A 135661-nucleotide genomic window follows, 5' to 3' on the forward strand; every position below is an offset into this window, starting at 1 on the left:
AAAAAAAAAAAAAAAAAAAAGCACGAAAAAGAACCAAAAAAGGGGGTAGAAAACAAGAAAAGATCAAACTTACTGGAATCCAGTCATAGCCTCGCTCAAATGCCAGGCACTGACAAACGCCTCAGGGACCACAGGCAGCGCAATCGCACTACCCACCAGCACCAACTGCAGGGCAGTATTGATCTTCGAGATCTCAGTGGGCTTGACTTCCGCCGAGGGAAGCGAGAAATCCCAGTAGCGAGCCATAGTTTTCGGCTCAGGCAAAGAAATCCAACGGTAGTAGATGGCCGAGATAGCCAAACCGACATCGCGACCGAGGATGATCACAGCGAGCCAGACTATTCAATGTGTCAATTCATGCCCATGTACCACCAAGTGATCGATACGAGTAGACTTACTAGGAAGGGCGCCATTCACGGCCAGACACGCGACACCAATGGTCATCAGTAACTTATCGGCCATGGGATCGATGATGGTTCCAACCACGGTTTGGAGGTTATACCGCCGGGCGATGTAGCCATCGACGAGATCGGTGATACCCGCATAGGCAAACAGGGATAGCGCTGCTGTGTGGTAGTTATGGACTAGGAGATACCCAACCACGGGGGCGGCGAGTAGCCGGGAGAATGTGAGAATATTGGGAACAGTGTAAATATTCTCGTGAGAGGTTGGCAGGGGAATCCGTGATAGAATAGGAGTTTTCTTGGATTCCTCAGATCTATACCAGGTTAATTGCTAGTTCGCTTGACCAATGTCCCATTGGGACACTGGGTATATTGGGTTAGAGGCTGTAGACCTACTGCTCAGGGGTTTTGTTTTCTGGCGATTTTGACCCGGACCATCTTTGCTGCGTGAAGAATGATGGTGAAATCAAAGTGGTCTGCAAGCAGCTAGGTTTCAACCCTCTGGTGAACAGTTAGAATTGTATAAATGAAGGAACGGCAAACAACCATACCCGGTTGGTAATCGGCTCAATCTCGACTGGACTGATGTAGATATACACCGGAAACCATCTCTCTGAAGAGCTTCAGTCTTGAACACATTTGACCGAACAGAAAGACGTGCATTCTTCAACAGCACTTGGGATCCCTGCCGGCTTGCCCGAAGGGACAACTGGGCCGCGCATGAGCCAATCATGGTGACACCAACACAAAGGTGACAACGGCAGGCGTTGGTAGAAACCCAAAATTGACGAGCAACACCAATAATCACAAGTTTTCAACTGCGAGTTTCAATTGTGCATACCCGGTCGTTTTCAGGTTATGCAATGGTGATTCGGTCTAGGTGATAAGCCAGGGGATAGAACAACGGAAGCTGTCGCGTCGCACAGTTGCCGTTAAACGTGCAAATACGAACACCCAATTCAAAATAAAACAAACGAACAAGCTGACAGCGCAAGCAATGCAAATAAAAAGACAGAATGCTATATAGTACAAAGACAATCTAGGGATTGTTAGCTGGGTGTTCAGAACTCAGGGCAACTTCACTCAACGAGACATACATATGAGAAAATCCAAAATTTGGAGCACACTTCTACCGGAGATTCAATGACCTAGAACTAAGAAGCTCCAGATCACGGTCGCCTGAGGTTAGATGAACATTGGAGATTGCACCTCGGCGATGAGTTTCTGGCCGGACAAATGGTTTATCCGCTCGACTCTATATCTTCCACATGCAACAAACTATCCTTCCTGTTTCTCCTACTTTTGTATATAAAAACAAATATGACACCGCGTCGCATTCGCCTCTATTGAATATCCTTGAAAATGACAATATCATCTCTAGGTTCCCATTTCCAGGAGTGGTGGCACAGTCATCATGATGATCAAGCCTATGCTCACCTGATAGTCCCTATCACTCCTGTGACCTACAACCCCAGGTGATGAAAAGCATCATCAAACAAAAATGTTTACTTATGTCTGAGTCATTAGCTGAAAGATCATAGAGGACAATATGCCAGGCAGGTCAAGCCAAATTACCCGCGTCCGCGTCTAGAAGGATCCCTAGAGCCAGATGGAGAGCGAGACAAGCCTGCCAGAACGAAACTGCGGTCTTGTCGCTTCGCGGTCGCCACCACGATGTCATTTACTTCTGTTCAAAACCAATGTGTCTCGGACTCACGCTTGTTGACTCCAATCCACAGTGTACCATCAGTTAAAGAAAAAGAACCACCAGATCCAAACATGGCGAATCCACGCTTAACTGTCAACCGTGCTCTCATATACGAGCGCCGACTGCCCGGCGATGCATATATCACCGCGCACGTCCAGCGTCTTCAGCATGGTTTTTACTCCAGCGCCGCCGTCTCGGACGAGGACGCCGAATACGTAGATTTTCTCGCCATTGCATTCACCTTTCATTCACCGCACACTATCACACACCGCATCAAGTCCGCCGCTATTAGTGTATCCGTTTATGGAAACCGTGATCTTTCAAGTCCGAAGTCGGACCCTTATAGATATCCACCTGGCAACCCGCGCTTCCTTATGCATGCGCCGCACCTGCTTTACGGCAGTGTTTCCCCGGAGACCATGGAGTGGACATTCAGTCTGGCTGGGTCCCTCGGAATCTCGGAACTGCCTATCAATGCAAGCGTCATTCCCTCGGGGAGCCTCAACGGCCGGTACAAACGGTACGAGATGATGCGCGTCCAAGGCTCGGCGCGTACTTTGAAGAACCCAGCTGGCCGCGAATTCGATGTCGAAGCTGGCAAAATCGTCTGGTCCATGGAAGAGAACAATGTCCAGCGATCCGGTCTGCCGCGCGAGTTCACCTTTGTCATGTTGATCCAGAAACCCACAGCAAATAGCAAAATTTCCCTGTCGATTGACGTCGACCCCGTCATCGATGCGATGATTGGCAGTTACCCATCCTTGCTGCTGAAACTACCCGAGTACCAACCTCTGCCGCGCCGGGGTGTCAACTTCCAACAAGAAGTTGGACAGCGGTTTGAGCCCGTGGACCCGGTGCGCGGGTTCAACTTTGCAAAACTCGACAGCATGTTCGATGAGTACATCGCCATGCCAGGAAGGAAGTTCAGCCGTCAGGTATGTTCACCAATCAAGAGATCAATGGATCTCTCAATGAATATGAAGTGAGCCGAAACTAATAGATACTCCTCTCAGATCCAAATCCCAACTGAGACCGGCATCCCTGACAATCACTTCCAGGGCACCTACCCAGGACAGTACGGGCCTCTCAACCCAATCCCGTACCAACAACAACTGCAGACCCACAACCTGGCTCTGCAGAACAACAGCCTCTCCCTTCAGAACAACCTCCTGCAGACAACCCTACAAAATCTCTGGGCCACCCAGCCTAGGGGGGAAGAAATTCAATCCCGCCCGCAGCAGGTATACCCGCAGAATCAAAACCAAAACCAAGGCCAAGGCCACTCCTCCCTCCAAACCCCTCACCCTCACCCAGCACGAACAACCTCCTCTACCATCCCCCAAACAGCCACCATAACCATCCCCCTCAACCTCCACCTCCACCTCGACCCCACAACCACCCACCTCACCAACCTAGCACAATCAAGTCCAGGCCCCTCCCCCCATCCACCGCGCCGCACACCAAGCCTACGACGCACACAAGCGCGGGAATTCCCCACGCGCGCGGCGGGCGGACCATCAAAAACTACCTCCACAAACTCCTCGCCAAGTCTGACAGACTCGATGATCCCGCACACAGGCGTAAGTTCACAGCGGCGGGACCGTACTCTTTCGGAGATTACGGGTGGGGATGGGGATGGGGATGGTGCTGGTGCTGGTGCTGGTGCTGGTGCTGGTGGTGCGCGTGGGCATCGGAAGGTTATGAGTATGGCAAACTCGCCGCTGGGGTCTTTGGTTGGGTTGGATGACAGGTAGGGAGTTTTTTTTTCCTTTCTTTTGGGTGGTGATCCTTGGGTGGTGACCCTCGGGTCTTTCGTCTGGATCAGATACGCTGGATGAGATATCTATCACTCTTCTGCTTTGACGAGTCCTGACTTGTTTGTGTGTGTGTTTACTTGTTTGTGTTTTGCAAATGTTTGTTTGAGTATACCATCCTGCAGAAGTGTTTGTCTGATTAGGATACCCATTGTCGATATGCGAGTTCAGCATAAGTCTAATCTATCATTGTTCAATGCGTTGATAGTGTATAAATAGTGTTTGATTATAATGTTATGATTTTTGATACTGTAGTTTCTAAATATAGTAAGTCTAGTGTGCTATTCACATATTCCTATTTGGTTTGAGGACTGTCTTCTAAATAGACTATAAATGAGGGTTAAAGAGGTTTATAGGGGGAAAACTCCAAGAGCTGTATTTCGATATAAATATATACAGATAGTACCTACCTAGAACATTATTATGCCAATAAGAATCTAAATAGATTAATATTGATTGAATAGCATGAAAAGGGAAAGCGGAAAATACATGTACTTCTGTAACGATGTCTTTCTTTTAACGACACTTGTCATAATCTCGTAGCCCGTACCACATTTGCCATGCTAAAAAATGCACAAATGAAGGAAGGATAGAGAGAAGAGTTGAGTATAGAAGAGCACAGCAATTAGAAAGAATGTGGAATCAGGCAGAAGCAGCTAATATTGGAATTGGGGAATTATAAATATCAAACAGCCACCACAAGTGCACATGCCTATAATCCATACTATAGAAGACAGGGATACAGGGATTCAAGTATGAAGTACATGCACGTATTGATAATAGCCAAAACTAGCACCACAATAACCAAGAAAGGAAGGAAATGACGTATTGAAGCAATCTTTTGACCATGGACCATGAAATGAGATGGGAATCACTAAAGTCTGTCCCCACGGAGCTGGAGAATATAGAACAGGAATCTGCCGTACAAGACGTTGGAAAAGAAACCATTGGACACCGTTTGTAATCGCAGAAGACAAACATACAGGGAGTGCCGCTGCCTTGGCAGCAAATCAATATCAAGTATGGAGAGAGCAAGGAAGTAAAAGGTAGGAATCAGAGTCCCAAGGTAAGAAGTAAAGTAGTAATAAAAAGAGTAGAACCGTTTTGGGGTTATCGGGTTGTTGCATGACATCGTGAAGAATAAAAGAACGCCACCCACCCGGATTCCCAGAACAGAATCAAATATCAGAGAGCCACCGAAAGAGAAAGATATAGCAATAGGGGTAAAGTAAAAGCCAAAAAAAAAACAGGGAAAAAGGAGAAAAAGACAAAGAGCCACCGCCGTAACAGACCATAAAGCAAAGAGACCATAACCATATAGACAAGACACAAGAGACGAGTACAGCCGCTGTCAGGTACATATTGTAGCAATGAAACGGCGTTTTCCTCCCAAACATAACAGAACAGAAGCGTGAGGTCTATCTCCAGGCAAAAGCAACTTGGAAACCAAAAAAATGAGAAACAAAATTCCGCCCTGACTCCCACGCTCCATGGTCAGAAGCAACACCAAAGACACGGAAAGGTATCAAGAGATTAGATTTGAGGTTGCGCCATTTGCGGTTGCGTCGCGGCTGTAGTCGTCCATGTTGACATGGGTTGCGTGGCAGCATAAGGCGCGGGTACGTAGTACTGGGAGCGATCCGTAGCGTAGTAGGACGGATGTATGGGATTTGATTCGCGACGAGGGACGTTAGGATCGAGACCAGGCATGTTGCGATCGAGTCCTTGGTGTTGGTTTTCCAGCTGGCCGGACATGCTGAAGCTGCCGCGGGAGTAGGTTGCAGGGGTGGATGGATCCATGGGGGAAGTAGCGTCCGTTGCTTGGCTGCGTGAGGAGATGGAGGAGTTGCGGTAGGCCGAAGGGCTGTGTTCGGAGGTGGATCTGTTGCGTTCGTTGAGGGAGCTGGGGAGTCCTGCGTTGATTCCGCCTGGGATGGAAGCCATGCTGTGTGCGCTCATTGAGTCCATACTGCCACCGTAGGGCCCTGCGCGGAATGAGTGGTAGTCTTCCTGCTTCGGAGGGATGGCGGTTTGTCCCGGATTTGGCAGGTACGGATTTGGCGCGGATTGGCCTGCCATCGGCGCGCCCATCGAATATCCCTGGATTGGGCCTTGTTGCGGTGGATGTGTGGCAGCATAGGGACTGGGGTGCATATAAAAGTCGTTTGAAGGATTTGGCATGGCGTAAGCGGGCGGAGCCATCATCTGCGGGCGATATCCGTATAGAGCGACGTGGGAGGGCTCCTGGTTTTCCACGGCATTGGCCTCTAGCTCGTCGATTGGGGAACGGAAGCTTTGTTTCTGGGTAAGTTCTGTGCGGGGTCGGATAAAGCGCAGGGAATCCACCATCGAGGGTGGGTTGAGGATGCCGCGCATCACGTCCTCTACACTGTAGTATGAGACCAAATGGTGGGTCACGCCCAACACCGTCACGCTCATCGTCTTCTTGACTAACCCGGAGTCCTTGAAGCCGTACGAATCAACCAGGGACCCAACCAATGCCCGTTCCAGCTCCGATTGATGGGAGGAACGGTCTGTGAAGGGGGCCGAGCTGGGAGATGTCGGAGAATAGCCTTGGCTGCTATCGTGTCGCGGATAGGGTTCACCCGGCCGGCCGGCTGGCACTGGTCGTCGAGTGGCCTTCTTCATGGCGCGCTTCTTCTCCCCAGGAGGAAATGGCTTGTCCAGCTCACGGTAAACGAGGAAATTCCCCAGAATGCGACTCGGACTCCAGGTGACTCCATCGGTCCAGCGTTTGATGCCGGATGCGTTCTCCTCATAGATGAAGACGCTGCCGCTGCGTACGAGATGACTCCGTTCTCTGTCGTGAGGGCGGCGCGGGACGTGATGCAAGACACCGGTCAAGCATGCCTCGAAGAGGATCAGGGCGTCTTGCGTAGTTGCGACATACCCGGTGAATGTGGGCTCCAACACGGCGGCGGTCCCATTCACCATGATGTAAAGTGTGAAAGAGATACAATCCCAGCAACCCCCCGGGGCTTTTGCAAGTGATATAATTCCCCGATCAAATGGTTCGAAAGGTGCTAAAAAGGAAAAAAAGGAAAAAGAATTAAGCTAACAGATCGACCAGGGTATGGAGAAGAAGAGGAGGTTTTTGAGTTGGGACCCCTCAGTTGGAGAAATTCCCAGGGATCGTGATCGGCCAGCGAGAAGCACGGGCCTTCCCAGTTCAAGTCAGCGAGTCAACAGGTTGCACCGATTCGATCAGAAAAAAAAAGATGGGGATCTACTAGAAACCCGTTCCACGGTTTGAGTTGCGGCAATTCCCAAGCTTTCTTTTTTTTTGGGGGATCCACTGAGAGAAGGGAGGGAAGGGAATAACTATGTACCTAAATGGGGACCCTGGCTAATTAAGTGTAAGAGAGGGGAAGTAAGAAAAGAAGGGGGGGAAAAAAGAGAAGGTCTGAGTGGTGATAACTCCACAGGGAAAATCATGGTACAGCGTGATAATCATTAGATTATTTAGATTATTAGATTATTTTGGATTATTGAATTATCCACCATTATTAGATTGTATTCCATTGTACATACATACCTCAGGTATAAAGGTAGGTGTTCTTTTTATATCAAGTTTATAACTTAGACCAAAACCTGCAGATAAGGCAGTATGGTATGGGCACCCGGGAGTCTAATGGCTTAATGTTAATGTTAATGTTAAAAAAGACTCGGAGGGTTGGAACCGGAGAGTACTTGGATGGTGGTAGACTGAATGCTGAGGGCTGGAGTATCAATGACAGATATGACATGCGATATTATGTTTTGGGCTTTATTTTATTTTTATTTTATTATTTTATTATACGTTTTTTTAATTTAATTTTCAGCTCTATTTTATTTTATTTTATTTATTTTCCATTTTCTGAATTTGGTATAGTTGACCCAGGAAATGAAAAAAATGAAACCCGAAACCGAAAACCGAAATAAAATGAAAAAGAAAAAAAGAGAAAAAGGAGACGGTGGAATTGGGGGGGAGCGGAGAAATACGGAGAATGGAACGTCAGAGTCATGATTTCACCAAACCCTCCGCGAAAAGCAGGTACAGTTTCACTTTCAATTAAACAACTATATCACTAGATACCATTATAAAGATATTATTCCACTAGACAACAATACACAGACGCTATCAAATATAATTAAATAACGAATCGAGTATGTAAAGTAGAAGAAAAGAGCAAGTCAAGATACAATCACCCCCCGTGCCATGGGTGATCCCGGTGGAGCCGTGGATTGAGATCGGAGGGTCGCCGTGACATCGTATACCAAAGACCAAGGTAGCCCCAAGTACTCCGTAGATATTGACAGAGAAACAACGGACAATATACCACAGTCGACCTCACTTGCAGGTCGATTCTGACTCAGCACACACCTTCCTTATTTGGAAGAAGGAGGGAAAAAAACGAGAAAGAGAACAGAGCAGATCATCGCTTGCGCCGGTCTTTCTCGAGAGCAGTTTGTAAAGTACAGGACTACCCGGGGCTGTGACCAGTGGCCCTCAACAGTCACCAAGTACATTTCATTGGTTCATTCATCTACCATTCTCCACTTTTCCCATCTGACGCCCCATAATAGAAATGATCGACTTATGTCTCAGACAGTGGTTTAACTGGTTTAACCTTAGGAACCTCAAGAGGATCCCAATCCTCCGAAGAGCGTCATATCTTCTCGTTACGGGCAATGCCACTAATCTCTCCCAGAGAATGAACAGTGCACGCCATACCAAGCTATTGAAAAATTGGCCTCCACCTCGAACTCCGGATGGGTCATGATCATCCAACGGCAGTCAAGGATAAGATCCTCCACGGTTTGGAGCAGCCAGTCAGACGCGAGTCAAATTCCATCACCCTCTTGTGGTGATTATTATATTCTTTTTTTTTCCCTCTTTTTTTTCCTCCGGGTCCGGGCATCGGTGACTTTGGGAATTACTCCTTCATGAGTGGCCTCCCTTTTTGACGGTCTATGGAATTCTCCAAGAAGTTGAAAGAGGACTGAGCGCGTCCAGTTCAAGGTAGATCTCCGCCTTGGCCCATTGATTCGGTATACAACCTACACACAGTTAGTGTATACGTACGATATACGGAGTACATTAAGCGGGTATACCAGACCCCAGCAAGCCAAAAGACATAATCCCAATCAGCATGAACGGATGTGCAGAACCGGGGGGAGGCATCTCACGCGTCTCAGATAAGAAACAAAACAAAAAAGAAGGTTAGGCTTCCGGGCTTAGAGAGAGTTTTCGGTAACTTCTACTTTACTTTACTTCTCGGGCTCCAGGGCTAGGTTCTTGAAAGTTAAGGAGGGGAAGAGGGTCCCGTACCTAACTAATCAGCTAATACCATAAGACCAAGATATTACGACTGGGGTTCGATTGGGTGGCCAAAACTTTCGCGGGAGATCCTCAGCAGATCCAGGCCACCTGGGCACACTGCCACGCTGAGTCTTAGCCTGGGCCATACCAAGACAAGCCAGACACATTGGGTCTCAGCCACTAACCATTGACATGTGGCCGGGCGATGCACCCCGGCCAAGCCATGGAGCTAAGGATTTAGGATCGGCGGTTTTGTGGTTTGAGATAGAGAATGAGCGAATTATGAGAAAATGGAAATTATTATTTTTTTACGATATGTATATAGTACAAAAGAAGGGGGATTAATAGAATGGTACGGAGTAAGTAGCACGTTAGATAATGGTCGGAGGACAGTGTTCCGTTGATTTTAGAGTCACGACTAGGTCCCAATGGAGTGGTTGGCCACGCTTCTGGAAACTTAATTGACGCGAATGACAGATGTCAGTATATAGACACTCCAGTTATCTTAGAAAGAAAGTATAGACAGACGCGATAAAGAGATAATAATAATTTCTCTATTAAAATAAATATAGTGAGTACGTAAGGATGGAATGTGATGTATCAAGAATGGTATAATCGCCGAAGTCCGATAGAGAGAGCCCAGTCTAGACAGAGGAATCAGGAAGGAGCACACCGGACCAAGAACCAAAACAAATAATTGGGAAAGAACATAATTCGAAAAAGTTGGAAAAGAATAGAAAGTTCTGGACCGAAAGCTGAGATCATCGATAATTCTGCACAGCCCATCACAAGCCAAGGATTGCTATAAGCGCGGGGAGTTCACGAGGTGACTCCGATTACGAGAAGAAAAGAGGTTAGCGTTGGCGGTTAGACTAACAAAGGTACCCAATATACGGGCGAGAAATATGTATGTTGTAGCTTGGCATCGCAATCTAATTACCCCACAAATGCTTTGGCAAATCATATCATAACCTCCGAGGGGGGAGACGTGTACTCCGTACTCCGTACCATGTACATTGCTAGGGCTGTGTGGCTTGGCTCTTTATAATGTTGTAGAGCACAGCCGTTCCAGTAATTCCAGCAATGGGGGATCTCGGTTTATTACACTATCTTTTACAATTAGTAGATCATCCATGTACTTTTCCGTCGATCTCTTGGCTGCTAATTGCTAGGAGAAACCCACATCCACGGACAGTGCACCCGTACCCAGACGCTCGGGGCGAATTAGATTATAGTATGTTTTGCTAAGGGTGGGGTTAGAACTGCTAGACGGTTGAACGGCTAGAATACAAAAGTAGGGATTGTAATACGCAATTGCAGGCCTGTCAGGCAGAGTTTCACTGACAGTAAAAAAACTGGGAATATTTTATTTTTACTCACCTTATTTTTTTCTCATTATGTACTTTGGACGGAGTACTCCTCAATAATCTGCTCTAGATTTATTTGGGGTTGGAATCAGCAGCGATACGAAGATCGCCTCGAACTAGGCACGGAAGGACAGGAGGTACAGGAGCAGGAAGCACAGGAAGCACAGAGGCACAGGCATAAAGCCACACAGGTAATAATAGGCCAATGCACGCACCTTGAAGAAGAAAAATCCCAATCCGAAATCACTCACACTAATCCAACTAGTCCCGGTGGCGTCCGCACTACGCTTCCTTTGGAACAAACTAAGAAATGCCGCAACTCTCAAGGGTCTAGCACTAGGGGGCGATCATCATTAGGCAACTTGGCGTCAATGGAGATCCGGTTTAGATCACCGACTGTATAGTGGTTTCGGGGGATTGTAGCTTTGTCTTCGGAAGGAGGCTCGGAGAAACTCTAGTCTTTGTCTATAATATATTAATTCTTAGTTATATGCATGTACTCCGTAGCGTGAAACAATATTATCTACATTCAACATCCATATTCTATTAACCCGTAGATTACTATACAATAAAATGTACGGAGTGCAATCAAGCGAGATGTGCATTGCATGTGCATCCACACATGCACCAAATACAAGACCACAGTACCACTATGCACCGTGCCACGAACACAAGTCCCTACATCTAGCCTCGCACAGAGATCATGGGGAAACAAAAGGACAAAAGCAATCGTACTACCTCCCTAATTCGTCCACAACCCCGAAGACTGTTTTTGGGATATTCCCTCACCCGCTCAAGTACGGAGTAGCCCTCGCGTCTCTGCCCCTGACTCTGGTTACTGATTGCCCATTGGTTATTTGGATATTGCTTTTAATGTCAGATTCCCCAAGTTCCCCACAGCAAATATTCCATGATTGGAAGTCAATGCGTTATTGGTCGATACCTTAGGACAAGGGTGTTTATGCTTAGTAGTAGTACAACAGTGAAATACCCCTCAATCATGTCAGGGCAATAATGCTTAAGTTTTGCTGGTTTGGTAATTTCGGATGACATGGCCATAACTGTGAAGAGTAGAAACATTTCATTGTCAGCCTTAGGAGGGTCAGGGGGTGAGATCATGATGATCGCGATCGTCTATTTCTTCCGTTTCGGGGGGAAGTTAGTGGGCTCTGTCCGATCGCGCTTATCTGTGCGTCGAACAATAGGCTAGTTCTCATCTAGGTACTCCGTACTCCGTACACCGGGCGGAAGTATCCGGAGGCAAAAGACAAGAGACAAGAGGCAGGAGGCGAATAATCCAAGACATCCATGGATGGTAGTGATGATTTCGGGTCATTTGTACAGGCAACTCCCAACGGAGTACTAAGCTCGCCTCCACCTCGTATATCAAGAGTCAAGACAGACCCCGTGATCCTCGTGTCAAACCAGCCGATCGGGTGGAAACGAACAAGATGAACGAGACCAATGAGGGCCAATTAATCCTCTATTTTCCAGTAATAGTTAATGTTGGCGTGTCATACACAAGGGATCACCCACGCCCATGTGGTCAGAAGGACTGTTAACAGGGATCACTGGAAGCCCCAGCGCTACGGCTCGTATCTGATTGTGCGACTTGACTTCTTTTTTTGAATCAAGGGGGCTGTTGTACGCTAGAATTGTACATGAAAAGATATACATTATAGTAGGTATTACAAAATACGTGTAACTTCTTATATTATCATATTTTTGATTTACAAGAGCAGTCGGCTGCTTTTGCGGCCTCGTAATGTCTTTTTTAGATGTATGCGAAGGGGGTTAAAAAAAGCATACTTTGTGCAAGTGACTTTTCAATGTATAACTAGGGACTCTCATCAAGCACATCTACAAAGTAGGGGTTTACCTTTCTCATTAGGGTTCTACATAGTACGTCGTCATGAGAATGCTAATGGAAAATGTTGAAATGATGTAGGTTTACTTTGTCTCTGTTATTTTCACCCCTCGTTTAGAATACGAAACACGACATTGATTCTTGTTACATCTGTGTGGATGGTTACTTTTGATCCTTAATTCCAACTACTATACGAGTACACAAAACAACCTCAATACATCCTTTAAAAATGCTAAATTGTATGCCACTGTGGATTTTCGTGATGGTATGGAGTAATGTAAAGAGAAAAGCACACTTCCTCGGCTTCCCGTTCTCCGCTTTATTATTTCCCCTTTGAGAAGGGCAAGATTCCCGCATCCGGCATATGGTGGTAGAAGAATGCCGAGCTAACCAGAAGCCCTTTTAAGTTAAGGTTTAACTACCAGAGATCAGGTAGTAGGTTACTATAGTTATGGAGATCATACTTCACGATCTGATCATACTTCAAGATCTGATCCATACTTCACGATCTGATCAAGATGCTAACTGACCCACTATTAAAATTAGGTAGATATCACTATGACGGGTAAATTTATCCAGATAGACAAAGGGCTTGATACTCCTAAGTAGACAGTAGAGACTCAAAAGACGACAACATATAGAGTCATGTGATAACTAGCCTTGGACAACGAGACTGCCATAGTTGGTCTTAAATAGCCTGTCCTATTGCAAGACATCAGACCGCGAACACAGTCGGGTTACCACATGGGCGCCAATATCAGAGCCGCTAAGCTTATGACATCACAGGGCTCTGTTTATACGGAATTTTCGAGGGAAGTCTTTAAGATTGCTATTTGCAAAATGTCCTTGAATGAGTACTGTAACCTTAAGACACGTCGCCGTGCATCGACATAGTGGATATCCAGTATAGCAGTGTGCACTAACGCATTTGAATCTATGACATCAATCGAGTAAAATCACTCACGTGGGATTTTAATGATCTCTAACGACGCTATTGAGTCAATTGATAACTAGTGGGCTCATGGAGGAGCTATTTCGGAACATATGCACTGTAGCCTCTAGCCTCTGGCGAGTCTTGTCTTCTTTTGTGATCGATTCTAACTAGGAATCCTTAAAATACCTATCTAACCCACAATGGAACAAAGAATGTATACGAAGTACAAAGTAACATACGGAGTACACTTGTAGATCATGACCTCGGGATCCACCAAATAAATTAGTTTTGTTCACCGATCTTCTTGACTCAAAAATAGGGAGGCGAAGTATATCGCATGTTGTATGCACCATATAGTGCTCTGTACTCCATACAATGCTGGGCTTCGGTATGTCGCCTATCTAGGCACCGCGGCATACATCGGCGCTCTAGCGCCGCGCCCTATGTTGTACTGCCACAATAATTTACAGATTGCCCGATATGTGGAGACCAAGAACATGGATAATATGCACATATATGGAGCATCGCCACTATTCCAGCTCAGCTGGAACGTGTCGCCATCCCAGTTCGCAAGATAACACCCAACATTCTAGAAGGCGAATCCTGACATCTCATCTTCCGCCGACCCGCCATGTGCATTCTTCACCATGCAGGAGAAGACGCCTTCCCTGCTCAGCTGCCAAGCCATCTCAGATGGATCGTGCTAGTGCCCAGGTGCATGACCATTGGCATATTACGTACTCCATAATCACCTTTGCCTCATGCAGACCACACGAATCCATACAACATCCATGTACGGAGTACCCTGCATTAGGTACTCCGTAATCCTATACGTCTTGCTGTAAGCGATGTATGGAGTACTAGTTCGACACTATAGCAGCACAAACCTGCATACGCTCGCAATATCTACCCAAGAAGCGCGCTAGGAAGCAAGGAAGCAAGGAAGCATCCCCCTTACAACTCCCCTCTAACCGTTTACCCGATAAACATCAACCCCTCAACACCGAGGTAGTCCGAGGGAAAAAAAAGAAGAAGAATGATGTACAGCGCTTACAAAAGAGCCCAGATGCATCAAATTGATAGATCGCTCTCGCCGATCCACCATGCACCCATTCAGCTACCCACATCACAAGCCCCGCCCTTTCCCGGTTAGCGGATATGTGATTTGTGATATTCGTATACATCACAGCGCTCGGAGGAGCGGAAGGCCAATAAAAAGCGACCAGTAAGCGATTCACGCAACCGTTTTCTTAGGAAAAAAAAAGCAGCTGAGATCAGATCGCGGCCAACGGCTTATGCACGCCACCACTCTTTCCATTTCTATCAGACAAAGCACAAGGGTCCTGTGGATTGGATGGGCTTGCAGATGTCGTTATGTACGAGGCTCGATTCGGTAGGCTTTGTTCGTCACATCTGTTACTAGAAATGGTGGGATTGTGCGATAGGTGCTGTAATCGGGATCACCAGATGGTGGGGGGGTGTGTGCGCTGTGTGTGCGAGTGGGTTTTGAGTGGGCTTCTTAGTCCCCGAGGCCTCTTTTCTTAGGGCACTAATTCGGGTTTTGGATGGGATAAGGGAGGATCGCTGGTTCTGGGTCTATGCTGTCGTGTTTGAATTTGGTCGTTGGTAATCTTGTCCCCGGTTTTTGGATATCCCTGTCGCGAGATATTGATCGGTGTTTACCCCTTGCTTGTTATCCAGTGATGGGTTGATCGGGCTTGGGGCTCGAGGGTACGTGGCTGTGATTATCCTTTTCTTTTGCTTTTTCTCGCGTGTTTTTGGGCCGGGGGAGGGGTGATGTACAACATTTTGGTTGCTGCGTTGGGTTAGGTCTGTTTGTGTAGGGAAGATGGTTGTTGGGATGGTTTTTAGGGTTTGGGATGTGTTTTTGGAGGTGGTTGCTTTATGCTTAGCGTTCAGGTTTAGCTGTGAGGTTGTTTGATACCGTTTGCCTTATTTGGACAAATGGTACTTTGGTATTTTAGGTAGTGTGTGGCTTGAGTTGAGTAGATGATAGATGATATGATCAAATGAAGAATTGTGAATTTCCATCTGTTTGAATATAATTATGCAAATATGCACATCGGAGATCAAATAGTATACATGTCGATATTGTACAGTCAAAGCACATCCAGCGCCGAGTCGTTCCCGCTATGCCAATATATCAAATAAAAGAGAGTCCCATCGAGTGATGCCCGGATATTCAAGAATCAAGGCGACGATCGAAGCACGTCAGCAACAGCAGGGTCTTCTCCATCAATCTCCTTGGAAAACCCACTGCCCTTCCGCACATGCATCAGCAATCGCAAAGCACCGACAGGCGTCACACCCTCAATGCGCTTCGCCATGCCAACACTGACAGGCCGCACACGCTGAAGGACCTGTCGCTCCTCATTGCTGATGCCATGCACCTGGGTGTAGTCCAGATCTGCCGGCAGGAGCAAATTCTCATCCTGTTGGAATCGCTCAGCCATCTTCTCCTGTCGCTTCAGGTACGGCGCATAGCGGCCTTCAATGGCGACGCGGGCGAGGATCTCCGGCGCAAACGAGGATGCGGTATATGCCGTCCCCGTAGGAGATTCGATGGTAGGGATGAGAGTATTGATGTCGGTACCGTCTAGACATAATATATCGAGTGCTGAGCGGATCGAGGTATCAGAGCGCACCTTAAAGCCCTTGCGAGACCAGGCGGACGACGAGAGCTTCGTGTTGCCAAGGAGGGTTTGCAGTTCAAGGATCTGCGCTTCGGTATCGGAGAAGTGGCTCCAACGCTTGTCGGAGACGACGCCGGCATCGCGGGCCATGCGAGTTAGACGTAGGTCGGCGTTATCCGAGCGGGTGGAGATGCGGTACTCGCTTCGCGTCGTGAACATGCGGTAGGGCTCTGAGACACCCTTAGTGATGAGGTCGTCAATCATAATTCCGATGAAGCCATCTGACCGAGTCAGGGTGAGTGGTGATCGGTTCTGCGACTCGAGGCCGGCGTTTGTGCCCGCGATGATGCCTTGTCCGGTTGCTTCTTCGTAGCCCGTTGTGCCGTTGATCTGACCGGCGAGGTAGAGGCCGCTGATCAGTTTTGTCTCTAGGGTTGGTCGTAGGTTGCGCGGGTCAATGTAGTCGTATTCGACGCCGTAGCCGGGCTGGAGCATGGTGACATTTTCGAGACCGCGGATCACTCGTAACATGGCGTATTGGGCGTCTGCTGGAACGGTCATTGAGATGCCATTCGGGTAGATAACGTCGTTCGGTGCGAAGCCTTCTGGCTCGAGCCAGATCTGGTGCTGGGTCTTGTCCTTGAATCGGATGATCTTTGACTCTAGGGAGGGACAGTATCGTGGCCCGCGCACAGTCTCACGGATATGGATCGATTTGTCCAGATTGGCGCGGATGATTTCATGGGCAGCTTCGTTTGTGTGGGTCATCCAGCAGGTAAGCTGGCCTTCGTCGCCCACTTCGACAGTTTTGTTGAGATAGGAGAAAGGATGAGGCGGTGAGTCGCCCTTTTGCACTTCAAGAGCGCTAAAATCAATGGTCTTCCTGTCCAATCGAGGTGGTGTACCCGTCTTCAAGCGTCCCAGTTGGAAGCCAGCTTCCCGGAGGGATTTGCTGAGACCGTATGTGGGAGCCTCGCCCATGCGTCCCGAAGGAAACACATCCATTCCAATATGAATCTCACCACCCAGGAAAGTGCCCGTTGTAATAACCACACGACCAGTAGGAATGACCTCCCCGGATTCCAACCGTACGCCAACAATCTTGCCCTGAGCACCGGGGGTATTTTCAATGCCTTCCGTGGAGAGCACAATATCAGCCACCTTGCCCTCCACAATGCTCAGATTTTCCGTGCCAGCCAGCTCCTCGGACATATACCGCTTGTAGAGATCGCGATCGATCTGCGCACGCGGTCCCCAAACAGCCGGCCCTTTAGAACGGTTCAAGACGCGAAACATAACACCAGCCTTATCAATAATTCGGCCCGCGACGCCGTCCATTGCATCCACCTCGCGAATCATCGTTCCCTTTCCAATACCGCCGAAACTGGGATTGCACGAACAAACACCGATATTCTCTAGCGAGGGCGTGATCAATGCAGTGCGCGCTCCAGAACGAGCAGCAGCAGCGCATGCTTCTGATCCAGCATGGCCACCACCAATAACAATAACGTCGTATGGTCTATAAACGAAGTAATTAGCAAGACTCTCCGAAATGACAACAGGGGAGAAATCACGAACCGTGTATTATCCGTAACAGTCGCAAAACCGCGACTCCGGCCCATAAATGAGCGGAGACCGCGGCCCTGACGCATCAGCGCCACCGACCGTGCTCGAAAAGCCATGGTGGGATGCAATGCAAATGTTAACCAAAAAACAGGTACAAACTTGAAGATCGAATCAAATCGATAAGGAAATTTGTATTTTATCACGTGATTATATTTATAACCGTTAACCCCGAGGGCGGTCACACAAATAACATAAGCGCTTGCGCCATCGGCCAATTGCGGGGCTGCTGATGTTCAGGTGTAAGCTGATCTGGACATTTTTTCTACAACTGACCCCTCTCTATATCTTCAAATATACCAGCTAAATCAGCGAGACAATCCCCAAAAATGAAGGCATACTGGTACGACAATGTTGAGGTAAGTTCACACCAATTGGCCGTACCCGGTTTTCCCAGCATTTCCAGGTACAGCCCACCTCAGACTAGAACAATCGCTGATGTCATTTGTTTACAGGGCGACCAGCGAGAGCCACACGATTCCGGCCGCGCCGTGTCGGAAGAGAAGCTCGCCTCCCTAGGCGTGCTATACAAACACTGCCCGACGATCGATGCGGTTGACACCATCGCCTCGGAGCGTGGATACCGTAACCGCGACGAGATCTGTGTCTCTCCTGCGACTATGGGCGCCATCTATGAGGAGAAGGTTAAGTCATTCTTCTCAGAGCATCTGCATGAGGATGAGGAGATTCGGTATATTCTTGATGGGGAGGGATACTTTGATGTGCGTGGACAGGAGGACGAGTGGATTCGTATCGATCTTGTTAAGGAGGATATGATTATTCTTCCTGCCGGCATTTACCATCGGTTTACTACCAATGAGCAGAACGTATGTTCTTTTGTGGATCATTGTGCTTGTGGATATGAGACTGACTTGCTCTGCAGTACGTTAAGGCTATGCGTCTTTTCCAAGACGAGCCCAAGTGGACGCCGTTGAACCGTGGTGCCGAGGTTGATGTTAACCCACACCGTAAGACCTACCTTGAGACTGTTGTCAGTCCTACTGCGGCTGTTTAGGATGGGTCAATTTGATATTGAGATGCGTTATGACTGGATTCTTTGCACATATATTACCGAACGATGGAAATTGGAATTTCTTGATATTGTCTTACATCACTTCCGTTGAAAGGTGCTTTTAAATGTACACGGGGACAGCAAACCTAAAGTAAATCAATCGAAACCATACCTAATGGGTAGGAATGATCGAACGACACTTTTTATGTATATCAATTGTCTGGGATGCCAGGCGTCCCAACTGGCGTACCCGCCGGCATGGCACCAGGCATATCAAAGTGGTCACTCGTAGCACCACCACTCTGTTGCCTCGTCATACTCGAACTGCGTAAGCCACCCATATCAACATTGAAACTATTCGTGCGCGAGCCTAACCGTGCCTCTAGACCCCCACGGAACCGCAGCCCCTCCGGCTCCCGACCATGATCGCCGGAGAATCGAGGTGGCCCCGATGCCTCGGTAGAACCAGCGCTGCGCGGTGGTGCCGTTGACCCAGCATCCGAGTCATCGCCAGTCCGAACGCCTGTCCTGCCCATGCGCGGCCACAGGTCTGGAAGTCCGACGACCTGCACTCGAGGTTCGACGACGCGCTCCTCAAACCACGCGTGGACTCGCGCTTCGACGAGCTGAGCTATCTTTGGTACATCCTGCAGTCGGCTGCGGGATCCGATGAGTGAGCGCACGGAGAGGTCTAGGCGGTAATCTGGGAGGAAAGAAAATGCGACATTGCTTTTCGGGCTGCTTTTTGGTGGGAGGTGATCTTGGGAGGTTGTGTGCTCTCCGGGACCAGAGGGTCGATTCCCTGAGTTGTCCCTTGGGTCTGATGTGGGGGGTGCTGGTGATCTGTCAGGTGTTTGAAGTGGTTCTGGCGGTTCGGTCGATGCTGGGATCAAGGATATACAAAGCGTTCCTGAAAATCTCACGACCGAGACTGATAGCGCTACTGGGATGATGGCAGAGCGCGGTTTGGGGTAGTTCAAAACCATGGATGTCTCAACCGCAATAGAAAGGTTGTCGTCGCTAAGGTCGACATCCAGTAGCGCCTGTAGCCGTCCACCATCCGACATGGGGTCGTCAACAGCGATGATGCGGCAATTGCTGAAAATGGGAAATTCTTCGCCTAGGGAGATATCGGTGACATTAATCTTGTCAATGAAAGAAGGTTTCTTCTCCGGGTTGTTCATGGCCGCCGTTAGGGAACTGAGGATTGATGAAGTGGGTGAGTCCTTGAGGGAATAGGCCGTCTCCCTGTACTGCGCAATTGTTTGTGCAATAAGCACATTGAACCAGTCCAGCGATTCGGGTTGATGCGAGGAGTGATGCATACGGTGTCGGCCATGTTTGCTAGTAGGGTTGGTAGGAATGGCACTGTAGTAGGTTTTGCGGAGGATGGAGCGGGTGTTTGTAGAGGTAGAAGGTACTGGACGAAGAACATTCGACGTGGACGGTTTTTCTCGTAATGATTTTTGGCCATCTTGAGGCGGGTTATAGACCGAGCTGTAGCGGCGGTGCGTTGTGCGGTTTGACATGCCCCGGGACGGAGGGGGTGGCGCTTCACCAAAGATGAAGAACTTGATGAAAGCACCAATCAGGAGTACCACTGAGAGCTGACCGAGAAGAAATCCTTGGGTAAACGACAAGCTAAGAAGCTGTTAGCAAGATCTTATAGTTCACTACACTGGTAGAGGGCGTACGAGGACTGAGGCGCGAATGGCGCGGGCTCATCTGGATTGTTATTAGCATACCAATTCAGAAGCTTCGAGATAGAATCACTCACTTTGTTGGAGCACCATGTCAGCGGCTGTCGAAAATCCTTGTTCACGGTACCATCTCCAGGTGGAGAAGATGTTCCAACTTTCGGATCTCCAGCGCTGGCTTGGCCGAACAGCATCTCTTATCGCTGATATGCCACCCTAGACCGCCTGCCTCTAAATATTTAAGGAAGCGCCCTTGTCTAGTTTGGGCTTAGCGTCACTAGCATCTATAAAATCCGATGGATGCCTGGCACTCGTTCCATTTTAGTGCTCATCTTTTACCGCTTTTTGATCTCGGGATTAAATCGACCCCCTCAAATTCCTGGCGTACCCAGCCCTAGACCTCCAGGGCTCTTCGCTGAGTATTTCACAGCACATAATGATTACCCAATGAACGCTCAGGCCCTAGGAGTTTGCTGTTTGAATAGAGCTAAGCCTTTGTGAACATCGGGCTTAGGGTATGTTTGGTCAGCTATTAGCTTTTCCAGGTCCATAGGTGTCCATCGATATAAACAAAAACACGAGCATCGACAGCGAGGGAAAACGATGACCCGACAGCTGCGATCGGGCCGCAAGGAGCCCCCTGCGTCTGAAATAGATGAGCTCAGCCTCCAGGATGAGATCCATGAACCGGTCCGGTTCATCGCGTGCGCGTCGATCCCTGTCGAGCCAGTCATTATCCGAAGGCTAGCACGTCTCCCAGGGCTGAACGGGTGCGATCTGCGAATTCTGCGTAAAAAACAGAACCGACTACGGGAATCAGCTTTGTTGACCGCAAAAGCTACTTTGAACGTGAGCTGCCACGCAGCACGAGCACTAGCATCGACACTGATTTTTGCTCAGCATGAAGCTGGGACCGCCGTATGTGTCGACTCGCGCGGCTGGATTTTGACCTGTGCGCACTGTTTCGGCGAGACCGCTGAAGAGTGGAAAGCCGAGCGCCTGAAATGGCTTCTCTATTACAATGGACTCGCTGTTCAGGTCGAATGTCGGGTGTGGGATGAGCGCCGTGATCTAGCTTTGGCTAAAATTGTCTGCGTTGAGATCCTCGATGAACAGTGCAAAGGCTTGGTGAACCCCATTTTCGCCTGTGTCCCCGTCGCTGAGTCACTGTCTACATCTTCTCCAATATTTTGCATCGGGCAACCGGGGGCAGATAACCTAGAGTCGGTCTCTCCGCGTAAGACGACCTATGATTTAGTCGAACTCTCTCGGGGTCGACTATGTGGCATAGTAGCCGGTGCAGACCCACAGGACAACTCAGATATTGGCACTCTGAAACACAACGCCTGGACCTACTGGGGCCATTCTGGCGCACCGCTCTTACGGAGGTTGGATGGTGCCCTGCTGGGCCTACATTCCTCATGGGATGATGCCACGGCGATGCGTCATGGGGTGCCCCTAATTGCGATCCGGGCATTTCTTAGAGAACATCTCCCGACTGAACTGGTCAATCTCACGACGCCTGTTTGATCATTCTGTAATTCTCAGCTTCACTCGGTGATCTAAAAATCGGCAACAAGTGAGCACTGAAACCGAAACGGAAAGCTAGGCGGTCTAAAATGTGGTGTATATGTCGCTTGCTGGACCGTGGGTCCGAGTTTTGCTCGGTCATTTTGGGCTTGGTGCGACCCCATATGTAGTGCTTAGTATATATAGTAGAAAGGCAACGATATTGAATGGTTGTAAGATTAGTTCCATGGCGAGTCCATGAGAGATCTCACAAGTAGACATCCCCTACTGCGGGTATCCTAGTCAAGTCCCACCAGGGAATGCTCCTGATATTATTCTCAATCGATCACTTTACGGGCGTTGGTGGCGAAGTCAGACAGTGGAAGTAAGTGAGAAAAGATCGAGAAAAGATCAAGAAATCTTAGCTGCTTAGAACCTTGAAACCAATTCATGCTAGCAGCGATATCAAGGAATCTCAAGCCGTAGCATCCTAGCTCTTTTCCGGTTCCAGCTCTTGCTTCTCTTCATCCCACTTAGAATACAGATCCATAGGTAGCATTCTCTCTCTATTTGCCCTGTCAATGGTCAACTTCGTGCCTCGGCCCCGTCTTTCGATTGTGGCAGCCCCACCACAGCCCTTTGTAACTTCGATGACCTTATGGATTAATGCAGCTAGCTTTCTCAAATCAACTTGATGAAGGTCTTCCCAGCTCTTTACGGCAGCTGCCACATCCTCGACCTTGGGCGGCTGGAAGTTCCCTTCAGCATGGTAGGCTCGCACAAGTTTGGGAGTTTGTGAAATCCACAATTGCGCTGCGACATCTTTCATTGCAAGAACTCTTTTGATGGTTCGTGTTTTTATCTCAAGGGTTGAAGCTAATGGCACTGCTTTGCCGTCTTTTCTGATCGATAGTCCTGCAGGAGTGGTATGAAGAGAGACGTTGGGCTGAGATAAAGATACTGATTTCATCTTGCTTGAAAGGCCATCATATGTTGATTGGCTGACAGCTGTCGAAGACCCAGCTGTATTAACCGCAACGTATCCGTCTGTCTCATGACGGATTAGGAATTTCAGAGCCCCGAAGTTATAAGAGATGATTCTGTAGTGACTGCTGCTACCCTTTACTCGATGAGCCGTGTACCTTTTCTCAAAATTGTGTCCGAAACCACTGGGCATGCCAGGCTTGATGAATTGAAGTTTTGGTTTGCCCACACGACAGAGAATCACCGTATTCTTGACTACTTCAACATGAATCGTGAAGCTTTGACTTTTATCCAGACCAGGATTTATGAACGAAAGTAGCTGTCTGATAGTGTTCCGGTCGGCGACAACATCAATTGAACGAATATCAAAGGAAGGATTTTCGAGGTAGAGTGCCCGAAACAAAGGTTCCAAGGGACTTTTCGGATGACGAACGGCGTTCTCGGCAATGAAGTATAACCCAGAGTCCATTTTGACTTGCTGAGGGCCTTTCGGGGGAGACCAACGAGCTGGAGTGCCTGGCACAGCAATGATTGGAGTTCGCGCCTTGATCCAATTATATGAAGAGAGATGTTTCACATCGCTGATGGAGACACTTGTTGCTTCGATGTCATCAAAGTCCCCCTGAAAAATCTCCGCTACCCGAGAGGATGCCATATTTTGGATTGATATTGAGCAGAGCAGACTATTTAACAGGTTTGGGAAGTGATGGAAGATAGGGTAGGCTAAGCAATATATTGTGTTAATAGACAAGGAAAGTATCCCTGAAAAGATAGGAGATAAGAATATCCTAGTTTCAATATGTGTGTTAACAAGAGAGAGGGAGAGAAGGTGAAGTACAAATAGACTCTTATGGCTACAACAACCAAGGATCGGAGAGGGCAGAAGAAGAAGAAGAATTTGGCAAAAGCGGGGTATTTATACCCTGAGGCTAGCAAAAGAACTGCTTAGTCTGCTAATAAACAAGCATCTATGGGACGATCCAACACAAACAAGACAAGGTACTGGTATTCTAATATTCTGATGCCACGAAAACTAATCCCCCTAATAGTAGCTGCAAGGATTAAGCTCTTTAGCGTCAATACCACGCATAAGTTACTCAGATATTATGTGGTCGCTCGGCCACTGGCACTAGGGTTCATACAGCCATGAAGCCCCGGCCAAAAACTTGGTGCATTATCTCAAAACTATTAATATTGGTGAGTTGATGTGTGTGCGTATGTACATTTATATATATGTATATATATATATATATATATTGGCAAAAAAGAATCTTCTAGGGAATTCGCCCTATTTGAAGGATGAAGTGTGATTGGTCCCCTGTTCCAGTCATCGAATGATAGAGTGAGCTCTCTCTGTTGGGAAAAGGAAGAAAAAGTTAGGTTCAGACCAAAGAGGGCTGTTAGCCATCGAGGTTATTACGGTTAGTCAAAGGCATCCAAACTTGGGCTTTAGTAGTATCACTCAGGATGCTTAGGGCCTCTTCAAGTGTGCGAAGCTTGTTGATCTATTAATAAGGAGTCAATGTACAGGGGTGTATTAATAAAATCCAGATCACGCTCTAATGTACCGGGTTAGGAGGTCTTAGGTAGCTCCGATATTAGTGGGCCCGGCGATTGATCGCACCGACGGATCGCGTAGGCCTTTTATAATGTTTCCGTCATGCCGCCGCAAATGTCGAACAGTAACAATGGAGAACTAAAAAACGCCTACAATTCTCTAGCCGCCCAAGGAGAGATCCAGAGATCTAATGATTGACCCACTTCGGCGCCGTCCATAGGTAGTTGGGAACCAGTTATATAAAGCCTCACGGTTGACCCACATCGGCGCCGAAGCAGACCTAGACTTACGGAGGACTACTCATATCAGTATACACCTAATCAAACAGAAGAAATTAATATATAAAGTCTGCTGCAGGCCATAAAAATGTTCCTTTGGTGGTATCTTTCTGTGTTCTTTCGTTACCAGAACCTTTTAATCAGGCCTTCATTCATTCATTTCTTTTGTATCCTTTTCTACATTTTCAACCCTCATCAACTTCATCGTCTTACTGTGAATTATAGTCTTACTGTGAATTATACTTAAATGTCGTCTGAGGCTGAGATAGTCGGCTCCGAGACCTGGTCCACAGCATCTGCACAGGATGAACGGGCATGGTCTGGCACAACAAAGCAACTCGACCCGGTCTTCGAGAAGGAGAGAGACTCTACAGGTATCCCGGAGGAGGACAGGGTGAAAATTGGAATTCTCGCTAGGCAGCTAACGAATGCCTCAACCAAGACGGGGGTGCACGGAGCAGTGTCCAATCCCTTTAAGGGCTCCAACGACCCCAAGCTTGACCCGTTCTCCAAAGAATTTAGCCCCAAAAAATGGGTGGAAACAGTCCTTCATCTGAATTCTCAAGACCCAGAGCGCTATCTACCCCGAAAGGCAGGGTTTTCTTTCCGTAATCTCGGTGTTCACGGATTTGGCAGCCCAGTCAGCTATCAGAAGGACTTCCTAAACGTTTTTCTACAACTGGCGGACATCGTGACTGGTCTCATCAATCGCAAAGATCAGAAAATCCAAATCCTGCGCAACCACAACGGTGTACTCCGAAATGGCGAGATGCTTCTTGTCCTGGGGCGGCCAGGCAGGTAAGATATACCGACTCGCTCAATCTTTGGCCACGAGAAAACCTGCTGACTTGAAACTTGTTACAGTGGAGTGTCAACCTTCCTCAAGACAGTCGCAGGACAAACAAAAGGTCTTTTTTTGGACGAAGCTTCGGAATTTAACTATCAAGGTTTGTACATTACCCCCTCGGCCACATTCGATGCTTACATATTCTCCAAGGCATTCCCCGCAAGAAGTTCCGAGGAGAATTCCGTGGGGATGTTATTTACCAGGCTGAGACTGACACCCATTTCCCAAATCTGACTGTTGGCCAAACGCTTCTGTATGCGGCTTTAGCGAAGACTCCTCAAAACCGGCTTCCCGGTGTGTCTCGGGATGAATATGCCAGACACATCCGGGATGTCACCATGGCAGTCTTTGGTCTTTCGCATACAATGAACACCAAAGTTGGCAATGACTTTGTCCGTGGTGTTAGTGGTGGTGAGCGAAAGAGAGTCAGCATAGCCGAGGTTTGCTTGGCACAAAGTCCAATCCAATGCTGGGATAATAGCACACGAGGATTGGATAGTGCCACTGCATTGAAGTTTGTCCAGACTCTACGCTTGTCAGCAGACATCACAAACATGGCAACAGTTGTAGCCTTATATCAGGCTTCCCAACAATCTTATGAGGTATGGCTTGTTGTGACTTGCTCTATCATTCTAGCGAATATACACTGATTTCACATGGGCAGACTTTTGACAAAGTTGCCGTGCTATACGAGGGTCGACAGATTTATTATGGACCTGTTCATCTGGCCAAAGATTACTTCGTGAATCTTGGCTACCACTGCCCAGACCGACAGACAACTCCGGATTTCCTGACTTCTCTCACGAATCCGGTTGAACGGGTAGTGAGATCTGGATTTGAAGCTCAAGTGCCCCGATCTCCGGATGACTTTGCAAAGGCGTGGGAAGAAAGTGCACTTTACAAGGAGCTAATGCGGGATCTCGCGGAATTTCACAATGAACATCTAGTGGGAGGGCCGGCAGTTGAGAGTTTCAAAGAATCCCGGCAAGCTGAAAAGGCTTCTTGGATGTAAGTCCTTCTCTTTGACGCATGAAAACTATGTGTATAAAGAAACTGACAGGTTCAGGACACCGAACTCGCCATACACAATTTCAGTCCCATTGCAGGTACTTCTCTGCATCCGCAGGGGATTCCGCCGAATTCAAGGCGACATGACTTTCTTTATCATCACGGTCGGTGGAAACTTGGTGATTTCATTGCTTCTAGGCAGTGTTTTCTACATGCTACAGGATACAAGCGCCAGTTTCCAGAGTCGTTGCATTCTTTTGTTTTTTGCGCTGCTATTTAATGCTCTCAACAGTTCTTTGGAGGTACGTCAGTTTCAGCTCAATTAAAAATTGAGACGTACAACTGACAGGGCTTGACAGATTTTATCACTGTATGCACAGCGCCAAATCGTCGAAAAGCATGCCACCTATGCTTTCTACCATCCATTGTCCGAAGCAATGGCATCTATGATCTGTGACCTTCCCTCCAAAATGATATCCACAATCGCATTCAATATCCCACTGTATTACATGGGAAATTTGCGAACCGAACCGGGCCACGTCATCACATACTTGCTAATTGCCTTTTCCTCAACCCTTGTCATGTCAATGATCTTTCGCACGATCGGCCAAACAACTCGAACAATTGCGGAAGCCTTGACGCCAGCGGCATTGATGGTCATTGCTATGGTTCTATACACAGGCTTCATCTTACCCATCCGCAACATGCAAGGTTGGTTGCGATGGCTTAATTACATTAACCCTCTTGCATATTCCTACGAGGCGCTGATTGCAAACGAATTCCATGGCCGCAACTTCGAATGTGCAAATTTTATACCAGCTGGACCTATGTATCAGAACATAACTGCTGCGGATCGGACGTGTGCAGTGGTTGGTGCTTCGGCTGGGTCATCTGTGGTCAACGGAGATCTCTATATTGCTATGAGCTATGGGTATTATTACTCACACGTGTGGAGGTACGTTCTTTTCTATTACGAGTTAATCCTTATCTGACATGAGACATATAGGAACTTTGGTATCCTTGTTGCTTTCATGATATTCTTCATGATTGTCTATCTACTGTCAGCTGAGTACATCAGCTCAGACGTAGGTAAAGGAGAGATTCTTATTTTCCAGCGCCGGCATTTCTCTGCTATGAAAAAGAAGCAAAGAACGGATCTTGAAGTCGGATCTCCAGCATCACACGAGGAATACAAGCAAGATGAAACCAACGGAGAGGCATCGAATGGCATCACGGCGCAAAAAAACATTTTCCATTGGCGAGATCTTTGCTATGATATTACAATCAAAGGTCAAACGAGAAGAATCACCGATCATGTTAACGGCTGGGTCAAGCCAGGAAAACTGAAGGCTCTGATGGTAAGCCTGGCTATCATATTTGAATAACATCCCAATTGAAGCGAAGGCTGATATAGTGCAGGGCGCATCGGGTGCAGGCAAAACTACATTGCTGGATGTACTAGCCAATCGAGTGACCATGGGGGTCGTGACGGGTGGAATTTACAACAACGGTCTTCCCCGAGATGCCTCTTTCCAACGTCGAATTGGGTATGTTCAGCAGCAAGATCTGCATTTGGAGACTGCCACTATCAGAGAAGCATTGGAATTCAGTGCTTTCTTGAGACAGCTTGCGCATGTCAGCAAGGCTGAGAAGCTCCAAAGTGTCGAGGAAATTCTGGATCTGCTTGAAATGAGAAGTTACGCCGACGCTATCGTTGGCGTTCCAGGCGAAGGGCTGAATGTCGAGCAGAGGAAGCGACTGACGATCGGTGTGGAGCTAGCAGCGAAGCCCGATCTTTTGTTCTTCCTTGACGAACCAACGTCCGGACTCGATAGCCAGACTGCATGGTCAATTTTGCTCCTTCTGCGGAAACTCACAGACCATGGGCAAGCCATTCTCTGCACGATTCATCAGCCCTCAGCAATGCTCTTCCAACAATTTGACCGTCTGCTTCTTCTCGCGTCTGGTGGTCGCACAGTTTACTTTGGCGATATCGGTGAGAACTCAAAGACAATGACCGAGTATTTCGAGCGTCATGGAGCGGATGATTGCGAAGAAAGTGATAATCCCGCAGAATGGATGCTCCGTGTTATTGGCGCTGCCCCGGGCAGCGCGACAAAGATTGATTGGCCAGCCACCTGGCTCGGTAGTCAGGAATACGCCAGTGTCAAAGAGGAACTGATCTCCTTAGAGCACAAAGATAGTTTGGAGACTACTTCTTCTGCCGATCCCTCCCTCCAGTTTGCCAGTCCCTTCCATGTCCAGCTCTGGACCTGTACAAAGCGGGTTTTTGAGCAATACTGGAGAACTCCTTCTTACATTTATTCGAAATTGATCATGTGTTTTGTCACTGTAAGTCCAATGAGCTTTTAGGTTCCAGGAGAGTTAGTATGCTAATCTGCTACCTTTGGTCCAGGCTTTGTTTATTGGACTTTCCTTCCTACAGACAGAAATTACCGAGCTGGGACTACAGCACCAAATGTTCGCCGTTTTCATGCTTCTCGTTATCTTCCCATTCTTGGCATATCAACAGATGCCAAATTACATCCTGCAACGTGACCTTTATGAAGTCCGGGAGCGTCCATCCAAGACCTACTCCTGGATAACCTTCATACTAGCCCAGATCATGGTCGAGATACCGTGGAACTCACTGGCTGCATTGGTCACTTTTATTCCATTCTACTACCTGATTGGCATGAATCACAATGCTGCACTATCCCATCAAACAACCGAGAGAGGCGGCTTGATGTTTCTCCTTATCTGGGGCTTCCTCATGCACTGCGGTACATTTACGACGATGGTAGTAGCTAGTGCCTCCACAGCAGAGATCGGGGCAATTCTAGCACTGCTTCTGTTCGTGTTTTGCCTGATATTCTGCGGAGTCATGGCAACCCCAGCAAGCCTACCTGGCTTCTGGATTTTCATGTACCGTGCCTCTCCCCTGACCTACATCATTAGCGGAATGATGTCCAGTGGACTCGCCAATATCGATGTGCAATGCTCAGACATTGAGACTACCCTAGTTCAGCCACCTAGCGGGCAAACCTGTGGAAGCTATCTAGGGGCATATATGAAGATTGCTGGAGGTGCGGTATACAATCCTGATGCCACATCTGATTGTCGATTCTGCGCCATTGTCGACTCTAATGTGTTTTTGCAATCGGTTTCATCTTCCTACAGTGACCGCTGGAGGAACTTTGGCTTGATTTGGGTGTATGTGGCTTTTAATGTGATTGCTACATTGATCCTTTACTGGTATGTGCGGGTCCGTGGTAGCCCGGGTCTGTCGCATGTGGCAGTTTGGGCGCAAAAAGCTTCCAAGTACCTTTCATGGAAGAAAGCGCAGTGAAAGATAGCTATGTACGGATTACAATGGGTGCTTATAGATTGAGTGTTAGCTAGAGGTTTTTTTTCTTGTTCCCTTGCACTACTCTTTGTTCATTTAAACAAATTTTATTCAGAATTCTTTTTTCTAATTTCTATTGCGAATTGCATCCTGGCTAATATTAATTACCATTTTTTACCATCCGATTGCTACATAGTGTGCGTGTTCCCGCACTTGGCTGGTAAGCCTCTCGCGCATACTTCCTGAAGCCAAGGGCAGCACATCCCCCTTATAACCCATACCCTACCGATATATTCGTTCTTTAGTGTTGCGCATTTATTACTGGCCATAGGCCATGTACCGGGAGTTGCAATAGAGAAACCTTTTTATATTTTATTTATATAAAAAGGCAATCTATAATTTATCGAGATGGTGATGATAGGGATCACGAATAGGAAAAATATGAAGAGGGGATAGTGAGGGAAGCAATGCAAAGTGTATCAAAGATTTAAACTAAAAACAATCAAGCCAACCACCCTTCTTGAGAAGCCACCCAAATACCCAACGTCAACACATGAGTATACAACCAAGTCTCCAAATCCGCACAAGGGTCTAGACTGCCCCCATCAGCAGAAACAGGATCTGGGAACGCCAAACAAGAGCGAGGATGATCCAATATCAATCTCTCCCGAACAGTAATCTCAAATCCGCCCCGATTCATAATCGCAATCCTACTCTTACGACGTGTCCTGCGATCAATTGCCACAAGAACGAAGTGTTCGGTATGTCGAAACCGAGGTGTCTCACTCGTAGAGGGGACCCGTTTCTCCCACTGAAGGATCATCTGGCACTGCTCGGAGTCCGTCATATGTTCTTCATTCTTGATAATAAATCTGTAGCACTGTGTACTTTGCTCAGGTCCTGTTGAGCTAGCACTGGCCTGCCAGATGCATCGTGCGTTGCGGAAGTGAATTTCTGATGTTAGGTTGTCATTGCTGGGCGGGTGGCATATTGCAGCGATGATATCCTTTCTTGGGGCATTACAGTGGCTGCTTTCTGGTGCTTCTCTGTCTTGGGAATGACCCTGTTTCTGTAGCTGCTCACTGTTGGTGATATACGGCTCAAGGAGTGTTGCGTATATATCCCTCGTGCCCAGCTTGAGGGGCTGCAGGAAACCTCTTGTTAATTTTGATTTGCGGAGTGGTGGCTGCCAGACTTCTAGCACGGGCACTGGTCGGTGATTTGGTGGTAGTTGTTGGATTTGAAGGAGTAATTTGGGGCTGAGTCGGAGTCGTTGACTTGATTTCGAGGGCGGCCAGGCTATTTGGAATTTTGTTTCGATCTTGATTTTGAGTTGAGATGATGATCTGGGGTTGAGTTAGACATGAACTTGTGTATGTATAGTGAAAAATGATTTATGCTCTTCTTTTGTTTCAAAGACTTCTTTATATCTGGGTAATTCATGGTGAAGAATACAGAAAGAAAATTGAAAAAGGCCGGAGTTGAATAAACTTGTCAGAGGAAGATCTTACAGTAAATAGTCGACCTTAGTCTTATAGAGAACATTTGTATGTTGGATGCCAACAGCTCTTTCTCCATCGGCACCTCCTTGCTCGGGCTTCTTACGCAGGGCAAGAGCCCCAGAACTGTTTTGTGCTGAAGATTCTTCACTTGTTTTTGACTGCCTATTTCGTGAAGTAGACAGATGCTTGCATCTAAAAACAAGAATCTCCCAAATTCGAGGATGAGCGGTAATGTATTCGGCCGCCAATAGATAGGCCGTCATGAAAAAAATGGTAAATCCAACAAGAATGCCAAAGTTACTAGTAGTACAGGTTATTTCGTCAGCACAAGGCGTTCCCATAGACAAATTCCTTGGGAAAAAATAACCTCCACACATGTGAGTAGTATGTTGAGCCTGGCCATGCTCTTTGGTCCTGGGCAGACGCAATACTCCAAATCTCGGTCTGAAATGACCGGCGCTGGGATGTCATTCCGGGTTCAATGTATAGAGAAAATGGAGGAGCCTGGATATTGGAAAACCAAAAGAAAGTAAAGAAAAAGTCTGCGTAGAGGAAAATAGATAGATAGCAGCGGAGGCATCGTCATTGTCTCCGGCAGAGTCTCTATATACCGTTTTTTTCTTTGGCTCTTTTCGGAAGATCAATTATTTTCTACGCCATTTTGCACAATTCATCCATTAAGGGGGACTCATTTACTAAATTTGTATATATAACGGAGGACATCTCTCGTCGATAGTCCCGTGTCGCCTCATTTTCGGCGCCGATGTGGAGCTTTTGCTGAGTAAAATGGGACCCACTTCGGCGCCGAAGATGAAATCATCAGAACAGAACGGCTTTAAGCAACGTCTTCGGCGCCCTGTCACTTCCCAGCAACTTTACCTTTGCCATGTCGGAACCATTGAATCAGGCCTGTGATGCATGTCGGGCTCGGAAGGCTCGGTGCAGTAAGTGCCGTGCTGTGTTCAATTGATGGCCCCGCTGATATCGGAAACAGAGATGAGCACCGCGGATACATGTGAATTTTGTCTGGTAGGCCTATTTGACTACTATTGAGGTGGCTCGTGAGGAATAACAAATGTGTGAAGTCTCGCAATAAACCATGCTGCTTTAGCGTTGTGAAAAAGCGTCAAAAACGCAAGCTGGCCCAGTCAGGTAAAGTGCTTGAAGAAAACCTAAGACTTCGCTCATAAAGAAAATATAGAAGACTCACCGATAAGACCCAGGCCTGAGCTGAATGGGACAGACTCGCTGGAGTTTGTTCCCAAGAAACTGTACATCGACTCGTTGTTGGCCGATCGGCAAGCTTCGCGTATCTCCATGAGCGCGAAACATCCAGATCAAGTTAGAACATTTCATTTCCCCGGACTTTACTGGCTCTAGCTGACCATACCAATTTTTCTAGTTGACGGCTATATATGGGCCGAACCCCAACATCTCTTTTTTCCCTGCCAAGAGAGTCCGCTCTATCAACGAAAGGCTCGGCCACGACAGATTAGAGCAGCTACTTGCAGATATTCGCGATATTGTCGCAGCCAAGGTGAAGGCGACTAGTTCGATCCCTCGCTCCCAAATTCCGAAGGAATACCACTTACAGAATGCTCATAATCTCCCTCCTCGCGAGTGCCTGGATGCACATATACTTGGTTCGTTTATCAATCCCATTTTTGTGGCGCTTCTACTAATTAAACTTTTCATGTCAGTTTATTTTGAGATGGTTCATCCCTTATATCCTTTCCTCTGCGCTACCACATTCCAACGCCAGGCGACCTCCCCAGACCTTTTGCATTTCCTCGCAACTGACAAAACCTTTGCCGCGCTTTTTTATGCGGTTGTAGCAATCGGTTGCCAGTATAATGATGGTGGTAGCTACGAGGCGGGCGTTGGTGAGGCATGGTCGTACTTTGAACGATCACTGTCTTATTTTCAGGATCTCATATTTTTTCGTGGTTCGCTCACGGCAGTTCAGGTATATTGCCCTAAATATTAAATGGTTTTTCAAACACTGACTATGTATTCTATTATAGGCTCTCATGGCTATGGTATAGTTATATATCATCTTTGAAACAAGGATCTTGCTAATATATTAGGCTATCTTCTCTACTACCGCATCCGCCTTTCAACTTGAGCCGTTGATGCTCTCAGAGGCTGCAGTAATGGCACAAGGCCTGGGATATAACCGCTCGAATGGCCCACACGAAGATACGCAAAGACGTACCTTTTGGGTACTATACTTTATGGAGAAGGTCTCTTGCTTTATAACAGGAAAGGTCTCGGTATGTTTTTGATATTAATATAGAACCAGAACGCCACTGATACGAAGATTCCAGGTCCTCCAAGACTCAAATATCAGCTGTGCCATTCCAGACGTCCAAGAATCCACCTTTGGCGACTATGATTGGGGGTTCAGCTTTCTGCAATACGCCCGTCTGGTGTCCAAAATTCATAGCAGTCTATTCACAATAAGCTCTGTGAATCAACCAGCCGCCGAATACAATTCCAAGGTGCAGGGCTTTCTAACAGAATTAGAGACTTGGCGTATTTCTGCTCCTGGGCGCTTTCGCGCGGGAGAGCCGCTCAAGCCTCGTCTCCTGCGTGAGCCACTCGCTCAGACGATCGCGCTGATGACGAATTATTTGTATTTTCACGCGCTGCTGACTCTATCTTGGACCCTGTTACATTTCAGTGCGATCAAGCTGGAGCCCATGCGACAGCTTGACTTGAAACGAGGGCTGATGCGAACTGCACGCTCTGTTTTGGAACTAACTAAATTCATTGAAGTTGCCCCCTACACTCCTGTTTGGTAAGTTGTCGAAGGAAGACACCTTTCCTCAATCATATCTCATCGAAAAGAGGGAATACAGATCACAAGAGTCACTAACAGCCAATATCTAGGATGCTTGCGGTGTTGCCTCTGTCATGTTTGATGATTCTCTTCGATCTAGTAGTCCACAACCCAGACCACCCTGAGGCTAGCCTCAGTCTTGCACTCCTCGATATTGCCAGTGGACATTTCAGTCGGCTAGAATTCGCCAGCAATGGCACTTTGCCTGGCTCGTTAGTTGCACAGTTCGCACATCTTGCACGCCAATATGTATTCGAGAAGAGGGAATGCAAACAAAAAACGATCGACATGGACGTTGGTGATGCTTCTTGCGATATTCCACCTAACATGCCGGCTGGAGCAACAGAGATACATCCACCCACTGCAGTGTTTCCCACCACTGGTGTACCAGCATCAAATCAACCAGCTGAAACACTGTCTGGGCTACAGGAGCAGCTGTCACTCGATCCCGGGGCCATGCCACTGGGTGATCCGACCTTGTTAAGTGAAAACGATCAGTTATTCATTCCTTCTATCGACGATCCAAGCTACCGCATTGAGGACCTCGAATTACTAGGAATTGACTTAAAAGACTTGTTTGACTATCCATATGCAATGTTTTGGGGTGATATTGTTGGATGATATAGATTATCCCTGCGGAATTCTTCACTTTTGCAGGATTCTTCAATACAATGTTTCATACCATTTTATCTCCATCCCAGCTGGCAGTAACGCGGATAAGAAAGTAAACCCTGATTATCCAATTGCCGACCATTCGCCTCTTTAGCTAAGGGAGGTTACTGGGTGAAATGACATGGGAAAGCTGGCCATGAAGCATGGTAGTACTTCTACATTTGACATTTCAACAAAACCAAAATTCATCTCTTTCAATAGTATATCCCTCCCTATCTCATAAAACTATCTTCCAAATACTGCTTTGAAATGCGCGTATATGGAAATGGTGTAGCTCCCGATTCACTAAAGACCAGCTACTTCAATAGTAATTCACCTAACTGCGCGAGGCGATCTACTGCAAGTTCCCAACCAAGAACCTAGCAATATGACACAGCCAAGAAGACGTCTAATCAATTCTTTGGCCAATACTACCGCAGGCATCAAGGTTGAACGAATCAACTCCAAAATCGCAGAGTCGATCGTAGAACATGGAATCGAATCAATAGAAATTGATCATCACACTTTTATTTCAAGTCAGGGCTTCGTCTCAGCGATGGATCGGGATAAATCATTTCACACACATATACTGTACGTTCAAACCCCCTGCAAGATTTCAATATCCCAGAAAGAAAAAGATCAACCAAGCAATGGGCCTCCATCCTCGGTCCAATGCAACAAAGGCTAGTGCTCATGTGTGATTCCACAGTAGGCTGAGTCTGTTTTACCCGACCTCACACAGTGTAGACAAAGCCCACAGCGACTTCTCAGGTTGTCTAACCCCCAACGACGATCAGTTCTATACTCTGGCACAGCATGCTTGTACCCATACGTGCAATCAACACTCGCTTCCTTAGGAACTGGGTCAGGCATCCTCTCTGCTCGCTCTATTGCGTCAGATATACCGACCAAGCCGGTCGGCCAAAGGTTATTCGATTCGAGTAACTGTAGATAGGCGTATGCGTATTTGCTCGACCACCCGCACTTGTGGTAACATCCTCCTGTTTCGATCCCTTTGAGGAGTATTTCCCCTAGTTTCAATCTCGCAAAGCTTCTTTGTTCTTCTAGAAAACCTATGTGACCAGTCAGTCCTATCGAGAGCTAGCTATCTTAGTCGAAGATGCTTACAGAGTACTCTCCAGCTCATCGCGGACTCAACGCCTTCGCTCAAAAGAGTAAGATAGGAACCATGATAGTTGAGCACTAGTGCTTTGGTAATCGCCTTAAATGCTTGCACATCTTGAAATAAGAATGCTGCAGCCGCAAGGACCATCAGTTCAACGGGTTTTTTGTTGTGAGGTTGAAGCCAAGTCCCGCTTGCGAATGTCAGAGTATCAGTAAGATCGTACTTATCCGCCGTGATGGCAACCCCAAGAATATCGTGCACGGCCATGGATTTAGGCACCATTTTGTTCTGGTGATGGGTAATAGCACAGATATACTTCATTGCAACTGGATCGTCTTCAGGTAGTAATATCTCCACTGGGATATCGGCAAGCATATGACGGCCTTCTTTCCAATTTGGCCCCAACATGACAGAGAACGGTTTCGAGGCCGCCTTCAGAATCAGAGACTCGACACGCAATGTCAACTTTTCGGGTCCAACGACTAGAATGATATCACCGGCTGCAGAAATATCCACCACTGGGCTGATATTGTGGTCGCTTATCTCTGCCATGTTAGATAAATAGGAGAATCCTCATGTGAGAATACTACTGTTGCCAAATGTGCATGTAGTGTACCTCTAGCAATGTAGCCAGAGGAAACCCCCGTATATTTGAGGGATTAAATTTGAGATATACGGTCGATACAGAATCAAGGATGTTCTGAAGGGGGTGGGAAGTGGTAACCGGAGTGGTGATGGGAGTTGAGTTTTTCAGAGGGAAACGCTTTGGGATATTAAACAGAGAGTAATACTAAATACTAACAAGAACTGATTTAAAAGAAAGGAAAGATGAGAAAGAGAGGAGCACATGCTGGTAAGCAACACAGCCTGAGGTCCGACATGAATAGCCAATTAAAATAGCAAGGCTGAAAGCGAGGCAGAATTTATGTAGGTATATAAATAGCGCATGAAGCGGACATTGGATTATATGTAATTATCTAAAACGATAAAACAGCTCTATGTTCAGTATACGTCTATGATCATCTATCAGTGAACTCTTTCAAGGGAAACTAACCCCTCCTAGCTGTAGAAACCTGACTAGTTGCATATAAATCCACCATCCATGAACAACCTCATTGGCAATGTGCGCCCCACAGGTCCGAACAAGGTAATGAATGACACTCCATCCCCTCATTTTGTGATAGCGGACTTATTAGCCTACACAAAATGCGATTATTGGTAAATTCCACGCTCAGATCTTAGGCAATAAATGCCATAAATTTTAATGATTCTGAACTTCTTGCTAGGATCACGTTCCTGATCCCGCATCGCCCCCAAATCTATCGAGGTCAAAACATACCAAAACCTGCACCATGCAAGAGCGCGCAGAAAAGGGCTATCAACTGGGAGTTGACGTTGGCGGAACATTCACGGATGTTTACGTGTTCACCCCGCATGGCCAAACAGTGCGAGCAAAGGTTCCAACAACCATCCCCGATCAAAGTATCGGAATCCAAAAGGGAATCGCGAAGGCCCGTGAAATACTCATTAAGCAGTTCGGATGGTCGGGAACTTTCCAATTTATTCACCATGGCACGACGACCGCAACCAATGCAGTCCTCGAAGGGAAGGGCGCCCGCACCGCATTAATTGTGACTGCTGGCCATAAGGATATACTAGCGTTGCGCCGCTCCCAAATCCCGGGTGGACTAGGTAGCTCCGGCGAGAGACCGTTGTAGAGAATCTTTCTGTTCGGGCGCCTGCGGTTGACATCAAGACTGTGGGGGCTGGGGGAGGATCAATCACAACATACATGGAGCTCACGGAGACCTTGCGGGTAGGCCCCGAGAGCGCTGGCGCAGTACCTGGGCCTGCGTGCTATGGAAAAGGAGGAAAGCAAGCCACTGTAACGGATGCGAACTTGGTCCTGGGATATTTGCCGAAAACATTATTGGGTGGCGAGTTCGCGTTGGATGTCCAGGCTGCTATAACTGCTGTCGAGGATATTGCGAACCAGATGAATCTTCCGGTTATCCAAACAGCCGAGGATATCATCACGATTATCAACGAGACAATGTATGGTGCCTTGCGTCTTGTCTCTGTGGAGCAGGGCTATGATCCTCGTGAATTTGCACTGGTCGCTTTCGGTGGTGCCGGCCCGCTGCATGCAAACGCCGTGGGTCAACTTCTTGGGGCCTGGCCTGTCATCATCCCGCCTTCTCCTGGCATTTTATGTGCGCAGGGTGATGTGACCACTAGGCTTAGACACGAGCAATCCGCCACCTTTATCCGTATTGTCTCCGGAACCTCTATTTCAGAGGCACGGGAGCAGTATCAAACCCTTGAGCAAGAGTGTCGGGATACCTTGTCGAGGACAGCGGGTGATCTGTGGCCCTTATCATGGAGAACATCATATCAAGCAGATCTTCGGTACAAAGGCCAAGCTTTGCTAATAACAATTGAGATCACTGAAGAAGACCTGGCCCTGACTACTGAGAACTGGCATGATGTGTTGCGACAAAAGTTCGACCAGCAGCATCAGCAGATGTTCACTTACTGCTTACCTGACTTTGAGCTTGAGTTGATGAGACTGGGAGTTGTGTTAGAAGATGCGTCACCTGGTATTGACATTCCCCAAGTTGAAAAAGGGACAATTCCCCCTCCAGACGCGAAGATTGGCGAGCAGAATATCATCGTCCAAGGCGAAGAAAAATTGGCAACCCTGTGGGATCGTCAGAAGATCAGTAAGCAGGGCATTCAACTAATGGGTCCGTGTATTATCTCCGAAATGGACAGCAATACACTCATCCTTCCTGGCTATTATGGTGAGATCGATAACATCGGAAATATTTTGATCAATCCCGTGGAAAAGAAACCTCCAACCGTTACCACACACACTGCCGAATCAGCCAAAGAGCTTGTCAAGAGCACTCCATTGATTCCTACGCTGATATCCTCGACACTGGCCTCCATTCGCAGCGAGATGGACAAAATGATGTTACGATGCAGCATGTCCCCTGCCATCCGAGAGCAGCAAGATGAATTCAATGTTATAACTGACCGCGAGGGCAAAATGCTGGTTGGTCAGTTTGGCAGTTTCATCACACAGTTTCTCGACGTTTGGAACGGCACAATCGAGGAAGGCGATGTGTTTATTACCAACGACACCTACGAAGTGCAGGGTGCCATTAGCCACCTCAACGACATCATCGCCTTTTTGCCCATTTTCCACAACGGTCGAATCATCGGATTTGCATCGCAATTTGGCCACTTGACAGACGTTGGAGGTATCGTTCCAGGAAGCATGTCGATCAATGCGACATCTGTCTTCGACGACGGTGTGCAGATTCCGTGCATAAAGCTGTACGCCCGTGGCGTTATGAACAAAGATCTGGTCGATCTTCTTTGTCGAAACTCCCGCCAACCGGCATGGTATCGCTCTGACCTGACTGCTATTGTAGCATCATGTTCCATGGCTGCCAACAGAGTCCGCGAGTTGGCTACCCGTTTCGGAAGTGAAGTATACCTGGCTGCATGCTCGGAGCTGCTGTACCGGAACCGAAATGGATTCGCAAAGATCATAGAGCGCCAATTCGATGATCTGGAAAGCAAATTTACAGACTTCGTCGATGATGACGGTCATGGTGTGGGACCTTGGGCACTCACCTGCTCGATGAAAAAGGTGGACGGCAACCGACTCCGATTTGACTGGAGTGGTACTTCTCCCCAGAGCGAGCGTAGTATCAACTTTTATCTCTCGGAAACAATGTTCCGGATGTTCATTGGGTACTACCTCATTGCAGCCGCTGCCCCGGGCACGGTTATTAATGACGGATTCCATGATTTGATTGATGTGTACATCCCTGAAGGATCAGTCCTGAAACCCGTTCGCCCTGCGCCAATCTCATGCCGAACTCACTTCCTCGGACGGACCTTGGATATTGTACAAGCCCTGATTGGCCAGAAGCAAGACTCATACCAGGCTGCCGCTGGATTCAGTGACTCGCCTCACTTCTTCTACTCCGGATTTAAGCCAGACGGGGAGTGGTACCAGCTCTACCAGATTGGATTTGGAGGCGTGCCTGCACGACAAGCCGGTGACGGCCCTGATTGCCACTGTCTCTTCCCCGCCATCAAGTCAATCCCCACAGAGATAATAGAGCTCAACTACCCGCTGCGTATTGAAGCAAATGAGAGCGTCGCAGACAGCGGTGGCGCCGGATTCTACCGCGGTGGTAATGCTCAGCGCACGCTATACCGGTTCCTGGCCCGTGGGGAATTCAGTCTTCACGATGACCGATGGTTCACCAAGCCATGGGGACTGAAGGGCGGGAAACCGGGAACGCGATCCCGGAAAATCCTCTACCGGTACTCCAAATCTGAGGACAGCCCCCCAACTGAGATTTTGCCTTCCAAGTGTGACCATATTCGTGTTGACCCGGGTGATCTTCTCGAGTGGGTGACTTGGGGTGGAGGCGGGTTGGGTGATCCTTTGACACGTCCGGCAGAAAAGGTTGCCCTGGAAGTCCACCGGAAGCTTGTCACGGTCGAGGGAGCTCGTGTTGCGTATGGTACCGTTGTCAACGACGATTTCACTGTAAACGAGGATGAGACCGAGGCATTGCGGACCCAGTTGCGAATGGAACGTAGCCAGCTTACTGAGTCTTCCATCTATGACCGCGGTGGAACCCTCGAGCAGTTGCGTGAAACTTGTCTACAGGAGACTGGACTTGAGGCCCCATTGCCTCAGTGGGAAACGGAAATTTATGGTCCTCATGCTGGGTTGGCATATGTGCAGGAATGGTTCAATGGGATGCGTGATCGCAAAGGTTGGGAGCTTGATTAGGCTCTGACAGGATGCGATATGTGTAGATGTGTTTTACAACTCTTACCTTCACTCCGCCTAGATTGACAGGGCCCTTCTATAGAACAGCGAAATATTATTCTCTACCTTCAATATGTGGCTTTAGCTTCTATATATCCTCTTCCCCGTCACTATTTCAATATAAACAATTAGGTCACCTTGGGCACTCCCAGCTCTGCCAGGGATTCCGTCAAACCCAACTTGACCCAAGTATCAATTTCCTTCTTCGTAGCCACAGCAATCACCCCGAGCATTCCCAATGAATTCACCCCAGCCTCCTTATTAATCGCGCCTCGTGTTCTAGGTAGCACAATTATCCATCTCGTAGTAAAAATCACATTATGCGGACAAACTGCTCCAGGGGGTGCATTCGCTGCATCGTCCCCGGACACCTTCGTAGCCTCCTCTAGCAGGTCTTTGTAAATTTCGAACAACGCAGCGGGAGTGACATCATCCTCAAAGCGTCGATAAAACCACTGAAATGGAACCTTGGTCTCAGGCTCTCCGGGGGAATCCAGAAATGCCGCAAAACTGTTCGCCGGCAAAGGCATCACCTGCAGATGTTTATGCAGCCGACTGCATCCGCCATCCGGGCCGCAGTTGTAAAACGCAACGTAGTCACTCTCCGTGGAGTTCAGCAGCTGCCATGTATCGCGCAGATCGGCCTCGTCAAGCGCCTCATATTGTCGTTTGTATCCGTCAAATGTGAGAAGCATCAGGTGGGGTCGCGCAAAGCAGAACTTGTTCACAATCACTAGATGACTGTCTAGCTCGCCAAGTTCGAATCCAGTGGTGTTTATGTCGCTCCCTGGTCGCTTTTCGGGTGTTTGGGTGTCAGTGTCGGGTTGGGATGGGGCGGTGGTGAGGGTGGGCTTTTTAACGAGAGCAGAAGTGAGAACAAATTGGAACTGAGTAATCAAGTTAGTACATGTTTGAAATAAATTATGGATGTGGAAGGGGGGAATACTTTGAGGTCGCCGTCAATGTGCTCGATTATTTGTTGTTTGTCGTCGTATTGAACGAGGCCAGATTGGACGAGGTTGTCGAATTTGGAGAGGATGAGGGATTCTTCCATTTTGGGGATGTAGTGTTTTGCTTGAGGATTATGTTAGAGGTAGGTCTACAGTCTATGTGGTTGGTGGTGGGATAGAAACCCGGCCCCAGGGGAAGTGCCATGGTATTTATAGTATTCTTTGCAAGATAAAGAAGTCATTGCGTGCACTTCCGGGAAGATTGATACCAGTAGAATACCTCATATTTTCAATCATTGAAAATTACTGTAATGTATTTATGAAAGTACATTTGTAATTATCAAAATCACTATTGGGGCTCTCCGAAGTTCACAACCCTAGAGGTCATAGAACGAACCATTTATTTTAATTGGCTAAATACTATCTAATACTTTTTTCGACACTTCCTGGATACTCTCACCTATATCCAAATCTACTTTCTTCTCGTCCTCGACAACAATCCAAGTGAACAAAACGGACCAAACGGGGCGCCAATGCTCAAAAGGGAAATGTGGGACGTGTCCTAACTTTGGTGATCCGAAGGTCAGAACCTCCCGCGGTCCCCACAACGCTTAACTATATTGAGTGGGGTCTCAGAACAACTCCTTGTCAAATGTCCAACTTCTCCCACCAAAGGATTCCGCTCCCCTCCTGTGGGGCTCAATTAATTTCCTTTTTTCTTTGTATACCGTTGTCGCCATAGTACGCTATCTTATGCTATCTTACGACATAGGCATTGGTACTTTCAACCATCCCAGTGAAACACATGGCAATGTCTCATAGGTGTGTTGTTTCTATGGCATTGGATTATACACCCACCCTAGGCACAGCCCTGAACAGGAACATCCTTATCTTGTTCGAAATACGCAATATGTGGAAGGTAGTTTAGGCTAGGGCTAGCAGTCAACTGGTACTACAAAGAACCTAGCCGCCCAGTCCCTCATTTCTCCACCTAAATTTCCATCATAGCGTTGCGTCCCCAGAAAATTTCGAGAACCGTAGGTTTTAATCAATAAAAATATCCCACTGTACTCGTCCACCTTGATCCTGTCTCAAGGGATATGGATACCCAGGCCACTGGATTTGAAAGACGGGATGCAACTGAAGAAGAAATCAAGACCCTGCCACATGTGGTGGACTCAATTCCGCTCATTATTTGGATAGCTCTTGTAGCTGGTGAATTGGAAAGATTCAAGTTCTATGCCGTCACCGATCCATGGCGTAAGTGTCTGAACCATCTCACATGGGATCAATAGATCTTAACCGCCTCTAGAGAACTATATGCAAAATGACCGTGATAGTATTGAGGTCCCGGGGGTTCTAGGTCTTGGTCAAGCAACCGCAACCAACATCTCCGATGCCTTCTCTTTCTTCTCATTCATTGCCCCTCTACCATTTGCTATTCTCTCAGATGCACGGATTGGGAAATACAAAAAATTATGCATATCTTTGATGTTGGTTATGTGTGCCTTTCGCATGTGAGTTGAAGCTGATTATCGCCAGCCTAAATACCTGTGGATGTATAGTGCTATTTGTCACATCACTTCCAGCAGTGACCCAAGTTTCCATCAAGACTTTTGGATTGGCTCTTGCCATGGTCCTGCTAGGTCTGGGAACTGGTGGTATCAAGGGGCTACCGTCTCGCCCTTTATAGGTGACCAATACACAGTTTTGACTCCACGGTTCCTAGTAACGAAGAAAAGGGAGAGAGTCGGATACGTTGACTCTTCAATATATATACAATCCTTTCTATTGGTATGGAGCACCGCGCCCCGTTGTAGACCTATACAGCTAGCTGATATGGTGAAAGGTTCACGAACATTGGAAGCCTCTCTCTGATTGGTTCGACCTATTTGGAGAAAGAAGTTGGCTTCTGGGCTGCCTATCTCCTGCCGTTGTGTTCCGTCGGGGTTCCAATTCCTTTACTCCTGTTTTGGCAAAAGTCATTTGGTAAGTTGTGGGAACTCTTCTTCTGTCATTCAATAAATACAGTACTGGAAGTGCTGAATATTGGACAGTCAAGCTCGCGCCAGATGGGAATTTTTTGCCTCAGGCAGGGAAAGTCCTTGTGTACTCGGCCCGAGAACGATTCCGACTTGATGCAGCCAAGCCTGCATTCCAAGCAGAGAAATACAGGAGAACGGTTTCATAGGATAATCTCTTTGTCTTGGAAATAAGAAGGGGCCTCAAAGCCTGCAAAGTCATGTTTGTATCCGCGCAAGTTGGTCAATTTTCTTAACTAATATTAGAGCCAGGGCTTGCTTTGTACCATTCTACTTATGCATCGACCAGATCACCAATAATTTTGTCTCCCAAGCTGGTCAGATAAAGCTGAGTGCCATCCCCAACGACACCATCCAAGCACTCAACCCCATTGCTTGTGTGCTGCTCGGCCCGATCATTCAAAAGCTTCTCTATCCCGGGCTTCAAAAGTACGGTATTGCAATCGAGTCGAATTCTCGTATGAATTAGTCGTTTTTACGATAAGCTCATCAATCGCCTATGCTGCAGGATTGCAAAAGCTGATCTTTACCCAGGGACCGTGCTATGAGTCTCCGCGGAATTTTCCAAATTCTAATGGTGGGAAAATACCCAACAACATCAGTGTGTGGGTGCAAACACCCTCGTATTTTCTACTTGCCTTGGCTGAGATCCTGGGATTTACTACTTTATCTGAGTACACTTAAAAGCGCCCAAGGACATGCGCAGCCTGGTGCAGGCCCTGCGACAGGTCACTGCTGCGACTGGATCTGCTTTGGGAATAGCTCTCTCACCAGTCGCGGTTGATCCGAAAGTGATGTACTTGTACACGGGATTAACGGCAACGATGATTGCTGCTGCTCCTACTTTCTGGGTAGCATTTATGAATTATGACAAAGTCGGTGATGAAGATGAACTGAATGAGGTCGGGTTGATGCAGGATAGCCACAACGAGATGGAAGAGACTACGGCTAGAGCCCACCCACAAGAGGCTCATACCTGAGGTAGCACGCTTTGGAAATAATTGGCTTGTATCCCTGTATGGAAGGGGAATCTGTTTTCCAAAACGCCTGTAGATATGAAAGTGAGGTGAGGAAACGGAGGGAAAACACCTCGGCAGTAATTGCCTGGTTTTTATTTATGGGCTCGTCCAGGTTACCACACGTTACGAAATGCGCGGCGAGCTGAACTGTATTCTGCAGCATGCAGATCTACCTGCATAATTGTGCTTGCATGATTAATTATACTTACTTTTCTGCATTTTTCGGCCACGCCGCACCGAGTCTAGCTCCGCCGCTTGTCTTTGTTCTGTTTTATCATTCTCGGTATTATTTATCAGGGTCTGGCCCTTGTTCATTTCTTTGTCCGAGAATCGGGCCTTGTGACCAATTCCTGATGGAAAATCGGAGAAATCCAGGGAAACTCTGATGCGTTTAGGACGTGCGTCGATGGTAACCAGGCCTTGCTTTGGGCCCCTGCTGAGGCCCCGAAAGCAGGATAAGATGCTCTCGTTTCCCCTCGATTGGAGCAGCAAATGCGAAAAATTGAGATTCTCTTCATCCCCTTTTGAAATACTTTCTTCGTCATCTTATTATTCATCCTGCCATTCACCAAGAAAGGCCAGCGCAAATCACAATGACCAATACTCAGGATAAATATGCTTTTGCTAGAGACCAAAAGGAATCAGAACGGTAGGCGGGAGAACATAGTTCAAACGAACGCAATAGCAGGATTTCTAATGAAAAGTGCGAATCAACCCTCTAGACTTGATGCACAGCACAACCTGCTGTCAAAAGTGACCAAGGACACCCTAATCCATCCATCAATTCCCAAAGAAGGCGTGCTTTCTGTTGCAGATGTAGGTACTGGAACTGGGTGAGTCTGTTGTCGATTTCTTGTGAGTCCAGAAGACTAACTAATGCATTGTGGACAAGTATCTGGCTGAAGGATGTTTCGCAAATACTGGAGAAAACACACAATCAGTGTTACTATCATGGATTTGATATCTCGGCGGACCAGTTTCCTGAAAAGCCAGGAAGCATCCAATTTTCTGTCCATGATATAACATTGCCATTTCCCAAAGAACATTGGAACCGGTATGACATGGTCCATGTGAGACTACTAGTTGCTGCTCTCGAAGAATCCGAGTACAAAACTGCAGTCTTAAATCTTTCTGCCATCTTGAGTATGTATCTATCCCTTATATCTTCCATGGGCCAACACTAACCGCCTTTGTTTTACTCAAAAAGAGCCCGGTGGCTTTCTTCAATGGGAGGAAATCGACGAAGAAACATACATATCAGCCGACAACCCGGTCATTTGGGAAATTCGACGGTGCTTTGACTTTTCATTGAAAGCCGAGAAAAAATGTTTCGCAGCATCAGCCAAGGTCTATCAGGAGTGCATAGCAGCTGGTTTCCTGGATGTTGTGCGGCTAGATTATCGCTCAGACTGGACTAGCGACCTCCGCTATGACACAGAGAAAAGGCTCGCTGCAATTATTGAAACCTTGTATGCAAGTCTTTTGTTGCGGTCTGGGCAGGTTGCTGATGAAGAGGCGGCATCGAAACGGGCTTGGGATTTGATCGAGCAGCATTGGCGTCTTTGTGCGGATGGAAAGTCCCCACCGTTGAAAGTGATGAGAGTTGTTGCCCAGAAGCCACTAGATAGTCCATGCCTATAATAGTGGTATTCCGCTTCAACCATCAGTAATTATTTACATTGTTTCCAGCGAGATGAAAAGTAGTAACCGGTGTTGAGGCCCGATGACTAGGCAAAGTAGAGCGATCTGTTGATCTAAAGAACCTTTCCCCGAGGAACCCAATATAGGTAGCTTGATTAATACAATTCATTTTAATCCAAGAATCAATGGGCCTGATTAAGGGTAGACATACATTAGTGATAATCAAAAGTATTACGAGATTAATTCCTTCCCAGGCGCTGGTTACCCTACCTTGTCGGGCCAGTAGTACGCTATCGACTCGCTTTTGTAATATCCGGAGCCAGGGAATCGGCTGGTCTAGGTATAGGAATAGATTTTGATTGTCTTCGGATAGCCTCTCAATGAAATAATCGACTATAAATATAAAACAATTTCTTTGTGCTCAATCACGAAAGGTTTGTGACCTCGTCTCCATCGATTTTCCAACGAGATATCTAGACCAAGAGAAGAATTTATCTCTAGTGAGACTGTCCATCGTTCCACCTCGCATCAAAACAAAGGTATGAATTCAGCTCAACCAATCGAGAAACTCTGGAGTAAAATAGCTAAGAATGGCATCGGCACCAGCGCGGACGATGACCTCTGTCGTTTCAAAAGCAATGGTCTTCAGGTCAAATACACCAGCACGGGCAGCTGCGTGAAGCATGGCGAATTCGCCAGATACCTGCATGGCAGCGACCGGCACGTTAGCCATGCTCTTGGCGTCGCTGATGATATCTGCATAAGCCGGCTTGACAATGATCATATCGGCGCCCTCGTGCATGTCGCGGAGTATGACTTTGTGGGCGAGTTTACGTGCAGGAGGCGGCAATAGATAGCGCTTGTGCTCGTCGGTGACAAGTTTGGACGAGACAGCCTCGCGGAAAGGCCCGTAGAGACAGCTGGCGTATTTTGCGGAATATGGCATAATAGCGACTTTACTTTCGAGCTGGGCCTCAAGGAGCTTGAGCTTGATCGCACGGATACGACCGTCGCTCATATCTGATGGAGCGACGCAATTAGCGCCGGCATGAGCGAAAGATAGCGCCATATCGGAGACACGCGTGATAGTTGCCTCGTTGTCAACCGTGCCGTCTTTGAAAAGGACGGAGCTATGTCCGTGGTCCGTGTACTCGCAGAGACTGACATCGGCGATGACATATAGGTCGGGAAAGCTCTGTCGGATAAGCGGAATTGCGGGTCTGATGGGACCACTGGTGCTGTCTGCCATGGAGCCAATATTGTCTTTCGTGTGGCTGCTGAGCAATGTCCCGAACAGAATAACCGAGTGGAGGCCCTTCGCCACTAGAGTGGATAGAAAAGGGAGCAGCTTGTTTGGTCCTCGTATGTACTGGCCAGGGAGACCCGGGATAGGCTCTTCCATGTCTGGATCGACTGACAAGAAAACCGGATAGATAAACATGGACTGCGGGGGGTTTTTTTTAGCGCATGATGCTGTTAAAATTGTAAGATATGGTGTACTCACCTTATGCAGTTGCCGTTCCGCTTGCCACATGGCCGACACGGTGTGGTTGTAGCCGCTTTTGAGCTGGCTAGAGATTTGGGCTGTGCCATCCTGAGCCCACTGGGTGTTACTGGCAGCGGGAAAGGTAGCCTGGGTTACCAGCGGATGTTCTGAAACTGGCATGATGTGGCTGCTAAGTAGTAGGTGTTTTATGTAAATACAACGTGGGAAGACAGGCCGTGACTTTATATCATCAGGACTGTCACTCCGCGTCAGACATCAATTAGACAGCACCGATCCCGCTTCTATTTCCGGCGAAGATCTTCGATTAAAACCAAAATCCAATGAGTTAGTATCATTTTTAACGGAGTCGCTCTGCGAGACGCATGTAATGGAACCTGTAATTTTCGCGTGTGGGAAATCCTAGCCAATATAGTCTGGATCCGCCGATTAAACACGAACCTGTCGTCAAATTCGGACTGTTTCTTGGAGTCTTCGAATACTGAGGTTGTATACAACGACCATCGTCTGGGTGAGTCTATGACTAAAAATTCGTCGATCAACAAGCCAGGTCAACCCTCCCCTCTGGCTGCTGACGTTTGTGTACGCCTATATTGGCGAGTCCAACTAGGTTACAAGGGATATGTGTGACGCCTAATCACACCTTGTCATGTAGTCTCTGGTTATCCCCGGTCAGTTCATCTTCATAGCATGCCTGACTACTCATCTGAAGGTGGGGCGCAGATGGTTTGAGTCACCATGGCCGACGGCACTGGAGGAAAAAGCAAAATCCAATACGAGGCGTTATGGGCGACTAATACAGTCATGAATGTCGGCGTGAAAGATAAAATTGATTCTTGGAATGCCGCAATGCATGTTGTTGCTCCATGCAGAGTATTGCCAATCAAGCAGTATATCGGTATTCTAGACACTAGGTACCTCATCTCTCGGCTCAAGCACTACCCAGTAATTGCAACATTGGTCTTAAGAAAGGAGGACATATTTATTCCGTCGCCATGAAAGATGATTCCTACTACCCCGATAATAGATAGTCATATATGGCTGTTTTTTACTCCCCGAATCTCTCCAATGAGTCAGTCTTTAACCAGCTGATCGAGAACAGCATGATTAGAGATGTGATTATTATTATGGGGAGAACTAAATTAGATACGAAGTCTTCGCACAATTTGAATGCATTTCGATATCGATATGCGGGATATGCGTTGACTGGCACGATGCAGCGGTGAAGGGTGCGCTGTCACATGTCGCCTGATGTCCGTTTCGGATCCGACAACATCCAGTACACATCCATTTTTCCCCGGCATATTGTGCTTGTGCATATCATAGAATGCCTACTTAGTCATTGGACTATAGGTGAGGTTTCTTGAGAGGGTTTCGAAACTTGCGTGTTTGACTTTCATATCTAACTATGTATTACGCAGTGCCTTGATATTACTGAAACACCCCTTATTAGAGATTCTGAGGATAGTATAGTCACTCTAGACCGCTTTTGATCATGCCGGGAAGAAATTCATAGGGGCAAAATAGCGCAATTTCTATTGTCACGACTGGGATCATGTTCATTGTAACAGGTATGTAACGGCCGCCCAGGTTTGCATATAACACAAAATTATTGTACCATGAATCATGCAAGGCTCCCGCTACACCCTAGCGGATCTCACCCGCTTTTGAACTCGGGAGGTGTGACAAACGATAATATTGGCGCTCGAGGCTGTTGCTATCATCCTACTGACTGGGTATCACAACATAACATCAACCAGAACGAAGGACCACCATCTCAGCCAGCAATGAATGACAACAAGCATGCGATGCAAATGCATGTTGAAAAATGGTCATAGCTACGAGGGAATATTGATTGTGGATCACAGGAAAAGCAGAATAGGCACGAGAAACAAATTTCGGGGGTAGTGGCGTTCACCCCAATACTGCAGTAGACAGTAAAGCAGCCATTTACCAAGGCCAAAGTTCACCTGCCATTTACGTTGAAAGCAAAAGATTTCCTAGATTACCAGACGGCTCTTACCAAGCTTCTAGAATCAACAATTAGCTCTATTAGCACAATTCGTTTTGTTTATTGCCATTTCCTCACATTTCTTGTTCATTATTATCCTCGACTATCAAGATGACAAAGACTCCCGATTGTGCCATCCACTCCATCACTTTTGACTCAGAGCTGATGACCCAATGCCTTCCATCAACCTTAGTCAATAAGACCTACCACCTCGTGGCAGTCGCCGATGAGAATATCGAGCCGATCATCTTTGCCATCCGAAACGTGAAGACTCTTTCCAAAGATGGAAAAAGTACCATCCCCCAGCGGAAGAAGTTCTTCATCATCCGCAAACAGAACGCGAAAGAGGGGTACTCTGCTAATGAGCTGGGCCCAATGTTAGGATTCAAAGACACGTACGAGGCTCATACCCTAGAGGTGACCCAGGACATGGCCAGCGGAAATATCTTTCTTGCTCTTGCTTACGGAGACGAGATAGGAGAAGCAGTAGTGATTGATGGTCATAGTATTTGTCCACTATTTATAGCCTAATCAGGAGATCGTAGGGCCAGTAAATAAAGTATTCCTAGGAGCAGCAAGTATAGAATGAAATACTGATTGCCTAGCCAGTAAGTAGGCGCTATTGTAACCCAATTAATTAAATGGTCATATTGACAATACCACTCGTTTTTTGATGGGACAATATGGGCAACTTAGAAAGGGAGAGTGGCACGCAAATAACGGTAGCGTATTACATTTTATAACGTCGGAGTCTGAAATGGCCAAAGAAAATTCGATTCGATATCTTGTCACTTCGTCAATTTCAAGTGATAGATTGAAATCCCAAGAAAATTTCTACGCCTCGGCCGTTGTCATTTGCTTCCACACACGCCTCTCACAAGTACATACCCAAATACCAATTTGGGCTGCGGTGTTGAAGCAGACCAAACGAGCCTTAATCACCTCCTTCAGCTTCTGCGTATTCAACTTACGCAGGACACCCGAGCCAACATCGTAGATCAGGCTGTGGGAGATTGTGGCCTTTTGAGGGGAGATCGTGGTCTTTGACCTAGCGCTCGTGGTGAAGCATCGAACACGGCGCTAGCCAAAGTAAGATTAGCGCCCTTACAATAGAAAATGTCGAATACTAAGATTGGAATACACGGTTGAAGCCTGGTATTATATGATAAAAGGCATTGCTTTGGGCCTAGTCGCGAACGCTGTTTATTTTTAAAGTAAACCCCAATCTAAATTATCTTTAAAAACATAACAGCAGTGCTTCTTTAGACCATACAAACAATTAGATATCGCAAGTCTATTCGAGGACAGAATAAAGAGAGTGCAACTATCTAGACAATGGCCTTGACAGGATCAAATCCCTTCTCCCTTCAGGCACCCGCAGCGGGGTGACTGATCACTATTTCTTATATATAGCCCAGTGCAGCTCCTGCTGCTTGATGTTACCATTGCACTGCATGACTCCTTTACCCTGCATCTTGTCGGTTCCGTGGCCCCAGTGCTTTGAAGTGTATCGTATAATATCAACGATGTCTTGGGCCCCGATATAGACGTTGGAATTTCCATGACGACCCTTGCCCTCAATGCCGAAGGTACAAGTTCCAAAATGGGCGATTCCGTACTGAATCTCGATCAGCTTGTTCCATGATCCAGTTGTTCCTTCGATGTTCTTAACAATGACAAGGCAATCGTCGATAAGTGGCGATCCACTTGTAGTCTCTTCGATATAGGTTGATTCCGATGTGGTGCAGTACGACCTGCCATTGTCGTTGTTGCACGGGAAGCCATCCTTATTTCTTGTGGCTTCTGTCTTATCGGCGTTTTCCCATGATGTGCGGGCCAGAGTCTCACTGCAAACGGGGAGACGCATGAATCCAGGGGTGGTGATATCCATCTGCTTGAGGGCTTCAAATGTACCAGAGTCTGTGGGATCCGCCGTGCCTCCACCGTTCTCGTTGCCGTTCTGCTTGTAGGTTCTGACAGAGCTGGTAGGGTAAATCATTAACAATATGCAAAGGGTAAGAATGGCAAACAGAGCGAGAACTTACCCGATAATAATATCCTCGACCTTGAGTCCGCTCCAAGCCTTACCATCGAGCTCTTCCACGCCCTTGAGCGAAGAGAATGCACTGTCGTCGCATTTGCAGCCTCCTGTAATTCCACAGTCATAGTCACAGGGGTGCGATCTGCCATCAGGATCGGCCAATTGGTACAGTCTATTTTCATAACATGCGGATTTCAAGTCCTTGGTATATTTGTCGCCATCCTTGTCATCGCAGCTTCTACCTGTGTCGATGATGAAAGGATGATGACCCGATGCTTGCCAAACGGCGGGAATGGAATATGCCCAAAAGGCAGTCAGGAAACCATCTTCCACTGACTTCTTCTCTGAATCTGTTGCCTCGGTCTTTTTATTATCATCGTCATCCTTATCCTTGCGCTTTGTCTTATCAGGATAGGGGATGTCTTTCGGAATACCGTCGATCATACGTCCATCCGAAATCATGATCGTAAGTCTTTCAATAGACTTGTCGGTGCCGTCAAACAAGTTTTCGAGGTCCTTTGTGAAAATATAATTCCAACCCTGAAGACTTTGACCCATGTACTTGGAAAATTCAGCTTGTTTCTCGGGTGTCCAGTCATTTCTGAAGATGAATTGCAGTCAGCCATGGTTTTATTTATAACAGTAAATTGAATGACTCACGGATCTGAGGTGCCTTTCAGATTAGTTGCAATCGTGGCAGGACTATCGAGAATGGCGCTCAAGACCTCCTTGTAGTGATCTAGAGAGATGTCGCTCTTGGTCGTCATAGCGGGTATCATCTTGAGGACTATAATATCAAATTAGCAAATTAAGAAGTGGAATCATGTAAAAGACATAAGAATTAGTACAATCATCTATGAATTTCCCGCCAACCATTGGCACACCCATGGAGACAAAATCTAGTACCATGTCCAACCACGCATTATCCTCTGGAGGAGGAACAGGTGCAAATGTGTTCTCCAAATGAGGGAGGGTGTTGTCAATGACAAGTGCGGCGTCAGTGACAAGTGCGCTCTTGAACTTGGCATACATCTGGGCGTATCTCTTGTTAGCTGGGTCATTCTGAACACCGGGAAAGGGATTGAGGAATAGTGAATACCTGATGGATCTTGAAAAAAGAGTCCCAGATGAGCTCAGCCGCAGCACCCGACTTAGTGCCATTCCCAATATTGAACAACTTGCAGCTAATCAGCGGGCAGTTGCTGTCCCCGTCAATTTGTCCGCATTTCACGTTGTCAGGTCCACCAAGAAGGTACGAAATCTGGGCTGAGAAAGACAATTTGTCGCCTGTGTGATCCTTATCTCTGTAGTTCTTCCAATCTGCAATCAAGTCACTCCAAGCACCAGCAGCGTCAAGTTGTCTCCAGCGGGTCATAGGGGACCAATAGGGCGTCTCCCTCGAGTACTCGTTGTCACATCCGATTTTAGTCCAGTTGCCACTGCGACTACCAGCACCTCGGGGCGTGATGGTACCAGATTTCATTTGAAGTATCATACCAGGCCAATTCTCAACGCCCTCAGGGGCATCGTTAAATTTTTCCAAGTCGGTGGCCCAGTTGACCGTGCCGCCCATGCCGAGGGATTGGTACATCTTGGTGCGCTCGGCCCTGATTTCGGGGCTCATGTAGGCCACCCAATTCGTGTTATCGTAGACCATGATGTTGCTATTGCTGTGGGTGTCAACATAATGTTTATTAACGCGGGATGAGTTGTGGTCGAGGAGTTGATTGATTTCAGCATTTGATATATAACCTGCGGTATCAGTGCAATCTGCCTTTTCAGCATTGGAATGCAGTCGAGTTCCAGTGAACTTGCACATCGGTCCATCGCAGTCCGCATCAACCATTCTGAAAGATCGTCCATAGCTGCTGACGCCGACAACCACCTTGCCCGAGTCCACGCCAGCCTTGGTGATTAGGGAAAGGGATTCCTTAGTCTCCGTCATGTTGACATGGCTTCGCAGACAGCTTCCATCATCGCAACCCGGTTGGGCATTAGGATTTCCTGCATCCCATTGCCCATGCAAATCGTATGTCATAAAGACGATGTAGTCAATAACCTTACTGATCTTCGCGATGGGGAAACCCTTGAGGTACCAATATGAGCCAGGAGCAGCAATCGAAACAGACTTATCTCCAAGAAGGTTTTTCAAAACAACGAGGAACTCGAGGTAGTTGTTTCCTTCACTCTTATCGCCAGAGGGGAGTCCAGGAATATCAGGTGCCTGGTTTTTGTTAACGACCGATCACGCTGTTCGCCTCGGAAAAGAAATAGTGCAGAGGGCTGTACGCACACTTGGGTATTCCCAGTCAATATCGACACCGTCAAGGTTGTTTTCCTTCACAAAATTGGCGATGTTGGTTGCAAGCTTCTTGCGATTAGCCGCGCTGGTTCCTTGACGGAAAATCTGGTATGTGGACGCTTGCGTAGAGAAGTCCCAGCCGCCGAAGCTGACGATTCTCTTAGGACCAGAGATATACTTGAAGTTATGAAACTGATAGTTGGCCGATTTGTCGTTGATGCTGATTTCATAGTCGGAGGAGATATCGACAAAACCGAAATGCAAGTGAGTATACTTTGAATGATCAACTTGCATCACATCCTGATACAAGCACTGACGCTTGAATTGATAACTTTCATAGTATCCGACGCTGCGGAACTTGGTGGGGGCATTTCCTTTCACGATGTCCATACCACAGTGCGAGATGCAGCCGTTAGTGCCAGCCTTAGCCGTGCCAGGGGCGCCTGTGTTAGTATCAGTACAGAATTCTGCTGTGGTACCGCACTATAGCCAGTATTAGTTCAGTGATATGGCGATGACCAGTTGGGGTACATACATGGCCAAAGGTGTTGCAGCAAGCATTCAGTGGGCATGGGTTGAGATCGGCAAGCTTGCTCATATCCTTCGGAAGCTTTGTACCAGGAACCTGGGGACCACACTCGGCATCAGAAACCTCAGCGGGCATGGGTGGAGATCCCTTGCTGATACAGATGACAGAATCCTTGAAGATGTTCTTGCATCCACCCCATCCCCAAGTCTTTTGGTTAAATCCATCGATATCTTTCTCCGTAAGACTATTGGCTGCAGCAATCGTAGAACAGCTTTCGCCATCGCCAACTGTGGTTGTAGCACATGATCCGTCCTCTTTGGGCTTTGGACTGAAGTCAGGAAGCGCACCAGAAGAGCAGCAAACGTGCTGACCAGGCTTCAACTTTGAGCAGAAGCTCTTCTCAGAATTGTACTTGGTGAAGTCAGCACCGGAGATACCACACCTCGTGGCAATTGCGGCGCAGCTATCACCATTTTGGACCTTCTGCGTTCGGCACTCTCCCGTAGAAGACATCAGGTTCTTAGTATGCTGCGTAGATAACTTGGCAGGTAGGGCTGAGCCGCCGGCTTGGATGCCGCTTGTGGTCGTATTCCCGGCCTTGATGGATGACAGCATAGACGAAGTAAAGTGGGTGCTAGCCGTGAAGTTCGTGCTGTGTTCGAAGTCAAGGCACTCGGCATTGGACCAGGATTTGAAGGCAGACTGGATAGCTCTAAAGGTGCCATTTCTCAGAGCCATAAATCCAAATACGTGCTGAGAATCATAGTGTGGTCCACAAAGCTGCATAGTCAAACTGTCTCGACGTCCGTCGAAATCGTGGGAATCGTCGATGAGAGACTGCAGAGCCACATCTCCAATGTCTTTGCTTTGTAGACTATTACCAATGTAAATACCAGCTGATGTATAACCAAACTGAGCATATAGCATAGCTGTCTTGCTGGGAGAGATATGTCCGCGGGCAACATAATCACGCATTTGTCTGATCAAAGAGCGGTAGTCAGACTCAGTGCCCGGTGAATACGACGACCAGCCGATTTCATAGTTCACCTTGTGCTCCTTCTCAGGGCGAGAATTTGTCACATGAGACTGCGAGTCATCGCTCCAGTCATTGCCGTATGCCGTGCAAGCGAATATACGGTGATAAGAGTCGGCATCATCGACATCATCGTACAGATTGAAACCATATAACATAGCCTGGTTACAATTTGCAAGCCGGTTCATATCATTATAGGTTGACCAGTTGGAGGGCTCGGGCCCCGTGACAATGCATTGCTCAGGACAGATGTTGCTGAATCCTTGATAGCTCGGACTGGCACCCAGCCTGGAGTTTGCTTGTCCGGAGACGACCGCAGCGGATAGCAGTAGGCCTGCAGCCATGCCATTCCAAAGGGGCGCCATTGTTTTGGGCCGCCTCGTAGCGGAGGTAGAAAAGATTGTAATGAAAAAATAATGAAAGATTGACCAAATGAAACAAGTGGCTGTTAGCGACGGTGAGAAACACAAGAATCTCTCCAGGCCGAGAGGTATATTGATTCTAGGAAAAGAATGTCCAGTAGCACGAATAAATATAACATTTTCTCGCGCCCAATCTCAGACTTGCAATGAGGTCGTTCACAAGTCTCTACATTCCATGCGCGGCTCCATCTAGTATAGCCCCCTAGTGTAACTGTATCACGAACTACATACATACTTATACGGGTACCTCCTTCTAGTCTGAGAAGCGAATGCATCCCCTGTTTCGGAGGAATGCACCACCAAATTCTCCGGCGTAAATTTTACGGAGTATAGAACATCCAATTGCAGTTCTCGTGCGAATGATACAGGGGCCGCCAAGAGCCGCACGGCCCTGTCCCCCAAGCCTCTGGCTCAACCAACTGCACTTAGAGATTTACAATGGACATAAATTAGGTCTATTAATGTGGCCGACTTAAACGCGACCCTCTTTTCCGACGAACTACGAAACCTTCTAGTACCTAGCGCGAGTGGTCCAGTTTCTACCCGAAAGAAATTACACCCTTTACTTCTGGGCCACATTTGAGTACTTCGCTCTACCGCATCAAATTTTCTCCTCTGTATTTCAATCTCTTTCCCTAATCTTTAGCCTTGCGGCTTATATTAGTTGAAATCGGTTTTTCCTTTTACTTTCCTCGTCATCAATTGTTTCACGATACCTGACCTCTCAACACCAACCAATATTGTCAAAATCTCAGTATTTTCAATATCAAGGCGCGACTTCTCGCCCTCAGCCTTGTTGTGTCCCTAGTGGCAGCCGATACAGCTGGCTTAGGCTTCGGAGAGGTCGATGTGATCTTCCCACGAAACGGCACCTTTGGGCCGATGACGCTCACACCCATCGTCTTTGCATTTCAGAACCCCGCAGCGATTAATCGACTCTATCCATATATTACTTATGGCCTATGGCCGGCGGATCTCCCAAATGGGAATCAAACACTTTCCAACGATCTCGTTGAAGCGCACCTACCCAATATATCGGGCCCGGTATCATTCCTTCAGGCTAGCATAGCAAACACTCTGAACACCGAGAATGAGTGGGAATTTGTCTGGAAAATGGATTGGACAAACTGCTCTACACCGGCTAATGGGACCACTTCCGACAATGAACGTAGGCTAGTCGAAAAGCCTGATGTCACCTTGATGAACTATTGGGCTGGCCGTTCCATCCACTTCACTACGAAAAAGGGGGCAAATCAGCCCAATTTCACTGCTCTCACCACCGGTGACAAGTGCAGTGATACCTCGGCCCTTGCGTTCAACGTCACGAAAACTCTGAGAGCCCAAACAGGTTACTACGAAGGCGAAATGTGCGCCGTGCTCCAGAGTCCGGCGCCTACTGCTGCTCCATGCAAGATTATTATCGCGCCTGCGGCCGCCTCAAGTATCTCGTCTACCCTCACTGCAGGACAGTGCATTGCTGCTACCCCTGCAATAAGCTGCCCAGCCAGGAACGGCGGGGCTTATATCGACGAGGTAACTTCTCAGTTGAAGTGGTGGGCTGCCGGCGTATTGCTTGTTGGAAAGTTTTTGATTTAGATGCAACTCTGTTCATATTTCCGATGTATTCGAGTATTTTACATGTATAAATTATTACTGCTTGGATAAAATTGGAGTTTTCAATATCGCTATATTTATCATCGAACATAGGGTCACATTCCCCTTGAATTGACGGACTCTTTCATCAATTAGTGTTGTTAGCTTTTTCGAAAACTCCACGCCGCACCTGGCTCTTAATAAATAATATGCCACTAATCTTCCTAGTAGACTTCCGCACCGGCCCATAAAGCCCAGAGCCCAACCCGATCCAACCCGCAAATGGGTTGGGTTTTGGACCTGGCCTCAGGCCCACCGATGGGCTTTGGGCCCCAAAAAGTACAAATATACCGAGAATTCAGAAGTTAAACCCCAGTTTAGGGATTTTAAAATTACCCTTCGTTTTACCCCTATAATAATAAAAATGCAAGAAAGCGCGTTATTTAGATAATTTATAAATTACGGAAGTTCACTTAGAAAGTGGTAGTACTCCTATCTAGATCCTAGATATATATCGAGTGTCAAAATATACTTTCTCGTAGTATCTCGGCCTCTTCTGATCGGATTTTGTTTAAATTTGAAATGTATACTTATATAGGTATGACAATTATAAATTCGAAGGATTTAACCTCTATATAATAAGTAGAAGGTTAGAATATAGCGATTACAAGGTGCTTAGTAAAACCCCCTTAATAGGCTTTAAAGTGGGCCTTATGGGCCCCCACGAATGGGCTGTGGGTTAGGTCGGGTTTCGAAGGTAGGGACTATAGCCCAGTACGGGTTGGGCTTTGCGGAAGTCTATTTCCTAGCCGCAGGCCTTGCGATACCGAAGTTCGTCGTGGATCACATGCAGATAGACGGAGTACCTCCAGTCACCCCCGTATGACCTGGACCATAGTAGTCCCATGGCTTGTCAAGAGTCATGTAAAGCTTCAGTGGGGTGGTAAATTGATTTGTTAGTAGCACAAGCCCAGTTGGACCCCAATGATTCCCGTGGGGTTGTGAGAGAATTGTCAGCTTCCATACTCAAACAAGCTTAACCCTTCAACCTCGCTCCAGTTGCAATTGTGGTAATGCCTTGGAGTCACAGGCAGCGGTTTGAACAACCCACGTGAGGCTAAGATTTACTCGCAGTAGCTTTTACGTTATGGGAGCCACAAGGAGCCTTCTGAGTATACCGGATTTATTGGTGAACAACTCCGTACACTGCCATAAGATACATCAAGCACCATCCTCAATGCCAAGTAGAAAGGCCAGTGAATCCCACCAGCGCTCTTCAGTCCCGGGCAATCCTCTTTAGCGAGGTCCTCATCTTGAATGAACCGGGGAAGCTTGAATCCTTTGATGGCATCCTTTCCGACAAACTTTTGCATTTACGCGGACCCAGAAACAACGAAAGTTCCATAGCATGTTTCCCATTGTGAAGCTCGAACGCAATGATAAGATGGCCCACTCTACAAAGGCCAGGGCAGAAAACAAGTCAAACCGAAAAAGACAAGCTCTATACTCTGCTATCCGATCAGTACCACGCCAAGCGGATATAGGTCTCGCTCAACAACCCAATCGGTGCAGTCGGTAGGGTTATCGGTCGCGACCTTCGTCTATAGCGAGTGTAGTCCGTGGCCGACTCACTACATCTCTCGGCATCGCAATAGGCTAATCAATACAGGTTTGTAATACAGCAGGTAAAATATGAGTCACTGTGAACGTTATTAACGTCTCACGGTCTGCATGCAATGATGATATGATAACAATTCATAGACATGTAAGCTCAGGTAGTGAGCACGACTATAAAAACCCAGCATCCGTATTTGAACCAGCTGCCTGAGCCAAGAAAAAACGAAAAAGCGAAAATCCCCCGAGCTATGGAGCGATATCAGGGGGCGGGTGGAAAGAATGTGGGTCAAGCCCTGGTAATCTTAAATTGACGGATCAGCACCAGGAATGAAAGCCCGCAAATCCCCATCATGCTTGCCGGTCTGGTTCACCAATCGGGACATCACGACTGAAGTGCGTGCGGGTGGAGATCCGGCGAGGGATAGGGCTGCGGCTGATTCTTAGGCTGATTCCTAGGCTGAAATCTGAGCTTGGGGTGGCTTGTGCTGGCTTGTACAGGGTTTGTGATGGAACCTTGGTTCATCAGGCAACATTGGTGCCTTGGCATGCTTCCAACGTTACAAGCGAAAAAGCTGTATACGAGTTTATACAGCCCTTCCGCCCCCCTGCTTCCTATTTGGGACTATCAAATTCAGTAGGCCAAACTTTGTATCATTCAACCCTCGATACAACCCACTGTAATTTGCTTCGCCATGATCGATCTTACCAAGACAGCACTACGGAGACCTCGTATCTATCGCGGCGGTGAATTCGGATGCTGGTCGATGAGACTCCCAGAGACGATGCAGGAATTACAGTCAACTATATCGTTGGGGGCCAATTGTGTCGAAAGACCTTTCGAAATGTATATAAAAGGCACCAAGTTATCCGACGCTACAGCACATTCTGGTTCAGATCGACTTTGTTCCTGCAATTCCGTATATTGGAAAGTATGAGTCCGAAGATTCCACCTGTTCGAATGAATGTATAGGGTTGAACTATTTACAGAAATCACAGTATACCAGACCAAGCTTTGTTGAAAAGTGAGGTACAGAAATAGGCACTACCGCCAAAGGTGTTCGTCCACTAACTAACCGTTCAGCATGGACTCCGGCGGACGATGCCTCTCCATTTGTCCCCATGGTTTTCTTCTCCGGAGACATAAACCTCCGTTGGGCCACATTGATTGATGATGACTTGAGCACTATCAGCAATGTTATTGAACCCGCCAAGGGTCTTCGGCGATGTGTTCTACCGTTTTGATCAAATGTGTTAGCCCTGTGTATGCGGGTCCAAGAGGGGAAAACACTTACATCATTGCACCACCAGATCGCAGAGTTATACGAACAGCTAACTCTTCCGCAATTTCCAGGTCCGGGACCATTACTGGGTTTGCCGTTGACACCGCGTAAGTACCTGATACCCTCTTTAATCCTTGATGAGATTGCCTGGTCATAGTTGTTGCAAGTGACATCAAGTCGCTTGTGTAGATGCGAAGTCTCGTTGTTGGTATCAACAATCGCTTGCGCCGGCATGGCCGCGAAATCCAGATCATATGTTGGGTTGATGTTGATCAATTCGGCATAAATTTCTTGCACTGTGCCATTGAGAATCACTTTGGGACCTCCAGGCTTGGTCTCAACCTCCCAGGAGAATTCCTCGACGCCATACCCCAGAACAGGGGCCTCAAGTCCTTGGACCTATCTTTCTATTAGAATCATGCAACAGGATGAAGTTGGCCATTTACGTACAAGATGGAATGCCGCGAAGGCAGGAAGAATAGTTGCCAGTCTCATGACTGTGCGGGAGTCGGGCAAGGGAGATCCAGTGCGATAATGTAGAGGAAGAACGATTGTGCGGTGAGCTTGACAAAAGATTACATTCCAGCTGAGGGAAACATCGAGGTTTTATACCCACTCACTTGGCCGTCCAAGTGTCTATCGGAGCACAAGTACTGGATGGGCCAGTCGAGGAACATTTTGAACCAACCCTGTTCGATGTTACATTCATTATGTTCGAGGTAACTTAGTCTGCATATAGTATGATGCCTAGGGCGCTATACTTTTTAGGTCAATTGCTCCGTAGCCCGGGGGTACTGAGGGGTTTGTGGAGATTATCCAGCGCAAGCGGCACAGCTTACGAAGAACCGGGATGATAAAAGTACAGTGTGAGGTATGTGTCATGAAAAAGCACTTGACCAGAGTATGTTTCTGTTGATGTCTACCATAGTAGATAATGACGTACAATGTGTAGGTTGTAAGAGTTATGTGTAAATAAGGAAAGGATAATGACTATATAGTCAGTATACCATGGGATTGCGAGCATGTGACATCTGAGAGTAACAAACACTTTCCAACCTCAAGCTCAGTTAATGGCGCCATGTTTGACTGTGCTATATTAAAATTGGCCCCATTTTCTTACGATTTGGTCCCTTTACAGCATCATGATAGCCGAGACCGAGCTAAGAGTATGTGATGCTAGTCCCAGGTTCAGAGGCAAAATATTGGTTGAATCTCATGTTATACTCTCCATCCAAAAGCGCCGTTTGGAGAATCGACGCGAATATGTCCAGACACCCGTGGGTCTGTTAAAGTGGCCACGGGCTAGCACTATCTACTTGTGCACCAGACAGAGGCTTAGATCCTTGTCAAGCTACTGCAACAAGAGCATATTCAGTGGAATGTTAGCCAATCGGTCACAGTGTGCCAAGTTCTGTTGGATATCAAGAAGGCTGTTTCACCGGTTCCAGACACTACAAATTCTCAATTTCCTGTAATGGAGAAGACCAGTGACACATAAACCACCAACGGGACCCCATCAACGGTATTATATGAGTGGTGGGCCAAATTTATTTTGTTACGATTGTTGCGCGAATGTTTTGTCGTTTGACAAAAACATTACTAAACACCTACTCGGCTTCACCTCGCATGTTTGAAATTTTAGACAACGTGGTATGGTATCACGGGAGGATGTAATACGAAAATATTGTCTTGTAGCAGTTAAACCATTCAAATTCACTATGTGATCTGACTATGGACTCTCGACAAAGGTTGGAGGGTGATATGTGCGTAATGATCCCCTACATATGGATCTAGGTGTCGTGCGATAAATGTGTACTGCGTGCTCAGTCTACCTTTCGTCCCCGCTCTCTTATTTGCATATTGGTATATGATAATGTGCATAACATATTGAATGGCTAGTTCTCTATTATTTATGCTCCTTGTGTCTCGAATTATACACTTTTACGAGACACAGATAAGAGGTATTACCTACTACTGCTTGTCTTGAGGCGTACCGAACGCATGCCAGAAAATGATTCATGTCCTCCCCTCCGTAGTCTCCGGTCCACTACTCCTCACTAAGGTTCTAACAAGCTTAGTAGCAGGGGCTCGCCATTTCGTGACATCAACATTCTTACCATGAGGGCCCCGAATGACAAGGCATGTTATTACCATAAATAGAATGGCTCGTGAGCAGGGTTCAGTGTTGGGCGGATATCAAGCCGGATGCATGTACAAGACAGACGGACTCCGAAATGGGTAAGTACTGGGGTTTTAAATTAAGGTAAGACACATGTGCTATCGCTAGAGATCACTAGCAGCTGTTACCCAATCCGACGCGTTGACTTTGTGTTGTTTGTCTCTAGTAATAAAGATCGAATCCCCGGTGACCACATAACGTTAATTCTATCTCTACTTCACCTATGCGTGATTGTTGTACCTACGGCACCCGGAAGTCGGGAAAGTTGGGTAAAACATCGGCTTTCCGGAACCCACGGGTTGGGGGTGATTGCCAAGGACCCTGGCCCAAGGGGCTGGATTCGACTCCGCTCATTGGCTCCGGGTGGCAGCGGCACCTCCCGGGAAGGAAAGAACCCTGAAAATCCGCTAACTAGTTAGATACAGTAGTTCATACAGCCACTCACTTCCACCTTCTCTCTTCCAGTTTCAGGGACGCCTTAATAGTTATATATATTATATTAGGCACGAAATAGGTTAAATTTTATAACTGTAACACTACAAGAGGGCTCCCTAAAATCTAGGCTAAAATTTAGATAAATAATATAGAATAGTATGAGAATATTAGTCCTATATTTAAAATCAAAGGTTCTAGTATAATATTATTGAGAAAAATATGTATTTATATATGTACCTTGTATATACGGAGTATTCTACCTAGTAAAAGGTACACTAACGTTTGGGTGATCCCCTCCGTTTGGGTGGCGGACCCTCCGTTAGGAGGGTCTGTAATTTTTGTAAAAAAAAATGTAAGGGCCGGTTACTCCGTATTTGTTTTGGACCGCGCCGCCACTCGCATGTGAAATACGTTATACTCTCTTGGAGTAACCTGCTTTAGTGTACTCCGTATGTTGTAGTAGGTACGCCCACCTATCACACTGCCCGTATCTCGGCTCTACCGCCTACCAAACGCTCACCAAGCTATGTCATAAGGCGCCAAAAATATCTGAAGCACTGTTAGAAATCGGCTGTAGAGTTTCCAGATTCGTTTCTATTTAGTAGGGTAAATTTTGACATGATTAGTAGGCCATAATAACTACCTGGCGAATCTTCGGTGGAGAATTCGACCAGCATAACTTTATGTAATCAGACGCTGTGGGGCTATTTAGGGGTGTGTTGACACTTTCGCTGTGTCACTCACTGTACGTATGAACGATGCTTACGGATGATCGATAGACAGCTAGCACTAAAACATATTTAGTATTAGAGGGGAAATCAGTGAGCTTCAAAGTTGTGGTATACCGCAGCATCAATATGCAGTTTTATGACCATCTGTCCGATTTATCTCATACACACAGGGGTCTGCTTAAACCAGTGAAAGTATCTTCCGCATGGCAGCACTCTTAGACGCACGCAGACCCAAGTGGATCCTTGCAGGAGTCATTTCCGAAAGTAATGACCCACTGAATATTCCTGAACAGGCCATGTGCCATCCACGAGCAGACTTGTTTTTTTGTCCTCTCACAGATGCACTACTCACGATTGCAATTTTCGTGCGAAGTCTCGTCGCAGCCCTTCCTATTTCAGCACTCATAAAATATATTTCACGCTGGCTGATGTCTGGGAAGACTCATCACGATGCCTCTTTCCTATCTCACTCATTATCTCAAGTTTCGCGCGTTAAGGATACTTCTTTCATGCTTGTTTGTGTGGCTCTTGTTATTTCAGCTTTGCCGAATCAAATTCTGGCGCGATCCACACTCTGCCTTCTTCAAGGAACACCATGTGTATGACATGGATTACAGCCTTTATCAGGAGCGCGAAGCACGGCATTTCCTATCTCGACACAATTCCGATCTCAACCCCCCTCCCTACGTCAAGTCCGATCCCACACCTCTTGTTTGTGTAGCAATTGTCACGGTTCGACGAGACTCGGATGACTATTTTGAGGCATCTGTTGGTTCGTTGCTTGAGGGACTGGACGAAAGAGAGAGAAGCAAACTATATCTCAGTGTACTATTTGCTGATACAGAACCGAGAGTACACCCTAGCTGGGGTCAGAAATGGATAGAGAGGCTCATTGACTCGGCTACAACTTACAATGTATCGGATGAGCAACTCAAGCATTTGCAAACCCTGGAAAGGGAAAAGAACTTCTATGAAAAAGGGGTATTGTAGGTACCCAGATTATGACCAAGATTCAATAAGTGACACCAAAAAGGCTAATCAATGACAGTGACTACTTATATGCACTACGAACCTGTCAGCAACTGAACACTTCCTACACTATCATCTTCGAAGACGATATCATCCTCGCTACCGCATGGCTCTCGAGAACTTTGAAGGCGTTAGCAGATATTGCCCGGCTCGAACTACAGTCCGGGAAGCCCTGGATCTATCTCCGACTCTTTTATACCGAGACGGCATTAAGTTGGACAAGATCGGATTTTGTGTATAGGAATATGCCACTTGTCTTTGGGATTCTGATACTATCTGGATTGATATGCTTAATTCTTCTTCGCCGCTCTCGCTTCACGCAATTTCACTTAGATCCTACTAGCATAGTGGTCATCTCAATGGTTTGCATTCCAGCATTCACTGCACTTGTCTATATGGTCGGGAAGTATAACTTGACGCCCCTTCACGGGGTCGTTGAGATGAACAAGTCTGGTTGTTGCACGCAGGGATTAGTGTTTCCGAGAGAGCGTGTGGATGGACTGATTGACTTTTTGAGCGCACGAGGACATGGACAGACGGACTCTATGATCGAGGAATACGCCGATGATCACAAACTGAATCGATACGCATTGGCACCGCCGCAACTCCAACACGTGGGCTTGAAATCGAGCCGCGATAATCTCGACATCAATACACGCAGCACGTGGGCATTTTGGTTTGAGACGAATGATCCAATTATACTGAGGGATGAGCACCGGAGGCTACTAGAAGACCATGACGTGAAGACGATGCTGAATTTGTCAACTACGAAATATAATTGAAGCGATAAATCCGATGAAAATTTCGATTCCATCAGATCACTAAACGGAGCCATAATCTGTATCCATATGTACTCGATCCCAGGACATGTAGAATCCAAGACCCTCGGGGTACATGGCTTACATCCATTGTCTCCCTAAGCCACCTTCCTCACTGCATTATCTTTGGCTCTAAGGAAGCAAAGCCTTGATCAATCACACCGATACTCGACGACGCCTGCCCTAGAATTCATGAGGAGAGCGACAATCAACCCATATAGGCCTTCGTCTCAGATGCATTAGTCCTATCTCAAATACCATTGCAAACATGGATTCCACATCTCACCTAAGACCTCAGAAAAGATTAAGATGAGTATCATGCCAACATAAAGCCGAGGCTGCTGAGCTGTTCCTCGTACTCCAGCGTCACCAACAATTCCGATCGCAAACCTTCATCATAATCAGCAAATTCGCTGAAAGGTATAGAAGTTTTCAAAATTTGTTAAACTTACCCCGCAGCTAGTCCACAAAGACCAACTGCCAGACCTGCACCCAGTTGAAGTAGGCCTGTATAAAGAGGGGTTCTTTGAACGAGATTGTTCGCAATTAAGACCGAGACGACTAGCCCATAAATCCCGAGAATACCAGCCATAACAACAGGAACGATGTCTAGCAACTCTATTAGTCCTTGGCTCACACTTCATTCTCTCACCCAGACATACTTTTCACGATGAGATCAGGTTTCGAGATCCCCGAGGAGCAAATCCCAACGCCAGACTTGGCAGTTCCGTAGGCTGCACCAAAGGTCGTGAAAATGATGGCACTCGCACAGCCCAAAGCTCCAAAGAATGGCTGTCCATGCGTACTCAATATCCAGAAGACTCCGTCGTGCATCGGCCGATGGACCGGAGGAGACTTACTGCGTACGTAGGGCTTTAGGCCATCAGCTAATGGCCTCACCAGGCTGCTATAATATGGATGGTTGGATACGTAGCCTTACCAAAATTCGGATACCATTTTGTCTTTTATAGTCTTAACAGGAATTTGAATAAAATGTGATCTGGTGTCAGAATGCTTCAACAAGGCACAGAACAATAAATTGGGGCGAAGAAAGTCGGCGAAGGTTAGGCAGCAAGTTAGCTCTATATGAGATGATGTCAGCCACACACGGTTAGTTCATTCTTCAAGTCACAAGAGACCTCCCCGCAGGGAAGACATTATGATTGGCGGCCATGGTGCTCGCCGACCTTCGTTTTCGTGGTGGATATTTCTACAAGTACCACACCCACCATGACGATCCCGGCAGCCCTAACTCAGCCAATTCCGGGTGATCGAGATAATTACATCTACGTCTGTTACAGGTGGAAAGTGGGGAAATACCCTCTAGCGAGCTTCCGCTAAAGGTCACGAAGGGGCTACTATTAGCCAAGGGCGCAGACGTTAATGCGCCAGGAAAGTATAGAAATGCACTCCAATGTGCTTCCGCCGAAGGCCACGGAGGGATTGTGCAGCTCCTATTAGCCGAGGGCGCGGACTTTAATGCGCTGGGTGGAGACGAGTATATCACCGCACTCCAGCAAGCTTCAGATAACGGCCATCAAGGGGTTGTGCAATTATTGTTAGCCAATGGCGCGACCATCAACGCATAGCACGGCCAGTGTATGGAAATGCACCCAGCCAATTGGTCCAGACTTCCGACCCAGGTATAGGATTAGAAAATGATATTTTTGTAAGCTATTTTCATTCTATGTGGGCGAGCAAATTCCCACGCTTACAGCCTTCAGGCTCGAAGAGATGGTACGAAAAGGCGTTTCATACTTCTGAGAAGAAGGTTGACATGGATTCTCATAAGAAAGTATAGGCAGAAGAAGAGGAACATCCAAACAAGGCAGGATCAAAGGTACTGCTCCCAATACAATATTATACCATCAAGAATCTTTCAAATTTGTATAAGAATGAAGCCTCAAGCTCGAACGAATAGGATATTCTAAGTAGACACCAAAACTGAGGCTATCAAACCATCTGGTCACTCCCAGAAACATACCAGCTGTATTTGTCGTCTCTGTTGGTTCCTTTGCTCAAAATCAATTGTTCGCGTAATTGTTCCATCTGGAATTTAGCACGCTGGATGGTTGGCTGTTTAGGCTCAACCGACGTATTTGTCGTCATGTTCCTCTTCTGGCCTTTTCTTCTACTAAAGATATATTTCTTCAGCGTACTCGCATTGTAAGCGATGACTGCAAAAATCCCAGATACAAAAATGGAAAGCCCAACTTAAGTCATAGAAAGTAAATCATCAGACAGTGCTCGGTACCACACATTGTAGGTAGGGTAAGAAGAACCTACAGATAATGGGAAATATCATGCGTCCTTGGAAGCGGACATCACCACCCACATGAGGGAAATCGGATATGTCCAACGCGAGCAGACTGGTTAGGAACGAGGCAGGGAGCTGCGCATATATCAGATAAGAACATGTGATGAACAGAATTAATATCCACTTATGAAGAGAATTGTCACCACTGTGAAAGCCATTATTGTGTCACTCTGCTTAGCAGTATCTTCACTTTGCTTTCGTGAGAACTCAGCTTCGACGATATTCGCTTGCTTCTGCTTTAAGTCGAGCAGCATGTCAATGGCCTTTTGTACAAATTCCGCCTCTTTTACCATTTCCGTGATCTCTTTCTTGACCTCAGAAGGTGTGTTGTGGTTAAACGTAGGATCTTGGTTGCATCCGTCTTTCCAAATTCGCTTCCACACACTTTCCTGGTCTAGGGCCAGATATTTCAGCATGTTAAGCTCATTGCATATGTCCTTGACCTCTCGGAGGAGTTCTGTCTCGCTAGTGATGTCACCGTAAGGGTTATATTTGTCTTTTCCTTTCCAAGATCCGGGCTTGGGTCTGAATATGCGACCTATGAGTCCAGCCTCGTCTGTGGAATTCTGGCTGTCACTCAGCTCCATACTCTCTACTGGCGGCTTGCTGGACCATCTGTTGGTATTCGCTTGACCTTCATCGTCTGTCGCTGTACCATCAAGTGACTTTTGAAATTTATCAAAGAGATGCGCCTCCTTGTCACGCTGTTTTGTATTAATCATTAGCCTAGACTTGCACTATCTAGTATTACTGGCTCTGCTTACCACGTTCAAGATAGCCGCACGATAGACGCCCAAAGGCGATTTCTTGTTCCCCAACACTTCAACATCCTTTTTGTTGAAAAAGCTCGTAGCCGTACTGAGGATCAGTTCTTGAATGTTTTCAACCGATATCGAGGAGTTCTTTTCTTGCGCTCGAAGATTGTTCAAAACTCGTTAAGAAAACTGCTTTCTGTCTCGTCTATCTCGTTTGTTATGCTTGTTCTTATTTGATGCCAGATATAGATCCATAATTGGCGTATATCCAATAATCACAGTCCACGTATACAGATGGTGAACCATACGGAGTATATAAACAAAGAATAGTCAGTCACTTAATGCAGCTTTCTATCCTTGGCAATGTAGTGGAAGCATTATAGCCAAGATTCTTCTACAATATTGTTTTAATACTTTTCTTGTGTGTATTTCTTTATCGAATATGATTATACGGCCGAAGAGCCAACGTCCGATATATATGAAGCCGAAGCCCCGAAATTTACCCGGATCATTTACTGTTTCGTACTATGACATCTTGAACTATGTTGTCACATAGCAATGTATATTGTTCATGTTTGCTTCAAATGTGTCGGTCAAGTCTATGTTTTATAGCTGGCCCTCGACTTGAGGAAGGTACTAACTATATGTTGGGGAATCATTTAGAGTTTTTAGTTGTTCTAAGGCTAAAAGCCAAAATCCATGAGATCTCTCCCAATTCCAACTACAATCATCAGGCCTTATCACGAAAGATCTGCAACCACTTCCACTTCCAGTGCGTCATCGGGTATATCGAACTGCCCAGGATGCTACTGTCTACCAGTACGGGCAGCAGTTGGTCCGACTAGTATCTCTAATAACATCATGGTGGGTTTTGTTGGAACTGGAATATTATTTCCGCTATGACAAAATGTAACAGAATAACAATAATTTAATAATTTGCTTTGAAGATTCTTGCGAATAAAAAAGAAAATCCCTACAGTGGTAGGAGTATATCAATCATGCAAACAGAGCAAACACAGCTAGATTATCCTATCCCAGGATGGTTTGATCTCCACTCCGTTCAAACAAGTTGAAAGGACACGAAATCCTTAACATAATCGCCACCTGTTGACTCACAGCATTGGAGCCTAATCACTCACATCTTGCTCAACACTAACCACTGCCTTGGGTCAACCTCAACGAATATTTCTCTAGGCATAACAGACCATACATAGCCCACAAACTAGAGAGCTGTCTAGCTCTCAACAACCCAATCATGCACAGTCTCCCCAAACTGGCACTCACAGCCCTACTCCTTATCTCACCAGCAACATGCATCTCAAATCCCAAACCACCCGGCAAAGACGCCATCCTACTATCAAACGTTCAAAGCCTAACACTACGCGCCCATCGCATGACTAGCTCGCGGCGCATTTCACCAATCCCCCAACTTAGCTGCGCAGGCCCATCAAAACAAATATGCAATCTCTACCAACCAGAAGTAATGCGCTGCACAAACCAAGGTTACGACTACGACATTGAAGACGTACAGTGGACCTGCACCGCAGACCTACCGGCAGAATTCAAGCTCGGCGCAACAGATGTCATCTGCGAGGGATACCGGAACGCCGACGATAATTGGGTGTTGAAGGGCAGTTGTGGTGTTGAGTACCGTCTTCTCTTGACCGAGGCTGGGGAGAAGAGGTTTGGGAAGAAAGGCGGCGATTCGGAGTGGGATTGGTCAGGCAAGAACCGCTCGGGCACTGGGATTCAGAAGATCATGGCTGTGCTTGGGGATCTGATTTTCTTTGGGTTTATCGTTGCGGTTTTCGTCATGATCTTGTGGCCTATTTTGGCGCAATGTTTCGGGCGGGGGAATCGGCGAGGTAGGGGTGCGGCTCCGGCACGGGGGTGGGGCGGGTTCTGGGGCGGAGGTGGCGGTGGAGGTGGAGGTGGTGGAAATGATCCCCCGCCTCCGTACAGCAGTTTCGATCCTTACAAATCTGCTGCTCGTCAGCAGGGCTGGACGCCCGGGTTCTGGACTGGTGCGCTAGGCGGTGGTGCGGCTGGTTATCAGATGGGGAGACGGGCTAATAGTGGATCGCGCGGCGGGATGCCAATGGGCAGATCTGGTGGATATGACCCAGGTGAAGGCAGCTCGCGCTCGCCGCCGCAGTTTTCGTCTACGACTGCTAGTACTGGGTTCGGGTCAACGAGGCGTAGGTGATTTCATGCTTGTCTTACAGTCTGTCATTTGCTACCGACCTGAGGGAAAAGAGGTACCAAAAACCAGCCAAAAAAACCCCTTTTGAGGAGGATAAAGGAAGCGACAGGCCGTTAAGCGGTGGTTGGAACATCTTGTGGCCATTATGAAACTGGTACACATACAATGGGAAAAATCTAATGAAATCACAAATAAATTAGCTAATCGAATAGCCCAAACTCCTGGCTTGATCCATGTGTATCATGGAATCCCACACTAAAACGCCGTAACCTATAATATTCGCTTCATAAGACGTCCATTAGGTTCCCTGACTTAAGCCATGGGAAAGTCATCGATCGATCCAAGAACCTCCTCTGTGCCGCCTCCCTGGCTCTTCACGCCCGCCTTCTTGCGCGACTTCTTGATAACCGTCTTGTCGTTCTTGGCATCCTTGTCATCACCACCAGTTGGGTTGCGCAGCATTTCCTCTTGCATCTCCTTCTCCTTGGCGTGCTGGTCCTCGATCCGCTTCTTTTCGTCGTCAAGTTCTTGCTGAACAAGTTTGGGATCATCGTAGACAGTGTTCGTCATCTCTGAGTAGGTTGCAATGTCGATGGTCTCAGACGGGCCCATCAGGGTGTCCTTAATTCGTTGCGGATCACGGCGCTCTTCATTGTTGAACTTCAACTTGATCTGACGACGAGACCGGCCCGGGAACATTTTGCTGATCACCATAAAATCGGTACCGAACATGCGGAGCCCACGATAAAACAGATCTGTCATCTCTTCGTCCCATGTTTCAGTCTTTGTGCGCTTGCCGTACGAGGCCTGATTGATCTTCCGAGTGAACGAGCTTTCCACCACATCTTCAAGGTCGCCAGCTGCTCGGGCAGCATCTGCGTGACGATCGACCTGCAAGGACGTATTATCCAGCACGATCTCGCCGTTGACGATTCGCATAATGGGACCACTTTGGGGTTTCCAATCGACCGGTTTCTCCGATTTCTCCAGTTCGGGCTCAGTTTGCTTGACAGGCGTTCCTGTCCCTGGACCAGGGGTTCCACCCTGCTTTTTCCGTTCTTCTTCCGCCTGGTCAATCTTGCGTAGCTCTGTCTCGCGCTTGGACTTCTTTCCAGTTCTGAGATCTTTGCAAAGTTCGGACATTTTCACAACATTTGGCAAGATTTCCACTGTCTCTGCACCTTCCGGGGTGGGCTCGCGCTTCTTGCGCGTGCGCTTTGGTTTTTCGCTACCCTCAAGATCCGAAGTACCGGCCTTTGAGTACTTTCGTTTCTTTGGCTTTGTTGGGTCCGGAGTCGAAAGGTTGGACCCACCGGGGGTTGCGCTTGAATCTTCGATTGTAGGCACAATTGACTGGGAGCTTCGACGGCTTGCCGCTACGGATACGGACTTCTTTCGAGCTGGGACCGCAGTGGCTGTAGTTGATAAGGTTCGAGCGCGCTTTGCTGGTGGACCCTCGATTGGGGCGGTTTGTTCGGTTTCAGGTTGAGATTGCGGAAGAGCTTCATTTGAATCGACAAGGTTTTCTGCGGCCCGCGCTGTTTCAATCCTGGCGTATTCTAGAAGAGCCGTTTCTGGTCCGTGATCCTCAGATGATGGAGGTTGAGCCTCACTAGTCGGGACATTGGCTGGAGATGGGGTGGGTTGAGTGGAAGGAGGGGTAGGCGGAGCGGTCAAGACGGGCGCGGGTTGCGATATAGAGAGAGAGGCTTTGCGCTTTTGTGGGAGAGGAATCGCAGCTGGCTTCGGGATCGAAGTTTGCTTTGAGATGGCAGTTGGCTTAGGGATCGGAGTCGGCTTTGAGATGGCAGTCGGCTTGGGAATCGGGGTCGGTTTGGTTATGGGTGTATCGGTAGGTGTGACGGTCTGTGTAGCACTGGGAAGGATAGGAGGTATGGGCGCGGTGGTAGGAGTAGTAACCGGAAGAGTGACTGTAGCATTCAAAGGAATGGGTGTTTGTTCCGTCGTGGGCACAGCGACTGACGCAGGTGATACCTCTGTGACTGTCCGTGCTTCCGGATCTGCAGCCACAGGCGGCACCAGAGCAGATTCAACTACATCTTTAGCTTTATCTTGCTGAACAGGCTCAGCTGGCGACTGTTGAGCAGCACTAGGTCGTCTCGCGGGCGCGGTGGCAGGCGCACGGCGGATAGGCGCCTTCGGGGCGAATTTCTTGCCGGTTTTATCTGACAAACACACAGTCAGAGATTGTACAATTATGCCTCCCATTCAGATAATACTCACTGATTGCAGAACTGGAAAAGGACTTCATGACTGCCCATTGCTTTAAAGTGTGGATTGATGAAGATCGTAAAAAGTTCCAGGCCGGGGAAGTGGGTGAGTTTCACGTGATGGCACTAGCGGACGCTAAACCTCGTTGAAAATCCTCCTGTCTTCAACTCCTCGATCTCTGCCATCCCACCCCTTCTATCGTCTGCTCACCCGCCCTTCCTTTACTTCCACTTCTTTCGCTTTCTTTTACTGCTTATTTCTTCTTCTACCGGACTTTCCTTCGACAGGATTGGACACAGTCTCGAGATCTGCGTCTAGCTGACTGACGGACGGTCCGGTGGTGATAATAGTCCTCCCATGCCAGTCTAGCCACTGATGCCGGCCGTCGAACCCCCCGTCGCGTCTTCAGATCCCGGTCTTGTCAAGATGGAAGACCGGAAGAGGCCCGCTGCGGACAGCAATGACTCGGCCCCGCCGTTAAAGAAACAGGCTACCAGTGTTAACGGTGGTAGCAAGCCCCATCCAGATGCCGATATGCCTTGGAAAGATGATTTGGAGGTAAGTTCGTGTTTTGGCTTTCATCCGCGATCTGGAGGTTGGCTTTTGACCTCCTGCTGGACATATGCTAACCGGGGCCTTTTGCGACAGCGATTTCAAAAAGAAGCGATTTTGAGGCAGATGCAAGAGTATAAGCGGGAAAAATCGTCACTGGAATCACGTTTGAGTCAGATGTCAAAAACTGCCACGTTTCACAATGACCATCTTCGAATTATCGATTTGTGGTTCAAACAGGTAGGTTTTCGCTTCTTTGTACCAGCCCAGTTGGCAGGAGTTTGAGAGCAGGGACTGATTTCAGAACAGTTGATTGATGAAGTGAAATTACTACTCGGATCGTCGCAGGCAGAAGGCCAAGGTCCGTATCATCGTTCTAGCCCCACCTCACGCCCGCTATTTCAATATTAACAATATGCGCAGAAAACACTTTTAAAAGCTCCTTGCAGTTCGAGGACGTTGAAGAGTTCGAGACGCATCTGAAATCACGGTCGGAGGATATTCGCGCAATAATCTCTCAAGTTCAGTCTAAGTCTAAGGACGCGCCTGCCGAGGTTTCAGAGGTACAGACTCGTCTTGCAAAGAAGTTGGCCGAGGAAAAAGTAACGATCGCCGAGCTCGAAAAGACACTAGCCGAAAAGCAACAGTTGGAGGAAAGCCTCGAAGAAGCCTCCCTGCGATATCTGGTAGCCGAAAAGAAACTCGATCGTGCGAAGAGTCTGACTGTTGCAAAATTGGAAAAGCAGCAGTCTATGGGTATTCAACGACCTGGGGAAACGGCACAATCAAAGCGCGAAGAATCGTCCCCCGCAAATGGAGGAACCCCCGCCGGAGACCGCAACCCTGAGTTGGAAGAAGCCAATAACAAGCTCACTGCAATTTCGGAGAAACAAAAGGAGCAAGTCCGGAAACTAGAAGCCGAAAACGCCAGCCTGCTAGGCCAAATTACCGAAATCAAAGTCAAGGTTGGCCTCACCCCGTCGTTACATTGTCGTTTTGTCGCTCACCTCGGGATCCCAGTCTTCAAAATTCACCGATGACGATTACGCGCACACTGATTTGTTTAAGCACCTTCGATCACAATACGACGATGTTGTTAAGCGAATCAACCACCTGGAAGCGACAAATGTTCAACTTCGTGAGGAAGCAGAGAAATACCGCTCGGAAAGAACCGCATACAAAATCCAGGTGGAAGATGAAACACAAAGTACGATTGCCGAGAAAGAAGCTCAGTTAATGAGGGCTGAAACAGACCTCGCTCGGATACGGAATGCCCGCGACGAACTTCTGGCTGACCAGCAGATGCGAAAGGCCGCGCAAGATCAGAAGAAAACCTCTAGCTTAAAATTGCAAGAACTGGCAGACGCTAGAGAAGCTCGAATCACAGCCTTAGAATCGGAAAGTCAAAGATTGCGACTACAGATTGAGGGCTCCAAGTCCGACGACAATATCAATGACATGCCGCTGGAGGAGCTTCGCGCCAAGTACACCAGCCTGGAACGCCAGTACTCCATGCTCAACACCGAGTTGACATCGATGCAGACAGCCTACACGAAGTTTGCTACACTCGCATCGCAAAAAGTTACCGACTTTGGGGCCATGGAAGAGAGAGTCGCACGGCTGACGGCGGAGAAGTCTAAAGCAGATCAGAAGTTCTTTGCTGCAATGAAAAGCAAAGAAGCACGTGATGTCGAAGTCCGAACACTCAGAATGCAAAGCTCCAAGACGTCAGATATTGTGGCCCAGCTGAAGGAGTCTGAAGCAACCACCCGGTCATTGGTGTCCAACATGGACAAACAAGCCAGTGAGGCCAAGGAGGCACTAAATGCAGCTCTGAGCAAGCACCGCGCCATTCAGCAGCAGTTGACCGAGAGCAACATCCTCATGGAAGGCTTGAAATCCCAGGTTGCCGAGCTCAAGGGGCTTTCAGTATCTAAGGACTCGACCCTGGGAAGCACAACTTCTGCTTTGCGGCAAGCCGAGACAGAGGTCGCTGGCCTGAAACAGTCACTTTCAGATACCAAGAAGAGTCTGGACAACTGGAAGAACAAGAGCCTTGGCAACTCGTCCTCGGAATATGAGATGCTGCGGGTATGTTGAATTCCCACATTTGCTGAAGAAACAACGCTAACCTCATCTAGACCCTTGCGCTGTGTACGGTGTGTCGTCGAAATTTCAAAAATACGGCAATCAAAACATGTGGCCATGTATTCTGCAAAGATTGCGTCGAAGAGCGTCTCACGTCTCGCTCCCGCAAGTGCCCTAACTGTGGCAAATCCTTCGGAAGCAACGACCACATGCATATCACCCTTTGACCGACCTTCAAATATCCTGTATTATATCTTCCTTTCGATGGTTTCCTCTTTACGTCTATCTCTTTTTAGTGTCACATCCGGACAGGTTCATGGTGTGGTGTTTTTTGTGTGGTTTAGCAGGTCTGGTTTGGGCCGGCGTTTGACGAGTTATGCACGCTTAGCCCTAACTCGGGGCATGTTTTATTTTTCTATCTTTTTCTCTTCTTCCATTACAAACCAAAGAAATGGTGGGTTTCTCATGGCGCAGGGGCGTCGTTCTTCATCCTCTCTGGACGAGAGGCCGGCGCACACTGATTTTCCTCAGAGGCTGAGCTATTCTAGATTTCTGTGTCATGTAGGACTACCGTGTACGGAGCAAAATCAAAAGTACAAAGGAACATGACGAATGCACTGTGAGGATTTTCCATGCCCCCATGACTTCAATCTTCCATCATAAAGGTTCTTGATTCTTAATTTTCAATATTTTCATATCCTCATGAGTTAAAGATTCGACTATACAACAACTCATGCCTCCCAACCCAAAGATCCAGCGCAGGGACAACCTGACCAGCCTGTTCAACAGGCGTATTCCATTCCCGCGCAATGCGCTTCATCATCGTATCCTGCAACGCCTGACTAGCTAACACATTCTGCGCCTGGTAAGGGCCCATGACACCCGCTCTAACAGCCGCACTAAGCACAGCCTTAGCATGATTCATAACAAAGACATACGCCGTCTGCTGCAAGTCCAGGCCCATAGCCCGACAGACCACACCCCACAGCGGGGCAAAGTGGCCCTTGGGACCGAGATCCTCGTCCTCCTCGAGACAAGACTTCAACGCATCGGATAAATCATCAATAGCAGTGACGGCGGCCGCAGTTTCCCCCGAAGCTGGGTTCTCGGGCCCCGCAAAGCTGACTCTAAATGCGCGCTCCCAGACGCCGATGAGCGCGCGGCCTTGCGCAATGCTTGCGCGCTGTGCGACGATACACGGCGTTGATGCGTCCAGGTCGTTGTCTAGTGTGTCCAGGGTTGAGGGGTGTCGATGTCCGGCTAACACGTAGGGAAGGGATGTGCTTGCGATTGAGGCGATGGAGAGTTTGAGGAAGCGGTGGAAGGAGGTTATCGGGGCTGTGCGGGAGGGTTTGTTGTGGGCGAGGTAGGATTCAAGTCCGCTAGAGTAGGCGAACGATCCTAGTGGGAGGGCGGAGTCTGAGAGGAGGAGGAGGGCGTGAAGAGATGTGCGGGTTGAGGTCGTGAGTTTATTATTATTGGTATTATATCGTTCTAGGAGGGGTTAGCTAGAGTCGCGACATTGGAGGTATACATTTGCCTACCTTTGACGGCCCATGAGGAGGGTGGGCTGGGGTATTCGGAGGCTGCTAGTTGAGCGCGGGCATCTTGGAGTTGCGACTCCAGGAGAGTGACCTCAGCTTGGAGTTCTTGGGTGTCTTTGAGGATCATAATGTAGTTATAAGATAGGTGTGCGGTAGAAATATAATAAATGTAATTCTATAAAGTACAGATTCAATTGGGAGAACTAATGTAGCATATGGATCGGAGGGTATCGAGGGCGGTCTTATAGAAGAAGCTCGCCGATCGGCAAAAAAAAAGCGGAGGCCGCCGCACAACTCCGAGTGCTCCCTATCAGCTTGACTGTTTCACATTATTAACTGTTTTTGGACCGGTTAGACCTTTATTGCTATCTTGCTGATCCTTTTTTACCCTGTTTTCCCCGCGTCATGAACTAAAGTCATCTCCACAATCATGTCAGGCAAGCGTCTGCTCGACGCTATCCAATTCCTCAATGTGTCCAAAACGGTCGCAGCTAAACACCTGGCCATCCGGCAACGCCAACTAGATGTCTACACGCGCACATCCTCCCTGACCAAGGGCATTAAGGCCCAAACAGAGGGCCTGATCCTGACCGCTCAAGCCGCCGCTGCATTGGCTCGCCGATTTGACGAACCCTCGCAACCATCTTCGCCGAGCCCGGCAGACTTCCCCGACAAGTCAACATCGGCCGATAAGCCGCCCGCCAGCACTCCAACGTCGCCACCCCCCGACCTCGCCCGCAAACTACAACGTCAGGCCGAATCACAGATCCCGGCTTCGGCGGCAACATACAGTGGTGACGAGAAACCGAGCGCTCTGGATGTGAATAAGCAACAGGATGTCTTCTATAAGCCATCGCTTCGGTCAGAGCCGGATCTCTCGAGCCTGCCGAGAGTGAAGATACCCAAGGTCGCGGGCGATGCTCAAGTTTCTAGTGATGGGTTGAACGCAGACGTTTTCCACTCGTCTGTTGAGTCGCCAAAGCCTGCTCCGGTCGAGGAGGAGATGTCAGAAGAGATGATTCAAAGCCTTTTCCACAGCCCAAGGGTGTCGCGCATGATCTCTGGACAACCGCCGCCGAAGAGGGACTGGAAGCTGGCCGGAAAGCCTCAACAAGCGGTCGCGGATGTTGCCAAGCCCGTCTCCCCAGTGGCGCCGAAATCAGAGGCCCAGGAGATGGAGGAGCTTGCAGCTAGCGTCGCTGAAGACGTGGTGCCCAGTGTGAAGACCGTCGGCGAGGCCAAGGAGCAGCAAGTCTACCAAATGCTGGAATCGCGCGTGCCGTCCTCTCGACTAGGTAGACTGTGGCAATACGGTGGTCTAGCGACCTCAATGGCATTTGGCGCTGTCGGGGAGAGTTTACGGCGGGCCACTGGCAGCGAAGACAATGGCTCAATTATGTTCAGTGCTGGTAACATGGAACGGATGGTAGCCAAGCTGTCAAAAATGCGCGGCGCAGCTCTCAAGCTGGGACAGATGCTGAGCATCCAAGGTGCGTTGCATCGTCCAACTCACATCTCTAATGACCATGCTAATTTCTCTAGACTCCAACATGCTCCCCGAACCAATCCAACAAGTCCTCCAACGCGTGCAAGATCGCGCAGACTATATGCCCGCCTGGCAGCGCGACAAAGTCCTTACCGACAACCTCGGACCCAACTGGCGCGACCTCTACACCTCCTTTAACGAGATCCCTATGGCAGCAGCCTCAATTGGCCAAGTGCACTCGGCCGTCCTAAAAAGCACCGGCCAGCCCGTCGCTGTAAAAATTCAATATCCCGGCGTCGCCGACTCAATCGACAGCGATCTAAACAACCTCTCCATTCTCCTAACAGCCTCCCGACTCCTGCCCAAGGGCCTGTACCTTGACAAAACAATCGCGAACGCGCGCACCGAACTAGCCTGGGAATGCGACTACATCCGCGAAGCCGAAGGCGCCAACCGCTTCCGCGAGCTCCTAGCCGACGACCCAGTCTTCATCGTGCCAGAGATAATCGCCCACGCCTCAGGCAAACAAGTCCTCACCATGGAAATGCTCGAAGGCGTAGCCGTAACCAAAGTAACCGACTTCACCAAAACGCAACGCGACTGGATCGGCACACAAATAATGCGCCTCTGCCTCCGCGAGATCGCCGAATTCCACTACATGCAAACAGACCCGAACTGGACAAATTTCTTGTACAACGCGTCAACGAACAAACTTGAACTCCTCGACTTCGGCGCCTCCCGCGCCTACCCCGAAGAATTCATAACAACCTACGTGCGCACACTAATCGCCGCCTCCCGCAACGACCGCCAAACCTGCCACGACCTCTCCATCGAGCTGGGATACCTGACCGGGATGGAATCGCAGGCGATGGTTGACGCACACGTGAGCTCGATCACCACGATTGCGGAGCCGTTCATGCTTTCCTCGCCGGATTTGTATGACTTCAGTAACCAGACGATCACGGACCGCGTGCGCGCGCTGATTCCGGTTATGATTCGGGAACGACTGGCACCGCCGCCTGAGGAGACGTACTCGCTGCACCGGAAGTTGAGTGGGGCTTTCTTGCTTTGTGCGAGACTTGGTAGCTCGGTACCCTGTAAGGCTTTGTTTATTGAGGCTGTTGAGGCCGCGCGGAGGAATGGGTTGAAGATCGAGTAAGAGGGGCTGTGGATGTGGCTATGTACTATTATAGACTATGTAGACTATGTATACTGTATACTATATATTAAGGAAACGATGTTTGGAACTTTTAGGTTTATTTATCAAGCTGGTTATTAAACTTCCAGGGTTGCCGCATTCTACAATTAAGCTCGCCCTAAGTAGCGCTAAGACCGCCTCCCGGGGGATTTCCGTATTCCCGGGCCCAGCCACCCACGCGGCTCAACACACTCTGTGATTTCTGCATCTATCTTTAGGCCGATGTTGCCTAGCTTTTAGGTGTGTCTCCGGCCAAGGAGGGGTATTCTACCACGTGCAATTATCACAAATGGTACCCCGTAAGCGAAGGCGAGTGGGGCTGGGTCTTCAGGGGTGCGCGCCGCACGAACATTGCCGTTTTGGTCAAAGTCGATTGGGTACCTGGCTGCTCAATCGACTGCTTGGAGTGCCTTCGGAGCCATGTAGACTCATCCGATAACTTTGTGCCGTTTGGGGGCTGCTCCCATTGTGCGTCGTTGTTGGTGTTAAATTGGGGACAAAACGGTGCGACGGCCATGGTATTAGCGTCTAGTGCCAGCCCAATCATCTCGGGGTCCTCATCGTTAGAGGCCCAGGGAGTTCTGCGTTTCGGCTTTGCGCGTGCTTGGAGTTGATGTTGGCCGTATGTAGAGATGACTGGGAGATGACTGGGAGACGATTGTCGTGATCTAGATGGTTTCGTTGGATGTGTTTCGGCTTGTGGCAGATTGCATGGTTCTGAGTATACTAAGATCAATTAGTGGCTTTCAAATGAGTAGATCCATATTATTTTACTTGCCAGCCTTGGGACACTCATTACACTACAAGTGCAGGTAGCAGACCTCTGGTGGTATTATCATGTTCCATTGTATCGCAACAGAGGCGACTATGATAAGTAATTCGCTAGAGAGAAGATGGTGATTTGATCTCACATGGAAGTATATTTATAGTCTGGCAATAATTGCAGATAGCGGTGCAGTAGAAAATATAGTGGAATAGATCTTGTAGAAGAAGATGTAGGAGTGCGACCGAACTTTCCCTTTATATAACATGTGGTGACTGTGTGGGGTCACTTATTAGTTGTCCGTCCTTCATATATATATATATTTATATATGAAGATTGAGAGTGTGAAGGTAATGAGATTAAGGTTAGGTGTTAGCTCTATGTCTCACGGTCGTTGTTTCCTTACCTACGTAGGTAGGTATTAAATGTAGGTCGTTTCCTTTCTTTCCTCACCTTCCATCCTGCTGCCTCCTCCTCTCACCTCCCCACCTACCCATCTCACTAGCAAACGGCTTTAGTTTGATATTAATATATGAAATACAGATAAAGGGAAGTAGAAGTCAGTGAGTGAGAAGTGTTTTCAAATCCATTTCTATTAGAGCACCATCTTCTTGACCTATACGGTTGCTGCTCTTTGATGGAAAAGACGACCTTCCTTATGCCAGAGGTTATTGCTGCAACGACCCAAGTCTGATCACAGCTCTGGTGAGCGTATATACGAGCCGGAATGTAAGATGTGAGTGCGCTCGTTCATGGCTGTCTCGCCACTGCCTTGGACGAAGCTGTGAGTTCAATCGAGACCAGCCACCAAGTATATCAGTGTCTAGGGCGTGTACTTCAACTTTTCATGCCTTTTGCTAGAACTGTAGTTCAAAGGTGCAATCAATCCACCCCAAAGACAGCACCCCGGTACTCCTTCACTGCGCCACAAATCCCCTCATACCCAACCCAACTCTGAAACTTGTCCTCAAGCTCACAAGCCGTCCAAAGAATCTCCTCCCAAAATCCTTTCTCAACATCAACCTTGCTATTAAACCCGCGTACAACTTCCACCGGCAACGTCCAGGCCCGCGTATACCCACCCTCATCGGTAAACGCAGGATTAACCTCATGGGGCTCGAATATGGTAGCAGGATTGAACTTGGGGAAATTGGCATGGATGAAGAAGACGTCTGGTGCGGGTGCGTCGTCGCCTCTGACACGCCATATCCCACGACTCGTCAAAGCGAAGTCCTGCACGGGATCGAACTGCGCCATTGCGGAGCCAGCTATACCACCGTACGTTTCGTGGCCAAGGGCGCAGATAGACTCGCTGACTTGGTAGAAGGATTCGTGCATGGCAGTTGCGGCTGCGACGAAGGTCTCCTTGTCGCCTTCGCCGGCGGCGCCTTGTGAGAGGAGCGGGTAGTAGTGCGAGGGGCCGTAGTAGTTGTAGTAAGTTACTAGGAGGAGGGAGCGGAGATGTGACTTTTTGGAGAGGAGGACTTCGCCTGATTCTGTTGACTGGCGCAGGTCCATTGGCGGGGGTGGGTAGTTTGCGATATCGTAGAACATTGGGGAGACGGATGAGGCCCAGAAATCGGGCCAGGTGACCATTCCTTTCGAGAGGAAGGGCTCGGTGGTGAAGAGATGTTCTGGCTGCTCGAGGGGGAAGGCGTCTGCATCGAGGAAGAGGATTTCTTCGAAGGACGAGAAGAGCATTGCGAAGGGCTTGAATTGGTATTTTTGGATTTGGGTTGGGGCAGCGATGAGGATTTGGGATAGAACTACGCATCGCGCGTTCAAGGATGGTAGGACTATATCGCATATGTGCTGTTCGTATTCTTCTTCGTCGGCGAGAAAGACTTCCATTGGGAGGGTGGAGCCGGTTCGGCGGAGCATGCGGAGGGATATCACTAGCACTGGGAGGTAGGACCCCCCTGCTGTTGAGACTATGCCTTTTGTGTCCGGGAGATATGGGAGCTCGGGTTGGGAGTCGGTGATTGCATTGACAAACCCGGTGTGTGCTTCTTTCATGGTTGCGACGTCTCCCTCCGGAACGTAGAGGATATCTGGGCGCGGTGGTGGATTGTGGGCATTGAAGCCTTCTGTGGAAGCCTTCTCATATTCAATAATAGTATCTGTGCCCGGCGCGTAATTTTCTAGCAGAGCGTGGAATTCCCGCCAGAATTCGCGATGTGAGGTTGTTAGGTCTGCGGCTGTGGTCGGCGACGAGAGATTGGGGATGTAGGCTTTGAATTGTCTCAATATTGCCCAGGTAAGAAATGCAGCCAGTGTCAAGGCTACCAACACCGTTCGTGCCCGGAGAAACGATCGAGGGATCATCGTGGTATGTCTCGGAGGTAGCTCTACTGTTTTCCCCACAGAAGCTCAATCGGATAAGATTGGTGATCGTCCCAATGACGTCGATAGTTAGGTACCCGTACCGTGATCGATTAAGCTATTGCAAGTGATATACAGACCAAGGTAATGTCAATGAAGGTCTGAAATTTCTGGAATGTGAGCTTGGAAGACCATCCCTTGGTTGCACAGACCGCTTGGAGGTATCCCGAAGTTCATCGTATAAGCACCAAATGGCTGTCTATTGATGAGTGTGAGAGACGTTCTAGTTGAAAACATTGCCCAAAACTTGAGAGCCCAAAAAAGGATGGAAATGCAATCAGTAGTCAATTCAATAGCGGCTGTGTACTATATTACCTGACATATCAACTAAATCTGATACGTGAAAGTCGGAAAGCCCTGTGCCGGTCCATGTCTAACCTCCTCTCTCAAGGTCTTCAGCTCTTTATCTTTCTCTACACTTTCGGCCCTCAACTCATCATTCCTCTGGGTAAGATACTCAACCCTCTTGAACGCCAATTCGATGGTTGCGAGCTTTCGAGCAAGCTTATGTGACAAATCAACCACAAACTCTCCTCCATCTGTGATAAGTTCGTCCAGATCTTCACCAACCAGCGTGGTATACCGAAGTGCCACAAACTGAGATAGCAAGTTCCTCGCATCATCAATGGCACTAGTCGTTGTATAGATGAGTCGAATTGCATCGGCCAAATACGGGAATAGGACCTTGTCTGTTTGCTCTAGGGCAACAAGTACCTGGGCCAGATGGTTCAGGGCGAATTGTTCCAATTTTGCGAAGTCGAGTTGACGTGCGAAGGAGTAGACTTTGGCGTGGAGATAAATCTCGGGGGCGGTGTTTCCTTCGGTTTCTTGTTCTGGTTCTTCTTCTTGGCCTTGGTCTGGGGCCTTTTGCGCCAAGACGTGCTCCGTGGCCAGAGTGACCCCATCGCAGTATTCTAGAGGAGTGAGGGGTCGGTCATTTAGATCACACTCTGACATGGCCTGGGTTGGTGGCGAGTCTGAGGCTATGGAGGACTCTGCGACTGGCGACAGTGACCTTGCCCGGGCAGGAAATGTTGGAGATGGTGAGTGTGGCCATGAAGTTTGTGACCGTGGGCTGTCAGGTGGTGATGTTGGTTCTGTATTGATATTTTTGATATGAGTGTCTGGTTCTCTTTTGATAATCAGATAGGATGATTTGAGAGGGGGACTTTATTACCGTTCTCCTCATCCGCGTCTTCCGCCTCATCTACTACCACTTCTTGTTCTTGTTCTTCGCCTTCTTCACCATCTTGCGCTGGGGCCTCTTCCCCCGCACCTGCCTCATCTTCCCCAACTGTCACAGAGGTCACCTGAGGTGCCTGATAGCCTCCAGTATAAAGGAAGCTCAACACGCAATCAATGGTCTGCTCATCAAAACCAGACCAATCAATCGCTTCCTCGTATTCATCCGTTGACGTCTTCAATCGAGCCTCGAATGCGGGGTGAACCTCGAGGGTACCACGGTGGACATAGTAAACGCGTTCGTCGCTGCCCACGACAATCTTAACAGGCGGCTTTGCGAAGATCGACCTGTTTGAGAGTTAGCAAGAGTCGGAGTGTAGGTAAATACACCGTGGTCTTGTGTAAATATACTTGGAAGGTGTCTTCTCGTCGGACGACATGGTGAAAATTAAACAGCGGGTAGGAGAGAAAGACAAAAGATGTTCCTTGAAATGTCTAAGGAGGTCAGAATGTAATGTTATGATGCTTAAGTATAGAATCCTAGAGAACACCCCTCGTCGTAAAACAAGCCAAGAAGTACTTGGCGAGGAGGTGCTTTTGAAAATGCAGTGAGACCCAATCTATTTTCAAAACAGGGCGACCTCTAGCAGGGATATACGTGGGCTGACTAGGCTGTTACATTATCTACATATGCACATAGTACACCAGCATATATACATCACATCTCTAAGTATGGGGCCAAAGCTTTACTGATTACAAGGCATCGAAGTACCTTCAAAATAATGCTTCTCTCTAGCTGTCAGCAACAATGAACATGTTATTCGGGACTGGGTAATATCCTTGCCTTGATATATGAAGTGTGAAAAACGCATTGTTTTAAACTCGTTCATCCCACCGGCCCGGTCTAACAAATTGCATGATCATGTCCGAGGTCTTACCTATAAAATTTTGATGTGTAATCGAGTAAATATGTACATTTTCATGTACTGGATTTTAGGCCACACGACTTGTTCTATCGGGGTGCCGCTTTGTGAGGCTGGTCCTGTGGAGCATTTCAGGGCAGTTCTTACTTTGCTTACGAAGTAATTAGATGCTACTAATTATGTACGAAGTAAGCTAATAAAAGTATGATTTATGGAAATGTTGAATCGATATTACCAAAATGATACACTCGCAAACCATTCGACCGAGTGTCAATTCTAAAGGTCTTGCCCTAGGAGAACAATGCGAAGCCAGTGGCTGGCCATTGGTAGTATCAACACTAGCTTAACATGAATATTGCTGGATATTGTACATTTCATAAGACTCTAGCCGGACCTATGCATCTAAGTACGTTGAATTTGTTTAAACAATATTTTAGATTGTAAATGGCAAGACAATAAGCGAAATTTAAGCTCGAGACTTCAAAGACTGCGGTGATAGTTTGATCACATTTCTACGATCCGACAGCCTAATTTCCTCGTTTAAGTCTCTTTTACCTACCTATCACTTATATTATCTCTATCTAGACTTGCTGCTTCCCACCTCATCTTTCTCCAGAGATTCTAAGGCTATGGTCAGTTCCAGCAGGCGTTGAGTTGAATATATATCGGCAGAACTGTATGATAATTAGACGTGAGTCACTGTTATGGTACTGTAACCGCCGGTTCGCAAAACGTAACGTTATAGACAAACCCCAACGACACCATCCTCGCTTAGAATCAAAAGACCACTTGTGGCAAGCCTACTTATTCTTTTGGCCCTTCTCTTAAGGTCGAGGTTCCCCCAATCGGCATACAAAGCTAAACTCGTAACTTAAATCCTAGTCAAATAATTATTGTCAGGCTGAGCTTGAATTGGTCGAGTGGCGAATTGATTGTTTCGTAAGTACCCGAGTACAAGAAATGAACTAAGGTGTGGCCGACATCTTCATGAATATCGGAAAGTTCGATGTGTGCTCCATATTGGGAGGAATTGAGACCCAATAGAGGAAACTTTTGAATGTGTGACCCCAAAACACCATATTCCTCCTGTCCGATGCATAGTGTGATCATTGGATGACCGTAGGGTCTGCAGAAATTGAGAAGTCAGTCAAGTTCGAGTAAAATTGTTTGAAAGCCCTCACGATGACAGTGGCTGATTGTACTCGATCTTCGGAAAATCCTGGCCAGAGTTCAGAGATTCCGAACCTGCAAGATTCCGACCAGAAAGGCTTCGGGTCATTTTGAACGCCTTTAGCAATGGCGCAATATATGAATCAGAGTAGACGCAGTTAAATGATTTATTTAGTAGTGGGTAGTACAGTGAAGTCTTTATTTGTAGATGAATCTGGGAAAAGAGGGGAAATGCAAGTATGAGTTGTTCTGCCAGGCATGCGAGACACGTCAGATGTACAGAAAAGGGGGCTTGATACGTTGGGCTTGGTACGATCAGCTTCCCTCGGGCATCTGAGACGTGGTAAAGGACTGGCTTTTTATCATATCACGGATCAGATGAAGCCTCGAAGTGGGAAGTCTAGAAGCCATGTCGTTTCGTCTAATCTCGGATACTGACATTTCGCAGATATGTGGGTTGTGGCAGAGGCTCTGCCTTCTGCTGTGGATAGAGGGGCATACCAGGTAGCATGCGTCTAACACTTTCGTGTAAAATCCAGTGTCTTACTATTGTAGATGTGCTGTCCCGTTTGAATACCTATGCCAAATGGCTCATCGCTCCAGCTCACTGCCAATCTGGTCTTGATAGTAGACGCCTTAGAAATAAATGCATGTTGACGCGATAAGGTCTCCCCATGGTCCCTAAGAAATCCCTACAACTCTAGAATCTTCCAATATGGATTTCAAATCGAATCACGGACACGGTTCATGAGTTTACCTCGTTGCCCGTGCCGGGATTATCAACCACGGAGGGCGGAGCCTTGGAACGGCCCGCTCCGCGATCTACGGTATTCCGGAAAATGGCAGCCCTAAGTATTTAAGCATCAAAGACAGACAATGCCATTGACTATCAATCACCAAACACAAACTTCATTTGACATTCATCCTTCAATACTTCTACCAAAATGTCTCCCATCCACGTTGGTTCTCTGGTCTTCGACTTCCAGACGATCGACGTTCTCGGGCCATTCGATCTGCTCAGTTCCGCGAGTAGAATGCTCATGGAGGGTATCAATGTCTACACCCCGGTGGATCCAGAACTCATCGCAAAGGCACCCGATTTTGTCTTCCACCATATCGGAGAGACCATGGAGCCGGTGCACCTGCTTACAAGCACTGTAACAATGGTCCCTACGGTGACTGCGGATGACGCCCCCGAGTTGGATATCCTCCTTGTCGGTGGGGATATCCCTGCGAAAACCAATCTTCCTCCGAAGTTGCAGGACCTTATTCGCCGCCATGCTGCCTCCGGAAAGCTACTGTTCACGACCTGCACCGGCGCCGCCGTTGTTGCGGCCACCGGTGCTCTGGATGGCCGGAGGGCTACAGTCAATAACCTCGAGTACAATTGGGTCAAGAAGAGATACCCGAAAGTCAATTGGACGAAGGAGAAGAAGTGGATTATTGATGGTAATATTTGGACTGGGAGTGGAGCTGTGGCGGGGATGGACATGGTTGCACACTGGATTAAAGAGACTTTTGGACTGGACATTCTTATTCAGGCGGGTTTGTCGCTTGATTATGAACCACGGGATGTTGATGGGCTTTTCAATGTCTTGCCTCAGCGATACGATTCGGCTGGAAATAAGATTTCCACTCATGTCTTTCCCGACGAGATCTGAAGAATGGTTATGCTGAAGCTGCAGTCTTCAGGGCGGGAGATCTGGAGGATGGATGACTTGTCAAATTTCAGCAGATGAGGAACCTGTTATGCTAGAAAATGTATCCATCAACAGAAGATCACCCCAAAGCTTTTCATCTTCTATCATCTGGATTTCTGTAGCAATGGCGTTCTGTAGTGCGGGCTGATCCAGAGCCTGGGTGACATGGCGGTTCCTATACCGTAATCCAGGGCAGCGGTGCAGCCCTTGAGCAGATGAAGCTGTAAATTTTGATGCCACAACCTCGTGATGTGCATGGTAACTATCATGAGCGTGTGCGAGATTCTCTTTTGACACTGCATAGGACTTCCTCACACTTCCTATGATCTCAGGCATCATTGAAAAGAGGCTCTTGGTGGGTATTTGCGTATCTGGCGATGGCTTGATGGCCTGCAGATTAGACAACAGTGTATCAAGGTATTCCTGTAGATTTACAGATTGCTGTGCAATCTCCCCGTTCCATTCAGGCACTTCTGGCAGCCCCACAAATAACCTGTACAGTACAAATACCGTGAGATTAACTTGATACCACGTGGAAAATGGTAAGCTATTATGCTCCGAAGCGGGAACGGCAAAAAATAGATCGAGATACTCCTTCGCAGAGCTGACGCATTTGACCAAGTTGCTGATCACCATTGGAGGTGTAGATAATATGGTGGAATCTTCCTGTGCCTTTGAGGATGGTGGCCTTCTCTGCCCGTAGCAATATACCAAGCCCATTTCTTGAATCCGGATCTTGACAGTATAATAGCCGTTGACCAGCAATACTAGAAATCTTCAATCAGTTAAATGAGAAGCCTAGAGCTTCGGAGAGTCCTACCCGTGTTGCGAAGATCCGTCGATAGAGACGACCACCATTCTTCTAACCGCGTCGTGAATCGTTCGGCATGGATGCACAACCGAGTTCCATGAATGCCTTCGGACCGATATGTCTCGCAGACTTCCTCGGCAAACTGTAACACTTTCGCCACTGGGTATATTAAATGGTCTGTGTCAAATTCTGGCTGTTTTTGTAGCATCATAGCGCATCGAAGCATGTCCTCGTGAAATTTGAGATTGTTGGGCTTTGACAAAGACATTGATATTCTATCCAAGTCAGCACAAGCCCATTGGCGCTTATTCAGGTGGAGAATGGCATCATACAAGCTAGACATGTAATAGCAGCCTAGGTAAGCACGACATGCTTCCCGGGTATAAGTATCACCCAGCTCGGTTCGCTGCTCAAGCAAGTCGGTAGCCTCTTGATCAACACGAAGATCAATGACCATACTGATTGCGATTTGCAAGTATTGATAGGTTTGTTGACTTCCTGGAATTAAGTGGAAATGGAACCTGACATTGGTCAGCTTGCCGGTGCCTCCCATACCGACAAAAGGTAAGCCAGTGTGGGAACTGAGATCTTACCAGGCAAGGTGGACGAGTAATCCCTGGAGCAGATCTAGATCTTTTTCTCCAGCGATGATGACCCGCTGGCTAAGAGATTCTTTAAATTGTTTGATCAGAGCACCTTGAAGGTGACAGTACTTTGAAGAAGCAACAGCAGCAACTGCAAGCAATAAGAAGGGGCGATCTTCGGCCATCGATGCAGCGGTCCAGGCAGGTGAGAGCCGCACAAATGGAAAGTAGGACGCCATACCGCGGAACCTGACTAGAAGATGCTCGAGGACGACAGGACTGAGTCCCAAGTCGGTGATCCACGCGGCGTCCATCGCAGTGGATCCGTCCCAAGATTTTTCTAGGGTATCTGTATTTTCGGTGGTATTCAGGTATTCACTCGACCCTAGGCCTGCGTCCCATTCAGGACCATTCAGACCCCCTTGGCTCATCCATTCAGCTGTTGGATGTGGGCTGTCGCTGAAATATTCAGGAACCGCAGGCAGCCCAAAATCCAGATCACCTGGGGGTTGGACTTCATTAAGTGGTGCGCTAGAGCGTGAGAGAAGACCGATTATATCGGCGAGCTTGGACTCGAGATCGACCAGTCTCCTTCATCCCTTCTCCGTCAGTAAAAGTGATCTCTTGACCGGAGCGCCCTTCACGGTTACGTACGGCTTCGCTCGTTGTGAAACTCGAGGTCGCTGTTTCGGCTCTGAAACTATGCATTGAGAGTTTGATCTGGTACATCTACTCACATTAGCTAGAGGGGAAGTATACGGTCAGGGATGTGACACCCACTTAGTGCAAGGCTGTCCTTCCTCGGGTCGAATACATCTGACTTTGAGAACGCGGCATTTTTCGCACGCAGGCGTTGCTTTCTTCAGTGAACGAGGTGTGTCTTTCGAGATTACGTTATCCATCATCGGTTACATATATCAATGGATGTTCCGATAGTTTGAGACACCAAATCCTCCAATTTCCAAGAGCCTTGGAAGAATTGCAGCTGACAAATCAGGTGAGCACTAAAACAAAAAGGGGAAGCCCTCTCACGTGGCTTACAATCCAAGGCATATGCAAATCTCGTATTATCTCAACACTAGAATATCAATCATTTGTGCCGTATTAATATATGTTCCATTCATTGGGATATAATTTGCATCCTCCGAGCTTTCCACTGGGGTAGTATCATAGGTCCAAGGTCCGCCTGCCATCACATTGACCTCAAGCCCCTTCTCCCACCTGTGCCCGTGCATGATTGCAGCGAACATCGCCTGAGGGCCAAAGATTTCCATCTTCAAAACATTACATTAAATCAATAGTTGATAAATATCTTTGTCATTTGTGCGCGCGATGTGCATTAAAGCTCCATCAGAATTCAACTGGTCTTCTTGTTTAAGGAGAAGCTCCACCACTGGTAGTTGATTGCTGGATATAGCATTCGCGAGAGGACTCATCCTTTCTTCATAACCTGATTTTGCTCATGCCTCTCGAAGCCGGGGGATAATCAAGTGATTCAGCGAGGCCACGGCAACGCCTAATGCGGAGAACGCCCTTGCAGCATCGCCTGCGGGGTATAGGGGGAGCGTGATTCTTGATCACCAGCTCCACGAGCTCATTATCGCGAGAACGGATAGCCCAGTGAAGAACGGTACGCAGTTGAGCTAGTGAGCAGGCTCGATCCGATTGTGTTTCGGAAAGCATGGAATTAAGAGTGCCGAGATGTCCGCCCTGGGCGGCAAATAATAACGGATTTCTGACTTCCTGCAAAAGGTCTCTGGTATCGGTGTTACGTGAAATCTCTGCCGGACTCTCGAATGTAGCGACATTCGTCCCAGCATCTGAGCAACCCTCATGCGATGAAATAAAGCAGTTCGAGCGGTAGTTGGTCCAACCGAGCCATAGCGTGGTGTTCCAAAATTCCAAGGCTCCGGAGAAAAAAACTACAAACTTGATTTAGTATTGATAAGACACAGTATCACCTGGGTTAAAGTGAAGGTGGCTGGATGTTTAGGTGGTTTACAAAGGGAGGTTACATACTGAGCTAGTCCACTTTAGTTCCTTGAAAAAGTGTTTCTCACAGGAACAGCCTCCGTGTAGAGATAGAATTTCTTGTTATAGTATCTGTTTTCTATAACATCAAAAAGCACTCTAGCGTCGCAACTGCTCTACGTGCAATTCAGAACTATCAAGTAGATTGCGGAAGAGTTTAGACTCAATTTGGCTTTAGTGATAGTGATGAGAAAAAAAAGCAATCCCCAAGGGAAATTTTCCTAATTGGCCATATTATATGCAATAGGGAGGGGGAGGCACTTCCTATAGAATATTGACTATTCACATCCACAGCGACGCAAATCCGCATATGATTACCATAAATCCATCTCGTTGATTTATGACGGCACATTCATTTCAGGGAAAATATAGGCAACTTTCAGATCAGCAAGGTGTGTCTGCCTAGACTTCTCTCGAGGGGCAAGGGGCACTTTCAATAATTGACTGTGGTTCGGACGATTCGGACGGCTCGGACAGCCCTAACTATTTCGGAAATCGGACGACCTTAGAATCCGAGAAGCCCGACACTTATAAAAAGTAGATTAGGGATTTCACCAAGCTCAGCTTCCTAAATCTCTTCTCACAATGGAAAAGTCAATTTCCTACAAAATGTCTGAAAAAGAGCCAGTACAAGAGGCCCAAGAGACGTACCCATCGCCAATGAAACTAGCCGTGATCGTGACAGCTCTCTGCCTTGCAATATTTTGCATGGCGCTGGTGAGTACAGTTGAACTCCCAGGGGCTCGGTTGGAAGTTAATTTTATTTTTCTACAGGACAATACAATTATTGCGACAGCCATTCCTCATATCACCGCTCAATTTCATGCGCTCGATAACGTGGGTTGGTATGGTAGCGCTTATTTCCTCACCACCTGCTCAATGCAACTGGTCTTTGGAAAGCTTTATACATTCTGCTCTGTCAAATGGGTGTTCCTGTCAGCATTGATCATTTTCGAAGTCGGATCTTTGATTTGCGGTGTAACACCGAATTCATTGGGACTAATACTTGGTCGAGCGATTGCCGGGATCGGGACATCAGGTGTATTCTCTGGTGCTATTCTGATCATTGCAAACTCGGTGCCATTAGAAAAAAGACCTTTATATACTGGGATTGTCGGGGGTATGTATGGGATCGCGAGCGTTGCAGGGCCTTTGTATGTGTATCAATATTTTATTTGTTTAGGGAAGACGAGCTGACATGATATTCTAGAATGGGAGGAGCTTTTACAGACCATGCTTCGTGGCGTTGGTGCTTCTTCATCAACCTTCCAATTGGTGCTGTGACCTTTATCTTCCTGCTCTGTTTCTATCATTCTCCCCCGAAAGCCAAGTCAACTTTGTCTCTCAGGGAGCAGATCCAGCAGTTTGATATCATTGGCACAATCTTCTTTATTCCATCTATTATATGCTTGCTCTTGGCATTGCAATGGGGTGGTTCAGTCTATGAATGGAACAATGGAAAAATAATAGCCTTGTTCGTCGTTTTTGGGGTTCTGATGATTGCCTTCGTTTTTGTGCAGCTCTGGCGACAAGAGAATGCCACACTTCCACCACGAATCTTTGGAAACCGGAATGTATGGGGAAGCTCTTTGTTTACCTTCTGCCTTGGTGCGGCTTTTTTCGCCCTGGTTTACTACGTGAGTTTTTCCAGATCACGTTTATATGATCTGAAACTTACAAAATACAGCTCCCTATCTGGTTCCAGTCCATCAAAGGTGTCTCAGCAGTGAAATCAGGCATCATGAACCTCCCCATGCTTCTTGCTCAGGTTCTCTTGTCTATTGTGGCAGGGGCTTGTGTCACAAAATTCGGCTACTATACCCCTTTCATGATTATTTCATCTTTGCTCATGGCAGTGGGGGCAGGTCTTTTGTCAACATTCCATCCTGACACAGGAAGTGGGAAATGGATTGGCTATCAGATTATCTTTGGTGCTGGGGTGGGAACTGGCATGCAACAGGCACTTATAGCTGTTCAAAAATCCCTTCCACTTGCCGATGTGCCCATTGCGACAGCTGCGGTCATGTTTTCGCAAACCCTTGGTGGAGCTGTGTTCGTTTCTGTGGCGCAGAACGTTTTTACAAACGCACTTCTGCAGAATCTGTCTGGTATATCGGGAATTGATTCACAGCAGGTTGTCGACATTGGTGCCACGGCCTTGAAAGATCTTATCCCGGCAAACGTCTTACCACGGGTTCTTTCCGCCTACAATGAAGGTCTTGTGGCTGCCTTCTACGTGTCGACTGCTATGGGAGCATTGTCATTGTTCGGAACATTATTCGTGCAGTGGAAATCTGTGAAGGCTTGAGATGTGTCGAAAGCTATGTTACATAAGATGGTTGAGAACCGAGTATTAAACCCCACGGGAAATACATGGACCGCTACGGCAGTGGCTACCATACAAAAGTACATATTAAGCTTAGCCGTTGATGTCCGCCCAGATTGTCAAATAGCGGATTTTGTTATTTTAATTAGTTAGATTTATGTACATCCATTGGCCATACCATACCTTGCTGTACACCTTGATTTCTGTCAAGATGTCTTTCTTATCACCTTACGAGTTTAATGTGACCCACCATTACTAGGGGGAGGATCCCAGATTACTTTTAGTCTCTGCTGTCTGTGTGTCTCTCATCGATTCATTCGCTTCTATACTTGTATTATTAAAACATAATTAGGAACTGAAAATTGAAAAATGTCGGGGTTGTAATCCCATGTATTCGTGCATATCTCCCCAATACATTCGAAGCATGCGGGCTCAATCTTAGAAGCTATCTCGCAGAAGAGGAACATTAAACCAATCTAATGATGGCTGAGAGGCAGACAATTCCCAAATCAGCCTCTCTTCTGTGCTGTTTGCATATCCCAAATTCGCACCGTCAACTAGTAAAAGCTCCGATTCGCCTGTTGTCATATCATCTGACACAGTCTGCCCCATTAATGGATCACATAAAACAAGGAAATCATGAAAAAGGCCGTGGACTTTGTGAATCCACTCATTCGCATCAATAAACCGAGACATGCTTTCCGTAACGTGACGCATCAAATCGAAGTCGGGTTTGTGTGAAGATGCCACCACATTGCAGAATAGCACAAAGTATGGAGTAAGTGGATAAAGCAAGACCGTCCTGGCTTGTTGGTAAGTATATGTTCGTGATGTAAATATTGTAATATTCCTGGCTTACCAAGTCAAAAAAGATGGATATTGATCTGCTGTATCCGATTGCTGATCTTCACGATCCAGCATAGCAGCCAGAACAGTAAGTGCTTTCCTAGCGCTGTCAAGACATCTATGTTGATAGACTCTGCTCCACCGAGAGCATTTGAAGACATTAGCTAATACTGCAGCGTGTCCAAATTCGGCTGCATCGAAGTCGAGTTGGAATTCTAGCGGCACAGATGACCGAGTCTCCAAACTTAGTTATCACCATAAAATTGGAAGGGGTAAAGCAAGATTACCTCTTTGATGAGAGCTAAGAGAGAATCTGCGGAGATTACTATCGCATCGACCCGAGATTTGTCTGCAACAACATCTTGATTGAGCTGCATTTCTAGCACCTCCTCCTGTATTTTCGCCATTTCCACCATTATCTTCACTGTTGTCTGAAGAGGATTTGCGGAGTTGACGGGGATCATAGAAGCCGGATCAATGCGCAATTTCGGAAGAGAAGGTTGTCGTACGAAAAGACAACTCAGAACCTTGTCGAGGTAATAGCACCAGTAGAGACTAGCCTGAGTCTCATCGTCAATCTCATCGGTTGTCTCCACTGCATGTAAATTGAGGGACATTAACATTCGGGAAGCAAATGCTGTGAGATTCCAACTGTACGACATGTTTCCCAGGTATTGCATCAACATCGCCTACTGGGTTAGCGTTTTCTGGCAAAGAGTGATAGAAGCACCTACACCAGAGAGAAGAGCTTGAACAAGTGATAGACTGGGAGATGATAGAAAGGGCAGACGACTCAATGAAGCCAGTGCAACACGTTTGTATTCACGTTGAGATTGTTTCAGTCTTTCGCAAATTGGGTTGCTATGATGTGGCTGAGGCGACTTCATGAGAAAGAAGAATGCCTTCGAATATACGCATACGCGATAGTGAAGGGCTGTTTGGTCATTTCCTTCATTATCGATCAAATAAAGCAGCATCCTCTGAAGAGTTGGCCCTGTAATGTGATCTGGCCAATGGAACGTCTTGGAATCTGTTTCGTGTGCATCAAAAGTACCTGGCTCTTCTGTTAATATGCAATGTCTTGGTACTGCATCGGCCAATGCTTACCTGGAAGCATCATATAAAGTAGCTCAGGGGGAGTTGATCCAGACACTAGATCTTCTTCTGTGTCTAAAACATTTAGATTGGGTTGAGGAAGCGAAGGATGAGAGAATCTGGCAACGAAATCTAAAGCCGACGTGAGCACGTTTTGACGATCCTTAGTCATGCCATCGTTCTGCTCAAGCTCGTTCTGGATGAATCGATGGGCTTCTGCCGTCCGATGAGAAGAATCGTTAGGGGTGGTAACACGCGATGGGATACTCGATACCTCAGTGGACTTGCTCCCCTGGTTTGTCTCGTTCATCCGGGGCAATGTTTCGGCTAGCCCCGTGGAATATCTCGAGCGATCATTTCTGTTCAAAATCAATGTTCCTGGCCTTGCGCTATGTTATCAACAGACGTACTCGAGAGGATGTTGAGAATTCTTTTCAAGATTTTCTAGTCTTGCCCCTAGAGCATCAATTCTTGTCTATCGTGAGACATGTGCGTTTCTACCCAGTCATATTTAGACTACATACCTGGAAACTCGCGTGCGAATCAATCTTTGAGGTCGTGTCCGACGGCATTCAGCATGGGCAAGTCTGCAGTTTTTACAATTTTCTGCACGATCACATTTGACCGGACATCATTTCTTTTTGTCGGCGGTTTTCTTTGGAGATGGGTCATCCAGAGTGAAAGACTGACCTTTCGTGCGTGGCACAAGTCACACTTTAAATAGTGGTATCAGCGATGGGGAACATTTTTCTAAGTCACAGATGCTTACTGCTTGCCTGGTAAGAGACCTTGGCTGATTACCTTCCATAATATCCGAGAATGTTTGGGAATCCTACATGGTCCTCATGGCAAGGGGCAAGGGGCAAGAAGTCAACCTTCGAATTTCGGGTATCGGGTATCGGATTCAAAACGGGACCGAAACACTTATGTAATCATATTCTTATCCCGAGGTCGACGCCAGGTAACTATCAAATGGCTACTAGACTACGAATACGGGGTACTTAAAAAGACTACTCCTCAACACTAGATGACGCTCGGCATTGTATAGCTTGTCTCGCGATATAGCCGATATTGTTAACGGTCAAAAAGGTCAAAGCGCGGTCCGGTCCCACTAGCGCCCGTTTATACCCTTATGGGCCTTAACCAACTTACCTTCGGCACAGTGAAGATTCCCGAGATTGTTGCTTTATCAATAACACCTAGTCTCATTTTGCCGATGTCTAGATATTTTAGCGGCGAACCGAAGCTGACCATAATTATCCACCTATCACCATCTCATGTTCATGTCCTTATCGGTCTTTAATGGGATCTCTTTTCAGATAACGAGTAGCCGTTCCTCCTGTTTCACCATAAAGCCAATAGACCTAAGTGTCTATCCGGCGGTCTGTTAATCAAGAAACCTGCGGTTTAGAAATAGATTACTCCAGCGCTAAAGTATGCTAGCCCGCCCTAATCTGGTAAACACCGTCCAACCGCTCTTAAAAAGGCTAGAATATGTATTAGCGCCGACCACGTCAGCAGAAAGTGGATTTGACGTTTCTCCACAACCCGAGGCCTGAAGTATATATAGGCTTTACCAACCAGCATGCACTCCGCAGTCCACTTACATGCAGATACATACTTTTGCCTTCTATGTACACCATGTCGCCATGCAAAGCTGTTTCTCCAGAAATCGGTTATAGGGGGTCAATATCGACCGAACGCCTGCCTCAGAGTGGTGATGTGCTAGTTCTAGAGCCCTCAAGTCGTAAGGTCTACAAATTTTCTGACGTGTATCTTGCGGTGTCTGACATTTTTCAAGACGGTGGTGAATATCACGAGCGACTATCAACCTTGGAACTTGAATTTCATGTACGACCAGATTATCAACTGGGTTGAACGATATTAATATGCATATCCCACATCTAGGCAGAGGAAAAGTTTCCTGAAACGATCATGTACATCCAAATGCCCCTAGGCCACACCTCACAGACATACTAATAATTTCCTCGCATCTGTAGATTTCTGTCTACAGAAGTACTCAGCGCATGGATATCCAAAGGAAACGATAACTTCTTTCCCCCTGAGTTCGGGCTTATTATGGCGAGAAACCTGAACGGTACCTTTGGATGCGAGTATCACCGAGGTGAAAATGGGGAAATATTGGCTTATGGTTAGTTGTCGATCTCTATATCGCCTCGGGCTGTTGCTAATGCATGGTAGACTCTTGGAGCTTTTTCAAACTTAAAAGGATCTGGAAAAATCTTGACACTTCCGGAATATGTGATGAATGGATGCAATTTGCTATCTTTGTACGGAAGGACTGGGTCACTTCGAAACAAATGGTCATGTTTCTGGACTTTCCGAGGTACCTAATGCCCCAACTGCGTGTCTCGCTACGCTCCATTCACACGAGCGATCCATATGGGTGGCATGCTATATTCGTTAGCGAGATGCGGAAACTCTATGATCAAGCAATATGGGATCTCCGTGGGATGGTTTGGGAAGTTGAAGCGGTAAGGTTTATTTTTTGCGCTTTTGGAATTGTTTTAAGCTAAGATGTTCACTGCAGTACCAAAAGAATCTTGGAAAATTTCAGCCACGGTTTATTTTGCTTCATGATTTGGCTAGACATATCAGTCACTCAAAGGAAATACTCGACGTTGCTTTGGAGACGCTTGATAGTATCATCTACGAATGTTCCATATTCGATGAAGACCACCCCACCCCGGAAGCCAGAATACAATGGCATTCGAAAGACATAAAGAGACAGTTTTACTTCGCTGGAAAGAGCCTCCGTTCTACAAAGCTCCGATGTATTTCACTTAGTGAAAGATTGCAGAATGAAATCAATCTGGTAGCCATATTTCAACCTATCTCGAAAGTTTTAGTGGCTAATGTTCCTCAACAGGCGTTTAACATCGTCTCCCAAAGGGACAATGAGATTTCTCTTCAAATGGCGCAGCATTCACTCACAGACAACACAATGATGAAAACCGTGGCCATTGTGAGCATGATTTATCTCCCAGGAACTTTTGTATCTGTGAGTTCAAAAACTATATAAGTCAGTTAAGTTTCTAACAGTGAAAGGGATTATTCGGCATGAATTTTTTCGACTTCGATAAAAAGTCTATCGGCGTATCCCATGATCTCTGGATTTATTGGATTATCACGATTTGTCTAACTCTAACTACGATGTTAATTTGGCTTCTATGGCTAAATAGCGAGGCTATTCGGCGTCTTTTTATCAAATTGAAGTCTAGCCGCGGATATTGAAATTTGTCCGCTCATCATACAAGAGAATTCAAAGAATACAAGTGTGGTAACAAGTCAGGGTTATTATATTAGACGCATTTCTGTCTAAAGGTTAGTTATTGCAATTAATGCTTTGTATATTAACCAGTTGTTCGATAATTTTGACGCTACTATGCAGAACGGCGGTCGAGGAGGTACTTCCTTCCAAAGTATTACGGTATATAACTTTCACTATATAATAACTTAATAGTAACTATTTGATAACTTAATAGGAAGTCAGCAGCGTCTACATACCGCAACTTTGGCAGCTAATATAAGCTGTATAGGGCCAAAATATTTTTATTGAGCTTTTCCCAATCCAAAAAATTATCAAAAGACTACTAAATTTAAAAGACTTCTAAAATCACTTGACAAGGCCGTATATGCTACTATTCTTTTACCTTTATAAAGGAACATTCAAACAATTTGAGTAGTTCAGGAATGCTGCAATATGACTGGATCGGGTACGTACTTGGCTCAGGAAATTGTGGGACTACTCTCTTCCCCTTCCTCTCGCCATTTCTACTTCTCCTCTCCTTCTCATCTACATTTATCATAAATTTGGCTGGCTATGCCAAGCCATCAGATTGGCAAAAATAGCCCCATCCGCCAAAGAAGGCGAGATGGCTGCACAGAATGTCGACGCAAAAAAGTCAAAGTAAAGAACTTCTTCCTGACCAACTAAACATCACTAATACAACAATCAGTGTGACCTGAAGAAACCTATCTGCTCGCGCTGCACCCGGTTTCCCAAAGAGTGCAAATATGATATCAATATCATAAACCAGAATACAGTCACTCACACAAGGCCGAGTGAAGCAGATCGCCGCAATGAGAGAGTTAGCCAGAGTCTAAGCCTTATCGCACACCAGCCTGCTCTAAACATATCACCATTGCTATCATCAAAAGAATCCCGATTTTTCATGCACGTCTTTAGCACCGAAACAGCTCCGCGGCTATTTCCCGCTGCCCCAGCACTCTTCCTGCAAAGAATCATTGCAAGTTCTCTAGAGACACCCCATCTTCTCTATGCACTCCTCGCATCCGCTTGCAGTCACCACAGTCGACTTGTCCAAGACACAGGACCAAGGTCAAGGGTATCCTGCTTGAGGTTTACGAACTTGTCTATTTCAAACCTACGCTCGGCTCTCAGTGAAACGAACGCAACACTAACGGCTGCGACTGTCACAACGGCGATGGCTCTGTGCACTAATGATGTATGCAATGGGAATATGCAGGCATGGCGGACTCATCTTGGCGGGGTAATGCGTCTTTTGGGTGCCTTTTTGGATAGCCAAGGGACACCACGCATTACTGATCCTTACATTCAGTGTTTGGTCAAATGGTTTACAACAATGGATGTTCTCGCGGGATTGTCGGGATTGGGTACTAGTGGCGTGATCAGCACTGATACTATGTTACTGGATAGGTCTTCTGATCTGTTGAACCCTTATGTCGACGATATATGTGGATACTCCTTGAAGTTGGCTCCGCTGCTTGCGCGGCTATCCAAATTGGTGCAACGCCAATGTCACACTGAGCCTGGGATGCAACAAGGTATCTTGGCAGAAGCTCAAAAGCTTGAGATTGAGATTATCTCCCTTGTTGAGTGCGGTGTTTCTGGAGGGGACTCTATTGAGCTGCAGAGTACACATCTCGCCTTTGTTCACTCCGCTCTATTACACCTCCACCGCCGAGTCCAAATACTCCCAAGAAATCATGAGACGGTGAAAGAGGACATTAGGAAAGTCATAACGGCAGTGAAAGACATCCCGCCGTTCTCTTCAGCGAATATATTAATCCTTTGGCCCATGTTCAGTGTTGGCTGCGAATCCGATGATCCCAAGGAATGCGAGTTTATCCATAACCGGATGGGCGACATGCAAAGTCTTGGAATGGGAAATTTTACAAGAGGACGAGAGCTTCTGAATAAGTTTTGGACATCCGAGACATCATTACCTTGGGACATGTATTTTGCGAATCTCGGATTAGAATTGGTTCTATTCTAAGCCCTCAGCAAGCTAGCGGCAACTTCTCATACTCATCACGCATGAACTGTCTCAGAGTGTTCAATCCATCAACTATCACCTGGTTGTCCTGGACATAGCCCAATCTCACATATCCGCGGAAATCCACCCCACCCCCGAAGCACTGGCTCCCAGGGACCAGCATTACCCCGGTCATTTCCTGGAGTCGCTGGCAGAACACGACATCGTCGATTGCCCTGCCTTCCCTGTCGACAAATTTGATGAACGCAGTCGTTCCGGCCTTTGGCTTTGTCCACTTCATAGCCCAGTTGTAATCTTCGATGAATGCTTCAAGGACTTCGAGGTTCCGCTGAGACAGGCGAAGATTGCGCTGCAACAGGTTTTCCACGCATGGACTGGACAAGGCATGTGCTGCCACGCTATCATCGATTTGGCCAACCGAGATCAGAGTATAATCACGAGCAGAGGCACAAGCTTCGATAATCTCAGGATTCGGCGAAGCAATCCAACCCAATCGGATCCCAGCCAAGCTGAAAGCTTTGGACATGGAACCCGTTGCAATGACATTCTCATACCCAAATTCAAGTATAGACGGAGGAACCTCTTGGCCGCAGTCAAGAGAATGGAACAAAGGTCGATAAACCTCATCAGAATGAATCAGGAGACCATGCTCACGCGCGATATTCACAATCCCCTGCAATTCCTCTCGACGAATAATCGCGCCAGTGGGATTCTGGGGGTTGCTATACACTCTAATAAGTAGATATCCAATAAATGAACCGCGAGAGTCATGCATACTTCAAAATAATCATCTTCGTGTTTGGCCTAATCAACGAGCTCAACTTCTCCAAGTCCATCTTCCACCCATTCGCCTCATCCGATCGCCACAGACTAACCTCGGCTCCGAAAGACTCGGGAACAGAATACAATTGCTGGTAGGTCGGATACTGACAAATAACATGATCCTCCGGCCCGACATGAGTATAGAGCGCCAAGAAATTAGCCTGGATGGCACCGTTTGTGACGAGGACTCGATCAGCAGAGACGGGCCCGGAATACAAGTTCGCGATGTTGGTCCTCAGCGCCTCGGAGCCCCGGATCGCGCCGTAGACTTGCTTCTGCGTGTAGTCTACTAGGTCGGTTTTCGGGGACAGAGCTAGCAGATCGTTGAGGGAGATGGATGCGCAGCATGTTTCGGCGAGGTTGTGCTTTGCACTGGTTTCATAGAGGTCCATCCACTGTTGGGTGTTAGTCTCTATGTGACCAGGTAGATTGATTGGTTGTGAGGTTGGGGTTGGAATGTGGCTTGAGGGTTGGTGGTTGCTTACTTGCTCCACGGCGAACGCATTGATCCGGACCATTTTGGCTGGGTTTGGTATCAAAAAGAGGGGAATTTGGGAAATGAAAGAAAAGATAGAGAATGAGGAAACTCGGATGATGGATTTTGAGGATTTTATAGGATTTTATATACTTCGTACCTTGGATTGTTGGAGACTAGATATGGACTATATGATTGGCTGGATCGCATATGTGGCCCAATTAGGCAATATTGGGGCCTGGTCCACCGGACCGCGAAGACAGCGCATTTTGGTACGTAGATGGAACAACAATGTTTGGCACAAAGATTGGACAGGTCGCTTCCATTGCCTCGAGGGATTCTTGGCATTCTAATGATAAGTTTCTTTGCATCTAGTAGCCCGCCGTGGAGACTCGATTAAATCTTAGTATATTATGATGCACTAGACTTGGAAATATCTGTACATCACCCTGACTCATGGCTGTTCTCTTCCTCCTCCAAGATCGTTGAGTAGGGTAGGAACTTGCGATCCTCCGTCTGCGCTTCTAGATAGTCGAAGGGTGGATGCTGGGGTTCGAAATCTAGAAGCTCCCGTTTCACTCGAGGCCGCCGTGGCTCATCTGACTCTTCGATTTGCAGAAATTGCGATATGGTGCTACCGGTGAAATGTAAGATCATCCCTATGGTGGCACCGACAAGCACAGCCCCGGTCATGAAATAGATGAATGCCTGTTTGAGCTTAGTAAATGCTACAACCAAAGAGCTACGATATGAAGACATCAGATAGCATGAATGCCTGATTCCTGCCTCTCAACATACCTCTAATATCACGAGCATACGCAATGGGAGTAGTGCTAGGTATAAGACGACATGTCCGATGTAGATCACTGGGGATGCGAGGAAGAGAAGGGTTGACAAGAAGTAGGACAGTAATTGGATTATCAAGCTAAGAACGAGCGACAGAGGGTATTTCAGGATCGAAACCCAGTCCATGATTATTATGAAGGTATGTAGCAAATCAATCTATGCATCTCGACTCTGTTATGATATCCAAGTAACACGCGCCGCGGTCCCAACTACCAAGCCCTAAGCCCTATATTACCAGATTGGGCTTCCGGCGTCATCGGCGTCTACTGTACTCTGACAATATGAGTACGGAGTACATCAATCGACTTTGATTACTGCCCACCGCCAATCCTTACTTTGAGCTGGCATCAGAAGTGTCTTTCTTCAGCCTGCCATTGTGACTTAGTTTAACCCTCCTCTTTCCCCAACTCCCAGCAAAAAACTCGGCCTAACTCATCACACCTTTCCCCGCCTTCGATGGGCAACAACCCTTCCAAAGGCCCGGTGGGCGACGCGCACCCGGCCCATGCCCACCACAGCTCTACAAGCGATCGAAAGGTCGCCCGTCGATCCTCCCTCAACGCGATCTCGGCCCCCAAGGCCACCGCGGCCAATCCTTCGGCCACAAAGGAGACAGCCGCTGGGCACTCGGCGGGATACCAAGGATCCGTGCAAGAGCGCCTACAATCCCGAAATGTCCCCGAAACTTCACCCAAGAACATAGTGAAGGCTCCGTCACAAGATGTACGTCGAGTGGAGCCCTCTCCAGTCAAGGACATCCCATCCCGCGACCACTCCAACCCGGTCCAAGTCCCGATCTCGCGCCCTGTCCCGGGGCGCGATCCTGTGGCACCATCGGCCCCGCCCCTCAACTCGTACTATAGCGCATCAGCGCACCTACAACATCCACCGCGCTTGCCATTGCCAATTGGTGATGCCAACACCACGCCCGGATCGCCCGTCGCCGGCCCTGAGGACTCGCATATCCAGTCGCTCCCCGCGGATCGCCTCTTGGATGAACAGATGGACCCGAGTACTCAGGCTGCAGGTCATACGACCATTGAAGAGGAGGAGTTGCTTGATGAGCTCCAGCCATACACCATCAGTGGCGCGGGCAAGGCCGTCCCAGTCGTTATCGAATGGACAGCGCCTGCTCAGAAGGTCTATGTTACTGGAACTTTTGTTAACTGGGAGAAGAAGTTCCGCCTGCACAGAAGGTTAGTTAAATGACCAAACCGGGGTTCTCGGGACTCAACTAATACTCGATAGTGAAAAAAATCCGTCTGTTATGTCCACTACTCTGAACCTTCGACCTGGTACACACCACTTGAAATTCATTGTCGATGGAACAATGCGCGCTGCGGATAGTCTTCCGACTGCCGTCGATTTCACTAATCATCTGGTCAATTACATTGAAATCAGTGCAGATGATGCTCATGATAAGGACTCGGCCGTTCAGCCGGGAGCTCTCCCTACACACACGGTGCCGGATTCCTCTAAGCAGGATCCAGGGGATACCGAGGACCACCCACTAGAAAAGGAAGAAATTGAGGAAGAGGTGCCACCCGGTGACTTCGGTGATGCCATTCCTCAATTCCTAGCCGACCTAGATAAGGAAGAAGATAGTCCAGCCTATGTCCAGGCTGCCAATGTCATTGGAGATACGGCTACCCCTCCCAGTCTGCCTCTCTTCTTGGGTAAGTCAATCCTCAATGGCACGACTCCCATGAAAGACGATAGCAGTGTTTTGAACTACCCGAACCACACTGTCCTGAACCACCTCGCCACGAGCAGCATCAAGAACGGTGTCCTGGCTACAAGCGTGACAACCAGGTATAAAAGAAAAGTAAGCCACTGCTCTATACACCTTTTGAGAATTAACTAATCTTGTGTCTACAGTATGTCACGACCATTTTGTACAAACCAACTGGCGATATTACAGAATGAGCTATGTCCAAACATATAGGCGGATCTTAATTGCATGCATACACTTTTTTTTACCGAATACTGCCTCGACATGTTGTGGTATATCCGATTTGCAGAGATAAATGGATTTACAAGCAATTTTCTGCCTTGTTCGACTCATTGGCCCTTGCCAGTCTGCTTCCTGTCTGTCCAGGTATTCTCGGATTCTTCGTCCATAATGGCAACTAGAATCTACTACTAGATCGCCCAGTCATTGACTACAACCAGCACACATGAATGTGCGTTGAACACTGCATCTCGGTGAGATCACCACATATTGCATATTTTCTCAGGCGTTACTTTCGTGTTAGGTGTTGGGAAAGGATTTGAGATTTGATCATGGGCAAATGATACAGCTGTACAGGCGCTTCGATTTATGCAAGTATATTACAAATGTTGTTTTGAAAGCCCACTTGAGATAAGTGGTGAATGTTGAATAACTTTTTCCAAATCTATCTAACCGAATGCAAAAGGATATCAGATCTGACTCGCTCAATTCATAACACATGATACATACGTATATTTTTGGTTCAAACAAGACATTGGCTGATATCAGTCCCGCCACTTCACAAACACTTCATCCGTACGGAACCGCTGTGTACAAGTACTCTCGCTCAAAGGGGTCCGGAATCCGGTTCCATATGCCAGCATGCCAGCCTGTGCAATCATAATCCCGTTATCGATGCAGAACCGCTCATCCGTCGCATAGACACTACCACCGCGATCCCGAGCCATGATACCCATCATCTCCTGCAAACGCTCATTCGAGCCAACACCGCCAACAATAAGAACCTGCTTCGATCCAACATGCGCCATTGCGCGCTCGGTGATTTCAACAAGCATTGAGAAAACAGTTTCCTGGAGGGAGAAGCATAAATCTGCGCGTGTGGGCTTATCTTCCAATGAATCGTCCGCGGTAGTGGTATAATCAACGGTTTTCTGCTCATCTTCTCGTGCCTTTTCCTCCCCGCCTAACCCCCATTGCTTAGCGAGGCCATCAATCGCAGCCAGGATCCCGGAGAATGAACAATCCATGCCCTTCACGACGTATGGTAGATCAACTAGCTGCTTTCCTTGCTTCGCTAGCTGTTCAATGTTATATCCTGGTGCTGGGTCGTTGGAGATGTGCAATGTGCGCGCGAACCGGTCTAGACAGTTTCCTACTGCCATATCGAGGGTCTCGCCGAAGATGCGATACCGTTGCGAGCTGTATGCGATGACTTGTGTGTTACCACCGGAGACGTATAGGACGACTGGGTTTGTTGCGCCGGTGATGAGGCGGCCCATTTCGATGTCTGGAGATTCACATTGTCAGCGTTTTGTTCGAGTTCCAACTCCAAGTAGGAGACATTGTCTATGCCATGGTGTGTATAGATACATACGTCCAACACAGTGGTTCACTCCAACCAGCTCCTTGCCCCAAAGCAGACTCAACATCCGCACGGCGATCACCACACTCTGTAGCGGGGCACCCATTCCGGGTCCCTTGGTGAAGCAAATGCAATTCACATCGTTGACGGAGACCTTGGCTTCTTTGAGAGCTTGTTTGACCAGCTTCACCACCCATAATCGGTGGTGGCGCGCTGTATCCTTGGGTAGGAAGCCCTCGCCTGGCGGGGAGACATAGGTGTGTCTGATATTGGCGAGGACCTGCGGAGGACTACCGTCCTTGGGATGCAGCATGATGCCAATGCCCAATTTGTTGGCTGAGCCTTCCATGCCAATTGCGATCATGATGGGCGGTATTTTAAGGTATCAATTCAAGTGTATCAGAAGAAAGCCAACAAAATCATCGCAATGTATGCCCTGACAGGCCTCAGCTATGATTTTCGTTATCGTTATCAGCACTAAAAGCGGCACCCGTCGGTTGGCCCGAACTAAACCCGAGCTACCCTTCTCGACTTTAGTTTGCATACTCCCGACTCTTCCTCTTTCCCCTCTTCTGCATTATTTTCTTCTTCCCTACTGTATCCACTTCATTTGTGGCCTCGTTTCAAACCCTCCCCTTACTCTCATTTTCCCTCCTAAGGGATCTCTCCCGTCATGTCTTCGACAATCCATTTCCCCGACGCCGAGGGCTTTCAACAACAGTCTGACAACTTCATGTCATGGTTGCAAGCCAGCCCGGGTGTGCAACTCAACCCCAAGCTCAGACTCGCAGATCTGAGGGCAACTGGAGCTGGACGTGGTGTTGGTAAGTGTTCAAGAAATCTATTCCCCAGCCACACAAAATCGTCTACGGAGTGTCCCCGAAAATGAAGGTTTCATAATTGTTATACTCAGTCTCTAATATATTGCCTGGGCTCTAGTGGCACAAAGCAACATACCGGAAGGTGAAGAACTATTCTCGATCCCCCGCGCCATGGTTCTCACCGTGCAAAACTCGGAGCTGAGGACTCTGCTTGGGGAGAATCTAGAGGAGCAGATGGGTCCGTGGCTTTCCCTGATGCTGGTCATGGTGTACGAATATCTACAGGGAGAAAAGTCGAGATGGGCTCCATACTTCCGAGTTTTGCCTTCTCGTTTTGACACGCTCATGTTTTGGTCGCCTGCCGAGCTGCAAGAGCTGCAGGCTAGCACTATTGTGGAGAAGATTGGTCGGTCAAACGCCGAGGAGTCAATTAGGGAGTCTATCGCTCCTATTTTGGCAAAGAGGCCGGATCTCTTCCCGCCTCCTCCTGGTCTCGCATCCTGGGAGGGCGATGCTGGTGACGCTGCCCTCATTCAAGTAGGCCATGTCATGGGGTCCCTCATTATGGCCTATGCCTTTGACATCGAAAAGGCCGAGGACGATGACGATGAAGGAGAGGCCAATGATGAGAGTTACATGACTGATGATGAAGAGGAGGAGCAGCTGCCTAAGGGCATGGTCCCGCTCGCGGATCTGCTTAACGCTGATGCGGACCGCAACAACGTGAGTTGGGACATAATCTTTTCTTCAACCCTAATTTCTAACCCTCTTTTATTAGGCCCGTCTCTACCAGGAAGAAGGTGCCCTGGTCATGAAGGCAATCAAGCCAATTCAACAAGGCGAGGAAATCTTCAACGATTACGGAGAGATCCCCCGCGCAGATCTCCTCCGCCGATACGGCTATGTGACCGATAACTACGCCGTTTACGACGTACTTGAACTATCATTGGAAACCATCTGCGAAGCTGCAGGACTTGCCAATGCAGATCCCGAGTCCCAGCCCCGACTTGAGTTCCTCTCAAGCCTCGACATCCTTGAGGACGGCTATGTAATCCCCAGACCCGTCAACGCCAACCCGTCTTTGGAAGACATCATGCCAGCCGAGCTGGTGGTTCTTCTGGCTACGCTGACTCTCTCCCCTGAGGAGTTCAAGCAGCGCGTGTCCAAAGACAAGGCTCCCAGACCAGTCTTGGACGCCAATGCAACCGCTATCTTGATCAGAGCGCTGCAAAAGCGACAGGCACAATACGCTACATCTCTGGCCTCGGACCTCCAATTCAGGGCTTCGCTTTCTCCGCTGCCTGAAACTGGTCACGTGGATGAGGGGGCTCGTCGCGTACGGATGGCCTTGCAGGTCCGCATTGGCGAGAAGGAGGTCTTGCAGACCGTCTTGGCCATGCTCCAGCCCGCTACCTCTGGTTCATTGAAACGTTCTGCCAACGGCGATGGTGGTGATTCACGACAGTTCAAGACTCAGAGAGTTTGAAAGCCTTTTGCTCTTCCTGCCATTTACTATGGCCGAAATCAGTCTGTTCTACTGAACCCCAACAGAACCAAAAAAAAGTGATTTTTGCGAGTGATTAAATTGTTTTAGATTTTCTGAATGTTTTTGAGCCTTTTTCTTTGCCCTCCCATTCGTCGCTTGCATCATAACTTCGGTTATCCATCATACAAAGGCTGCCCGACACCAGCCAACACCACCGAGATTCGGGAGGAAAAAAAAGATACTATGTACACTAACAAATGCAGACGCGCTCAGCCACGAGTGGTTAGCACCTGCGTCGAAACGAAATGTCGAGAAAGAGATGTGTGAGAAGAGGTGGGCGGAAACGCGAGAGGAAAAAAAGAGAAGTCGGGCATCTTTCGCCGCCCGCGGAAATCATCGAAACATGAGGGAGTAATAAAACTACAAGTGTGGTAAAAGGAGGAAAAGACAAAGAGACGAAGGGATGAGAAAAACAGAGCCACGAAGAAAACGCCCGCCAAATGCTGTGAAAGAGGGAAAAGGGGAAAAGAGTTGTTCAGGTCTCTGACACTGCCACGACACTCGGTCCGAGGTTCGACCCCATAGATCCAGGGTGCTGACCATTTTGGTCCAGCAGTCGTCGCTGAGCCTGTGCTTGGGCTGCCTGTGCTTGCGCCTGCGCATGAGCCTGGGCAGCCACTGCAGCCTGTTCGCGCGCCTTGGCCATGGTGATAGCCCGGTGCTGCATGATTTGGATGCTGTACGCATCGGTATCATAATCGTGCTCCTCGTCGGAATCTTCTTGATCAAACTTGAATCGGTCGGCCTTGATTGGGTCCATCTCGACTTTACGAGCTCCCATGTTCCGACGATCGATCATCAAACGGCCACCACGTCCAACTCGTCGTCGGAAAGATGGCATCCGGTGTGGTTCGTCGTGCAGTTCCATGGCGTGCGATGCAAGCTTGTCTCTGGAGAAGAGCGGGCTGGTAACGTCTAAGGAAGTGTCCATCTCGCCAGATGATTCTGACGATGGGGGAGTGGGCAACTGTGCCGTGAATGCGGGTCGGAAGGTAGCCACATCGAATATCCTTTCTGGAGAAGGAGAGAGTGGTGCACGGGTGTGATCCACGTATCCCTCGTTCCACTTGATGTGCTTGGTGATGTTCTGCTTGATATCGCGCAGAATTTCGTTCTCTTTCTCGGCCTGGACATCCTCCAGGAGTTGCAAATCCTCTGCACCCTGCCCAGCCTTGAGAGGCATGCGCAGTTGAGGAGCATTGGGGCGTTGGGGTGGCATATCGAGCACTCTCTTTTTCGGCTGTGGGAGAATGATTAGCATATGCATATATTGAGCGACCAGATGACCCATGCTTACCTTTTGGTTGATGAGGTCCTCGTCATCGTCCTTAATGTTGAGCTTGCGCTTCATCTCCTTGACCTCAGCACGCTGCTTGAAGAGCTGTCGCTCCATGGAGAGCATTTCTCTCCGGGCAACTTCACGCTGGCGCACCAAAGCAACGAGCTCGCGAGCATCTTCCAGCTCTTTGCGAAGACGTCTGAGCTTTTCGGCACTCTGCGCATCTCTACCACGAGTCTTGCGGATCTGGCGAACCTCGCGTCTACGGAAACAGACAAATGGATCACTGTCATCGGTGTCTTGACCAGTTTCGAACTGCGGAGGTCGAAGTTAGTGATGTCGCATGGCCAATGGCATGGGGTAATAACTTACCTTGAGCTGCGGTACAAGTGCGTTATTTTGAACAGCCATCCGACGCGACTTCCAGTGCTCATATATCTCCTTGGCAAACATCTTCATGGGATCTTCTAATGTGGCATCCATCATATCTTGCATCTCTGCAAAGGATAGCACCGGGGGATTATCGATGGAAGCGTATGGCTGCTTCATCTGCGCCGTCTCCTCAAAGAAATTCATGACCTCCTCAAAGATATCCTCCGTGCAACGACCAGCAGATGGGTCGCGCTTCTGGTTCATGATCTTAAAGAAGACATCGTCCTCGTCTGTCATGTTGTACGGGCATCCGCAGCAATCCTCGACGGTCGAGGAGAAGCGAATGTACGTCGCAGGTTGCGAGAAGATGGGGGGGTAGAGTTCGTCATATTGAAGATTACTGAGAATGGTCTCGGGAGTAGGGATGTGTGCATCATTTACTTTGCCCTGGGCAGTGGCATTAATTGCGCGTTGCAGGTGAATTTCCTAACACGATCCGAGGTCAGCGCGAGTCATTTTATATTGGAGTGAAAATCTCGTGTCATTTTGGCGATAGTATCACGTGATTGGGGTAGGGATGAGGCTAAAATCAGGGACTCACCGACTCCTCGGCTTTTTCGACACCGGTTTCGATCTGTTGTAGAGAGCTCTGGATTTCATCGTCGATGGCATCGATCTCTGACTCCCGGACAACGGGGATGGATGCCTTGGAGGTGAGCTTTTTAGGGCGCGTCCTCCCCAGGCCCCCGTACCGAGTCATAGCGTCGGGACGCGCAATAGGGCAACGACCATGGGCGGGGACGGGGTAAAATGGGAATCAACAGAAAGGTCTGTTCATGCGCTTTCTCGTAGACGTATTTTTGAGATGAAATTTGATGGAGGGGGGGAGATATTGACGACTCAAGATGAGGTGATTCACGGCTAACGGTTGGGTTGACGTTGTAATGTCAGCCGGCGGTGGCCTGTTTTGGCCGAGTGCACGGCCTCAGGGGCTCGCTTGCTTGTCCGTATGCGGTTAGTGCGGGGCTGGGCGATATCAGATTCCCCGGGCCCTTGGCAATAACAACTCTTCTGCCTCCTCGTTTGCTGTCTTGCTTTGATCTAGCTCTTTGTTTTTAGTGTTCCACTAGTCCCACGACCTTTATTTGCTACCCCCCATCCCATAAATCGCGTCCTCACCTCCTCGCTGCATCTCGTTTCCCTCTCCAACCACCCACCATGGACCAGCCCTCCTCCCCTAACGAGCCCAACGCTGCTGCGATTTACGATGCCCGGAGACGCCGAGGCTCCGTTGGTACCACCCAACTCTTCGATAACATTGTGTCTACATCCAACTGTACGTTTTCCACGGTCGGATAAGGTGTCAAGGCGATGGGTCGGGCTTATGGCTGACTTCGCGACAACAGTCAACCGGGACGAAGTTGATCGCCTGCGCAAGCGCTTCATGAAGCTGGATAAGGTCGGTTGCGCAGAACAGGTTGTCTGGAGATATTCTCGCATACTAAACAGTCTACAGAACGCCTCCGGCACCATCGACCGTGATGAGTTCCTCTCCCTGCCCCAAGTGTCGTCCAACCCGCTCGCCACGAGGTTCGTTGATCCCCCGGACATCCACACCCCCACCCCCACCTATGATCTACAATCTGCATATATATACCGACTAGTCCCTGACATATCTCTCTTATGATAGGATGATTGCTATCTTCGACGAAGACGGTGGCGGTGACGTCGACTTCCAGGAATTCGTGACCGGCCTGTCAGCATTCAGCTCAAAGGGCAACAAGCAAGAGAAGCTGCGGTTCGCATTCAAGGTGTACGATATTGACCGCGACGGCTACATTTCCAACGGCGAGCTGTTCATCGTGCTGAAGATGATGGTCGGCAATAACCTCAAGGACGTGCAGCTGCAGCAGATCGTCGACAAGACGATCATGGAAGCTGATAAGGATCAGGATGGAAAGATTAGCTTCGAGGAGTTCACGGATATGGTGGAGAATACAGACGTGAGCCTCAGTATGACGCTGAGTATGTTTTGATCCGATTTGTCTTCTTGGGGGTTCTCGTACTAACTATGGCCCAGATCAAATTTGATTGCCCTTCTCACTGGTTGAGTGGCGACATATATTCAGTGGATGGTGTTTCTTCTTGGTGCTCGGCTTTCTCTTTCTTGGTCTCGACATGACATGACTCAATGATCAGCGACGTGTTTTGTAGTTTATTTTCTCCCGATACGGGAAGGACATATGGAAATTATCTTCCCCATGACCTCTCTCTCCCAGCTTTCTTCCTTCCAGCTGTCAATGGCGGTGCATATTGCTACACTGAAAAGTATATGCATGAAAAACGAAAATATATCATACAAGAATACTCGGCCGCTTATACGGCCTTGTCGTGTCTTTCTTGTATACATCTAGAAAGACACAAAAAAAGACTACAAAGGGGGTAAAAAGCATAATCTGTACAGTGGGCTGATCTATATATAACCAGGGAAGTACAGTATCAGCCACCTCAACCCTTCCACGAACTAGTTATACAGCAACGCCTTCTCAACTCAACAACTCAACAACTTTACCTGATGAACCCCGGTCCCTGTCTCATATCAGCATGTCTAGCCAGGAACACACTTCAATCAACAACTCCAACAACAAACACCAACCCCAAAACAAAGCCTTGACGTTTCAGCCACATGAGCAACAACCCCCGTTCACATCCAGACCAACCCTGATTTTCCGCAACAAACCAACCTCGGCAAACACCAGTTCCCCTCCCTCGAACCATCCCTTTCCTTCTGGCCCGCCGTCTCGTGGACCGGATGACTCCCAACCAACAAGTCAGGTACGGGAGCAGCCACAATGACAAATCTATGTTTGTCTCAGGGGTTTCCGGGTTATGATGGCGCATCGTGCATCTGACTATTGCCTTAACCTTTTGCAACACACAAACCATACGCACCTAACATGTTGTTCGATGTTGTTCTTGCCGTTCTCCCGAACCCTGGTTCCCGTCTCATCCCTGTTGCATACAACATATGTAGGCTGTGCATGTGGCCACGCCGGTATGTATCAAAAGAAAAAAAGAAAGTGTGGAATATAAAGATAAAAGGTAAAAAAAAACACCTAGTGGGTATAGTTACTTGGGTATATGTATATTGTACAATCACCGTCAGAGTAATTGATTCTCGTCTACGCAGACTGTATATACTCGCTAGTATATATGTGTACGTCTGTGCCTAACTAACTACATACATGTATGTATGTATCCCCATTTCACACTATTATCTATACAACACTCCCATTCATCGTCCACCCCCGTCTCGGCGACGTCTGTGCTCCTTACTGGGCTACCGGACTGGATGAGCGTGGTGAGACGATAATTTCGGAATTCCGAGGCACTGGATTCGCTGGGTCTGCAGTCCGAGATGGAAGTTGTACAAGGCGAGGCACTGTTCTTTCGAGGGAATGGTGGTTTCCATTAAGAAAAATGGAATTTTCTTATTTACGAGGGCAGGGGGGGAGGGAAGGGAAGGATAACGGGGACGAGAAAACGAAATGGAAGAGAGAACATCGAAGGGGGTGTGATGTTACTTTCAGTCTACTTACCCTCTACATAAAACATCCGATGTAGGTAGCAGTAGTCTGTTTGTCGTGTTTCAGCTTGCAGATTTAGTACCTATGCCTGCTTCGTTATGTTGTGTCTGAGTCTCTTGGTTATGGGATTGGGAGAGTAAAAGAGGGAGTTATTGGTCCAAGCTTCTGTTTGGATTCTAAGATTGGATATTATTCGATATTACTGCATGTTTCGTCTGACGTGTTTGAAGATACCTAAACCTGAAACAAGGTCATGGCTCTAGGCGCGGTCGGATATATACAACTAGTCTAGTAGTTCTCTAGTAGTTTTCTAGTAGTTTTCTAGTACTCCGTAGCATACATATATATTCGCAAAACGATTGTTTCAACAATAACACAATAACAATGTATTAATATTGTTGCCTTTTTTTCGCCCCATTACGAATGTCAAAGCCCATGATACCCAGTTCCAGCCTCATGTCTTGTGCTACCGGTTGGTCTATCCAACGTGTCGGGCTCCTAGTTGCAGGCGATATACCGAGAAGCACCGAATACACGCGAGTATATCTGTCTGTCCAATGGCTTAATTGATTGATAGTTTGTTCTTTTTCTTTCAAGAAGATTTGATTTATTCCATATGTCGTACATCCGCATATTGCCCCACGCTATCTTGTTTCGGGTTCAATCTGGGTTGCGAGTAGACGATTTAAAAGATACGCCAGTATTAAGTACATATTAACCAACTCCGGAGTACCCGGTCCCTCACGACGAGTACCGAGGTGTGAATTTCGTAGATTCAATGTTAATAGGTAAGTTTAATATGTAGGCAGATCAGGTCCGAGAGAAGTATTAACATGTCTACTTCACAAAAACTAGCCGGATCTTCGAGGTAGCATCCGCAGGAAGAGTCTAGTGGACTGTCCCCATCTCAACCAGAGTGTCGGATTCAGTTTAAGGTGGAATATGACAGGGACAATTAGGGTATTTGGTATGTCTAAAGGTACAACATAAATAGTCAAAAGTAAGTAAACAAACAAATACCTTTGTCCAGTACTTCAGAAGTGACAATAATTGCTTTTCGCCCCCTTGAGACCTGAGCAATCAGAAACCCGAGGAAAAGGAAACTGACGTATGTAGGTGGCCGTCAGGGCTTTGCAGATCCAATCGGGCAAACAATGCTCCACAACTATTTGAATTGATTTATATTGGACTAACTACGGAGTAGTACCGAGGGAGGTAGTTTCATGTATATGCAATAATCAGATGACTTTGGATCTTATTTCATACTATTATTATCTACTATTACCCTCTTACCCTATTACCCTATTACCCTATGTTGTATTATTATGTTATCCTCATATCAGCCTCAAATATCATGCATCTCCGCGAAGTTCCAGCAGCTGCCCGGCTAATCTCCCCGGAATGTAAATAGCATCCCCTTTTTTTTTTTCCCTACTTCAGGGCTAACTATTTGGTTTAGTTGCGTTTAGTTGCGTTTAGTTATACTTTAGGGACTTTTGCTTTTTTCTTTTTTTCTTTCCCTTTCTACATTCTAGGCAAGGGGAAAATATTTTGTCTCATGTTTACTCTCCTTCATTATCAGCCCCAGGCAACATAGACAGTGTTACACACTAGAAAATGAAGAAAGGAAGAGAGTTAAAAAAAAAAGAAGAAAAAAAAAAATTTATACCACCTGACCTCGAGAGCTGAACCCCTAAATAAATAGAAAAATAAATAGAAAAATAAATAGAAACAAAATAGAAAAAAAAAGAAATCTATTAAATGCCGTAAAAATGTCAAAAATCCCGCGAGGCCAAGAACCATTGCGCCGGGTTCCCGATTATAGCGCCAAATGGAGTTTAGGTGTAGATCTTCGATCGTCGATCATATTATATGACTTTAGGGCTTGAATGTTTTATATTTGAGATTTGATATTTTGATTATATTTTGACTCTACGCCCGGAAAAAGCCCTAGTTTCTTCGGTTTCCCCCTTGGTGTTTCCCTTTTTCATTTCTCTTATACTATCACTATCCACTCTTATACACCCTTTATACCCTTTATACCCTTTTTATACTATACTATACCCATTCAAGGACTGGACTAAACATATACTTGATCTATCTATCTTACTCTTACTGAACTTCGTTTCAATCAGCTCGTCATCTTCTTTTCAGATCCATCACTCTGCTTTTTTACTACATCTATCTATCTACCTGAATTTGCCCTGTTTTCCTGCCTAATTACATATAATACTGGTTGTTTCCCCTTCTTTCTTCTTCTGCTTTTTTTTTTCTTCAAGTTTTTTCCCTTGCTTTTCAATCATATTGTGTTATTAATTTGTTTTCTCTGTTACTTAAATCTGTGTCGCGGCTGCGTCAGAGGACAAGATTTGAATGTCTACTTGAACCGCAAGGATCACGTCTCATCCTTTCTTTCCCTCCTATCTCTCTCCCCCACCCCCAACAAGGGTGAAAGAGTTCAGTGGAAAAAAGATTCTTGGAATCACCCTCAAAAATCATCCAAGCTGGCATACTACGCAAGCCCACCGCTGTCCCCCAAGCATTGGGCTGAGCTTGATCTGCACCGATCCTGGGACAGCCTCATGGATGGCGATCAACGTATGAAGCAGAATGAAAGGTCAATGTCTCGGTCTGGAAATGCCGCTCGCAGAGCACCTAGTCGTGCAACAGATGGGTTTGACCCGGCCATACAACCACGTGGAGACCAAACGGGGATGTCGCAACCCCCGGAGCAAGTCCCAATGTCCTACGACTACGGATACACAGGCAGCTCCTTCCACGGCGGTTCCCTGCAGTCGAGTGACTTGCAGAACTATCAACCCCAGGAGTATGTACGGGCTCAAAGACCTCAAGCGTCGGCTATTCAACATCAGCGACGGCGCGCCCAGCCTCAAGATCCGGCTGCATTCCCACCTTATGATCCAACCATGTTGTATGGGTTCACTCAGCAGGGTCCAACCCAAGGACACTTCGAGGTTGTGCCACAGTACCAGACACGGCAGTCTGCAGCTATTGATGTCCTGTCGAACCAATTTGCTGTTCCACAGTATTTTGCGCCAGAGGAATCTGCAGGGTCTGGGGTCGCAGGACTCTCGCCTTATCTAAATGCGCAACTCCAGCCTTATAACCAACCGGGTCCCATGGCACGCCCGAACACCGCTCAGTCTTTTCCTGCACCCATCTCTGATTTCACTGCAATCGGTTCCGGGTCCATGAACCGATTGGATCAGCCCCAAACAGAGTCCCAGCAACAGCAGTCGGATCAGCCCAGCCTGGAGGAGGCCATCGGACGATACCAACGCATCTTGCGCCGCACTTTTGATCAAATGCGAGCCGGAAGATTGGTAGAGGCCGGAGGATCGTTGATTGAAATTTCCGAGTGGCTTGTGACCAATGCACGCGATCTTGGTAAGATGAACTCTTTTCTCCGGCATTATTTCTTATCGTTTTTTTCTTTTTTTTTTTTGCCCCGTCGGAAAAGATAGAGGATCAAGTGTCTACGGTTTACCATGAGTGCCTTTGGCTAGTAGCACAGAAGTCGCACTCCCAACTGGACCCTTCTTTTTCTTGTTCTGTTCCCCCTACTGTTTCTGAGCCTGCAGGCATGCATCATGCAAGAATTATCTGACACCTTGGTGGGCCTAGAGGGAAAGGCTAATCTTTCTTATCTGATATGTAGGTCTCCTTCATGACGACAGCATCCAGTACTCCGACCGTCTGAAGCTATGGAGCGAATTCAATCTATGCTGGCTAGCCGTATGTCAAAAGCAAAAGGATTTGATAATGGAAGTGATTGCGACAAGTCAGCAACCCGCGCATACGAGTCTAATTCGACGAGACCGCATGGAGACTATGGGAAGAGACCTAATCCAGCTTTGCGATCAACTTGAACCACACGGGTTGGTGGATTATCAAATGGGCATATGGGAAGAAGAAATACTGTCTGGTGAGTTTGCGTTATACTCCAATGCCCCTATATTACCTTCTAATCATACGAAATCCAGTCTTGGGCCAATGTCTTGATCTCATGGACAATACACCCGACCTCCACCACATCCCTGCTAGACCCGAAGCCACGGCAGTACCACGACCATGAACCAAGTCCCAAGAAGGAAACAGAAGAAGAGCCGAAAAAAGCCGAAAAAGAAAATCGCAAAAAAAAATTACAAATAACCCAAACGTCACATCAAATTGGGTCCACTCCCAAATAAGAAAGACATGTGCCCTGACGATCGGAGACTGCGCATTGAGCCAATTTCACCCAAGCGCTACCGCCACGGGGAGGCTATTGCCTACTAGCGTCGCGCCAACCCCGATGTTGATATTTGACATCGCGAAGAGGTAACCTGTCACCTCTCGTCTCGTTGGGCACCAATCAATCTCCCATTCGCTCTGATGAGAGATCGACCAGCCCCCTCCTTCCGTCTTCGGTCATTCTTCCGGTCCTTTCTCATGAGGGGCGATCATTTGCTGCCTCTATCCTTGGCCTTCAGCGCTTGATTCATCTAAATTATACCTATTGCCTATCTCACCGGGCTAACGAGGTGGCTGTGTGGAATGCATTGTCGCTTTCTCGTCATTATTCGCCATCACCGCGGCCACCCTCACCTCATCCTCTGCCGTCAAGTACGACTACTATCACAATCACAATTATCGCAATCTTTGTCTTCCCCGCTGACCCTTTAACATACCCTAATGACGAATTTGACGAGTTGTACATAGTCTCATGGCCTTCTGTCTGTGGGTGGTTTTCTTTTGCTTCTCTTATTCTTTCCTATCTTACCTCTACCTTCTCCATCCCCTATATCCTATCACCATCTCTATTATTTGTATTGAATCGATCCGAATTGGCTTTGCATTGGAGCGTGGGCAAAACGAAAAAAGGGCAAAGGGCATCTGGCGCAAAAATGGAACGGGATCTTTGTGTTCCCGTTTTGGAATTGGGCTTGGGCTTGGATTTTGGGTTTGGGGTCGTTTCTTTTCTTTTCTCTTTGGTCTGAGTAGTCTACGCTGCTTGTTGCCTCGGCATACGATATAAATGGTTCATATTGACTTTCGGCTTTTTGAATATGTATCTTAAGCTAGCATACCCTTAGGATTGGTTAGATCTGAGACGGAGTCGATCTATGATATCGAATATGAACTATTTTCACTGTTCAGGGTTGCTATTTGGGTTCGTAGCAAGCTATTGGAGGTGGAAGTTTAGTGCTTATTCAAACTGTAAGTTGTAGAGCTCAATGGCTTAATATTTGCCCTAATTGGTGCGTAATAGTCAGTCATCATATTCATCTTACTGCTAACACATCTGTACTGTCAAACTTAGATCCAATAAAATGTTCCGGATAACGAAAGATGGCGTCTGGATCATTTGGCATCTTTGGTATATTTTCCTGCGACCTTTTCCAGCACGCGAAGAAGCGCTAGGACACGACGAATATGTATAAAATGCGCAGGTGGACTTCATCACTCACTTTATACTTGCCACCATGTATTCAGTGAAATATTAGAACCGTGGGCCACGAAATGGTCCCAGGGATGTACAACACGCTTCTCTAATCATTCAATTCAAATTCAATGTAAACCTTGGAATTGATGCCCCATATGCATTGAGAGTACAGGATATAAAACAAGTCGCGAACTCGGGGTGCCGTGGTGGAATAATACAGTATTGAAACAAATAGGAAATAGGAAATGCTCGAGTGATCTCGCTGACCACTTTAACGCTTGACCCAGGTAGGCATCTTGCGGGCCTTGACGTGACCAGGCTTCTTTCTCTCGACGCGACGGGCGTCGACTGTGATAGCACCAGCTGTAAAGAAATTGAAGTTAGTAATTGTGACAGGAATGCAATGAGATATAAAGATGGAAGCAAGGACATACCCTTCCTCAGAACCGCCTTCAACCCAGGCTCATGCAACAGCAAAGCCCGACCAAGAGCCAATGTAATCGCCTCAGCCTGACCAGTAACACCACCACCCTGCACCCGAATCCAAGCGTTATACTTATCCAATCGCTGTGTACACCTCAGCGCCCAAAGCGCACTCTCACGATCATGAACACGCTTAAATACTTCCACAATACTCTTTCCATTAACCAGCACCTCACCCTCACCCTCAACAAGCTGCACAACAGCTGAAGACTCCTTCCTCTTTCCCTTCCCGCGAGCGCGCCCATTCTCATCCACCGTCTGGGGAACATTCTCCACCGCGTACGGGTTACCAGGACGCAAGAATGAGGCGAGAGTATCGCGCACCTCGGTAGGAACCATATCGGGCTCGATGCGGTTCAACCGCTGCAGGATCTTGACTAGCGACTTGTATTTCTTCATGGGCACGGGCTCGCCCACGAAATCGCGGAACTGGGCCAGCTTGAACCATGCCATGCGTGGTGCCTCGCTGGTAGCCACTATAGGGAGTGCGGCATGCTTCGCCTGCAGAGCTTCCAACTGCAGGACATGGTCGATGAACCGCGGGCTGCCGGAGAAGTAGGATGGAGAGGAGGGGATGATGCGGGCGGGCTTTTGACTGAAAGAGCCGAAGTTGATTTCTGGGGCTGCAGCCGCGGGGACGGATTCGGCTTCTGTTGCGTAGGTGCGCGTGCGGAGGGTGTTGAGGGTTGTTCGGGAGGCTTGGATTGAGGGTTTTGTGAGGGTGGAGGTGAGGCGGAGGGATTGCATCGCCTGTGCGAGGCTGGTTGGTTTGTGCCACGCCATGGCTGGTGGAATTGGCGGGGAATTGGCGGCTTGAACTCGGATTTGAGGTCCTAGATGGAGGCCGCTGATGGTCTCCGAGTGTCTTGTTTTTTGTCGGGTCATGTGACGTGATTCCGGCAAGATCAGTTCTTCCGAACACCGAGGTGGTCCCGCCAGCACAAAAAACTTGTTCGCCCCTCTCCTTTCTCTTCTTTCTTTTTTTTTCTCTCTTCATCTTCCACACATTACATTCAAGATGGCATTCGGAAAGCTCTACGGTCTTCCTGTATGTTTCTCTTTGACTCTGTTACTTTGATTCAATGTCTAATATATTCTAGGACAACGGTCGCACCCTCTCCATCCTGGTCGCTGCTAAGCACAACGACCTCGACTTGGAGCTGGTTAAGACCGAGGCTAACTCTGGCGCTGAGTTCAACACCAGCGCTGAGTACCTCAAGCTCAACCCCACTGGCAAGATCCCCGCCTTCGAGGGTGCCAATGGCTTCACTCTGTCTGAGGTCATTGCCATTGCCGTCTATGGTATGTGAAAATTTCCTCCCTTCGATACATTCCACCACACCCCTCGGTCCATCTTTATGCCTCTCTTCTTGATGATGAGATACCATTAGTTATCCCTGTCTGAATTATAACTATAAGTTATAACAACTGTTGAGAAAAAACAACTCTGAAAAAAATATTGGCTACCCCGCTCTGCGGGAAAATTTGGACTCGACCACCCCCCTTTTTTGCAATTGACACATGGTGCCATTTGGCGCCCCTAATTGCTCCATTGTTGGATCCACTCGAGTTTCAAAGCAACTTGACTAACACGTCCTGTTCATAGTCACCTCCCAGAACGAGAAGACTACTCTCCTCGGCAAGACCAAGCAGGATTACGCTTCCATCCTCCGCTGGATGTCCTTCCTGAACACCGAGGTTCTGCCCAAGTTGGCTGCCTGGTACCGCCCTCTCTTGGGTGTCGATGGTTACAACAAGAAGACCGTTGATGAGGCCTCCAAGGCTGCCATCAAGGTCATCTCTGCCCTTGAGACTCACCTCACTGCCAACACCTACCTTGTTGGTGAGCGTATCACCCTGGCCGATATCTTCGCTGCCTCCCTCCTTACCCGTGCTTTCGCCACCGTCCTTGACAAGACCTTCCGCGAGGCCAACCCCGCCACCACCCGTTGGTACACCACCCTCATCAACCAGGACGCCTTCAAGGCTGTCTTCCCCAACCCCAAGTTCACTGAGGAGGTGATCAAGTACGTCGCCCCCAAGAAGGAGCCCAAGCCCAAGGCTGCTGCTCCCGCTGCCCCCGCCGCCGCCGTTGACGCCCCCGCCGCTGAGCCCCCCAAGGCCAAGCACCCCCTCGAGGCTCTTGGCAAGCCCACTCTCATCCTTGATGACTGGAAGCGCAAGTTCTCCAACGAGGACCCCCGCACCGTTGCCATGCCCTGGTTCTGGGAGCACTTCAAGCCCGAGGAGTACTCTCTCTGGAAGGTCAACTACCGTTACAACGACGAGCTCAAGCTCACCTTCATGGCCAACAACTTGATCGGTGGCTTCCAGACCCGTCTTGAGGCTTCCCGCAAGTACCTCTTCGGTGCCCAGTCCGTGTACGGCGAGAACTACAACTGTGTCGTCTACGGTGCCTACATGACCCGCGGCCAGGAGTGGGAGCCCGCTTTCACTGTCGGCCCCGACTTCGAGGGTTACGAGTTCACCAAGCTCGACCACACCAACGAGGCTGACCGCAAGCTCGTCGAGGACATGTGGTCCCAGGACGTTCCCGTCACCGTCGATGGCGTCGTCAAGGAGTGGGCCGATGGCCACGTCTTCAAATAAGCGTGTTTACCCCAATCTACACCACCCATTTCCTATAAAATTTCATCCCCCAATACCCCGATGGACGTGCCGTGCCTTAAGATATCCTACGCCTCACGTCCATCCTCTTCTTTCCTCTGCCTGAAATTCTTTGGGATTATCCAAATATCTTGACCTTTGGTCTTACGTGCTGATGTTGAATCACGGTTATGAATACGTTGCGACGCGGAATGATGATCGACTGAGCTTGTTTGGGTTTTGCTACTATGACAATCCCGACTGGCCAGGTCGCTGCTAGTTTAGTTCTAGCAATGAAAGAACAGAGACAGTTCTCTGATTTTTTGAGTGCATATCTATTTTCCTGTGTAGTTGTAAACCATCATGTAGTAAATCTTGTAGAAATAGGTCCTGGAACTATCCAGCTTAGTTCTATGAGATGTTTGCTTTTAGCCAGCACAATTGTGACTGCGTGTACTCCGTGCATCTCCTTCGTCTCCCCATCCACATACCCTTTGTCATTTGTCGTTCGCATATACAATGAGTCTTGAACATCTTTTGCTACCCAAATATAAATACTTAGATCGCTACCTCCTGCTTCTTCCTTCTACAACCATTCTCTTCTCACGCATATCATTCTTCGCGTTCGTTCTCCAAAAAAGCTGTCTTCCTTCAACTTGCCCATCTATCATCTTACCTTTCCCTTACCCTTACCCTTTATCATTATCTCTCACTTCCATTTCACATTTCACATCTACTACCCCCAGTTATCATCAATGTATCGTGGAATCACACGTGCTCTTATGCTTTAGCAATAGCTTGACCATGGGTGATACACGCAGTGACCTGGCAGACTGTTTCTTGTTATCCTTGATGCTAACGGCGGATTCTTGTGTGTGGTGATGTGGTGAGGTGAGTGAGATCTGAGAGTGAAGTCAATGATATCCGACTAACATATACCATCATCACAGACCCTACAATGATATGCATTGTCGAGAAAGCAAGACATGCAAACAGTCCGCCTGCGCGTCCCGTTCCCTTCCCTATGGGTTCAGAACGAGCTTTGGTGCAATAAAATGATGCATTGCGCACATGAATTGGAGTGATGTTCCCTGTTCTCGACCAACCTTCGACCTCCGAGTTTGTCGTCTTCAATCTCCGATCTTTCTCTCGCTATGACAAAGCCAAGCCGAAAGCTTCTTGTGTTGCGCGAATGAGTCTCTTGGATATCGTCCTCCTTTTTCTGCAAGTCTCGACCCCTTTGTCAATATCTATATCTCTTCCACAGCAATCTGGCCGAGCCGCTCATCCCTAGACCCGCCAAAGTGAATACCGAGCACAAGTTGATCGTCTACAAAGGCTCGAAAATGGCACAATTACACGGCGAAGAAGAAAGATGCCCCGCATATGGAAATCTACGGAACACCCCGCAGATCACCACCGCCGCCAACCGTACTGGTCCTCGGAAAGCAGACAAGAGCCCAAGCAAAGCGTGAGGCTGATACTCGTATCTGCCCCGTCTCAGTACGATTCAAAAGGCATCCGAGATCCTGGGTCATGCGCGCAAGATGTCGTTGTTCCAAATTCAACTTCTGCCCGTCATATTTGCTTGATCGATACTCCAGTCAAATTCGGCCATTGGCCGTTCTCATAATCTCAGCCAGAATTCATGCTATGGCGAAGTGTCCATAAAACAAAGCCGACCTCACAGATCCATGGTGGGAATGCAACAGTCCACCGCAATTTTGAAGTTTACCACAAGATTCACCTTCCTGACCTCCAACCGCTCTGGAATACCCCCTCTTCATGACCTGACTGAAAATGTCCAGAACAGGGGTGCAGCAAATATATTGCTTGTTCTCTCCGCTGCTGATCTCCATTGGGATGACCTCGTGCGACATCTCACAGATCACCAGGATTGGCTCTCTCCAGTTACAGTCGTGTGCGGGCACATTGTATGGATAACCATCTGGGATGGCCCTCACATTGTGGCCCAGTGGTTCGATGTTAGATTCATTATCTGCATTTACAGACGTCAATATACATGCGACCCATCTCAGAGATATCAGGGCCATAATGTACGCAGACTATTGTGGTTGAGCGACTCTGACACAAAAGGATGATGCACAGGCAGCAAGGCTTTGTTTGCCTGTCTGCAGATGAAAGGCCTACCCCTCTTTGTCTGTAGGGAGCATATAAAGGGCTTCATGGCTGTTGGCAGATCCAACCACTCACATCTCTCTATCTACTTCTTCTTGCTTTTTTTCAGCCACGCAGAGCCTTTCGCACTACACAAACGAGTTCCGGTCATAATATATCAACTGTCTTGTTGCATCGTCGACACTAGGAAAGACATCTTCTGTTCCTGGGGGCACACTATACTTGTCCTATATGTGGGGGTGGGGGTATGTATCGAGATCTACGTGCATCAGGAGATCACATAAAGGGATTGAGAGACTGGTTCCACAAAAGCCATGCTTGAATGCTTGTGGGCAAGCTCTATAGGCAGTTAGAAGTAATCTTCTGTGATTACTTCTGACTGTCCAGGCCTCGTGCCGCAAAGCAAACCATCGTCTCAACTTTCGACTTCGCTTTTTTTCACTTCGTTTTTTAAAGAAAACCCCGCTTAATTTGATTCAATTTTCCGCCCACGCAACTCCGCAGTCTTATATGTCTATATTTATGTGGCTTCTTCGAGAAATTTAGCAAAGTGGTAAGTTTTGTGCAATTCAAGACTTTGTGAAGGCAATATTGTTTGGAGTTTATGGGTGTTCCTAAGTTCAATATTCTATTTTCAAAAATCGACGAACTGACAACCCTAAGTTCCGCTAACTACGAACCCGTCGCTGCTGGTGGGAATATCCGGGGTCTGGCCCTCTCCCTATAATCCAAGATGTTTGCAGTTGCAAGATTCCGTTCTTCGACTATATAAGGGACGCTTAATGCCAAAAGAGTAGTTGAAAAACTAAAAGAAGTCGGCATTTCTCAAGACACAAAGTTTATGTCCTGGGCGTCATGGTGCTTTGACTTATCTTATATAAGAGAGTGACAGCGGGATGAAGGGTTTGACGACGTTCACCCCGAAGATGAGAATCTCTGCCTGCTTCCCAAAGTGTTCTGTACCAACGTGAAGAGGGTGATCGGCAAAACCTGCTACCAAGGCAAGGCATTCCTCTATCCCTCCCTGCATTATTTCCACTGCTTTTCAGAGAGAACCATCCTCTCTCGGGCCGAAACCACCCTGCACTGGTCGATTCCCAGCAGCTATCTCGACTGACAAACATGTTCGTCAATCTTTATAAATATAAGCCCCCTCACAAGCGGGTGGGAATCGAGAAGCTGCGCTTGGGAAAGAGGCAGAAAGAAATGCAACAATTGGTCCTGTCAATGAGTATACACAAGAAGGCAATGCTTTCGTGAGATGGGTTCGACTGAGATTGTCTCGTTCTTCACAAATCCATTTCTACCGCTGGAGTGTTCTCCTCAGTTTTCTTTATGAATTTTCTTATGTCTCTTTTCCTACTCCGTCTTGACTAGGTTGTGGTGAGACGATGTGATTTTGGCGTTGATGAACAAAGATTATGTGACCTTAAGGCACCGATGCGGTATGTATTCGGTGACTTGAGGAATCAGGCACGATGACAGCCCGGATGGTACACGCAGTCTTCCTCCGGATCGGAGAAGGTCTTCCCACATCCCTTGTGGACGCACTTGCCGGCCATGGTGTGTAACGGACTCCCAGAAATTGATTAGGAAAGAAAATAGGATCCAAGGGGATTGTCAAAGAAATTTGCCGAGACCCTAGATTGACATTTGCAGTGACTGGCGTAGGTTGCCTAACTGGGTTTAGCCCCGCGAGCCTTAGCTACCTAAGAAGGCTGAGCTCTCGGACGCGCGTAAGCTGTTTTACCAATGGACCGAGCTGGAGGTGGAGAACCCGGTCAACGAAGCCGAAAAATAAGTTGCCCAAAGCTCTCTATTGCAATTATCATGGTGCTCTCGTAGATCGACACTGGCGAATCAAACCGATCAGCTCAAAGTTGGAATATAAGGCGAGCCGAGCCGCCCACGCCGGGCCATATCTGCGACTTCCATGAGATAATTACGGGGCACAACCTCACCCTCTCACACCCGTTGTATGTATATATGTAATTTTAAAGACTGTTTTTGATAGAAGACTCGCAAGGTGCGTATACTTGCTGTCGATATTCATAGCAACCGCTAAGCCTTTACAGGTTGCCGTAAGCGTGCAGAAAAGGGGAAATCGAACACGCAAACATTAGATGGCATTCCTAAAAGAACGCGATAATCGACGGACTTCTCCGAACTGTGATAAATGTTGTTGTCCACCATGGGAAGTCTCGATATGTCATAAAAAGGGGGTCATAAAAAGGGGGAGTGGCAAGTGGACTCGGGATATAAGCCCCTTGTCGGCTATGGTGACTCTATATGAGCAAGTCGAGAGCTAGCTAGCGAATGGTGGCGGGCTGACTTTCTTCAGCTCAAGATAGACCAAAGCCACTGTGATAGCATCACACGATACCTAAATAAGGTAGGTTGCTGCCAAAAACCCGTATTCCGTCGGCAAAAAAGGAGTGAAAGATGAACTACCCCAGCGGCCTTCCAAAATAAGGTCACTATGCCGATGAAGCAATCCGTAACAGTTGTAGAGATAAAAGACCGTCCTTGAGCGCCCCTTCTACTTTTCCTTCTCTCCATATCTCTTTTTCTGCATATCATTTATTGCATCTTCATTCCAAAACTTCTGGACACAATGCAGAAGGTTCATACTCGGCTCGTACAGCCACTGGAAAGCGACCCACTGTTCTCAGGCGAGAACATAGAGTTCAACGATCATGAGCAAGCCAAGCCAATCCGCCCCATGAGAAGATTGATTCTCTGTCTCGATGGCTCCTGGCAATCCTCCAACCACGGAGAGAAAAATATCGCGTCCAACATTGCAAAGTTGAGCCGCTCCATCGCCAGTTGCGAAAAGACCGGCGGAGAAGTGATTCACCAAATCGTCTACTATGATGCAGGCGTTGGAACTGGGAATAGTGCCCCAAGAGAGGGTGCGTCGACGCCTGAGAAGATTCTGGCAAAGAGTCAGAAAGTCTTCGAAGGCTCCTTCGGAAGAGGAGTGGAGGAGAATGTATGCGAGGCCTATAACTTCTTGGTATGTTAGATCCATGCTTTTCTTTTCAGTCATTCCTAAGCTCACTCATACAGGTCAGCAACTGGCTTCCCGGTGATGAAATATTCATTTTCGGCTTCTCACGCGGTGCATACACAGCTCGCGCAGTGGCAGGAATGGTCTGCAACATGGGAATTTGTTTCCCAGATATGATGGATGATTGGTGGGCGATCTACGACGAGTACAAGAAGAGGGTCCCCAAAGAAGAGAAGCCAAAGCCTCACCAAAACGGCATGCATGTTCCGGACGCCATTCAGCAAAGCACCTGGGGCCTGTACAATGTGAAGAAGGACTGGAAGGACCGCTTCTACAAGAACGTGGAGATCCAAGTCGTTGGCGTGTTTGATACCGTCGGTGCCCTGGGATGGCCATCCAACAAGTATGTGTCGGTGGATCAGAAAAACGAGACCAAGTACGGCTTCCACGACACCAACCTGCACAAGAATATCAAGAACGCCTTCCATGCCCTGGCTCTTGATGAGCACCGACAGGCGTTCCCTCCCACTCTGTGGTCCCTTCCTAAGGGTGTTTATACCAAGCTGGTGCAATGCTGGTTCCCTGGCTACCATATCAACATCGGTGGTGGCAGTGAGTCTACCATGGAGCATTACGGTGATATGGAATCCATGGCCAATCTCTCGTTGGTCTGGATGATCGATCAAATCCGCAAACACACCAATCTCACCTTTGAGACCTACGCGCTGGCACAGTTTTACCACCACTACACCTGTACTATCGTGGACCTTTCACAGCGTGCCTTCAAGGAGGGTGATTCCAAATGCCATATTGCGAAAAAAATCGACCCGACCAAATGGAGCCAGGACGTGCCTGATCCCAAGAACCCCACCGCGTACGGCGGCTGGGGCATGGGGTACCGACCTGACAGCATCGACTCTGTGACGGGTTACAGCGGGTCTGTCATTCGCACTCCGGGTCAATACAAGAAAGACGGAGATACAAAGGAGTTCATCCACCCTGTCGTTGCATATGCAATGGGCAAGTCGTACCGCGAGGCGCACGGTGAGGGCAAGGTCCTGAACTACCAGCCCGCCGCCCTGAAAGGCTTCAAGCGAGTGAAGGATCCCAAAGTCCCATGTTCCTGGTCGGATGACGGACTGCAGACTCTGGAGGGCTGGTACTGGAGAAAGCAAGCCAAGGGCGTTAAATATGCCGACACGTCATACCTGACCTGCATGAGCAACTGGTACAACGCCTCCTGGCCCCCAGAGGAAGATCAAGACATCCTCATTCCTGAGATGGACTTGTGCGAGGATGATGATTCGAACATCTTCAATGAACGGGATTACATGCGCGCGGATTGGCTCGCGTTGAGAGCTTCCCTGGTCGGATTCCCTGACAATGTCCACCTCGCGATCCAAAAATGCGTCCTGCCAAAGGACAACTCCGCCTCGGAGGATGCCGTGCGACGAGAGAACATGTTGCTGAATGCGTTAAAATATGTCACCGAAAGACATCGTGGCAGCTCTCATCTGGAAAAGTCGTTGATCTATGCTCTTCGTCGTACGGACTCCACTGGGCTAAAGGTAGAGGAGAAGCTGAAGTTACTGGAACAGACAGGGGACCGCACCAGAAAGTTCTTAGAGAGCTGGGATTGTTGATACACATGTACATCGAGATATTCGCTTAGCATTTTTCAGATCCTCCATAGCGAGAATCAATCTTGTAAATTATTTTCTTTTTTCCAGGTTAATGTCATCCTTGTCAACTGGAAGTTGTACTCGCTTCAAGTTCAATCATTCGCTTAGTGAATCTTCCTGCCTGAACAAATAGTGAGACAGCATCCCATATGAGGTCCTCTCATCCGTATTGTAGATTCCTATTTGTACTTTTTCCTACTTTTGGTTGGAATCCTGGCTTTGTTGACACTCATCACAGGACTTTGTTGATCATCCTTGGCGTGAGGCTCTGCTTAGGTCCTCCACTCGGATCAAGGGGAACGCGTTTCTGTTACTGTTACCCAATCGAGTCCCCGACGTCACCAAAGCAGAATTACGGATTCATCTGACCCATTACAAATATGATCCAGTTTGCTTCAAGAATATCTTTCAAGAAACTTCACATCGTTTCGCAGTGCGGGTTCAAAACGTCCTTCAACTTCTTACCCCAACACATCTACCCGTTCAGCCGACCCGCCTCCGCTATGGCCCACATTCCACCAGTAGTGATCAAGGTCCAGGGTCCCTGGGAAGCAACCAAACCTGACCATGAGACTTGCCTGAAAGATCAACTGCAATCCATCTCTCCCACAGTTACAAACTTGGTGATAGACGAGGACACTCCATCAGACGCAGAATGGGCATTACTCAGCGCTCATCTAAAGAATGTGGAGGAGCTGGAGCTAGAAAGCGGATTCAACGAAGATCTCGATGACAAGAAACTCCCTCTTCACTGGCCTTTGAATAAATTGACCCTGAGCTCTGCTTGTGGTGAACTCATCCAAAGCCCGTTCATCCGTCAGGGATTGGTTTCGCACTTGTCCTTGTTTTTCACATGTAACCTTCGATTCGAGGGCCCTACAACCGACGAGCTTACTCGACTACATGACGAATCAAAAACTCAAGAAACGAATGAGAACGAAGACACCCATAAGGGGATCAAGATTACTTATGTACCTGAGCTTGTGGTCAACCACATGCAGAAGATCTACGCAGATCCCGATCGCAAGCCCGAGAACGAACCACCTGCCGGTCCTATCAACCTGAAGACACTAGAAATTTGGGAAAACGACGCGCTTGACACATTCTGCCGCATGTCCGCCGCCCTCCCGTATATCGTTGAAAACCTTCATACCTTGCGGCTTCGGTCCACCTCGGGCCTCGATTTCGGGTTGACGTCAGAAGAGACATTTCGTCAACTCTTGCCGCTCATGGAAAATCTCCAAGTGCTTAACTTCACTGTGGGTGAGATCTTTGAAGATCCTCAGTTCTTGCCCACTCTTCACAAGCTTCTCCCACCAAACCTGACTACCCTGTACTTTCGTGGACCCGTCTCGCTGGCCACTTCAGAACATTGGGCCGACTGGCTACAGGCTTTCAGATCGCCCACCTTTCTTCCGAAGCTTGAGCGTCTTGCCTTTGTTCTTGATCTTCATTATGGAGAGAGTGACTCTGCCACATGGGGTAAGAAGGAGACTCCGGCACCAGAGAACCTACTGCAACAAGCACGCCGAGGGTGTGAGACCCTCTATGGAATTGCCCGGGATCGTGGTTTAGTCGTGGAAAATATGCCGACGGAGCCTTCTTCTAAACTACTCAGATGTGTGGACTCTCGTTGGTAATGGAATGTGTTTTTATGAAGAAATGTCTCCTCTCATTTGTATCGATAGCCTGAACGTTAGCATGCTGAGCCTCCCCACTAAATGAATTCCCATCCTCCGAGTGAAATCCTAGCGTATGAAAAATAACAAACCCGTATGAGAATGTATCACGAAGAGAACCCCGCCTGCTTTTCCGAGTTGTTTTAATTTACTTATGTCAATAGTCGAGATTATCCTAACTGGAGCTCTGGAGAGTACAGAATGGAACGAGAAAGTCGCTCACTAGACAACCTGCCTGGCTTGGGCGTTTTCGCGAGCTGCAAACGAGTCTGAAGCTACTAACTAGATCAGGTAGCCCACCCGTCACAAAAGCCTTCGCCCCCATTTAGTGATCTGCATTTACAGGGCTGATAATTAAGCCACACACGAGAAGTAAGAATTGCCCATGGAGGTGTTGTGCTAGCCCCGGAGGCGGTATTTCTGCAATTAGTATTTAATAGTAGTGGGTCCAATTGGACGAACGCTGGAGCCCTGGAGTAATAAGTATGCTCTCCAGAGCCCATATTATAGGCAAATACCAAGCTCTTGAGGCTGAATAGCTAATAGAACGTAGGCCTTGACGCGATAAACGAGTACGAAGTTCGGGGGGAAAGAACCACGCAATAACGGCGCGTCAGCCCCTGACAGGTCTTGGCGATTCCGCTGTGAACTCGTGGACTGTGGATCCCGCCAAGAATTTGCTGCGCCCACACCTGAACATGCATAACATTATTTGGGAGCTAAACCCAAAAAGGCAAAACTAACCGCATATGGTAATTCACAGGTCCGTTTACAACATAAACCTAACTCCGAGAGCTAATCAGAGAGATCTATCAAAGAACTCGATAGACAGTGGAACGTAAGACATACTTCTAAAGACACACTATAAATAGATGTTGAATCCATAAATACGTCGAGATATCAAGGGAATGTACTCTCATACCATCTATTTCTGTGCTCAGTCACTGCTTAATGGCACTTCAGCAGTTGGCTCAATCCTTAGATGCAGCCTTTCTCCAATGACTATGGCTTGTTCAAATGCATGTGCCATCTCAATCAGTTTTTGTTCATCCCACCGCCTCGCTGCCATGACAATGCTGAATCTAACTCCTATTATTAGTCGGATTCACACAAGAGAACTTCACTTACGGAATTCCAGGAGCTTGTTGCATTAGACCAGTTCGAGACCTTGCTTCTGGTGTATCTACCGGGAAAACGCCAATAGGAACTGAGATCGCGGGATAACCACCGGTCATTCCTGGATGCCAACTCGATGCAGAAGACAAGTAGAACAATCAAGTAATTCCTTGAACTGAGCGCCCATTTCCAGCCTTCGAGTCAACGATGCGATATATTCTTCTCAGTCGCGGCTAGACTGTGTGTTTTCTGCTGCAAGCCCCTCTTCAGTACCATATTCCTCACTGCACTCTTCAGGAGTATCCTTTGTATATTTGATGAAATCGGCCAGTGCTCGCATGTCCACTGTCTTTGAATCGAATGAGTTGAAGAATTTTGCCATGTCTATCGAAAAAGGTAATGGAATGTTAGCTTGGGCAGACATACGGGATTAGGGTTGGCTTATCATACTATCCCTTAGTTGCACTCTAAAAGCTCGGCGTCATTCTTTACCCTCTATCCTCTGTTCATACGTCTCCCAATGAGTGAATTCGAGATCTTCGATTACTATGGCACCAAGACCACGCATTGCATCAATTGCCTGTCGTGTCGCGTCTCGTCTTGCATCGTCCGTGTCGAGGAGGATGGTGATAAGAACTATTTATTGGGAAGAACACAATACATACGATACATCAACGACCACTCTCATGAACTTTAAGGCCTAGATATAACCTTTCTTTAGGTTCTTATCGATATAATCCTTAAATATTGCTAACTCCTTCTACGATAGTATAGTAGACTTCGGCACAACCCACTCTAACCCAGACCCAACCCAACCCAACCCAACCCAACCCAAAATGGGTTTTGGGTCCATTGCTCCGACCTAACAATAGGTTTTGGGTAAGGTTAGGTTTAGACTACGACATCGCTGTTACGCACTGCCTAACTGGTCACGGTTATGTTAGAAGCTTTCCTCCTTATACTTGCCTGTGCTGGTCCTCCAACGTCAATGATCTGCTCCTCAACCGAGCTGTTGCTGCGCACAGTCTTATCCAGCCTAAGTCCTTTTGGGGGTATCAGGGAACGATGCCAGGTAGAGCGCCGAGTAGATCTATACCGCAGTATTGGTCTGCTCGTAGGTGTTGTCAAGTGATAATATAGTAGATGAGTCAACAAGTTCGTAAGGTATACACAAGTAACAATGGATGATTGAAGACGAAGAACTAAACTAAGTACATGAAAGAGTGTCCTTATATATCCTTCGTTCCTACTCCCTAGGATATACCCCCCGGGGGTATATCTACTGGAGTCACGGTGACTTCCTACTCCTGCTTGGCATCGGTAGGGGGTCACGGTCACGTGATCTGGGCGGTCAAGAGTACTCCAAGTTCTTGTAGAGTAGAATTGCCATTTGCTGATCGCAGGCCGAAAGTGGCTGCCTTCTAGCCGGCCCCTTTCTGCCATCGTACTGCACGTGAGTGATGACTGATCTTCTTGGTTGGCTCTCGGTGGCCCATCGGTGTGCCTTGTGGGTCACCACTGGTTGGTGACGGGTAGGTCCGTAACAATCGCCTATCCATACCCACCTAGAAGGTATCTATCACCTATCCACAGTAGGCAGTAGGCTATTTAGATTTTTAAGTACCTATCTATAATACGTAAGGCCTATAGTATCACAATCTGAGAGATGATAATCGCAGTTCTACCATCGATGACCGCTTTCCAGAAAAGTATAAGTAAAGGAGGATAAGTAAACCCTACAAACCTGTCGGGAGCACAAAGCCGGCACAATATAATCACGTGATATACGGCCGATTTGGGTCTAGTGACACTCTGAACTATAAAGCGATCCTTCTAAGGTTCCAATGAGGCCGGGCTTTTTTCCGTCCTCAGCTCACCTCTGAACCACCGCAACATCCTAAGTCGACCCATCATGTCGCTACTTCAAAAGCCGATGAAGCAATACCCTTGGCTTCCATGGTCCATTCGTAACATCTATGACTGGCTCCATTACTCTGAGCCCACCTGGGGCTACACAATCTACCGGACGACCTACACTCCCCAATCTAATGCTGCTTTCCCACGTATGGTCGACCTCACCACAAAGTACATGAAGAACGGATTCTACGGGGAATACGAATCTTCCCTTCGCGAAAGATCCAATGCAAATGAGTTCAACATCACTCCCTGGGATGAAATGTGGCCCAATTACCAGCCACGGGTCATTGAAGATGCTTCCCAGTTCGACGGAGTATCGATCGACCAGCTCCGCGAGCATTTCAGGGCCGACGCAATTGAGCGTGGTGTGCTCGATGTATTTCCTGGGTATCGCATGTTTATTGTCATTGACGAAGAAAGTTTCCAAACGTTACAAAACGCTCCCCTTCCAGAGAACTCGAAATACGAAGAGAAGAGACGTCATTATGTGAAACTCATCGAGGCGTTGGAGATAGATCCATATGAGGATTTTCCAGGGTGGATGAAGTGTTCCCTGTCCTCGTTGTTCGAGGTGTGGTCGGATATGCAGGACACGGCTTATATGAAGGACAGTTATTCGATGAGACCCGACGGTACTGATGTTTTGTGAATTTTTCATGTCATGTGGGACTTGAATACTGCAGTAACTACACCCAAGATTCAATAGCTGCATATTGTCGGCTCTGCGACCGAAATTGTTTATTGCATTGAACCGCCCGGTCAATCAACCATCCAAGACACGGTCGACGCAATGTCAAAAAAAGTCACTATCGTCATCCATCCTCTACGTCCTCTATAGCAGCATGAATTGCTGTGTTATCAAGGCCCATTGCCCAAGCTCATTGAAACACGGTTTAAAAGACATCTTGTATGAACTATATACATGTATCTATCAATTCACACGGTTATTCAGTTTC

The 135661-nt window shown here is 47.7% G+C and overlaps 47 protein-coding genes across 47 annotated transcripts; 25 read left to right on the top strand and 22 right to left on the bottom strand.

The window, feature by feature from the left end:
- Window positions 1-2183: 2183 nt before the first annotated feature.
- On the top strand, window positions 2184-3866 carry PEX2_025620 (uncharacterized protein; the record flags this gene model as incomplete). Its single annotated transcript, XM_016739837.1, has 2 exons — window positions 2184-3047; window positions 3126-3866. The coding sequence occupies 2 exons, from the start codon at window positions 2184-2186 to the stop codon at window positions 3864-3866; spliced, it is 1605 nt and encodes a 534-aa protein (XP_016596531.1).
- A 1593-nt stretch (window positions 3867-5459) lies between these two features.
- Window positions 5460-6881, bottom strand: PEX2_025630 (camp independent regulatory protein; the record flags this gene model as incomplete). The annotated part of the gene is made up of 1 exon (XM_016739838.1): window positions 5460-6881. The coding sequence occupies one exon, from the start codon at window positions 6879-6881 to the stop codon at window positions 5460-5462; it is 1422 nt and encodes a 473-aa protein (XP_016596532.1).
- Window positions 6882-13761: 6880 nt separating this feature from the next.
- PEX2_025640 (uncharacterized protein) lies at window positions 13762-13995 on the top strand (the record flags this gene model as incomplete). The annotated part of the gene is made up of 1 exon (XM_016739839.1): window positions 13762-13995. One exon carries the CDS (start codon window positions 13762-13764, stop codon window positions 13993-13995), a length of 234 nt encoding a protein of 77 aa, XP_016596533.1.
- Window positions 13996-15627: 1632 nt separating this feature from the next.
- Window positions 15628-17753, bottom strand: PEX2_025650 (tRNA modification protein MTO1; the record flags this gene model as incomplete). Its single annotated transcript, XM_016739840.1, has 2 exons — window positions 15628-17590; window positions 17650-17753. The coding sequence occupies 2 exons, from the start codon at window positions 17751-17753 to the stop codon at window positions 15628-15630; spliced, it is 2067 nt and encodes a 688-aa protein (XP_016596534.1).
- Window positions 17754-18023: 270 nt separating this feature from the next.
- PEX2_025660 (acireductone dioxygenase (Ni2+-requiring)) lies at window positions 18024-18709 on the top strand (the record flags this gene model as incomplete). Its single annotated transcript, XM_016739841.1, has 3 exons — window positions 18024-18053; window positions 18150-18521; window positions 18578-18709. 3 exons carry the CDS (start codon window positions 18024-18026, stop codon window positions 18707-18709), a joined length of 534 nt encoding a protein of 177 aa, XP_016596535.1.
- Window positions 18710-18918: 209 nt separating this feature from the next.
- On the bottom strand, window positions 18919-20499 carry mmm1 (ERMES complex subunit MMM1; the record flags this gene model as incomplete). The annotated part of the gene is made up of 3 exons (XM_016739842.1): window positions 18919-20347; window positions 20401-20431; window positions 20484-20499. The coding sequence occupies 3 exons, from the start codon at window positions 20497-20499 to the stop codon at window positions 18919-18921; spliced, it is 1476 nt and encodes a 491-aa protein (XP_016596536.1).
- A 507-nt stretch (window positions 20500-21006) lies between these two features.
- Window positions 21007-21933, top strand: PEX2_025680 (S1 family peptidase; the record flags this gene model as incomplete). The annotated part of the gene is made up of 1 exon (XM_016739843.1): window positions 21007-21933. One exon carries the CDS (start codon window positions 21007-21009, stop codon window positions 21931-21933), a length of 927 nt encoding a protein of 308 aa, XP_016596537.1.
- A 469-nt stretch (window positions 21934-22402) lies between these two features.
- On the bottom strand, window positions 22403-23551 carry PEX2_025690 (uncharacterized protein; the record flags this gene model as incomplete). Its single annotated transcript, XM_016739844.1, has 1 exon — window positions 22403-23551. One exon carries the CDS (start codon window positions 23549-23551, stop codon window positions 22403-22405), a length of 1149 nt encoding a protein of 382 aa, XP_016596538.1.
- A 1428-nt stretch (window positions 23552-24979) lies between these two features.
- On the top strand, window positions 24980-29936 carry PEX2_025700 (CDR ABC transporter; the record flags this gene model as incomplete). The annotated part of the gene is made up of 9 exons (XM_016739845.1): window positions 24980-25530; window positions 25597-25679; window positions 25730-26181; window positions 26244-26587; window positions 26646-26889; window positions 26947-27542; window positions 27594-27945; window positions 28007-28939; window positions 29004-29936. The coding sequence occupies 9 exons, from the start codon at window positions 24980-24982 to the stop codon at window positions 29934-29936; spliced, it is 4488 nt and encodes a 1495-aa protein (XP_016596539.1).
- A 2385-nt stretch (window positions 29937-32321) lies between these two features.
- PEX2_025710 (fungal specific transcription factor domain-containing protein) lies at window positions 32322-34898 on the top strand (the record flags this gene model as incomplete). Its single annotated transcript, XM_016739846.1, has 8 exons — window positions 32322-32379; window positions 32679-32776; window positions 32838-33078; window positions 33136-33401; window positions 33460-33474; window positions 33523-33708; window positions 33763-34235; window positions 34328-34898. 8 exons carry the CDS (start codon window positions 32322-32324, stop codon window positions 34896-34898), a joined length of 1908 nt encoding a protein of 635 aa, XP_016596540.1.
- Window positions 34899-36033: 1135 nt separating this feature from the next.
- PEX2_025720 (uncharacterized protein) lies at window positions 36034-36606 on the bottom strand (the record flags this gene model as incomplete). Its single annotated transcript, XM_016739847.1, has 1 exon — window positions 36034-36606. The coding sequence occupies one exon, from the start codon at window positions 36604-36606 to the stop codon at window positions 36034-36036; it is 573 nt and encodes a 190-aa protein (XP_016596541.1).
- Window positions 36607-37406: 800 nt separating this feature from the next.
- PEX2_025730 (Hydantoinaseoxoprolinase, N-terminal) lies at window positions 37407-40879 on the top strand (the record flags this gene model as incomplete). Its single annotated transcript, XM_016739848.1, has 2 exons — window positions 37407-37685; window positions 37751-40879. The coding sequence occupies 2 exons, from the start codon at window positions 37407-37409 to the stop codon at window positions 40877-40879; spliced, it is 3408 nt and encodes a 1135-aa protein (XP_016596542.1).
- A 167-nt stretch (window positions 40880-41046) lies between these two features.
- On the bottom strand, window positions 41047-41972 carry PEX2_025740 (uncharacterized protein; the record flags this gene model as incomplete). The annotated part of the gene is made up of 2 exons (XM_016739849.1): window positions 41047-41805; window positions 41865-41972. 2 exons carry the CDS (start codon window positions 41970-41972, stop codon window positions 41047-41049), a joined length of 867 nt encoding a protein of 288 aa, XP_016596543.1.
- Window positions 41973-42968: 996 nt separating this feature from the next.
- On the top strand, window positions 42969-44890 carry PEX2_025750 (Proton-dependent oligopeptide transporter family; the record flags this gene model as incomplete). Its single annotated transcript, XM_016739850.1, has 6 exons — window positions 42969-43128; window positions 43181-43385; window positions 43718-43857; window positions 43926-43977; window positions 44163-44368; window positions 44598-44890. 6 exons carry the CDS (start codon window positions 42969-42971, stop codon window positions 44888-44890), a joined length of 1056 nt encoding a protein of 351 aa, XP_016596544.1.
- A 2227-nt stretch (window positions 44891-47117) lies between these two features.
- PEX2_025760 (Porphobilinogen synthase) lies at window positions 47118-48236 on the bottom strand (the record flags this gene model as incomplete). The annotated part of the gene is made up of 2 exons (XM_016739851.1): window positions 47118-48014; window positions 48075-48236. The coding sequence occupies 2 exons, from the start codon at window positions 48234-48236 to the stop codon at window positions 47118-47120; spliced, it is 1059 nt and encodes a 352-aa protein (XP_016596545.1).
- A 1960-nt stretch (window positions 48237-50196) lies between these two features.
- On the top strand, window positions 50197-50616 carry PEX2_025770 (uncharacterized protein; the record flags this gene model as incomplete). The annotated part of the gene is made up of 1 exon (XM_016739852.1): window positions 50197-50616. One exon carries the CDS (start codon window positions 50197-50199, stop codon window positions 50614-50616), a length of 420 nt encoding a protein of 139 aa, XP_016596546.1.
- Window positions 50617-51481: 865 nt separating this feature from the next.
- PEX2_025780 (Peptidoglycan-binding Lysin subgroup) lies at window positions 51482-56355 on the bottom strand (the record flags this gene model as incomplete). The annotated part of the gene is made up of 7 exons (XM_016739853.1): window positions 51482-52067; window positions 52131-52727; window positions 52787-52913; window positions 52975-53158; window positions 53226-54350; window positions 54420-54911; window positions 54964-56355. 7 exons carry the CDS (start codon window positions 56353-56355, stop codon window positions 51482-51484), a joined length of 4503 nt encoding a protein of 1500 aa, XP_016596547.1.
- A 939-nt stretch (window positions 56356-57294) lies between these two features.
- Window positions 57295-58008, top strand: PEX2_025790 (uncharacterized protein; the record flags this gene model as incomplete). Its single annotated transcript, XM_016739854.1, has 1 exon — window positions 57295-58008. One exon carries the CDS (start codon window positions 57295-57297, stop codon window positions 58006-58008), a length of 714 nt encoding a protein of 237 aa, XP_016596548.1.
- Window positions 58009-60699: 2691 nt separating this feature from the next.
- On the bottom strand, window positions 60700-61397 carry PEX2_025800 (uncharacterized protein; the record flags this gene model as incomplete). Its single annotated transcript, XM_016739855.1, has 3 exons — window positions 60700-60852; window positions 60915-61301; window positions 61353-61397. 3 exons carry the CDS (start codon window positions 61395-61397, stop codon window positions 60700-60702), a joined length of 585 nt encoding a protein of 194 aa, XP_016596549.1.
- A 5013-nt stretch (window positions 61398-66410) lies between these two features.
- On the bottom strand, window positions 66411-66928 carry PEX2_025810 (ATPase, F0/V0 complex, subunit C; the record flags this gene model as incomplete). The annotated part of the gene is made up of 3 exons (XM_016739856.1): window positions 66411-66507; window positions 66547-66703; window positions 66757-66928. The coding sequence occupies 3 exons, from the start codon at window positions 66926-66928 to the stop codon at window positions 66411-66413; spliced, it is 426 nt and encodes a 141-aa protein (XP_016596550.1).
- A 1596-nt stretch (window positions 66929-68524) lies between these two features.
- Window positions 68525-69133, bottom strand: PEX2_025820 (uncharacterized protein; the record flags this gene model as incomplete). The annotated part of the gene is made up of 1 exon (XM_016739857.1): window positions 68525-69133. One exon carries the CDS (start codon window positions 69131-69133, stop codon window positions 68525-68527), a length of 609 nt encoding a protein of 202 aa, XP_016596551.1.
- A 1288-nt stretch (window positions 69134-70421) lies between these two features.
- PEX2_025830 (DUF1183 domain protein) lies at window positions 70422-71372 on the top strand (the record flags this gene model as incomplete). Its single annotated transcript, XM_016739858.1, has 1 exon — window positions 70422-71372. One exon carries the CDS (start codon window positions 70422-70424, stop codon window positions 71370-71372), a length of 951 nt encoding a protein of 316 aa, XP_016596552.1.
- Window positions 71373-71681: 309 nt separating this feature from the next.
- PEX2_025840 (transcription factor TFIIIB subunit BDP1) lies at window positions 71682-73641 on the bottom strand (the record flags this gene model as incomplete). Its single annotated transcript, XM_016739859.1, has 2 exons — window positions 71682-73555; window positions 73614-73641. The coding sequence occupies 2 exons, from the start codon at window positions 73639-73641 to the stop codon at window positions 71682-71684; spliced, it is 1902 nt and encodes a 633-aa protein (XP_016596553.1).
- Window positions 73642-73976: 335 nt separating this feature from the next.
- PEX2_025850 (E3 ubiquitin-protein ligase BRE1) lies at window positions 73977-76468 on the top strand (the record flags this gene model as incomplete). The annotated part of the gene is made up of 5 exons (XM_016739860.1): window positions 73977-74159; window positions 74463-74514; window positions 74577-75118; window positions 75174-76244; window positions 76295-76468. 5 exons carry the CDS (start codon window positions 73977-73979, stop codon window positions 76466-76468), a joined length of 2022 nt encoding a protein of 673 aa, XP_016596554.1.
- Window positions 76469-76941: 473 nt separating this feature from the next.
- PEX2_025860 (urease accessory protein UreF) lies at window positions 76942-77912 on the bottom strand (the record flags this gene model as incomplete). The annotated part of the gene is made up of 2 exons (XM_016739861.1): window positions 76942-77735; window positions 77786-77912. The coding sequence occupies 2 exons, from the start codon at window positions 77910-77912 to the stop codon at window positions 76942-76944; spliced, it is 921 nt and encodes a 306-aa protein (XP_016596555.1).
- Window positions 77913-78215: 303 nt separating this feature from the next.
- On the top strand, window positions 78216-80430 carry PEX2_025870 (protein kinase COQ8; the record flags this gene model as incomplete). The annotated part of the gene is made up of 2 exons (XM_016739862.1): window positions 78216-79275; window positions 79328-80430. The coding sequence occupies 2 exons, from the start codon at window positions 78216-78218 to the stop codon at window positions 80428-80430; spliced, it is 2163 nt and encodes a 720-aa protein (XP_016596556.1).
- A 1684-nt stretch (window positions 80431-82114) lies between these two features.
- On the bottom strand, window positions 82115-83557 carry PEX2_025880 (alpha-mannosyltransferase; the record flags this gene model as incomplete). The annotated part of the gene is made up of 1 exon (XM_016739863.1): window positions 82115-83557. The coding sequence occupies one exon, from the start codon at window positions 83555-83557 to the stop codon at window positions 82115-82117; it is 1443 nt and encodes a 480-aa protein (XP_016596557.1).
- A 384-nt stretch (window positions 83558-83941) lies between these two features.
- On the bottom strand, window positions 83942-85236 carry PEX2_025890 (uncharacterized protein; the record flags this gene model as incomplete). Its single annotated transcript, XM_016739864.1, has 3 exons — window positions 83942-84609; window positions 84792-85144; window positions 85208-85236. The coding sequence occupies 3 exons, from the start codon at window positions 85234-85236 to the stop codon at window positions 83942-83944; spliced, it is 1050 nt and encodes a 349-aa protein (XP_016596558.1).
- A 2597-nt stretch (window positions 85237-87833) lies between these two features.
- Window positions 87834-88550, top strand: PEX2_025900 (DJ-1 domain, InhA-type; the record flags this gene model as incomplete). The annotated part of the gene is made up of 1 exon (XM_016739865.1): window positions 87834-88550. One exon carries the CDS (start codon window positions 87834-87836, stop codon window positions 88548-88550), a length of 717 nt encoding a protein of 238 aa, XP_016596559.1.
- A 60-nt stretch (window positions 88551-88610) lies between these two features.
- On the bottom strand, window positions 88611-90692 carry PEX2_025910 (fungal specific transcription factor domain-containing protein; the record flags this gene model as incomplete). The annotated part of the gene is made up of 4 exons (XM_016739866.1): window positions 88611-89356; window positions 89410-89921; window positions 89994-90550; window positions 90639-90692. The coding sequence occupies 4 exons, from the start codon at window positions 90690-90692 to the stop codon at window positions 88611-88613; spliced, it is 1869 nt and encodes a 622-aa protein (XP_016596560.1).
- A 1908-nt stretch (window positions 90693-92600) lies between these two features.
- On the top strand, window positions 92601-94323 carry PEX2_025920 (MDR family MFS transporter; the record flags this gene model as incomplete). The annotated part of the gene is made up of 4 exons (XM_016739867.1): window positions 92601-92732; window positions 92790-93169; window positions 93226-93652; window positions 93703-94323. 4 exons carry the CDS (start codon window positions 92601-92603, stop codon window positions 94321-94323), a joined length of 1560 nt encoding a protein of 519 aa, XP_016596561.1.
- A 1109-nt stretch (window positions 94324-95432) lies between these two features.
- On the bottom strand, window positions 95433-96854 carry PEX2_025930 (uncharacterized protein; the record flags this gene model as incomplete). Its single annotated transcript, XM_016739868.1, has 4 exons — window positions 95433-95782; window positions 96295-96641; window positions 96693-96757; window positions 96807-96854. 4 exons carry the CDS (start codon window positions 96852-96854, stop codon window positions 95433-95435), a joined length of 810 nt encoding a protein of 269 aa, XP_016596562.1.
- Window positions 96855-101568: 4714 nt separating this feature from the next.
- PEX2_025940 (putative aminotransferase) lies at window positions 101569-102904 on the bottom strand (the record flags this gene model as incomplete). Its single annotated transcript, XM_016739869.1, has 3 exons — window positions 101569-102286; window positions 102342-102781; window positions 102872-102904. The coding sequence occupies 3 exons, from the start codon at window positions 102902-102904 to the stop codon at window positions 101569-101571; spliced, it is 1191 nt and encodes a 396-aa protein (XP_016596563.1).
- A 401-nt stretch (window positions 102905-103305) lies between these two features.
- PEX2_025950 (uncharacterized protein) lies at window positions 103306-103833 on the bottom strand (the record flags this gene model as incomplete). Its single annotated transcript, XM_016739870.1, has 2 exons — window positions 103306-103569; window positions 103660-103833. 2 exons carry the CDS (start codon window positions 103831-103833, stop codon window positions 103306-103308), a joined length of 438 nt encoding a protein of 145 aa, XP_016596564.1.
- A 330-nt stretch (window positions 103834-104163) lies between these two features.
- On the top strand, window positions 104164-105633 carry PEX2_025960 (putative Snf1 kinase complex beta-subunit Gal83; the record flags this gene model as incomplete). Its single annotated transcript, XM_016739871.1, has 3 exons — window positions 104164-104903; window positions 104956-105532; window positions 105586-105633. The coding sequence occupies 3 exons, from the start codon at window positions 104164-104166 to the stop codon at window positions 105631-105633; spliced, it is 1365 nt and encodes a 454-aa protein (XP_016596565.1).
- A 570-nt stretch (window positions 105634-106203) lies between these two features.
- kae1 (O-sialoglycoprotein endopeptidase) lies at window positions 106204-107385 on the bottom strand (the record flags this gene model as incomplete). The annotated part of the gene is made up of 2 exons (XM_016739872.1): window positions 106204-106946; window positions 107034-107385. 2 exons carry the CDS (start codon window positions 107383-107385, stop codon window positions 106204-106206), a joined length of 1095 nt encoding a protein of 364 aa, XP_016596566.1.
- Window positions 107386-107694: 309 nt separating this feature from the next.
- PEX2_025980 (ribosomal lysine N-methyltransferase) lies at window positions 107695-109328 on the top strand (the record flags this gene model as incomplete). Its single annotated transcript, XM_016739873.1, has 3 exons — window positions 107695-107845; window positions 107961-108565; window positions 108621-109328. The coding sequence occupies 3 exons, from the start codon at window positions 107695-107697 to the stop codon at window positions 109326-109328; spliced, it is 1464 nt and encodes a 487-aa protein (XP_016596567.1).
- Window positions 109329-109863: 535 nt separating this feature from the next.
- PEX2_025990 (uncharacterized protein) lies at window positions 109864-111799 on the bottom strand (the record flags this gene model as incomplete). The annotated part of the gene is made up of 4 exons (XM_016739874.1): window positions 109864-110628; window positions 110686-110982; window positions 111040-111525; window positions 111641-111799. The coding sequence occupies 4 exons, from the start codon at window positions 111797-111799 to the stop codon at window positions 109864-109866; spliced, it is 1707 nt and encodes a 568-aa protein (XP_016596568.1).
- A 458-nt stretch (window positions 111800-112257) lies between these two features.
- On the top strand, window positions 112258-113130 carry cnaB (calcineurin regulatory subunit B; the record flags this gene model as incomplete). Its single annotated transcript, XM_016739875.1, has 5 exons — window positions 112258-112375; window positions 112446-112498; window positions 112556-112629; window positions 112730-113064; window positions 113120-113130. 5 exons carry the CDS (start codon window positions 112258-112260, stop codon window positions 113128-113130), a joined length of 591 nt encoding a protein of 196 aa, XP_016596569.1.
- Window positions 113131-114288: 1158 nt separating this feature from the next.
- PEX2_026010 (uncharacterized protein) lies at window positions 114289-114663 on the top strand (the record flags this gene model as incomplete). Its single annotated transcript, XM_016739876.1, has 1 exon — window positions 114289-114663. The coding sequence occupies one exon, from the start codon at window positions 114289-114291 to the stop codon at window positions 114661-114663; it is 375 nt and encodes a 124-aa protein (XP_016596570.1).
- A 2545-nt stretch (window positions 114664-117208) lies between these two features.
- PEX2_026020 (uncharacterized protein) lies at window positions 117209-118722 on the top strand (the record flags this gene model as incomplete). The annotated part of the gene is made up of 3 exons (XM_016739877.1): window positions 117209-118034; window positions 118306-118572; window positions 118631-118722. 3 exons carry the CDS (start codon window positions 117209-117211, stop codon window positions 118720-118722), a joined length of 1185 nt encoding a protein of 394 aa, XP_016596571.1.
- Window positions 118723-120343: 1621 nt separating this feature from the next.
- PEX2_026030 (mitochondrial 37S ribosomal protein uS9m) lies at window positions 120344-121440 on the bottom strand (the record flags this gene model as incomplete). The annotated part of the gene is made up of 2 exons (XM_016739878.1): window positions 120344-120435; window positions 120507-121440. The coding sequence occupies 2 exons, from the start codon at window positions 121438-121440 to the stop codon at window positions 120344-120346; spliced, it is 1026 nt and encodes a 341-aa protein (XP_016596572.1).
- Window positions 121441-121573: 133 nt separating this feature from the next.
- PEX2_026040 (putative translation elongation factor eEF-1 subunit gamma) lies at window positions 121574-123165 on the top strand (the record flags this gene model as incomplete). The annotated part of the gene is made up of 3 exons (XM_016739879.1): window positions 121574-121603; window positions 121656-121857; window positions 122162-123165. The coding sequence occupies 3 exons, from the start codon at window positions 121574-121576 to the stop codon at window positions 123163-123165; spliced, it is 1236 nt and encodes a 411-aa protein (XP_016596573.1).
- Window positions 123166-124865: 1700 nt separating this feature from the next.
- On the top strand, window positions 124866-125264 carry PEX2_026050 (uncharacterized protein; the record flags this gene model as incomplete). Its single annotated transcript, XM_016739880.1, has 1 exon — window positions 124866-125264. One exon carries the CDS (start codon window positions 124866-124868, stop codon window positions 125262-125264), a length of 399 nt encoding a protein of 132 aa, XP_016596574.1.
- A 2651-nt stretch (window positions 125265-127915) lies between these two features.
- PEX2_026060 (T6SS phospholipase effector Tle1-like catalytic domain-containing protein) lies at window positions 127916-129954 on the top strand (the record flags this gene model as incomplete). The annotated part of the gene is made up of 2 exons (XM_016739881.1): window positions 127916-128317; window positions 128371-129954. 2 exons carry the CDS (start codon window positions 127916-127918, stop codon window positions 129952-129954), a joined length of 1986 nt encoding a protein of 661 aa, XP_016596575.1.
- A 419-nt stretch (window positions 129955-130373) lies between these two features.
- Window positions 130374-131633, top strand: PEX2_026070 (uncharacterized protein; the record flags this gene model as incomplete). The annotated part of the gene is made up of 1 exon (XM_016739882.1): window positions 130374-131633. One exon carries the CDS (start codon window positions 130374-130376, stop codon window positions 131631-131633), a length of 1260 nt encoding a protein of 419 aa, XP_016596576.1.
- Window positions 131634-134700: 3067 nt separating this feature from the next.
- PEX2_026080 (uncharacterized protein) lies at window positions 134701-135354 on the top strand (the record flags this gene model as incomplete). Its single annotated transcript, XM_016739883.1, has 1 exon — window positions 134701-135354. One exon carries the CDS (start codon window positions 134701-134703, stop codon window positions 135352-135354), a length of 654 nt encoding a protein of 217 aa, XP_016596577.1.
- Window positions 135355-135661: the final 307 nt, after the last annotated feature.

The sequence above is a fragment of the Penicillium expansum genome (assembly GCF_000769745.1).
Source record: "Penicillium expansum strain MD-8 chromosome Unknown contig69, whole genome shotgun sequence".
NCBI lineage: Eukaryota > Fungi > Ascomycota > Eurotiomycetes > Eurotiales > Aspergillaceae > Penicillium > Penicillium expansum.